At 38.9% G+C, this 144,179-nt stretch overlaps 1 long non-coding RNA gene across 1 annotated transcript; it reads left to right on the top strand.

Moving 5' to 3' along the window:
- The first annotated feature begins 34,148 nt into the window (after window positions 1-34,148).
- Window positions 34,149-121,545, top strand: LOC128316487 (uncharacterized). Its single transcript, XR_008300460.1, has 6 exons — window positions 34,149-34,626; window positions 36,151-36,235; window positions 67,304-67,348; window positions 68,182-68,234; window positions 78,244-78,335; window positions 119,978-121,545. It is a non-coding gene; the product is annotated as an uncharacterized LOC128316487 (long non-coding RNA).
- The last annotated feature ends 22,634 nt before the right edge of the window (window positions 121,546-144,179 follow it).

Raw genomic sequence — 144,179 nt, 5'->3', positions numbered from 1 at the left:
TATGTGGTAATATCACAAAGAAGGAAGCATAACTCTTGTCCTAAAGGATCTTGAAATCTAGTAAAAGCCAAGAATCAAACATGTAAAGATGCTACACAGTAAACATTAATATTTTTGGAATAACAGCTATTTGTAAACTACCAATTATTTATGTATCCTTCCAGAGATAGCTTGTGCTATGAGCATATGTTTATATACATTCTCCTTTTTAAAAAATATGGTTAAGAGCATGCCGTAATCCTTAGGTTCCTGGCTGTTTTTTCACTGGACAATATATTTTGTAGGTCATTTCATAGATGCACACATATATATGCTTCATTATCTTTAATAGCTTTGTAGTATCCCATTATATGGAAACCAGTTCTTTTCTTTTATTATTACATAAGTGTTTTAACTCCAAACATGTACATCAAACTTAATCACTTACCTGAGCCTTGGAGTCTTAAGGGAAAAAAATTTAAACACAGAAATTTGGAACTTTATTGAAACAAGTTTATATTTTTTCTTTATTTTGAAGGTGATGACATTTATTTGGATATATATTCTGGCTTATTTGTTTAAAAAAAGCAGCCTCATTAAACCGTAGCATATCAACATACCACACAACTGTTAAGGGGTTCTGTGTGGAGAATTTGTTGGAGTAATTTTTTGTGTGTGTGCCCTCCCTGGAGTAAGTTTTAGTAAAGTATGTATCATGGCTACCAGTAATAGTAGATGTAATTCCTACCCTACTGCTTTACCCACATTTGAAAGGAAGGCTTTGGTTTCCTCACTCACTGTAGGTTTAAAAATTTATTCTATTGTGGTAAGAACACTTAGCCTGAAATCTACCTTCTTAATAAATTTTTGGTTGTACAGTATGTTATTGTTAATGTTGCACACTGTATAGCAGATCTCTAGAACTTATCGATTTTGCATAATTGAGACTTTATGTCTATTGATTAGCAGTTCCCCATTCTGCTGCACCCTCTCATCCCCAGGCCCCGGCACCCATCATTTTACTCTGCTTCTGGGAGTTTGACTATTTTAGGTATCTCATACAAGTGGAATCATGCAGTATTTGTCCTGTAACTGGCTTATTTTACTCAGCATTATGTCTTCAAGGTTCATCTGCTTCATATTGCAGGATTTCCTTTCCTACTTATTTATTTATTTAGGAGATAGGCTGCTGAAGGGTCAAAAGAGAAAGGAGAAGGAGGGAAGGATCCCTCTGAAGGGCAAAAGTAGAAATTCCTCACCCTTCTGGGCAAGAGTAGTTCAGTAGGTTCGCCCTGGGGCTTTGGATCTGCATGGAGGAGTAAACTTGGCTGGAGGTTGTCAGTTTCCCAAGGAGTACTAGAGTTAGTCCACTGAGGGAAAGTCCCAAGAAATTCTCGGAGAATCTGGGGGACATCCCCGGGCTGGCAAAGGCTCCCTGTACGGGCCACTAAATGTGGGGCAACCAGTTGGGTGGAAGCCTGCAGTGTAAGAATTTACCCAAGGCAGAACAAAAGAGATAGAAGTTTATTGAATACACAGCAAGGAAGTGGGGGGCAGGACAGCAAAGGAGAGACTGTCTGTCCCTTCTTTTTTAAACCTAAATACAATTCTATTGCATATATATATGACATCTTCTTTATTCATCCATTGATGGAAGCTTAGGATGTTTCCATATGTTGCCTATTGTGAATGGTGCTTCATTGAACATAAGAGTGCAGATGTCTTTTTGAGATCCTCGTTTCAGTTCTTATAGATAAATACTCAGAAGTGAGATTGCTGGATCACAAAGTAGTTCTATTAATTTTTTGAGGAATCTCCATACTGTTTTTTATAGTGGCTGCCTCATTTTATGTTCCAACAACAATGTTCTAATTTCTCCACATCCTTGCCAACACTTAACTTTTGTTAGTCTGATAGTCATTCTAACAGGTGGGAGGTGATCTCATTATGGTTTTGATTTGCATTTTCTGATTATATTTTTCATATATCTGTTAGCTATTTGTGTGTCTTTGGAGAAATGACTATATAAGTCTTTAGCCTATTTTGAAGTTGGGTTATTCATTTTTGTTGTTGTTGTTGAGTTGTATGAGCTCCCTATATATTTTGGAAATGAAACCCTTGTCTGGTATATGGTTTACAAGTATTTTCTCCCATTCTACAGGTTGCCTTTTCACTCTGTTGTTTCCTTTTCCTCACTCTAGTTTTTGCTGTTGTTATTTTTTGTTTGTTTGTTTGTTTGTTTGTTTGTTTTAGGGCAACATAAAAGAAGATATGCTTAGCAAACTTTAAGTAGTAATTTTCACATTTTTATTCAATAGTAACTGATACTTATAATTATGTTTTAGGGGTGCCTCGGTGGCTCAGTCGGTTGAGCTTCCAACTTGGGCTCAGGTCATGACCTGATGGTCTGTGAGTTTGAGCCCCGCATCAGGCTCTGTGCTGACAGCTCAGAGCCTGGAGCCTGCTTCAGATTCTGTGTCTCCCTCTTTCTCTGACACTCCCCCATCCATGCTCTGTCTCTCTCTGTTTCAAAAATAAAATAAAACATTAAAAAAAAATTTTATAATTTTGTTTTAGAAGTTCCAAGATGCCGGTATTACTGTTGAGGAAAGATGAAATTCATGCTAGTTTTTTTTCTTATATATATTTTCTATATGTTTCCTTTATTTTTACCTATATATTTTTTTAAAAAATTTTTAATGTTTATTTATTTTTTGAGAGAGAGAGAGAGATGGAGTGCAAGTGGTGGAGGGGCAGAGAGAGAGGAAGAAACAGAATCTGAAGCAAGCTCCGGGCTCCAAGCTGTCAGCACAGAGCCTGATGCAGGGCTTGAACTCATGAACTGTGAGATCATGACCTGAGCTGGAGTCGGACACTTAACTGACTGAGCCATCCTTGGGCCCCTACCTATATTTTATTCTAAATTTTTCTTATGCACTTAGTGTTGTACTAGGTGCTTTACATGCATTATGTCATTGAATTCTCACAACACATGAAGTACATATTCCATTTTACAGATGAAAAAAGCTCAGAGAGACTAAGTAACTCACCCAAGATTATAGAGCAAATGGCAGAGTTGGAACTGAGTTCTGTTTGTATCCAAAGTCCTATTATTTCTGTCCTAATCTTTGAAAACTGTGGGTCTGAATAGCATACCCATGAATGCAATTGTTTATGTGCACACGAGAAGAGTGCTTATCCATTCTGGGTGGACTTTTCTTGTAGATAGAGGGTTTAGACCCCCACGGTGTAACATCCTGCTCATTTTTTCACCTTGAAAATCTTTGGCCGGCACTACCAACAGGTAAACAACTTGATTTATATGAATTTTATCTCATCTCAGATTTGCCTGTTTGGGGATGGAAGTGATGAAATGAGACAGAAGAGTGAGTTGATGGAAAAGTCATTGTATAATATTCACTATGTGCCACACTAAGCAAAGAACTTTGTAGATGTAGCATGTGGTAGAACCCTATCTGTATCATACTAAAGCCCACTTTTCTTGGGGAAAACCCATTCCATGTGGTTCTTAGAGACTGAACTCCTCCTCCCTGCCTGTCAAGGAATGGTCATTTGATCAGTACTTGGGCAGAGTACCCCATTTCCGTGGCCAAAGGGATTGGATTAGAAATGGGCATATGATCCAGTCTGTGTTAATTTAACCTCTCATGGGATTTTTGCTGTGACTATCAAGAGTTTTCTCTTTTCTCTTAGGAAAAATAGTTTTAAGGGTAAGCATTAGTGGCCATCTTGGCCACCATGTGTAGGCTAGAATGTAGTCTAGGAATGAAAGCTGAGAAAAGCAGAGCCAAAAGTTTGAGAGAAATATTTGAATTCCAAATGACATCAGTTGAAACCTTTGATTCAGCTATGCCTGAAGCCAGTCTCATTGCCTGGAACTTGCCAATGACATGGGACTCCTTGGAGCAATGGCATATTCCAGGGCTGGAATTATGAGACGCACATAGGTGCCAGAAAATAAGAAAGTGATCAAAAAATAACAGGGGCATGTCAAAAAGACATAGGAACCAACGTGAAGACTATCCCAATAGCCACATCTAGGACAATTTTATCATAACAATAATAATAATAATAATAAATTATATCCCATAGAATAAATATTTGTGAATATGGACTTACAAATATTTCAATAAACTATTTAAATTATTTAAGTAAATAATGGAATAAACAAATAAATCAGGGAAATGGGTCAACTCTTTCTTCACAGTAGAATTCCAGTTAATAAATATAGGATGCATGGTGGAAACAGAAGTTTACCATTTGCCAAACACCACGCTAATAATTGTTGCAGGCAATAATCATTGTGGAGACTAAAATGAGTGAAAGTGTGATGAGAAAAAACATATTTATACTTTCCCAAGGTATCACCTTGCAAAATACTTACTTACGAAGGAAAAAACTCTACAATAGAAAAATTTTGTAGGCACTACCCTGACCAAATGATCAAAGTTAATATCACAGCAATGAGACATTGACATGTGGCTTCTGATATGATGCCCTAAGAAGAGCACAATGTCACTTCTATGGCATTCTTATAAAAAATGTGTAATCTGAATCTAAATCATGAGAAAATATCAAACTCAAGTTGAGGGACTTATTTAAAATTCTAGCTAGTATGCTCGCTTCGGCAGCACATATACTAAAATAGCTAGCTAATATTCTTCAAACTTGAGGACACAGTGTCACTTCTGTGGTATTCTTATCAAAAATGCATAAGTGATTGCCTGGGCGGCTTGGTCGGTTGAGCATTCAACCCTTGATTTCAGCTCAGGTCATGATCTCATGGTAAAGCCCCTGAGCCCCTAGTCGGGTGCTGTGCTGACAGTGTGAAGCCTGCTTGGGATTCTCTCTCTCCCTCTCTCTGTCTGCCCCTCCCCCACTCATGCTCTCTTTCCCTCCCCCCCCAAATAAATAAATAAACATTTTTTTTAATGTATAATTTAAGGGGTGCTTGGGTGGCTCAGGTCATGATCTCAGAGTTCGTGGGTTCCAGCCCTGCATTGGGCTGTGCACTGACAGCTTGGAGCCTGGAGTCTGCTTTGGATTGTGTATCTTCCTCTTTTTCCCCACCCCCCCGTTCCCCCCCAACCGCCACCCAGCTTGTGCTGTCTCTTTCTTTTAAAAATAAATAAACTCCTCAAAAAACTAAAAATACAACTACCCTACGACCCAGCAATTGTACGACTAGGCATTTATCCAAGGGATACAGGTGTGCTGTTTCGAAGGGACACATGTACCTCCATGTTTATAGCAGCACTATCAACAATGGCCAAAGTATGGAAAGAGCCCAAATGTCCATCGAAGGTTGAATGGATAAAGAACATGTGGTATATATATACAATGGGGTATTACTCAGCAATCAAAAAGAATGAAATCTTGCCATTTGCAACTACATGGATGGAACTGGAGGGTATTATGCTAAGTGAAATTAGAGAAAGGCAAAAAATATATGAGGACTTTAAGAAACAAAACAGATGAACATAAGGGAAGGGAAACAAAAATAATATAAAAACAGGGAGGCGGACAAAAGATTCGTAAATATGGAGAACAAACTAAGGGTTACTGGAGGGGTTGTGGGAGGGGGGGATGGGCAAAATGGGCAAGGGGTACTAAGGAATCTACTCCTGAAGTCATTGTTGCATTATATGCTAACTAATTTGGATGCAAATTTAAAAAATAAAAATAAAATCAAAAATAAGTATGTAAATAAATAAACAAACATTTTTCTTAACGTGTAATTTGAATCTAACTCATGAGAAAATATCAGACAAACTCAAGTTGAGGGACTTATTTAAAATAATTAGCTGGTATTCTTGAAACTTGTCAAAGTCAAGAAGGATAAAGACAGACTGAGGAACTTTCCCAGATGGGTGGAGACCAAGGAGATATGAAGCCTCAAAGCAACATAGGATCCTGGACCACAAAAAGACAATTGTCAAAATTTGAATTTGAAACTGGTTTTCGTAGTTTATGACAGTAATTTGTTTATATTTGGGGAAGCTGGATGAAGGGTGTATGGAAACTGAGTAACATTTCTGTAATTCTTTTGGAAATATAAAATTATTCTAAATAAAAGCTATTTCCCTCTTTTGTTATTTTATGTTAGGTTTCTCTCTGAAACTGAAAATTCCATAATTGAATAAAATATACTTATTTTGTTGAATTTTCACAATAGCCCTCTATAAAAAAGCTTTAGGTGGTTTAAATAATTTTCCGAAGATCACATAGTGAATGACAAAGCCAGGATTTGAATCTACATCTGCTTGACTTCAAAATTTTATACATGTTATAAAAATAACCAACTGAGTAAGCAATCCAGCTTATTTTAAAATTTACTGGCTTTTCAAAAATGCTGCCTTGTTCCAGAGAAGACTTGAGGCAGAAGACTTGTGATTTGAGTGCAGGTTAGGAGAAATATTGGCAAAATATTAGAAAATGTTTTGGTGTTTATGTTTTATAAGCATACAGCAGAACTCTGTAATTATGTGGTGCAGGAGGGCATACCAATTAGCCTCAATATGGACTTCCTCTGAAAATAATTAACATTTGACAGACAGTATGATCTAATAAACCAGATGACTGAGGCATTTTCCAATGGGATACATACTTAGTTTAAGCCTTCGATGAGTTGTTTTTTTATATGGGAGTCGTTTAAATTTAAGGAAAAGCAAACAGTAGGACATGTTAAAATATCTATTAACTAAACACCCTGAAAGGGTATAAAATGCCTCCAGCTGCCAAAAAACAATTAGGCTGCAAATATGCCTTTGGTTACCTAACTACACATTCCCTAAACATTTAGTTCTAATTAATTTTCTTCATTACACAACAATGCCTCTCCTAATTACACTAGAGAAACTCTATAAACCTACCAGCTATTCGAAGTCTTTATTGCACAAATTATTCTGGTAGGCCCCTATTAGAAGCAAATCCTCACTCTCTAATTTATCCATACCTCATCTCAGCGGACATGGGCTACTTAGTAAACCCTTGACAGCCAGGCAAACTAATCCTGTATGTGACCATTTTCCAAATTAGTAATTTCAGCGTGATGGAACATCAAGGCTGAATAATTTAAAACATACCAAGGTAAAGGTGAAAAGCACAAGCACAAGAACCGTGTAGCATCTGAATTTGTACACATGGTGCCAAAGCTTGTGATCCCTGGATCAGCAGTAGAGGCTGACTCAGAGGAACAGAATGCCTGTGCTCTCAGTTGAGTACAAAGGGTAAGCTAAGTACAAAGGGAAGGCGGTGGCAGTCTGCAGGCACCAGAAACAATACAGCAAGTACAGTAAGAAAAAAGGACTGAAGGGGCCATAGAACCATAGATTTTTAAGGGTAGGCAAAGACCCCAGACCCATCACTCAATAAGTGAGGAAATCAAGGCCCATTGAAGTGATGTGGGCTGATAGCAGGACTCTTCGAGGTCCTGACAGAGCCAGCTACACAGCACACTGTCACTCTAGAGAGGGTTAGTACACTTTATTGGAACCTATTAGCTGTTTGAAAGTTGGGCAAAGGCAGAGTTTGATTCCTGCAAAGCCATTTTGGCTCCCCTTCCTGGAAGATGGCATGTAGGCCAATCAGTACAAATGCATGCTTAGTATTCAAAACTCAAAACCAACTGATGATGTTTTGGTAGCTTCACTTTCTACACCTGGGGTATGCTGATTAGCCAACCATTTCAGCCCAGGCCTGGGGATCTGCTTCTGACTTCTTTTTTTTTGTACATATGAATTTTCTCTCATGACATTAGATAAAAAGTAACCTAGAGTTTTGCTACTCAAAATGTGGTCTGTGAATCAGCAGCATCAACGGCACTGGGGAGATTATTAGTTCCCAAACCTACTGAAACAGAATTTGCATTTTAACAGGATCCCCAGGTAATTCATATGCTCACTGAAGTTTGAGCAGCACGGGTCTACAGCAGTAATCCTCAAATTTTAGCACGCTTCCACTCATCCGGAGGGTACCCCATCCCCAGAGGTTCTTATTCACTAGGTCTTGGCCGAGGCCTAGCGCTCTCATCTCCTAACAAGTGTCTCAGAAGACTTCTGAGACAAAACCTTGGATTCTGGCATAGACTCTGCTTTGTCAGATCTTTGCAGGGGCTGGATATTCAATTGCTGGAGGTTTTGGTAGACAAGTGCTCTTCATTGTTCACAAAGTGACGATTTGTGCAGTCTTAGGTGATTCTGGAAATTCTACACATTTGAGGATAGCAATAAGTCAGATAAATTGTCAACAATGCAGATTCCTGATCCCCACCACCAACCCTCCCACCTGTTTTAGTGGGTCCTGGATGAGATCCAGAAATCTGCATTTTCAATAAACATCCACATGATTCTGACAAGGGTAGTCAAACAACACACTCAGAGAAACATTGATTTAAATGCGGAGCATCTTAGGGAAGAAGCAGGATTTGTGCCCTCTCAGCAGCAGGATTTCAACGTTCTCCCAGTGCGGCAGCAAGCCCTTCTCATAATTTAGCATTTGAAGCAGTTCCAGGAAATCAGTCCATTGAGCCTTTCCCTCACCGAAGCCCCTGTAGAACTTGCTCACTCCTCCTTTCTTAATTATGTCTGGCCAGCAGTGAGCACTCCAGCCGCTGTGTTCTTTAATCTACTTATCCATCTTACAACTGCAATTAATCAGGTGCATCCATCCATCTGGTTAATATGAGGACAAGCTGTTAATTTGTAAATGAAGATAAAGGTCTATAGACAAGAAACAAACTAGCAAGAACCTCTGGAAGGTGACATTTACCCCAATCCTTGCAAAGCAGGGTGAAGGAACAGGGGAATTCATTTGTTATAATAAAAGAAGGAAATGCTTTTTGGTGGAGGGAATTGAATATAGAATTTAGGCACCCCTGGGTACCCATGTGGCTTGCCCTAGGCCATCTCTGAGTGGAGAATCTTTAGCTGTAAAATAGGAAAATAATAGGACTTAATCTTCACTTCAGGAAAGTGAGGAGACTCCACTGAGATTAGGTGAGACAAAACACTTTGTAAAATGCAGCAGAAATATTTTTGGTCATTTCTGTGTATTTCTTTTACTCATTTAATACATATACATAGGGGAATCTCTTTTCATGCACATCTAACACTGAGATTTCTAACAAGAGGATTGTGCACTTTGATCACATGGTAGCTTTACTGTTTTATAGTCTTCCAAGTTTTTTTGCTTTGTTTTGTTTTCTTTTTTGGTTTCTAAAATCCACAGGACAGATTCCCCCATCCTTTCCAACCCCAGTATTAAACTTAAGTGCACATTTCAGTGTATTATGGACTGAATGTGTCTCCTTCAAATTCACTTGTTGAAACCCTTACCCCCCAATGTGATGCTATTTGGAGTTGGTGCCTTTGAGGGGTAATTAGATTAAAGGTGGGACCCTGGTAGTGGGGTTAGTGCCTTCATAAGAAGAGAAAGAGAGCACCTAGGAAAGGCCCTGTGAGCACACAGCAGGAAGGCACTCTTCATCAAACTTGGAAGAGAGCCCTCATCGAGAACTGAATCTGTCAGCACCTTGATATTGGACATCACAGCCTCCAGAAGTATGAGAAATAAGTATTTGTTAAGTATCCTGCATGCCACCCCCCCCCCCCTTCAGCTTATGCTATTTTGTTATAGCAGCCTGAGCTGACTCAGATGGTGGGCTTGCTGCCATAGTTTCTGATTCAGTAGGTCTGGGAGGGGCCTGATAATTTGCATTTTTTGACAAGATAACTTTCTTTTTTAATTCTGCTAGTTGTGGACTTCATTTTGAGGACCACTGCATTAAAACAAAATTTCCCCTGATTATGAAATGTAAGCTTTCTTTACTTTAAAAAGTTTATGTTCTCTACCTCATATTTCTGCTCCTCGTCTCCAATTTAAAAGGAAGCATACCCCAGATTTAGAGCTAAATGAGGTGTAGTAGAAAATATACACCTAATGACCTTGGATGCACTTTTGTCAACAACACTGCGCTAAGCACAATTTCTTTCTTTCCATGTCATTAAGAAATATTTTGAAAGCCTTTCAGCTACCCCAGGAGTTTACGATCAAGCTGGGGAGACTGAATATATCCTGTAAAACACTTGGCGAATAATTACTGAGCAAAATAAACTATAAATGCAAAACAGCCTTGCCTAAAGTCCCCAGGTGAGAACACTGTCACATTCCTAAAAGGAGAAATTGATATTTAAATCCCAAATGCTCAGAAAATCTACTTTATCACTTCAGCATTTTTTACAGCTAGCTAGAGGCAAACCTCTTGACTTCAGTTCAGTCACAGATGGGGTAAAACTTTGAGGCACTTCCATTGGCCTAACGGCCTGTCCTGTGTCATTAAATAAAGTCTGAAACCACTATTTCTCAGAATGTGATCCATGGACCATCTGCAGCAGAATTGCCTTAGAAACATATTCATTGTACACATTAAAAATGACCTACCCCAAAACAACAACAACAACCACCACCCTTGGAAGCCAGGTCATGGAAACTTGTCATTTACCTAGCTCCTCAGATTAATCTTATGTTTAGTTTGAGGGGACATCCTCCAGGAACTTCTCCCTATCCCCACCCAGTACATCTGACTTTGGGATGACCACTTTGTTCTTAAGACAACACCATGCAGTAGGCATCAGTAAGCCTGCAGATGCAAGGAGATGTTTAGTTTTCAGTTTGAGTCTTAGTTTTTGGGTAGATACAGATAGGATAGGAACCTTCTGTTTGCACCTGCAAGAAACACAAAGATCTGTGATGGACAAATGGGAGGCAAGACTTTGGTACATAGATAAGAAAAGGAATCCAAAGTAAGAGAAAGGATCAGAGGATACTTGGAAGAGCCATGTTGCTGTTGGGTGAGTCCCAGGGAGTTTAACAGATTAGGTTGAGATTATAGTGTAAACCCTGACAGGTGTTGTATGTTTGTTTGTTTGTTTGTTTGTGATGCAAGTGCCTGATTTAAGCTTTGATGGCCCAGGCATCCATTTCAAAGAGGCATCCATTTCAAAGATGACTATTTCTCATAAACACATGCCAGCCAGTGAGTAGGTATAGAGCCAGGCCACCTCCCCTTTATAGTCATCTTTTTTCCCCTTTAAAATATATCCTGTAATCTGATTTTTAAAATGGCTACATAGTTTCCCATCATATTGAAATTAAGGTTTTTATAAATAGCCATTGATTATGGGAGGGCAGTGTCCTTTGATAGTTCCCAACAAGATCTCTCTATTTTATACCAGATGGCTTTTCCTAGCTCTTGCTTAATGATCAAGGGGTAATGTTCTGATTACAGTAGTTGTTCCATTTCCCTCCCTCTAGATCACTTAAGTTCTCATATCATCCTTAGGGGCTTTCTAAAAGCAACTGCAGCATTCTCAACCCCTTGTATTTCATCCATTAATTTATTTATTCATCAAATATTGAGGAAATGGAGGTGACAGATACAAACCCTGCCTTTTGTGGGTTTGATTCTGGTTTGAGCTCAGGAGCAATATACAAGTAAAAATAAATATAATACCAGTAGTGAGAAGAATAACTTAAATAGGTCTAGACTTAATTGCTCTTAATTGGAAGGACATCTGTTATACTACAAACATCACCTTGAGCAAAATCCGGGTAGCAGGCTTAGGTCATTATAGGTCAAGAGAAGGAGGTTAGAGACACTTCTCCAATATATATACACTTCTTGCTCTGTCACTGATGGTATCCCCTTTTATGGTACTGATGGAGCCATATAAAGAGATGATCCAATTTATAGCTCACTGGATGACAATATTCAAATTAGATGGAGAATACCAAGCCTCCTTGCTGAAGCAGATCATTTTATTTATAATGGTCTTGCCTTTGGCTTGCTGCCTGCTATTTGTGTGGTCTTTCTCTCTTTTTTTTCTTTCTTTCATCAGTGAAGGATTTAGACTGGATGGATAATGTTGGGAGTCTGGTTGGTATTTTCAAGTTGGAGGGCTGCCTGGGTGGCTTAGTTGGTTGAGCATCCCAGTCTTGATTTCATCTCAGGTCATGATCCTAGGATTGTGGGATTGTAGGTAAGCATGGAGGCTATCTGAGATTCTCTCTCTTTCTCCCTCTGCCCCTCTTCCACTTGCTTGCGTGTGTTCTCTCTCTCTCTGTCTTTAAAATAAAATAAAATAAAATAAAATAAAATAATAAATAGTTGAACATAATGTTATTTATTGTGTATTTCTGGGGTCAAGCAAATCAATAAAGGAGGCCAACAAAAGTTTGTCCTTCAGAAGTCACCAGCTCACTGAATGTGTGTTGTGGCAAAAGCAGAACTATCATAAGAAAGAGGGATGGATCCCAATATTGTCTGACTTCTCCACCTAGACCACAAATGAAGAAAAACCTGTCTAAAAATTGTTATCTTTCCTCACTGGACTTTCAAACGCCTGTTCATAAATGAGCTTCTAATTAACCAAAATCTGGCTCCCATGAGGTCACTAAAAATCTGACACTTTTTCAGAAGTAAATTTTAGAGTGACTTTCTGGTCATTTTACAGAGTACTGAAGCATACAAGCATTTTGCTTTCCAACGGAAGTTCTTTTCTGTTAGTGTCAAACATAAAATCTCCATGATCCCTTCTGTTTTTCTAAACATCATAGCTAAACAACGAAAGGAACTTTTCCATCATTTTTCTATAATTTAAACCTAAGCAGGCTTGAAGGGAGCAGTAATGATATCTAGGATGGCTTTGTGTAGACCCCATGGCTTTTGCATATTTTCATTATGCATTTATTTGGTAATCAGTGGAAGTTATTTGCTTCTTATATATCCAATTCCTCAGACAAACAGAGTAACGTCAGAATAAAGTGAACCATCAAGTGTTATAAAATATCCATATTAGAGGAAAATATCCTTTTAGCTTTATTTTTATGAAAAGGTAATTAGGGAGTGCAAGTTCAAAATCTGGTAAGTCTGACTATTGTAGAATCTATTTCCTTAGTATGGCATGGGTCAATTTTTGTGGGTTAAAAAGCAAGGGTGATGTATTAATTGACTTGGGCTGCGATAAGATATCATTGGCTGAGTAGCTTAAACAATAGACATTCATTTTCTCACAGTTCTGGAGGCTGAAATCCCAAATCAAGGTGCTGTTAGGGTGGGTTTCTGGTAAGAGCTCTCCTTTTGGCTAGCAAACAGAGAAGGCGCCTTCTCACCTTCTCACTGAGTGTTTACATGGCCTTTTCTCAGTGCATGCGCAGAGAGAGTGCTCTAGTTTCTTTCCCTCTTTTTGTAAGGACCAGTCCATTTGGATTAGGACTCCACCCTTGTGACCTTATTAACTTTAATTATCTTGAAAGCCTTATTTTCAAATATGGTCACATTATGGTTTAGGGTTTCACCATATGAATTTTTGGGGGACACAATTCTGTCCATAACAGATAGATCAATTCTGAGGGACTTTTGTGTGAGATCTTTCTGAAAGAGTTCTTCTCAAGTGTGAAAACCCTGTAACCTCTATCATTGAAGTGGGTAGGGAGGGGAATGATAATTTGAAGTGGAACCTTTCCTACGTACTGACAGAGCCTCAGACCCGAGCATTCATGTTGATCCGGGACCCATAGTCCCTGTTCAGGAGCTTTTTGAAACCTTTGAATCTACCTATGTGAGGGTCCCCTAATTCAAGCCTGGAGAATTTCCACAGGGTAGTGTGATACTTTAGTCTCCCAAAAGCTTTCTCAGTTTTCTTTCTTAAGTAAGAAATATATTTATTAATAACCAAGTCACCTTTTCCTTTACCTTTGGTGCCAATCTCCAGCCAAGCTAAACACATGTTTCTGAACTGGATTTAATGCATATCTAATGGCCACTTTTGTCAAGGATTTATGCAGTCTTCCTTGTACTCTTTGAGAAACTTCAAGTTCACACAATTTTTTTTAACCTGCCTCATTCTACTCTATACATGTCCAGCCTCTCAGTCTTTGTAAGGGAACAATTGTGCTCTCTTTGGAAATAAATGCTCTTGCTGCCAGTGAAATCAGGTCTGTTTGTTCAATTATAGGACTCTCTCTGGATGCCTATAATGGAACATTGTGTCTGGTCAGTTAGTGGTCTGTTTACTTCCAGGTAAAATCTGCATGGCCAGGAGAAGAAAATTTATTTGTTTCTCCTGATTAAAAAAAAAAAAGGTCATGAATGATCGTTATAGAAAACAGGAAGAAGAAGAAAAAGAGCAAACCACACATACAAGAAAGCAAGCTCACAATCTTACGATGCATAAATAGTCATTGTTAACATTTTGGCTTATTTTCACCCAGTGTTTGTTTTAACAGTATTGACAGAGTATTTGTCACCTGCTAAATACTTTGCATCCATTGAGAGATAGATCTTGTTAAGTTCTTAGAAACTGCTGTGCCACACACAGACTAAAGGGAAATGTACACACTCCCTTGGGTGGAGTCCTCTGTATGTGTTTCTTGCTATCTTATTTTCCTCAATATGCTATTATAGACATTTAACCATGAAAATAAATAATCTTTAAAAATATCTCTTTCACCTTTGACCCAGCAATAGGTATTTATCCAAAGAATACAAAGATGCTGATTCAAAGGGGCACATGCACCCAAATATTTATAGCAGCACTATCGACAATAGCCAAAGTGTAGAGAGCCCAAACGTCCATCAACTGATGAATGGATAAAGAAGATGTGATATATATATATATATATATATATATATATATATATATATATATGTGTGTGTGTGTGTGTGTGTGTATTTATATATGTATATATATATGTATATTGCTCCTGAGCTCAAACTATATATATATATATATATATATATATATATATATATATATATGCAATGGAATATTACTCGGTGATCAAAAAGAATGAAATCTTGCCATTTGCAAAAACCTGGATGGAACTAGAGTGTATTATGCTAAGCGAAATAACTCAGAGAAAGGCAGATATCATGTGATTTCACTCATATGCGGAATTTAAGAAACAAAACAGATGAACATAGGGGAAGGGAAGCAAAAATAAGATTTAAAAAAAAGAGGGAAACTAACCATAAGAGACTCTTAAATACAGAGAACAAACTGAGGGTTGCTGGAAGAGAACTGGGTGGGGGGATGGGCTAAATGGGCGATGGGCATTAAGGAGGGCACTTATTGGGATGAACCCTAGGTGTTATATATAAGTGATGAACCACTAAATTCTATTCCTGAAATCATTATTACACTATAAGTTAGCTAACTTGGATTTAAATTAAAAAAAAATCCATTTCATACTATTACAGGCTGTAGATGGAACACGATGTATTTAATCACTTACCTACTATTGGCTTTTGAAGTTGTTGTTCCTCTTTTTATGCTGTTGCTTTCAGTATACTTGTATATTCTGCCAAATCAGAACTAAATTGTCTATATTCTGAACCTTGGTTTTACAATAGGTATCAGGGCATTTTTTTTAACTACCTGGAAATTCTCTCTTATCCAGGGTTATAGACAAGCAGATTTTGAATATGAGCATTTCCAGAAAGGGGTAGGGGCATTAAAACTACTCTAAAGATTTGAAAGCAAGATCTCAAGTCCTTTTAGACCACAACTCTGTCTATCTCTTAACCCCTTCCATCAATTCTATACACATCTGTTGGGATGCCACTGGATAGGTAACTTTTTATTTTGATAAAATTATAAGATTTCAAAATATTTGTTAAGAGTAATAATACAAAGAAATCCCCTTTAAAAAGGCAATTTTTAAAGAGAAGTTTTAGGTTCACAGCAAAATTGAAAGGAAGGTATAGAGATTTCCCATATACTGCCTGCCCGACACATTCACAGCTTCCCACATTATCAACATCTCCCACCAGAGAGGTCCATTTGTTGCAATCGATGAACCTACATTGGCACATCATAGTCACCCAAAGACGTTGGTTTAATTAGTGTTCACTCTTGGTGTTGTACATTCCACAGGTGTGGACAAATCTGTAATGACATGTATCCATCATTACAGTACCATACAGAGTAGTTTTACTGCCCTAAAAATCCCCTATGCACTGCCTGTTCATCCTTCCCTTTCTCAGACCCATGGCAACCACTGATCTTTTTACTGTCTCCATGGATTTTGCCTTTTCCAAAATTTCATATAATTGGAATCATACAAGTCTGATCATTTTTAAGAATAAGGCACAAAAAGCTGCAGTGAGTGTGGGGGTTGTCAACTGTGAGCTTCACTGTAAGGTGACTTCACTGGCTATTTCATTAGGATAACCCAGTATCAGTATTAGGTATTTCCTCTTTGGCTGGTCAGATTCCCTGGAGAAGTCTTTTATTATATCATGCCTAGAGGGTATAATTTGGGTGTCAACATTCTGGGCTCAAGTAGGGGAGGAAGGCTGGCTTCTCGGGTTCTGGTATGTAAACTTTCTCTTAATTCTCTGGCTTTTAGTAGACAGTCCCTGCCTTGGCCTCTGTATTACCCTCACTGGCCCTCTGCCTGCAGAATAGGGGAGGAAATCTGTGCTCCTAACTGCTTATGAAACAGATAACACCAGTTTTCAGGTTTTTAGTCCCATCCTTACTCCATAGTCCCAGAAGTATCTAATGTGACAAACTGCTGTGCCTTTTAGGTTCTGATGTCAAATGGGTTGCTTCTTGGATCTCTCTACTGTCAGCTGACGATTCTGTTTCCCAGGTCAGCTAGCTAAATCAATGACCACTTTGTCTGTTTTCCAAATCTCCAAATTTTATTTTCACGTCACTTCTCTTCTTATTCTTTGGCCTTATGAGTTTATGCCTTTTTTCCTTTAAAATCCCTTTAGTATTGATATGGTGAGGTTTTGGGAGGCAGGGGAGATAATGTGTGTGTTCTGTTTCCTGAATTTTATTGAAAGCCTCCTAACATTTTCTTTAGATGATGATAAGACACTTTTGGTGTGTGTTATATTTTTATTCCTATGTACGTGAAGCATACTATTGATTACGAAGCCCTCCTAGTTTATCTTACTGCACCATTCTTAACAATCACAAGTGCTAAAGGAAGACAGAATTCTGTTCAAACAATGGCTCTGCCATTTGTGACCCAGGGAAAGTCACTTCATCTCACCAAACCTCCATTTCCTTACTTGTAAAATGAAGATGAAAATGGTAATTGCCTCATCTGAGTGTTTTAGGGTATAATTGAGACAATAGATTTAATGTGTTATCACAGTGCCTGCCGCATAGTAGGTGCTCAGGAAATGGCTGCCTTTAGCCTTGTGCTCATCCTTAAGTCAGTGTAAGCTTCAGGAAAAGTTCGAAAGAGCTAAGACATTTTCAGGAATCGAGCCTGCTCCTGAAATTCTGGTTTCAGTAAAAAGTAATCTTTAGATCTCACTTGGATGGGCAACTCTTGGCATTTGAAGCAGTGAGACCTAATCCACAGGTGAAGGTCATAGCAATCCTCATTCATTCATTCAACAAGGAGTGCTAGCTGTGTGGAACATTTTAAGGTAAATATTATATAGCCTGTGAGTGAATCACTGAATACTTCAGAATGCCTCTTATAAAGGGAGGTTGTTTCATATTAAGACTTAATGGAATTAACAAAGCGTGCTTAATATTATCTAATATTCAGTACATTTTTTTTTCAGTACATATGAAAACTACTTTGATTATCATAATTTTCATTTTCTAAATATTTGCTGTTTGTCGATTTGGTTTCCAAATGTCTTTTTGTTGTTTTTTCCTTTTTTTTTTTCTCAAGTTTATTTATTTATTTGGAGAGAGAGAGGGAGCATGAGCATGCGTGAGCGGGAGAGGGGCAGAAAGAGAGGGAGAGAGAATCCCAAGGAGGCGCTGTGCTATCAGCACAGAGCCCGCTGTGGGGCTCGATTTCATGAACCTATGAGACTGTGACATGAACTGAACCCAAGAGTTGGAGCCACCCATGGCCCCTGTTTTTTCATTCTTAAATCTCAATTTTCTTTCATCTCTATCTCTCCTGCCCCAGAACACTCCCCTTTCCTTTTTTTCCCCATGTTTTTGTTTGTTGAAGAAACAAGGCAGTCGTTCCATAGAAAGTCCTATATTCTGGATTTGGCCAACGCATCCTCCTGGTACAGTTTAACTTGTTTCTCTGTCTCTAGTACCCTGTATGTTGGGGGAGATAGGACAAAAGAAAATTAATTTCTGCAACAATTTATTTTTTATTTGTTTTGGAAGAATATACTATAGTGGTGCCATGCAGTTTTTATTTTATCATTTCATGTGATACATAATGTTTTGTTATTTAGCTATTAGTGATACTAATAGATCTGTGGTTTCAGGTGGTGATATTCTCACTCTTTCAGTGTAAAATTTCCCACCAACATTTTATTTAATCTTTCTGTCATCTATTATTGACTGTTATACACTGAATTGTGTCCTCCCAAGAAACGTATTGAAATTCTAACCTCTGGTACCTATGAATGTAGTCTTGTTTGTGACAGGGTCTTTACAGATATAATCCAGTTAAGATGAGGTCCTTAGGGTGGGCTTAAATCCAATATGACTGGTGTCTTCACAAGCAGAAGAAAATGTCATGTAAAGTCAGAGACACACAAGGAGAATGCCATGCCTCAAAGAGTGGGGAGACCTTCCAGTTGCCCTCACTCAGATGAAACATGGGCTGATCTGGCCCCCAGTGATCCAGCTGGTGGGTGAGAATGCTCCAGGCCAGATTCTGGACAATGTACACAAGGAGCCAGCAAGGATGCTTTCTCCTCCCACTATGCTCTCCCGAACATAATAGGCAAATCTTTTTATAACCCAGTTTCTTAGGTATAAGGGGGATGTATTTTTATTTCATTTTTTGAGTCCTGGCACTCAACAGAAAAGCCTTTTAAATATTCTTTTCTATTAGTTTTTAAAATGTACTTTATTTTAAATGTATTTTAATGTACTTTACATGTATTTTAAATATACTTAAAAAAATGTGTATCTATTTTGCGAGAAAGTGAGAGAGCACACACGTGTGAGCAAGTAAGCCAGGGAGGGTCAGAGAGAAGGGGAGAGAGAGAATGCCAAGCAGGCCCAGCGCTTTCAGCACAGAGACGGATGTGGGGCTTGTGTGGGGCTTGATCTCACAAACTGTGAGCCAAATCAAGAGTTGGACATTTAACCAACTGAGCCATCCAGGCAAACCTAGTTTTATACTTTATATATATTTTAAATACAACCAACCAGTCTTTTTCCTAGCTGATCATCTCCAAAGCATTGCTGTTTTTTACTAATAATGAAAATGGTTTCAAGGCTCCAGTTAAAAAAAAAAAAGAAAAAGAAAAAGGCAAAGACTGAAACAATACAGCTGCAAGCCAAGGAGTGTGCAAGGATTGATGGAGCTGCCACCAGAAATGAGGACGAGGCAAAGTAGGATTCTGTCCAGAGTCTCAAAGGGAGCATTTCCCTGCTGTCATTTCAGACCACCAGCCTTCAGAACTGAGAGAGTAGATTTCTGTGGTTTTAAGCCACCAGTTCTGTGGTACTTGGTTACAACATCCCTAGGAAACTAACACAGTGACCATTTTCCAGATTTGGTTATTTCATTGAATGTTGTGAAGTGGTAATATTTGAATTCTATCATTTCTTCTGTATTTATTAGCTGGAATTATTTTAGTAGAAACTTTTTTTCCTTCACTAAGGCTATTTTCATTGTCTTGAAAAATATTTACTCTAGAAAGGTATAGTATATGCTGATGTTTGTTTGTTTGTTTGTTTGTTTGTTTAAAGTAAGCTCCATGCCCAATGTGGGGCTTGAATTCAGAACACTGAGATCAAGAGTCACACACTCTACTGACTGAGCCAGCCAGGCAGACTTGTTCTCTCCGTTTTAATTATCAAATTTCAAAGTAATGACTTGACAACACTTAGTGATGTCCAGTGAGCTTATTTTGTTCCCCATTTTTTGTTTTGAATATATTATGGACTTATGAAGAGAGCTTATTTAAAAAAGAATGTCATTAATAAATTATTCTGGGCCTCTGGGCTTCTCCCAGTTGTAAATGAAATGTAGGATTGATATCTTGCCCTTGAGTAAAATGTATACTAAGAAAAATGACCTTGTTAGGATGTGTAAGAAAATACCTTTTGGTGACCCAGGGGAGTCTATTTAAATTCCAGTAGGGTCAAAGTTGAGTTTGGTTCAGATAATTCTCTGAATACCAGTATAATATATTAAGTGTAATTATATTGCTATTTGTTTTCCAGCTAGATAAATCTTGTACCTCCTTAGAATGGCCACCGTTTTATCTGGGGAGGAATTAAATTAAATACTCTCAGAATTTCTTCCCTTCTTAAAACCATTACAAGCTATGAATAGAATCCTTCTTTTTATGGGGAGGATGGATAAAGAGTTGCATAGTAGCAACTGAATGGAGATTTGTGTTTGTTTTTGAAAATAAAAACTTGGGTTTGGGAGAATTAGTGTATTTGAGGGAAAAGCACAGATTAATTAAAATTAGAAATGTCCTGAAAAATTCTATTTTATAGTGTTAGCTATAGTTCCTACCTCCCCGCAAAATTCAAGCTCCTTCAGTGCAACACCATGTCTAACTTATTAGTATATCCTCAAATCCTCAGTATCAAGATTTCACAGAGTAGGTGCTTCATAAATAAATGAATATAATTAGAATTCAGTGTAGGTAAGCCTCTTTAAAAGATCACTATATGTCAGACAAATTTGGAACACGATGTGAGGATAATGAATTGGATCCAATTACCATAAAATGATGTATTAATTGTATTCAAAGTGGTGTGGCAGTACACTGGTAAAGATGCCCACGACATAAAACAGGTTACAGCATAGCATACTAGTCCATCATGTAAAGAAAAATGGTAGGTAATATTTCAATATGAATTAAAAGAACTTATGGGGCACCTGGGTAGCTCAGTCAGTTAAGAGTCCAACTTCGGCTCAGGTCATGATCTCATGGCTTGTGAGTTCAAGCCCTGCGTAGGGCTTTGTGCTGACAGTTCAGAGCCTGGAGACCACTTCAGATTCTGTGCCTCCCTCTCTCTCTGCCCCCCAGCCCCCGCCCCAGCTCATGCCCTGTCTCTCTCTCAAAAATAAATAAACATTAAAAAAAAAAAAAACTTAGAGGAATATATTATATCTATAATGGGCTTAGTCGGCATGCAGGTAAGCAAAAAGAAACCACACAAAATATTTCAACATAAGAGATTTCATATAGGTTGGAGGTGCTCAAAGAGCAGGCAGGGTTATTGAGGTGTCACAAGGACAGTACTGTGGGGAAACAGCTGCCATCTAGGAGTGAGAAACAGAGGTTGAGGTCATATGTGATTAGAATCTCAGAGGAGGGCTGTGATCTCTGGGAAGGGAGCAATGCTTCCCTTCTGCTAGGGCCTCTCTGCTGGGATGTTGTGGCAAAGGTGCTAGGTGAGCTGGAAGATGCCGGAGACTGGGTCTGGAACTCAGTGCACTCCTGGGGATGAGTGGGGTTGCTGGAGTGACACTGATAGGGGCAGCAAGCAAATCAGAAGTGGAACTTTCCTTGCTCATCCTGCCTCCTGCTCTCCCTCTTGTGAGAAATGGGAAGTGCAGAGTCTCAAGCAAAGCATCACAAAGCAGATTATAGGAAAGTAGGTGTGGAGCCCAGAGACAAGAACTTAATAAATCATGTGGGGGTAAGGGAACGCAGACACTTACTCACGTTTATGTACTTCAGCATTGTTGAATTGGGTTACAGCGATCAAACCTTTTTCTTTTTTTGTTTTATTTATTTATCTTGAGAGACAGAAAATAAAGAGGGCAGGGGCTAGAGAGAGAGAGGGAGAGAGAGAATCCCTAGTAGACTCTGTGCTGTCAGCACAGAGCCCAACATGGGGCTTAATCCCATGAACCGTGAGATCATGATCTGAGTGGAAATCAAGAATCAAATGCTGAACCAGCTGAGCCACCCAGGTGCCCCAAACCTTAATTTTCTTTAAGCTTATTTTTTTTATTTTTAAGTAATCTCTACACCCACTATGCAGCTCAAACTCACGACCCTGTGATGAAAACTCACATGCTCTTCTGACTGAACCAGCCAGGCCTTATTTTTCACTGAGATATATTTCACATACCCATTTCAGTATACAGTTAAAATATACAATACAGTGTTTTTTAGTGTATTTACAACGTTATGCAGTTATCACCACTAATTGCACAATAGTTTAATCAGCCCAGAAAGAAACTTTGTGCCCTTTAGCTATCACCTCCTATCCCAACTACATCCCCCACCCTCCCCTTAACCCTAAGGCAACCATAAACCTGCTTTTCAATACTACGGAATTGCCTATTCTGGACATTTAATATAAATGGAATCATACATTATGTGAGCTTCTTTCTTTTTGTTTGGCTTCTTTTACTTGGCAAAATGTTTTCAAGATTCATCCATGTTGGAGCATGTATCAGTACGTCATTAGTTTTTATAGCTAAACTATAGCTTTATATAGTTTTTATATAATATTCCATTATATAAGTATACAGCCTTTTATTTACCCACCACCCATCAGTTGATGGATATTTGGGTTGTTGCTGCTTTGGGGCTATTATGAATATTGCTGTTTGTGAACATTTTTGCACAAGTTTTGTGTGGCTGTATTTTTTTCAGTTCTATTTGGTATAGTTCTATTTTCTGGGTCATATGGAAACTCTATGTCTAACATTTTGAGGAACCATTTAACTGTTTCCCATAGCAGCTGCACCGTTTTATATTCCGACCAGCAATGTATGAAGGTTCCAAGTCTATACATCCTTACTAAGACTTGTTATTGTCTGTCTTTTTGATCATAGCCATCCTAATGGGCATGAGGTGATATCTTACTGTGATTTTTTTTGTATAAAATGAAATTATATTTTATTAATAATCCTAGCATCTTTTCATGTGCTTATTACCATTTGTATATATTCTTTGGAGAAATGTCTATTCAAGTCCTTTACCTATCTTTAATTGGATTGTTTGTTTTTTGTTGTTGGGTTGTAAGAGTTCTTTATATAGGACATTCGACTCTTATCAGAAATATGGTTTGCAAATATTCTCTCCCTTCTGTAGGTTGTCTTTTCAGTTTCTTAATAATGTCCTTTGATGCAGAAATTTTGCAATTCTGATGAAGTCTAATTTATTTCTTTTTACTCATATTTTTGGTGTCATATCTCAGAATCCATTGCATAATCCAAGGTCACAAAGATTTATATACATTTTCCTGTAAGAATTTTATGCTTTTAACACTTATGTTTAGTTTTTTTTTTAATCTGAGTTAATTTTTGCACGTGGATATCCAGTCATTCCAGCGTCATTTATTGAAAAGACTGTTCTTTCCCCCAATGCATTATTTCAGCACGCATGTTGAAAATCACTTTTTTTTCCAGATTCTCAATTCTATTCTGATGATGTACATGTCTATTCTTATGCTAGTACCACACAGTCTTAATTACTGTAGCTTTGTAGTAAGTTTTGAAATTGGGACTAACATTGGTTTTCTTTTCCAAGATTGTTGGCTATTTGAGGTATTTTGCATTTCCATATGGATTCTAGGTTCAGCTTGTCAATTCATGCAAAAAAGGCAGCTGGGATTTTGATAGGGATTACATTGAATACCATGCTTACTTTTAGCAAAAACATTTCCACTGTGACCAGAAAGTCTGTTTTTCAAGATGCTAACTCTCTTGGTAATAGGCGGTAAGTGTAAACTGCATTAAGTTAGCTCAGATTAAAATCAAGATTTTTGTCTCTCTTTTGTAGAACAAATCACATTGATAACTTTAAATATATTTGGGTGAAATGCATATCTGTGTGGTTTGGTGAGGGCAAGGACTGTATCTAGTTTTGCTGACCACTGTATCCCCAGGCTAAGCCCAGAGCTTTATATGTAGAAAGTGCTCAGGCTTGTTAAGAAAGGCAAGCATCTTCCCTAACAGGTGAGGGAACAAGAGCAGAAGGATATATGGACTTAGGCTGTCCAACGTGATGCCCAAGGGCACTAGGATGTGTAAAAAGAACCCAGCTCACCCAGACACAAAAGTGCACACATTGTCTTTTTTATATGAAATGTTCAAATGTCTAGGGGGTGGGAATATGGACTGACTGTAAAACAGGTTTCTTTTTAGGTTGATGGGCATATTCTAAAATTAGATTATGGTGATGACTGTACAACTCCGTAATTTTACTGTAATTCATTCAATTATATACTTAAAGGTGGTACATTTTATGATATGTAAATATCACAATAAAACTAAAAAAAAAAAAAAAAAAAGAAGAAGAAGAAAGAAAAAGAAAAAAAAAACCCTAACATAGAACTCCAGCTTGAGACTGGGGCTTTAGTCAGTTTCAATTTTTACTGGGGAAAGTGATACAGACGAGGTAGGTCAAAGGGGGCTATATTTCACTGGCAAAGGAACAAAAAAGGAAAAGAAAAGAAAAAATGGAGGTGGAGTGATTGAAAGGAATAGTGGATCTGCAAAGAGCAGTTGGGACTGAGGCTCACAGAAAAGGTAATGAGGGATCAGGGGCCAAGATTCCTGTCGGGAGTTGGTCTATAGAAGGGCCTGGAATACAAAGTAGAGAACGGACACTAGGTTGAAGGGAGACAAGGGACTGGAAGGCTAACCCATCTGCCCAGTTTTTGACAGTGAGGAAACAAAGAAGGTCGTGGGCTTGCCTTTCAGCGGCACTAGGGGGACCACATTTGAAACACTCCGGGGCAGGGCTGGTCACGCTGGTGTGAAAAGACTGTAGCGGCAGCCGGAGAAATGTGGCGGTGGGAAAACCTTCTAGTTAGGAGCCATCACTTCGCCATTCACCCTTGTCAGCCCAGCTGCTGGGATGGCTCAGCAGGGAAGGGAAATGATCGATAGTGGCTCCTGACAGGTTACAAGGGAAGAAGTAAATGTTCTACAAATGGCTGTGGGTCATGTTGGCCAGGCTGTCTGACTCCCAATCCTGCCCTTGGTCTTGATGCTGGAGCGTCTGCATCCCTCACAGCCACTAAGTCTAAATCACATCCGGAGGCTTTCTGGCTTCGATACTTTTGCTCACCCCAAGCTAAAATTCACCTGGCCTTCAAAGCCTGCTTCATTTATTTACAGTGCTAGCTTTCTTATCATTCTTTAACATGTGTGATGTGCCAGGGACTATGCTAAGATCTTTCTAGGCATGCATACATTCTCACACAAACCCGAGAGTTAGAAACCGTTGTCCTCATTTTTTAGATTAGAATATAAACAAAGATGAGAATTAATTTGCTGAGATCATACAGCTGGTAAGTAGCAGAGGTGGGCCTTGATCTTGGGTGTGTCTGATGCCAAAGCCCATTTTTCTCATAGAGTACTGTCTTGTCTTTTCAAAGTGAATCTTCAATGGGCCACTCTAATTGCAAGTCTGATTAAACACTAATTTCTTCTAAAGGTGGAGTAAATAAACAGCTAATTATTTCCCTTTAACTGAATTGGGCATTCACAGAGAGCAGCAGACATGCCTGATATAAATAAAACAAACACCCCCCTGTTCACTAGTCGGAGAGTAAGGTTCTCAATCTTGAGGCATGGTTTCGGGCATTGGGAGTTGGGACTGGGGATTTGTCACAGCCTGCAGCCTTCAGAAGAGCTCTGGTTTCAGTTTGTTAGGACCCAGCTGTTCAGTCAGCAACTCCCAACACTGACTCTGGGAGCATGGACGGGACAGCTATTGTTGGGCTCCCCTGGGGAGGAGCTTGAGGGCTCTTCCCTTTTTGCAGCAAATTGGCCTGATTTCAACCCTTACTGGGAAGAACCAGGCATGCATGTGTTACTAAGTCACAAAGCTCAAGTAACCTACTCAGTTTTCAGATTAATACCTAAAAAATCACATTCACAAAATTTAAATCTAATACTTGCACCCAAATTTAAACTAGAATATCATGGTAAAAGCCTACAGCCTTCAACTAATCTTGAGGAAGAAAGCCTTATCTTATCCCTCCATAGAGTGATGGTAAAGATTAGATAGAAAGCATTATCCTCATTTTACAGGTAAGAAAGTTGGCTCAGAGAAGTTTCTATCCTGAGTGCACCTGACACCTTGTTTTATGTCTATAGATACTCCATTTTAAATATCTGTTCATTAACTGATCCCATCTCCCTGTAGTCAGTGGAGGAGAGAAGAAAATACAGGTATTATTTATGTAGTTTCAGGTATAATGTTTTCTCCTTTCTGTCCAGTTCACCAAGCTGGAGAGTTTGCCTTTCTCCTCTTCGTCTGGGCACGGAATTCCTGCCATTCCCCCAGGAGATACTTACCCAGGAACAGCTTCTGGGATTATCTCGCCACGATGGATCTGCCATGCCAGAGTGTGGCGGCACAAAACTAATGGTGGAGCCAATAAATGAGTGGAAAGTAAAAGGTCTTTTTTCCACCTTCGCGGGATCCATGCAGCAAGGCGGTGAGGTGCAAAGCCAGGTATGGGCATGGTAGCAGGGAAATGACTGATGTCATCATTAGGTCTGAGAGTTGTGCGTCCTTGGTACTCATCTGCTTCCTAATGACATTTTCCCCCTCTTGATTTCTTCTCCCTTTCATAAGAAAACTCAGTGCAGAATGAAACCCTGAGTCCAGGGTCTGATTTCAATGGAGGTTTTAATATAAGTGATATTTGTGTTCTTTAAAATGAAAGTTTTTTTCATATATTGTTCCATGTTATAAATGATTTATGTTTATGAGAAGTACAATTTTTAGTCATAACCTTTCAAGCCTCCTTGGCATTATGTTTTTAAACCACACGAGGGCAGTGGTGTCACATGTAAAAGATGCCTGCCTTCTGCTTTCTGAACAGATGGCACATTTGTTAGACTTCATTGGATGTATTTTTCCTTTATCGAAGCACGGGGGAATTTCACATTTGCAGGTAGAATGGGGGAAGATAGTTAAAATTTTATGCCGTATTTTTATCTCTTTGTTTATGCTGATAAAGGCTGCAAAAGCAGTTGATTTATCCTCCTTTTTGCTGTTTTGAGAGATTGTTGTGCTAACAAGCTGGGGTGGTGCTCATTACCACTGTGACCCTGGCAGAAGATGTTCTGTTGATTTTGCATTTAATTGGAAATGTCACAATGATAATACATAAGCCCATCCTTCTTCCAACCCTCCACACCCTTAGATATGACTTAAATTCCTGCTGTTCCTTTCAGGAAAATTTTGCATTTAGTCTTTCTCCATACCTATTAGGTAGGCAGAATCTAGCCAGCTTTCTCTGAAGTTGGGACCCTGTGACCTTCCTTACCCCACGATCACAGAAACTCTGAAGTAGCTCTTTCACAGATAGGTCTAGTCCTGCTGGGTTCCAAATGTCCTCTGGCCCTTGTGGATGCAGAGGGTCTTAAGTCAGAGCTAATCCGTTGCATCTTCTTAAGGTGGGATAATGCAAAGGTTGCTGCAGAACTGTGGACAGTTCTAGCATGTGTCCTTTGAGCATAGTTGGTTTGTCATGCTGTATTGGCTCATGCAGTATTTAATTTTTAAAAATTGCTAACTTAAATGCAAAGAGTTCTATTAAAGATCCAGTTTCTTGCTTTTCTTGAAACATTGGACAATCGGAATGACTAGCCTGCACAGTCTCTGGGTGACAATTGGCCCACAGCCACCTTCTTTGTGGCTATATGTAGTCATTACATACCCAGGTCTCCCCTTTTGTTCCCTGACACTAGAGAGGTGCTCATTAGAACCGTGTTTGCACTGTTTTTGTTACAATAAAAAGGAAAATGAGAATTTAATACCCATGTCAGTCTCAGAATAGAAAAATGGAAGGTATAGTCATGGAGCCACATGTCTCAAGGAAAATGAGCCTGAATGTAGCCTTCCCTGCTGCAGCATTTAGGGAAACTACCTGCTCTGCTAGCACCTTGAATTTCCCACGTGGGAGAGCTGTGCCTTTGAAGGTGGGCAGGCGTGGGGCTGACCTTGGGTAAAGTACCAGCAGCACTCCGGTGATCTTTTTATCCCCTTGGTTGAATGGGGATAATCTCATTTAACTCCCACAGCAGCCCTGGAAGGTAATCACTGAGTTATCTGGGCACACCGCTTAGCGCAGTATGGTCGGCCAGCTCCTGGCTTTGTCTTACCTTCCTCTGGGGGGCGGTGGGTTTTCAGGCTGGTGTGCCACGGAGCCTCCTGAACGGGCACTCTTTGGTAAGTTGCAGATTCACTGCCTGACCCGGCTAGGGGAAGAAAAGGTTAAGGGAGAAGTGGGGCGGGAGAGGAAAGCCCTTTGGACGGGGTCTCAGACCCGGATGTGGCTAGATGCCAGTCCTGGAGCCTCGAGGTGGCAGCTGAGCTCCGCAGGGCTCCAGGAGGATTGGAGGAACAGACAGGAAATCCATTCTTGCTCTGCAGATTCATCGGCAAAACGCCCAAAGCAAACAGCAGAGGAAGTTTGCTTTAGTGGAGACAAACTCACAACTTTGCTCTTTCAAAGCCTCTGTTTACAAGTCAAAGCCGAGGCTCAGGCGGGCTTTCTATGCACACTCACCTGCAGGGGTGCTGCCTGCAGCGCGTTTTGCTAACTCTGGGCGCCTCCGCAGCGGGGCTCCGGATAACCAGGTTGGGGCAGCTCGGGTGGAGCTCTAACCCCTTGGGGATTCAGGGCTGTTCACCCCAGGCTTCCCAGGGTCAAATTTGGGAAGAGGGATGAGGAAGAAGAAAAAAAAGCCCTTAGCTCTGGTGAGTTTTCCAATGGAGCATCACCTGTGGGTTATGGAATGAGGTGAGCAGCAGGAAAATAGGAAAATTGACAGATGCTGGCTTTAGGGAATTGCAGCTTGAACAAAGGTGCTAAATAAAGCATGCTGCTCACGGAATAGAAGCCACAGAAGATGTCTTTAAGGAGGGTGTTGGTTCTGTTACCTGAATGGTGTCTACTGTTGTAACTGGATTGGGTATGTCAGTTACCTTGAAATAAAATAAACTGTACTAGTGTCTGGAAGAAAAATATGTTGGCTAAAGGGACACCTGGGTGGCTCTTCAGCTCAGATCATTGATGAGGTTTTTTGGGGGTGATAGTGGAGTTTACGGGGTCTGGAGCTGACGGCCAACAAAGAATTCTTGAAGATGTCTTTGGTGCAAAAAGGTGATTTTATTAAAGCACAGGAACAGGACACGGGGACAGAAGGAGATGCCCCAGGACCAGGAGGAGAGACTGCATACACTGTGGAGTTGGAGGAGGTAAAGTACAGGGGAAGTTTCCAGTGAGGTTTTCATATGCTAAAGAAGAGTCACAGGATCCTGGAGGCCTGGCTATTGTCAAGCTAAGGTGGTTTTTCCCCCAGCAAAGCATTAGCATTAAGACAGTAAGAGAGTTCCTGGAGACACATTTTACTCTGCCCTCCTCAAGTCTTTGCCAATGGGCTGCAGGTTATAAGGAAATGTAACTTTATGTGTCATTTTCTTCTGCCTTTGTCTGCCACGTCAGTCATGATCTCACCGGTCATGGGATTGGGCTTCATGCTGAGAGTGCAGAGCCTTCTTGGGACTCTCTCTCTCTCCCTCCCTCTCTCACACTGCCCTTACCCCACAGGTGCTCCCTCTCTCTGTCTCTCTGTCTCGCTCAAATTAAATAAATAAGGTTTAAAAATATATCTGCGAGAGGTGGAGTTTGGTGAATTTATAAAAAACGTATCACAGATCTTACGTAACTTTGTATTCCAGTGAAAGATTTTCTGTGGGAAGGGAGGCCAAGAGGGTGCTCTCTGCTTCCTAGTGGGAAAATGGAGACCTGAGGAACCAGGGGAGCTATGAGATTGGTGAATCACTGAATTTCTCGCCTTGAGGGGCTGCTGATGAAAATGTCTTAGAGATGGTCTGATATCATGGTTCAGCCCTAGGGTTCTGGAGGCAGCTACCTGTGTTTTGAATCCCGCGTGTGATGCTTTTTAGCTGTGGAATGTTGGGCAAGTCACATTCCTTCTTTAAACCTTCATTTCCCTGGCTAGAGAGGGGCGGAGAGAGACTGAGCATCTAAGTCACAGTGATGTAGGGCTGGAGGACAGTGCTGACATTCGCACTGAAGTGTCTGATTTCGAAGCCCTGGCTGTCTACTGTATGTACTGCCCATTGAGTTAAAAACACGTCCCACCTCCCCACCCCACTCCATCCTCACCAACATTTCCTCCCAATTTAGATTTTGAACTCTTAGATTCAGTGCATTCGGTCTTTGCTGCTTTTGTGATTCCTCGGTGCAGGAACCTCCCACCTTCTGTCCCTCACTTTCTGGGTCCTTTGTCATCTGTCCCTAATTTTTTTCAAACTGAATCTCTGACCCTTCCCGGCCATAATTTCTAGTTAATGTTTGCCCCTTTTCATGCCTTTTTTCTCAGGCCGTCCTCACTTTGTGTAATACTCTTCCTTCTCCTGAGAAGGCCTGTGTGGGTGTGGTTCTCTGCCCCTGAATTTCTTTAAACTATTCCCTCCTAGAGTGTACCCTCTGAGGATCAGTGGCTACATAAGTTAAGAAAACAGTTGCTTGTTTAAATGGAGTTTTATATGCTAGTATGCGTTATAAATCCTTCAAAAGATACTATTGCATGTAGGGTTTCTCACACTGTTTGGACCTAAGGAATTTAAAACACTTCCTCCTTTCTTTCTTTCCTCCCTCCCTCCCTCCTTTCTTTTCTTCTTCTTCCTTTTAATATTTCATGGGGCCAGAATGTCATGGTACATGTTTTGGAGGCTATAGCACTGACCATTATAGTTGAGGTTATTGAATTCCTATGTAGGGGAGCCCAAGGCCAAACCCTGGGACCAATTGTGTTTCCAAGTGGGGTATAACAAGGGCATCAATCAGCCCTGCTGTTGCTCTTCTGGGAAGTCATATTTTGCATCTAGTACTGTGCTCTTACCATCTTACCTGATAACCAAGTCCCTATCTCATAAAGCATTCCAGTAAGTGCATCCCTGCTCTTGGTCTCCTGTCTGTTATCCCAATTCCTGTGGCTTTATTTGTGATTCCAAAGTCTGGCATCCTACTCTGTCCCCAAACTTGATTCTATGTTGCTTGTCTCCCCACACAATGCCAACCTATATCTTTCAATTTGGCTTGCCCTCTGGGCCTCTTAGGATACCTTGGTCTTCATTCTTGGTCCCATGCCCCTGTAGTCTTACTTACTCTTTTCAGAGTTGATGCGATTTAGTTGCTGAGGGGTTCAGGCTCTGGGATCTGATAAACTGAGTTCTAATAATAATTGTAAACTCTTGAGGGAGTTATTTAACTTTGGGCCTCAATTTTTCTCATCAGTAAAGCAAGCATAACTCCCTTATACAGTCCTGATGAAGATTAAATGAGATAGTCCATATGAAGTGCTTCTTGTACCACCTGTTACAGAGTAAGAGATCAATAATTATTAGCTATTATATTATTCAAGTCCCAAGGGCTTCTTTGATCAATTTAGCCCATACTGAGCTCTCTCATCTCTAAATATTATAATTAGTGTCACAGACTTAACACTTGATTTTGTTTGTGACTTAGTTACAGCTCCCTACACTAGATTTGCACTTAATTTTTTTAAAAAATGGATGATTTCAGGAGTGCTTGGGTGGCTCAGTTGGTTAAGCATCCGACTCTTGATTTCAGCTCAGGTTATGATCTTACAATTCATGAGTTGGTGCCCTGCATCAGTCTCTGTACTCGCAGTGTGCAGCCTGCTTGGAATTCTCTCTCTCCCTTTCTCTTTGCCCCTCCCCAACTCATGCTTGTGCTTGCGCTCTCTCAAAATGAGTAAAATCAACTTAATTTTTATTAAGTTTAATTTTATTAATTTTTACTTAAAAAATTTAATTTTACTAATTTTTATTTAAAAAAATTAAAAATGGATAATTTCAAATATACCATAAGTAGAGAGATGAATGGCATCCTTTTGTAGGATCCTATTTTTTTAATGTTTATTTTTCAGAGAGACATAGCACGAGCAGGGGAGGAGCAGAGAGAGAGAGAGAGGGACACAGAGAATCCGAAATAGGCCCTAGGCTCTGAGCTGTCAGCACAGAGCCCAATGTAGGGCTTGAACTAGTGAACTGCGAGATCATGACCTGAGCTGAAGTTGGACGCTTAACTGACTGAGTCACCCAGGTGGCTGTAGGGTCCCTTTGTACTTGTCACTGGATTGGGTCTTTTGTGATAGTCCTTTTTCATTCTGTTCTGACATTAAATCTAACGTTGCTCCATACACAGGAGATGTTGACATAGGCTGTAAGGGAGAACAAGCCACCCACTGTGTGTGAGGCTGTGCCTAGGAAGTCTCTCTGCTCAGACTTTCCTGGAGGATGAGATCACCAAAATGGCTCTCTTTTCTCTTTCTCTTAGATGTAGAGATGGAAAAATAGCAGCCTACTTCCTAGACGATATTTCATTCTCCAAAGCAAAAGCATTCCATCTCCCCTTTTCAGTTCTTCAGCTGAGTCTGGGGCAAAATAATTTTTGAATCAGTGATTTCCCATTTTCCCCTAAAGTTTTATCAGAACTGCTTTCTGGTATCAGGTTTGAATCCCAGTTCTCGACCTTTGTGGCTTAAAGCAGCAGACTTGAGAAGACAGATCTCAGAGCTAAATCTCCACCCTCTCCTCCCCCTTTTTTTTTTGCACTGGGTGATTGACATCCAGGGACACAGCATATTGACTTCTCTCAAGATGTTGAACAAAATAAAAACTATGTGCAAGAGGAAACATGATCCTACATTTATTAATGCGGCATCAGTGTCTCTGGAAGCATGTTTTATGCCACAATTCCTCTTGATGGCACTGGAGCCTTAAATATCATAACCAGTCTGGTCTTTCTCATTCTAAATCCTATTATCTAGGTTAGCTCATCTGTATTCAAAAGATCAATGTTGCATTATTACAAAGATCCTTTCAAGTGTAAAAAGGATGGCACTTCATTACAGAAAGTAAAAGAAACTAATCAAACTTTCTTGGTGAAATCATTGACTTTTTTAAGTAAAGGGCAAATTTAAGAATTTGAAAGTCCGAGATGCGAGAGAACTCTGTGGTTTGGGCTCACTCCAGCATGAATGCGTCTGGTTGTAGCGTGTGGGTCTTGGATAACCTAAAGAAGAAAGAGGCTTTCTCGAAAGAGTCTCAGTGCTTGCAGCTATTCTCGTTTCTTCTGTCATTGCCTGGTTATGTGTCTTGGAAAAAATGAGCTGCTGGTGGGAAGACTCCGAGTTATAATCCATGGTGTGCCCTATACAGGCAACATGTCAAGTGACTTGGTTAATAGAAATTGTTAGGAAAACACTGGTAAATGTTATTTATTCATTGTCTTAGTTCTTCTGTTAACAGACAGCTCTTGTTTCTTATTATCACCACTTGTGTTCTGTGGCTTGTGTATTAACAGGGAGGATGTTAGGGATGCTTTGGGGGTCAACACCTGTGGAATGGAGGGGAAAGAAGTGGGATGGGGTAGGGGGAGATCCACAATGCATGCCCAAGGATACATACATAAGAAAGAGCGCCTCTGGAGCAAGAATGGCTTTTTGGTGCTGTCTTTCCTAAGGAGGAAGAAGCCTGCCCTGTCATATAAACAAACAACCTTGGAAAAGGTGCTTGCTTTTTAGCCAGCCTTTGGTTTTTAGTTTGAGCAGTCCCCAAAGGGAGATGATAGTTGAGGGCTATTTGCTGGCAGCACTCCCAGTAGCTTGGGCAAAATTCCTTTTATTTCTGAAAGTTGGATCTGGGCAGCACATCACACTCTTTTTATTATTTTTTTTTTAATGTTTATTTTTGAGAGGGTGGGAAGGCAGAGAGAGAGGGAGACAGAGGATCTGAAGCATGCTCTGTCTGCGCTGACAGCAGAGAGCCCGATGCAGGGCTCGAACTCAAGAACTGTGAGCTCATGACCTGAGTCAAAGTCAGGTGCTTGACCCACTGAGCCACCCAGGCGTCCCCTACCACCCTTTACAACTTAAAGGAGAATGTTCATTGACCACCTTCCAGGTACCAGAACTGTTCTAGGTCCTGGAACTTACAGTGATGAATAAGGAATAGTCCTTGCCTTAAGGTATTTCTAATCAGCCTCTTCTGACTTGTTGATTAGTATGACATGCCAGATGTAATTCCAAGTACTCTGTATTCACTAATTTTTTTTTTAATGTTTATTTATTTTTTAGAGAGAGAGAGAGAGAGAGAGAGAGAGAGAGAGAGGGAGACACAGAATCTGAAGCAGGCTCCAGGCTCTGAGCTGTTAGCACAGAGCCCAGTGTGGGGCTCGGACCCGCAAACGGTGAGATCATGACCTGAGCCTAAGTCAGATCCTTCACCGACTGAGCCACCCAGGAGAAAGGGCGGGCCTACGCCAGCCGACTCAATCTTGTTCTGTGTCCTCCACCTTGAGTGACTATGTCCCCGACATGACCCCTTTTCCGGGAAAATCGCAGAAACCTCAGATCGCGCCTCCTCCCCTTGGGTAACCTCCAGCTCACCCGTTCAAACTTCCTGATCAAAACACGCCCAGCGACCTGCGTAACAGGACTCTGACCCTTCCCCAGCAAATCGGCCGAGGCCACGACCCTTCCCCAGCCAATCGGCTGAGGCCACAGCCATTACCTCATCAACTGCCCCTAGGCCCTAATAAAACCTTTGTGCTTTTGAAACTCGCTCTCTCTCTCCAGTATCTCACCGCTGCGTCGGTGCAGGTAGGGGATTGAGCTGGAGCTAGCTCGAATAAAGGCTCTTTTGCTTTTACATCGGACTCGGCTCCCTGGCGGTATTTGGGGATCACGAATTCTGGGCATAACACAGGCGCCCCTCACCTGTTCTTTTTTTTTTTAATGTGACTAGTATAAATTTTAAAAATAACTTAGTAGCTTGAATTTGTGGCTTGCGTTTTGTTTTTACTGGACAGAGTTGCCTTACAGTATCTGAGATTCTTCCTATGGGGAAGTATTTTGCTCTTAAATTCAAAGAAAATCCTATTTGGTCTGGTAGTAGGAATAGGTTCTTTTGATATGCTTCATTTAATTTGTATTTATTAATAGGGATTCTATCCACCAACAGCCACTACTTGCTGGTTGTTTCGTGATTGTTGAAAACTAGTTAGAGGCAGCCTGAGTGAGATGAATTAAAGTTCTATTGTTGTAGGGGAACAAGGTCATCAACTTGGAATTAATCAACGGATTTCAAATCACCAGGAAGGGATATTTTACCCTCAGCTTTACAGTTTCAGCATGTAAATTGCTGTTTAGAGGAAGAGTCTGTAAAATCAATCCAGCCTTTTTCCCTTCAGAAATTAAAAGCTATTTATTTCTATTTTTGGCGAATCCTGGGAAACACTTGTACATCCAACTCCTTCACCCTGATGCCACCTGTATTGCATGTTGTTTTGGACCTTTGAGTAGGGAGGTGGGAAATTCGGTTGTCTTGGTGTCCCACAGGATTTGGAGGAGACCCCTCTGATCCCTGTTGGGGAGCCCATCTGTCTCCACCTGATACGTTTTATTTCAAATGAGTCAGAAACTCTAAAGCTCAACTTGGCCAAAGTAGCGCATATCATGTGGACTCCAACCAAAGCCATATAAATCATCCCCAGATCATACCAAACTTGGCCCCCAAACTGGGCACAGATTTTCCAATCTGGTCCTGGAGTTTGCCAGAAGGCAGGAGGACCGCAGGGATATGTGGGTTGCAACTGGCTCTTGTCCCAAACTTCTGTGGTTAGTGAAGCTTGTCTGATCTGGGATTGGATATAAACACAGCTTGTGTACTCGAAAGACACCAAACCACCTTGAAGGGTCATTTGGTCCACACCTCTGCAGAAATCATCCTCACAAATAACTGTATCCAACCACTCAACGTTACCCCTGCCCACTGTGCCCTCACAAATCAAGAAAGATCCAGAGATGGTTTGTAAATACATTAAGTATTCCAATTTATTGTTCTCTTAGTACTTTTTAATATCAGTACATTGCTGATAAACCTAAACTGGAGACCCAAGTGAATGAATTTTTATATCTTTCTGATTAGATATGCAGAGGCTGCCTTATTTGGTAAAGTGACTCCAGAATATAGCAGCAGTGTATTTTGTTTATCTGATTTCTAGGGCAGGTTCTTTCTTAAAGTTTTTACTGTTGTTATTGTTTGTTTGTTTAATGGACAGGAACAATAATGATTAACTTTAATAATTCTTTGTTTTCCTTGGGCCAATACAATTTACTTTCTAGATTTCACTGAGGTGGCCCTGTGCTATATCGTATTTGTCTGATTTGTGAAGTAACCTGTTTTTGGGGAAAGAAGATGTGGGAAGTTGTAAATATTTTTTGTCTTAAAGTTTACCCAGGAGTCCCCAGATAATTGCATCTCTCCATAGACAAGAGAGGTACTTTATCCTCAGTTTGTTTTCTTTTCTGTAACACAACAAATTGACATCCCCTTTGATAGTTAAATAAGGGCATTCCTGGAAACAAAGGAATAGGTCTGGCTGGAGCTTCCAAGGAACTTCTCACTTAAAAGGAAGTCACTGCTTTCCGTGTGAAGGATTCCTCAGTCTACCTGAACAATTGGCCAGCTGGGTAAGAGTGTAGGATTTATTGGCTGTGTGTTTGGGCAATGTACTTAACCTTTCTGTGCTTCAGTTTCTTCATCAGTAAAACAATGATAAGACCTTTTAGAGTTTTATGTGGTACAAAAAATACTGTAAAATTAATGCAGAGTCTGGATTATCAAGTGTAGGAAAGAGATTATCAAATGCAGGTGGCAGACATGGCAGTGGAGGATGATCCTTTTCAGTCCGAAAGCGTTTCCACAAAGTTGTTTTTGTTTTTAAATACCGGAAGACGTTTCTAGTAGTGTTTGTGCGATGAACATCCTACAAATAGAATACGTGTAAAATTTCTAAGGAATTAGTTTTGTATAAGCATAGTGTAAATTGGAGTCAGGGCTATAATTTTGATTGCCTCCTGAGTTAGTATTTTAGGAATAGAAATGAGCATAGCTAGGCTACCTTTAGTTCAGACACATGCCTATAAAGTCAGTTGTTACCTTTCTGAATCACACAGTAGGATCACAGCAACCTGGCCATACTTCTAGTTTTTTACCTTACTTTAGGCTCATTTTCAACACCCAGCCTGACCGGACATCACATGTGCCCATTTGAACATGTCCAGAGACATTGTTTCTGATATCACAATGATGCTGTTTTCATTCTTGTACCACAGTGATAACTGGCACATTCTTCTGTCTAGGAACTGTGATGTTTGCCACTTCCTGTAACATCTGGTCTTGGTCTTAGATCTGTCCTTTGGAGAATAAAGCTGTTCTTGAGCTCACATGCCAGAGTTTCAAATATTTGTGGATGGTTGTTATACTTTTCTAAACTATTCCATTGTCCAGGCGAAATACAGTTTGTTCCTTTAATCATAACTCAAGTGGCAGGAAATGGCTGGTAAGAAAGGAACCTCATGTTTTAGTTCTTTATTGTGTAACACACTGAATGAATAAAACCACTTTCTATTACATTAATACTTATATACGATATAATAATATATAAAATGATGATTATATCATTATCATATCTCAATCAGCTGGTTCTTGCTTGAGTCTCTCAAGTGGTTGCAATCAAATTGTAAGTGGGGTTGGCTTGACTTGGGCTGGCTGTCCAAAATGGTTTCATCACCCACATGTCTGAATCTGGTCTCAGATGATTTGAATGTCTGGGGCCTGAAATGGCTTGAGATTGGCTGGGCTTCTTTTTCTCCAGAAAGCCATTCCCTTGTCTAGCTTGGGCTTCCTCACAGCATGGTGGCCTCAGGGCAAGATGGACACGTTACATGGTAGTTCAGTTCACAAAGACGGAAGAAGTAGAGGCTGCCAGGTGCCTTAAAGTCTGAGCCTAACAACTGTTAGAGTCAGTTATGTTCTATCGATCAAAGAAGTCTTAGAGCCCACTCAGATGCAAGGAAAAGGAACATAGATTTTGCCTCTCAATGGGAAATCAAAAAATTTATGGCTGTCTGCCCCTCCACTCCCAGCTCTCTTGGTGCTAATGGCTAATGTCACCTCTTAAAACAGCTACAGTGTTCAAAACAGGACAAAATAATCTAGCATGCTATCAGAGAGGCCAGAAGATTTTCTTTTTTTCTTTTATCTTTTTTTTTTTTCAATTTATAATCTCCTAATAGCTTTCTACTAGCTATCGCCCACTGTGGGCTCCTAATAAATTCATCATTCACTAGATCCTTTAAATCCTTATTTCACAAACTGTTATCATGTTTCCTATTTGCATAACTTCCTTTTTTCACAAAAGGCAGAATATGATTTTTGCTAATTAAACTTGTTGATTTGCGCTTGTTATTGTTCTGGTAGTAGCTACCTTTAAGATGTTTGAAGAGTGTATTCACAGTTTGGACAGAGTTTGTGGCCTTGCTTACTCTTGCCAATCCTCGGCAGCCAGAGTGAACTTGCCACAACACAAATCTAGTGGTTCCTTCCCCCTGCATAAAACTCTTCACAGCCCCAAGATGTTGTCCTCAGGAAAAAGTCTGAATTTTATGTATGAAAACCTTGTAAGGTTTTTCATACCTGTCTCCCGACTATACTCTGATTCTCATTTCTTCTTTTCCTTCCACTTCCCCTTCCCCTCCTTCCCCTCTTCCTCCTCCTCCTCCTCCTCTTCCTCCTCTTCTTCCTCCTCTCCTTTCTCTTTCTACTTAGGAATATCCATGTGTAGATCTTTGTATGGATATGTTTTTATTTTTCTTGAGTGAACACGTAGGAATAGAATGGCTGTGTCATATTATAGGTGAATGTGTAATTAAAGAAAAACTGCCAAGCTGTTTTCTAAACTGGATGTCCTGTTTTCTGTTCCCATCTGCAATCCATGTGGAGTTGCATTTGCTCCACATCCTTGGCTCTACTTGGTATGATCATCTTTGAAATTTTAACCATTCTACTCTGTGTATAGTGATAACTCATTATGGTTTTAATTTGCATTTTCCTGATGACTAATGATGTGTTCCATCTTTCCTCTGCTTCTCAGCTATTTGTACTTCTTCATGAAGTGTATGCACAAAGTTTTGGCCTATTTTAAAAATTGGATTATTTTCTTATGCTTGAGTTGTGGTGTTCTTTATGTATATTCTGGCTACAAGTCCTTTATTTGGTATATGTTTGGGAAATATTCTCTACCAGCCTGTGACTTGCTTTTTTGTTTTTAAAAATGTCTTCAAAAAGCAGAATTGTTTAATTCTGATATCCAATTTATTATGTTTTTTTCTTCTAACGACTGGTGTCTTATATGTTCTATCTATCTAAACATTTCTGTCCACCTTGAGGTTGTAAAGATTTTCTCCTGGTTTCTTCTAGAAGCTTCATAATTTTAAGATTTATATGTAGGTCTGTGATCTATTTCTGAATTACTATTTTTGTATGATGTGAAGTAGGGAACTGATGTTATTGGATTTAGTTTGCAAACCCTTTATTTTTATTTATTTTATTTTATTAATTTTTTTTTTTTAATTTTTGAGGCAGGGGCAGGGGCAGAAAGAGAGGGGGACAAAGGATCTGAAGTGGACTCTATCCTGACAGCAGAGAGCCTGATGTGAGGCTTGAACTCACAAACTGTGAGGTCATGTCCTGAGCCAAAGTTGGAAGCTTAACTGACTGAGCTACCCAGGCACCCTTATTTTTTTTAATTAAAAAAAATTTTTTTTATTCTAGAGAGAGAGAGAGAGTGGATGAGTGGGGGAGAGGGGCAGAGGGAGAGAGAGAGAGAGAGAGAGAGAGAGAGAGAGAGAATCTTAAGCACTGGGATCATGACCTGAGCCAAAATCAGGAGTTGGATGCTCAACCAACTGAGCCATCCAGGCACCTCTTGATGCCTTTTTTAGTCCTATTTAGTCATAAGTTATAGATTTGCATAAGGAAATTATGTTTATCTTCTATTTTTTTAATTTTTTAATGTTATTTTTGAGAGAGAGAGAGAGAGAACAAGGGAGGGGCAGAGAGAGAGGGAGATACAGAATCTGAAGCAGGCTCCATACTCTAAGCTGTCAGCACAGAGCCCAACATGGGCCTTGAACTCACAAACTGTGATATCATGACCTGAACTGAAGTCACACGCTTAACTGACTGAGCCACCCAAGCAAGGTGCCCCTATTGTTTTTATGTTTTAAAAATTACTAACCTAAAGGTATTATGTTTTTGTTTGTTTGTTTTTACTGCCTGTCTTATTGTTATCAGTTGAGAGCTCACTGAGAGCTGTGACCAAATGGTAATTCCTCTTCCTCCTTATAAAGTGTATTGAATGATACCGTAACATCCTAAAGCAAATGAAGAGCATTCCCTTCTGGTGGCATTCCTTGATGACAGCTACTCAAATAAGTTCATGTGTAATCCAGACAAATGTTGCTTTCTGACGGTCCTGCTTAACTCCAAGATATAATTCAGAACATGTAGCCTAAACATTGATTCTCAGAAGGATTACCAGGTTCTTTGCAAAAAACTGTGAATTCCTAAACACTGTCACACATCTAGTGCTTTTGAATCTCTAGACATGGGACCCAGGAGCTGAATTTTCAATTTTTTTTCATTTTAACCTACTTATTGAAGTGCAATTTATATACTACTCAATTAATGCAGTGAAAGTGTACATTTCAATGATTTTTCAGTTATTCATGCAGTTGTCCTATTATCACCACAATCCAAAGGATGCTGCATTTTTAACAAGGGACTTCCCATGAAATGGTTGGGGCTCTCAAGTTGAGAAACCCTGTTTGACAGGATCAAACGGATAAGCTTCACCCAATTTGCTTTGAGCTTTAGTGTTGTTACATAGGTCTTTGGGCAGAAGGGAGTTCACCATTGTTTCACAGAAATCTGGCAATGAGAGATTTAACAGTTTTGCTTTCAGTATCCTCAGGTGATTGTATGAGCCCATTAATGCACTAAAATTTACTTTGGCTAAAGTACAGATCTGAATTCTATTCACTGGGTCATGAGCTAGAAGACTGAGTCCCTCAGCTAATGTGTGATTCTAGTCAACTCTCCAGCATCCATATCTCAAAACAGTTTGTATGTGTTGTACTCGTAGGCACGATAGCTAGTTGTCTTGGAACTGGTAAATTGGGCTCCAAATCAAAGCTCTGATTGTCAATACTGGAAATGCAAGGCCTTAGATGTCTTTCATTCCCAGACAGAAAATAAAAATTTTGGATGCATTTAAAAAGTATGCATGTTGGGGAGGGATGGAATGGGTAATGAAATGTTAAGTTACCTGCATTAGCAATATAGGGATTCAGGAAGTTTGTGGCATTAGAAATGACAAGGTACCTTACGAAGGGTCTTCTCCAGCATTTCTCAAAATGTAAATCAGCATGTTCCTTGATATAATGTAAAGAATGAGATTTGTGGTTTAAATAACTCACAATCCCCTGAAAGGTTAATCCAACTAATTTCTGCAAGCTGTTTCACGTCTACTGTATATTGTAAATCTCTACTGGGGTCATGTGTTTTATAGTGGAATTTAAAATTTTCCATAGAGCGTCTTTGCAGCAGTGTTGGCCAGTATTATTTTTCCAGTCTCAGTGTCTAATTTATCTTATTTTGATTGCACAATATTGAGAAAATTATAACTCACAAAGATAAGTAGTTGCAAACGGTAGCAGTTTTTGAAATAGATTGCTTTGCTGTGTCAAGATGCTTGTCAATTAAACTAGGCAAAAAGTGTAAAAGAGGAGCAATAGGACATTTTTACCTCGATTGTCTATGTTTTATCTTCTGTGCATAAATTGTTTATGTCTTTTGTTTAAATACATCTATTTTGGGGGGCGCCTGGGTGGCTCAGTCAGTTAAGTGTCCAACTTGATTTCAGCTTAGGTCACAATCTCACGGTTCATGGGTTCAAGCCCCTCATTGGGCTCTGTGCTGACAGTGCGGGGTTCTCTCTCTCCTGCTCTCCCTGTCCCTCCCCTGTTAGCTCTCTCTCTCTCTCAAATATAAATAAAAACATTAAACATTTTTAAAAAGTCTCTTTTTTGACCAGTCCCTGATTTGAAGCTGTTTTGTACTACTGACTGAGATAGGATCTATATGCTTTTTACTAGTGTTACTTAAGTTGTAGTATGTAGACCAGTACTGTTTGTTACTGGTCTAGGTCAAGAAAAGAATAGAAATTGGGAATTAGCATTTAGAAATTTTTACAGCAATTTGTCACTGCCCTGACATCCAATCAAGTGGTCAGTGGATTCTTTTTGTTAATCAGGGTCTCATCTATCCAGGTGTTGTCACACTCACATGATGAATCACGTATAGTTCAAGCTACTTATCATCATCAACCTCTAATGGAATGGCAGTTAATAAACAAAGAAATAAAACCAGACTTGTCCTTTACCACAGACAGGTTGAGAAGAACTGGAGTAGAGGACAATTAAGCTGTTGGTCATGTGTAATTAGATACGATTTATATATACTTTTGAAAGGAAGGAATCAGGTTGTTGCTATATCCATGGCATTATAGATGTTATGCCACTAGAAATGCTTCCATTTTGAAACCTTCTGAGGTTTCTAGAATTTTCTACCAGATAAAATCCAATTTTCTCTCTCAGAGCCAGACCCAGAGGTAGTTTCTTTTCCATTGGGAATTTTCCTATCACAGGACTTCGGAAGCACCAAAGGGGTTGGTCTACCCCCATTCAATTAGTTATTCACCCTCTTACCATTTTTAAAATATGGTCCATTGGAGTTTTCTCAATTTATAAATTCTCTGAAAGTAGAGCTCAAGCCCAACCTTCTTTCAGATTGCTTCCTTTAGTCTCTGCCTGTATAGAAATTCTGGAGCAGCTATGACCTATAGATATTGGACTTTAGTGCTCTTCTTTTTCTTTTCCTTTTTGGCTAACACTTTTACAACTACCACTGCGACTGGATCCTTGTAAGAGCTCAACACACGTTAACAATTACTAAAATTATTCTTTGATTTCCATATGTGAAAAAAGACAACCAAAGCATTTTTACAAGGAGAAGTGTGGAATTGTCTCCTTATCTGATAATTTTAGAAGACAATCACAATGATAATCACGTAGGGAGTATTTGATGGCTTAGTTATAATTGTTAAAAATATTATGCCTGAATGCCTTCACATATTTCTCCTTCAGTAATGTATTCTTGAATTTTTTAAAAATGAGAGCTTCTTGCCTTCTTGATTTTCCTTTTCCTTTCTCAATATTGACCTCTTTCTAACATTTATATGGATGGGATGAAACCTTATGGCTTGTTTTCTAATTTAATTTTTCTCACTTAATGATATAACTTGAGCTTTCCATGTTGGTATAGTCAATATAAGTTCACCTCATTTTTTTAGATGGTACTTGAGTTTTCTGTTGAATAGATGTACACTTGTGGGTTCTCTTACCCTCTCACTAATAGATACTTAGGCTTACTGGCTAACCCAATTGTCTTTCTGACTATATAGACTAGTCATGTTCTAGAATATTAATGCAGATAAAATATTTTCTCATCATGTAAATTACCATGTGCTGAAGGGACTAAAGGAAATCAGCTTGTCCCTAAAGGGAAAAAGGCAGCAATTTCAAAGACATTTGAACAACAACTCTAAAATAAAATTAATTAACTTCCCTTTAAACAAATTCTTTTAAGTTTTCATGGCAATTTGTGCTTCTGAAAAAATTCTTGGCATGTCTTCTATAGGGAAGACATTTATTCTCTGTAAGCCCTAAAGATAGGAGGAAAGGAGGATAACTCCAAGTAGAAAGGGAAGACTGTTAACACTGGACAGAGCCGAAAAATATTTTAGTTGGATGATTGTTTGCTTAAAAGGCCCTTTGAAGCAATCTTGAATTGCAGTGTTAATTCCATAGTAAAATTTCCCCATATTACAATACAGGCTGGCTATGAAACAGTGTCTAGTTTGTTTTCAGGCACACTGTAGGTGCTCAATTGTTTGTGGAATTAATGTGGTTGTGAGAGAAATGACCCAGAAACAGTGATATGACTGAGGTCTCCTTGTGAGCCCACAACTGCATGGACCACGAGCCCTGAAGAATGGTTGGCTGCCCACTGACTCTCAGATGGCCTGAAAATTGATCCTAATATTCAAATAATGCCTATGATCTGGAGTGTAGGGAATAGGATAAATGTTTCAATCAGGGTCTTCAACTCCTCAGGAGCCAGTAAAAGATAGGAGAGGTTCCTGCTGCAGAAGAGCCCTTGCAGGGACCATGCATTGACCCAGCAACATAAGTTTCTTACAAAGTTGAAGGATGATTATTAAAATTAATGGGTGCTCTCCTTTTGGGATGAGCACTAGGTGTTGTATGGAAACCAATTTGACAATAAATTTCATATATTGAAAAAAAAATTAATGGGTGCTCTTATAAGTAATGTAAATCTACTATAGAGATCATTTAAAAAGTAATTGCTAAGGGTGCCTGGGGTGGCTCAGTCAGTTAAGCATCCAGCTTTAGCTCAGGTTATGATCTCACAGTTTGTGAATTCCAGCCCCGCGTTGGGCTCTCTGTTGTCAGTGCAGAGCCTGCTTCAGATCCTCTGCCCCCTGTCTCTCTGCCCCTCTCTCCCTCACTTGCTTGTGCCTGCTCTCTCTCTCAAAAGTAAGTAAACATTAAAAAAAGTTATTGCCATACATTTTATTTTTGTTTTTAATTTATTTTTAAAATTTATTCTTGGCATATAATTGACATACAATGTTATATTAGTTTCAGGTACCGTATGTTTTTTAAAAGAAATTACATTTTTATTTTAAGTTTTTATTTTTATTTTTTTATTTTATTTTTTAATGTTCATTTATTTTTGAAAGAGAGACACACACAGAGTGTGAGCAGGGGAGGAGCAGAGAGAGAGGGGGACACAATCCAAATCCGGCTCCAGGCTCTGAGCTGTCAGCACAGAGCCCGACGCGGGGCACAAACCCACCAGCTGTGAAATCGTGACCTGGGCCGAAGTGGGACACCCAACCAACTGAGCCACCCAGCACCCCAAGTTTTTATTTTTAGTTTAGAGGGAGAGAGAGAGAGTGTGAGCAGGAAAGAGGGGCAGAGGAAGAGAGAGAGAGAATCTTAAGCAGGCTTCAGATTTAGTGTGGAGCCTGACGTGGGATTCGAGTCCATGACCCTGGGATCATCACCTGAGCCAAAATCAAGAGTTGGATGCTCAACTGACTGAGCCACCCAGGCGCCCCTATTCCAGGTGCCATATGTTTTCAATTGGTGTCTGTTAACCATAGAGTAGATCTGCAGTGTTTGACATACACAGAGAAGGAAAACACAGACTGAGAGACTCCAAAGAATATTTGACCCTTCTGCCTTCTAATTGATGTGGAAAGATATTGTTTGCATCATGTGATAGATAATGATCTCTTTAAATTACCACCTTGGCAACAATGTAGCATGATGTAATAGGTCAAGTAGAATATCTGGGGTCTAGTCCTCATTTTTGCTCTTTAACTACTTTTATATCTTTGGGCAAGAAACTTAGCCTGATTAGGCTTTATCATCAGGAAGCTGAGAATAAAAATACCAGTCCCGCTTATTTTGCAAGGTTGTTGCAAGGATGAAATGAAATAAATAAATAAATAAATAGGAAAACATTTTATAAACTGCTGTTATACAACTATAAAGTCTCATTACTTGCTGAGGTTACAATATCCTCAAATTTTAGTGTGTAGATAAGAGTCATTTGTGGTGCTTGCTAAGAATGCAGTTTCCAGAACTTCTATTTCCAGCAATACATAAGGCAACAGAGCCCGAAAAACCCTCCCGCTACACAACTCCTAGAAATGTTGGATAAAGTATATCCAACGTCATTATAAATGCATAACTGAGCTTGTGATCAAGAAATGAAAATTTCTAGGGCCAGAAACTGGAAGAGGAAGAAGTGACTCAGAGAGGTAATTGGGTGCTAAAGACACAGCTGCCTTGAGGGACAATAATATATAGTAGAATGTTTTAGGCTAGAAGCAGACAGAAGACAATGTCTGTGGCTCACCCAAGGTGTAGAATCAGACCCGCGACCTCCTGTATATCCACTTCTCATAAAGGGCATTTTTCCTCATTAAAAAGTCAGACCAAAAGACAAATCTACCATTGACCAAGGGAAGGGACAAGGAGCCTAACCCTCTTAGTGGTTTACAAAGACCCCAGCTGTGAAATTAACTCTAAGCTCCTGAGATTGTGGAACTGAAGCACCAAGGGCAGAAGCCAAAGGATGTTTCCTTGTAGTTATGTGCCCTCTGCCCAAGGGTCTGTGGATTCTAGAAATAAAGCCCCGTCTAACATTAACTCCAGTTCCCAAATCCATTTGTAATAAGACCTAGCAGAAATATAGACTCTCAAGGACTTTAGACATTGGATATAAGGTACAGAATGTAAGTATGTATAAAATGTTTGAAAAGTGCAGATACCTGGGTGCAAACGAATCAATAGTTGGGGTGGGCCTGAGAATCTGCACTTTAAGAAAGCATCCTAAAAGAGTTAAGATGCAGATGGCCTTCAGAAGACCCACTGGGAAATGTAGCTTTGCCAGTTTTCCAAAATGGATTCCACTGGCCACTTTAAATACTAAAAGGTATTCATATTTGGCTCTACCTCCATGTTAGTGGGTTAAAAAGAGTACCTTTTAGTTTTTTTTTTTTCAAATATTTATTTATTTTGAGAGACAGAGACAGAGAGCATAGGGGAGGGGTAGAGAGAGAGGGATCCCAGGCAGGCATGCTCCCAGCTGTTAGCATGGAGCCCAATCCCACGAAGCCATGAAATCAGGACCTGAGCTGAAATCGAGTCAGACACTTAACCGACTAAGCAACCTAGATGCCCCTAAAAGGAATACCTTTTAATGAGGAATTTTCTTTTCTGTTCTGTGGCTAATCAGGCTTTATCAGTTTTCTGACTTAAGTGGATAATTAGGTAGCCAGAATTTTTTTCCTTTGGCCCAAAAAACAACCAAAGAACAACAACAACAGCAAACAATGATACTCAATGAGTGTGCCTGGGTGGCTCAGTCCGTTAAGGATCTGATTCTTGATTTCAGTGCAGGTCTTGATCTCAGGGTCATAAGTTCAAGTCCCATGTTGGGCTCCATGCTAGATGTGGAGCCTACTTTAAAAAAAAAATAGCTAAATAAATAAAAATAATGATACTGAAACAACATGGAGAGTAAATGGAAGTGCCATTCTCTTCCCCTCTTTTGCCATCTGCTTCCCTAGTGGCCTCCCTTTATTGCTGCTGAGTCTGCTCAGGCTGAAAATGCCCCTCATCTTGTTATAATTTATGGAGGTTAAAATGGTGCATAATGGACGATTGAGGCAGATGGTGACTTTCTTTACTGTTTATGTTCCTCCCATATTGAAAACTTGTAGCTGCTCCAGGTGCATTTTGGCCTTTGGTGAAGGGTTGGGGAAGGGATTGAGAAAGGGTTAGAGGAAGGTCTCAAGAGAACAGCCACCAGAAAAATTTTAGTCCTGGCTTCCCATCTTCCTATTCTCCATCACCTTTTTATCTATTGAACTCAACATGAGTCAGGTTTTGCTTTTGAAAGCTCTGTGCAGGGAAGAGTTGTTTTTCCTATCTTTGAGCTGTTCAGCCATCTGTCCCAGTTTCTTCCTGGTTTCCTGTTATTTTCATTCTGCCTTTATAAAGATTAACGTGCGGTGCAACCACATATTCTATTAAGCTTGTCTCCTCACTACTTTATCTCATTAACTGCTTGATCACTATGAATAAAAATAATCTTCCATTAAGTCACAACTTCAAACGTCTCTGAGACTTTAGATCAAGCAAACCTTCAACAGCTTAAAAAAATCTCTTTAAATCCAAGAGGTTCACTTCAAAGGAAAACCTATGGGTGTTCTCAACCCAACTGACAGGTAAATAGTCATTTGTAACTAAAGATATGCAAGTAAGGAAACACAGCTTACTCTGGAGTTTATACCTTCTCTTAACTTTTTCTCTACTTAAAAGGGCAACTTAAGACCTGGCTGGAGATAGGATTGGCTTGGATAACACAACATTGTACACATGGAAATAGGGTAGTATTGGAAGCAACCATACAGCTTTCTGTCCTATTTCATACTTTTTTTTTTCATATTTACAAAATTAATACACAAAGAAATAAAAGAGAAAATGGGGACAAAAGGAGGCAGTGTTGGTAGGGACAAACATCACCCAACCAGAGATAACTACTATTAATAATTTGATAGTCCTTGTAGTTTGTGTGTTATGTGTGTGTGTGTAGATAAAAAAGGATAAAATGCATATTCTTTCGTAGATATTCTTTTTTTTTTTTTTTTTTTACATCCATATACTTTCTTCATGTGAAGGATAACTTTGTGTGTGCTGTTTTCTTTGCCTGAACTGTCCTTCTTTTACCCAAAGAACGCCTTTCTTCTTCAGAACTCTACTCTGAATCTCCTTGCCTTTGGGAACCATTTTTGATCTGCTGACTTTTTTATTCTCCACTGGATGTTTCCTTTGCTTAGTGGTCCCCTTCTGGGCACTGATCATAGTTGTAGTTTTTTATTCCTGTGTGCTTTGTTTATTGTTTTGTCTCTCCCACTAGACTTGAAGCCTCATAAGGGTACAGGTTGGGTATTCTCAGGGCCCAGCACAGTGCCTGACACAAAGTAGGTGCTTCAAGAACTTTGGTTTGGATGAAAGAATGGTAAGTTTTCATATATTCTATGCTTGTCCAGCTATCATTTAACTTTGAGGCTGCTTATTGGCTAATATAAACACGATAATGGGTATCACTGTATGAAACAGCCTTGCCCACAACCTTAGTTATTTCTTTAGAAAGATTCCTAGAAGTAGAATTACTAGACTAGAGAGTATGGGGCACTCTAGTGCCTTAGATACATACTTCCAGAAACATGTCAATTATTACAGTGTTTAGTAGTAGAAAAGAATGCCTATTTCCCCATATTGTCATATTTAATTCTAATTTGTAATTTTTTTTTCCTGCAAATTGACTATTCCTAATCTTTGTCTTTTTTTTTCCTACTTGGATATCTATCTTTCTGTATTTATGACAATCCTGCGAATTAAGATTCTTGGCCATGTATCACAGTCTGTCTTTTGACTTAAACCTTTTCTTTTTTAAATCTATCAATTGATGTATGTGTATTTATTTGCACAGATGCAAAACTCTCCATCTTTTTTCCCTTGTTTTGTTTGTTTTTATCTTTATAAAGCTTTTCCCACATTAAGATTATAGAAATAATAGCTGGGGGAAAAAACAAACTAAGGGTATATATATATGAGTATATAGAGGGAGAAGACTGGATTAATCTATAAATGAAGGTGGTTAATTGATCAATTATATGGAAGGGAAAAATTTCGTCTCCTAACATCTTACATGAAGGTATGCTTCAGATGGATTCAGATCAAATTTTTAAAAGTAGGAAAGAATTGGAAGAAAGTATTGGTGAGTACCACTTATCTGTCTTAATTGAGTACTCAAGTAAGAGTTAAGAATCTAAGAATTACTTTGGATGAAAAAATAATTTCCCATTGTTAAAAGTTTTGGTTAGAGATTTTGATCAGAGATTTCCCAAGTAGTTCAGTGTTGAGAGGGAGATTCTAACCTTGCTCTCTAAATACCAACTACTTTTTTCTGAGCTCCACAACAACACTTCTGGTTAAAGTAAACCAGGGAAGTAAATAGTGTGGTAGAGAAAGGCCCTGTACTTGCAATGAGAAGACACAGTGTCCGGTCCTGGCTGTATCTCATTGCTCATCACATAGTTAGATCATCTGGGGAGAACTTTTTCTTAGACATTTTTTTTTTTAATCTGTAAAATGTATAACAAAAATCTCTGTGCCATCCACTTCACAGAGTTGTTGGGAAGTTCAAATCAGGTACTACAAATGGGCAGTATTATTACTGAAGAGTGCTGTACATAATAATAGCTCAATGTGTTTTATATTGTTCCTCTTTATGTCCCAATCTATCTTTCCTGCAAAACTATTTCTTTAAGAGCAAGTTTGTTCCTCCCTGCATTCTGAAGCTGTCTGGCATGATGGCTTTCCTTAAAGATTATACTCTGCAGTAATGAAGAGCCCTGACTGGAGTCCTGCTGAGTTTGGTTTGAATCCAGGTTCTGTAGTTTGTATTATTGTGACCTTGGGCAAGTTATGTAATCTCTCTTATGTTTCAGTTTTCCCATCTTTGAAAAGAGGATAAAAATAGCATTTGTCTTGGTAAGTCAAGGCTCTGGTTATGTCAGTAATCCAAACTATGGTTGTTGAAGTAATAAAGGGAATGCAGTAGCTTATCAATCTCTATCTCTGTCTCTATCTCTATCTCTATCAATATCTCTATCTCTATCTCTATCATCTCTATCTGTATCTCTATCATCTATATCTATATCTCATGTGTTTCTGTCTCTGTCTCTGTATCTATCTAGCTGTACTTTCCAGGAGTGGTTAGTTAAGGTATGATCTTGTCACTCTCTTTTGATTTGCTTTTTCTTTTAGCCTCAACCTCTTTTGATTTGCTTTTTCTTTTAACCTCAACCTTTTATTTTTCCCAAACAAGATTTATCTACACAGCAGAGAAAAAGGTGTTATAGTCCCTAATTTACGTCAAGTAAATGTATCAAGTTCTCCAACTTGATATTTTAACAATTCACACATTAAAAAAAAATCCCGGTAAAATGTCTTCATTGGTTCTACTTTGGTCATATTGTCACCCTGAATTAGCCATGTGGTCTGGTGAAGGGGGTGCTTTGGTTGTTTAGACTTGGTTCCCCTGTCCTTTTATGACTGTGGTCATGTGGGGTTCTAGGAGTGTCAGTCCTCCCACTATCACATGATTAGAGAATGGGAGAAGCAGTTCCCCAGAGGAAAGGGTGTATTAACACACAAATATAACCAATGTCTATGAGTTTCCTCATAGGACTGTTGTAAGAATTCAGTGATAGAACTTTTTGTACCATTGGTACATAGCAAGTGCTCAAGAAAAAAGAAAAAAAGTTAGCTTTTACTAGTATTATGATTCAGTGGAATGTTATTTGTTTCTAGGCATCTTGCAGATATCAGTCACCTTCTGAATTGTTGCAGTTAAACAGCCTTTGACTAGGTTTAGTGTAAACATCTAGGAAAGAGTTGTAGGAGATCAGGTGATAAGAAGAGAAAGGAAAGGAAGCCATCATGACTCCTTACAGGAACCAGGACCCAGAAGGGCACTGGGGCTTAGAGCAGGGGAAAGAAGCCTGTCTTTTCTGATGAGTGGTTCCTCATAATAAATGCTTATTTTCAGTGGCAGCTGTAGGAGTATGCTAGCCTTGAGTCTCTACTGCCATTCCCAACCTCTCTTCAAGAGTCAAATAGTTAGGCTTAACCACGATTACAGTGACTTAAGACTCTGGCTCCTCTGTTTTTGTTTTTTGTTTTTTCCTTCCAACTGGTTAGTCTGTTGCCCCTACATTTTTGCCCTTTTGTCTCCTCAGACTTGGATTTATCTCAGTTTTGACTTTTTCCTTTAGCATGACTCTGGTCACATACAGATAATGCCCAATAATAATACCTAATGAGAAAAATGGAATTTAGTTTAGCTTCTTTGTATGTGTTGCATTGTTGAGACTAAAAAAAAAAAAAAGGTTGAATCTTTTGACTTAGAGCCATGGAAACACTCTTCTTACTTAAGAACCATCAACTTGAAGTTGAGGCTTCCAACTGGCATAGATCTTCACAGCAAGCAGGCAAATCTTTTGAAATAAAACCAATCTTTTCTTAAAGACAGACATCAGGAGCACATAAAAAATCACGTGCACCACAATGTATTTTGGGGGTAATTTTCCTTGATTATAAACAACATTTTGATGTACTTGTATCTAGAACATCGATGAGATAAGAGTTCGAGTGAATAAATAGTTTCTGCATTTCATGATGTGATTTTAATTCCTCCATCTTGCCTGCTTAGGAATAACAGCTTAATCTGATATCACTGAAAATAAGAAATATCTGTATTTCCGTGATCACTGAAAGTTCATATTGGATTGTAAGCTCAGATAGAACTGACCCGAGGCTTATCAGAGCTGAGCAACGGAGCTGCATGAGAACAGAATAAGATTTAATCAGAAGGGAAATTCTGCTTCAGAAACAGTCTTTGCCCCACCAAATGACACTTGGGGAGGAAGGAGGACAGGAGATGAGAAACAAAAAAGGAACATTTCAAACACTTTTAAAAAATAGCACTTTTCCCCCCTGGTAACTTCTCCACTCAGTTAGGTTTAGTATAAAGTAATCCTGCGTGTTCCTGAGGAAATCTTCTGGTTATGTTCTCGAAGCAGGTGAATAATGGAGATATCTGCCACACTGGAAAATAGTGCCGATCAATAATATTGTGATTTTTGTTTGCCATGCCTTTTTTGCAGCTGACTCACCTTCCCTTCTCTCTGGAGCTTGGATGCTTTATTTAGAGATGGGGTTTTTATCTTCTCTTTTCCTAATGGCGATGTTTGGAGGACCAAGGAAGCAGCTATGAAAGTGACTCTGGAGGGCAAATACCCAAGCCTTTAGTACTGCAGTGATTTCCTGAACTCACAACCCGTTGCGGGGTTACTGTGTTACTGAGGCCGCAGCGCATATACCTCACCCTGTTCTGATACTATTCAGGGCAGACAGATGTGGCCATCAAAGCTCTTGCTATTGGAAGATTTTTTCTGCTCCTGCAGAATGATGTACTGTAGCTAAAACTTTAATTTTAGCAAGTAGGATGATTGTTACTTCTCTAATGCCTCTGATTAAGGTCAGCAGCAGACATTACTTGGGAACTAAGATTGCTCTCATGAGCAAATGACACAGGGGAAGAAATTAAAAAAAAAAAGTTTCTGTCTTGAAAATGGAGGATACCAGAGGGAAATGTGTGGTGTACAGATTGTATCAGTTTTCTCATACCATGTGGTATGCAAGACAAAATGGCTTCAACAACACCAATTTATTTACTTATACTTTTGCCATTTAGATAGGGCTCAGCTGGTCTGGCTCATCTCTGTTTCCTGTGGTGTCGGCTGGACTCAGTATGTGTTTGTGGTCAACTGGGTTGCTTGCACAACCTCTCCGACATGCCTAGCAATTGGCTCGGTGGCTCTCCTTTGAGTGGCTCCACAGCGGGATAGCCTGGGCTTCTTCACTGCATTAACAGCTTTCCCAACTACGTACCATAAATCTCAACCTCCATAAAGAAATATTTCACCACCTTCCCTGGACCATTTCCTGTAGTCATAAATGTTGTCGAAATAGACCCTTCCACTGAAGCCGTCCTGCTCTGCCAGCTACTTCAGCTTTTGCTTGTCCTTCCATGTGTATTCCAGCATGGCAGGGTTGTCATTGCAGTCATGTCTTACTATGTACCTTCATCCATGCACTGGACCCTCATACCCCTAAAGCAGTGTGGCTCTCCTGGGCAAGGTGGCAACACTGCTCCTTCTCCCTCTGGACTATTATTTTATTTTTAAAGTTTATTTATTTATTTAGAGAATGAGCAGGGGAGGGGCAGAGAGAGAGGGAAGAGAGAGAATCCCAAGCAGGCCCCACATCATCAGCACAGAGCCCAATGTGGGGCTCGATCCCACAAACAGTGAGATCATGATCTGAGCCGAAATCAAGAGTCAGACGCTCAACCAACTGAACCACCCAGGCAGCCCTTCTCTGGGCTACTATTTTAAAGGGGCTCCAAGCAGGACTGTCGTATCCGCATTTTGTTCCCCTTTCTTCATCCTCTGTTGTTCTTCTTCTATTTTAGACATGAATCCAGCATGGGCTTGGCTGGGAATGAATGGATTTGACTAGGGCACACTACTGAATTAAACCAATGGGATTTTACTTGCTGAAGCCTATCGTGTCCCATTCTTTCTATCTTTAGGATGAATTCTCCCAAGGTCCTAATTTTCTAGATAGCAATCTAACTATCCAGCTCGGACACCCCCTGTTTCACTCATCATCACTTTCTCCAACTAGCACCATTATCAAGTGAGGTTTGTCCCATTTTAAAGGTGAAGAAACTAAGTAAAGGAAATGGGAAATTTAATTCCCTTGACTTATGCAGCCACTGTAGGTTAGGGGAAAAAAAAAATAAAGGCGACATTCCAGAACTCTATTTAGTCCATTCCTCAGTTGGCAAATCCTCCTTATCCTAAGAAATCAAAGATATCCTGTGGGGGTAGCAACAAGATACTCCATATGGTGTTCTGCTCTTTCTCACCCTTTTAATTTGGCTCATTGTTCAATCTTAATTTGCAATTGTCACAGCTGCGATCGCATTCCCAATGTTCCACCAACTCCAAAAACCCTTGAATCCGAACCCTCGGTGGTTTTAATTTTATTTTTGTTGAGAAAGGTTATGTTGTCACAATGGGTAAAGGTAGCTCTTCAGTGAGGGAAAACATTTTTTTGGGGGGAAAAAGATACTTCTAATTTCGTATTAAGCTTCAGAATGGGCTGCCACTGTGGAACCTCAAGTGCAGGGGAGTTGACAATTTCAGCCATAATCAAGCTAACTGAATTGGACAGAGCAATGTGAGACATAATTAGCAATTCCGTTCAGCGAGCTGTCTCCTGAAAAACTTAAAATACCTTCCCTGCCTCATGCATATTCAGTGCCTCATTTGCTATTGTTTTTATCCAACAGGTTGAAATTCAAAAGGAAAAAATTCTGAGTTGTCTGTCTCATTTTCATCCCCCGCATTCTCTCTCTCTTCAGCAGCCCCCCCACCCACCGCCTGCCCCGCCACCCAGCCAGTCCCATTTCAATACAGCAGGGTCACCCCAGTGCCAACTGCACACTGATGAATACAAAGTCCTCTGAGCACATTTTTTCTCTTGCTAGTACCTTTGTCAACCTTTCCTCTTAATTAGATAAACTGAGCATGTATGTTTGCACTGTGGAATTATGACCATTCGGTTGTTGTGGTCAGGCTTCTGTTGGGCATTCTGTCTGTCACATGGTTATTGGGTCAGGATAGGTTTGTGCAGAATTGGAGATTGATTGATGATCCCGTGCTTATCCACCTTGATGGGTTAAGCTTTCACTTGCCTTGATGTTTCAGGGGGTTAGACTTTTGCCTTGTAAATGTGCAGCAAGACGGAGACCGCAGAAGTAATGAGAGGGAAGGGAAAAAAAATCAAACACATTCCCTTCTGTTGCCTACAACTGTGGTTAGCTGAGCCTACAAATTCCCCTTTAGAAGACTGTCTATGGGGAGCCTGGGTGGCTCAGTGGGTTGAGCGTCTGACATCGGCTCAGGTCATGATCCCGAGGTCTGTGAGTTTTGAGCCCTGCATCGGGCTCTGTGCTGATAGCTCGGAGCGCGGAGCCTGCTTTGGATTCTGTGACTCCCTCTCTCTCCACCCCTCCGCTGCTCATGCTCTGTCTCTCTCTCTCTGTCTCTCTGTCAAAAATAAATATAAACATAATAATTAAAAAAAAAGACAGTCTATACAATGTGTTGGGTGTGAATACTCTGGAAAGACCCCCTGAAGGGGTTGTCTGCAGAGGCAGTATGGTGTAGTACAAGCAAGAGTTGGAGTTAGATCTAGGGTCAAATCCTAGCTCTATACTTATTAGCTGTGTGGTCTTGACCAAGCTCCTTAACCTCCCTAATCCCCACATGCTTCATTTGTACAACAAAGATCATACCAACCCTGTGTGTGAGTATCATTATGAGGAATACATAAAATAAGCTATAGGGAAGACCTAATTGAGTGTCTGGCACACTCAATTGTGTTCAATAATTGTGTCCTTCCTTTTCTTTCCTCCCCTTCTTCATATTAGTCTTTCCTTTTTCTTTCTGCTTTATTATATTTTGTAGTCTGAAATCAGAAAATGTAAAATATTCTAAAATTTCTGGAAAATTACTCAGCACTTTACATCTCGTTCCCTACAAAGCTTCTTTATCTTAAAAGACACATTCTAGCAATTAGTACATGCTGATTTAAGTTTCATCTTCTTTCCCCTCCCCCATTAATATCTGCTAAAGGTGATAGGCCAAAGGTATAAATTGAGTTAAATGAGAAATTAAAAGTTTTTCTAATCCTAAATCCCCAGAAGCATCACTATAGTTCATCACTTCAAAAAATAGCTTCTTTCAGATTTTAGCTTTTCCATTTGGGAGCATTAGAATAAGAAAACCATATTGATAAAATTTCATGTTAAAAAATTTTAATTTGCTGACCTAACTTGGAAGGTTTAATTTTCACATCTTTTTTTTTACGTGAAAAGTAGGAATTTCAGGCAAACTCAGGCTTGTAAATATTTTAGAAGAAGCTGAGATATACTCTAAATGGATTCTGTATCAAATACAACAGTAATGTTCAAAAGAGAGTTCTAACGGGAAATAAAAGGAGAACAAAGGTCGCCAGTGTTGTAAATCAGGGGAAGAGAGTTGGAAAGTTATTCTTTTTCAAAGGTAAATTTGTTGTAGCAGGTTGGCATCTAGAATAAGTTGGTAGGATGAGAAATGAATGCAAAGACTAGGCCAAGTAGAGGTACTTCTTTTCCTCCCCTCCTTCCTGAAAGCATATGTGTCATACCAGTTGGCAGGTGATTTTAGCCTTCATTGATTACCATCACACACTGTCCCCTGTTTTCCAAGCAAAAGTCTTGTTTTGTTTTGTTTTTCAAAATAATGCAGAATACTTGAGGGGATGGGTCACCTCACTTATTTGATGTGGCCTCCCACAGCTTCTAGCCCACCCTATATATGTGTTAAGGAAGAAAGGAATCTTTGCACACTGGAACTAGAATGAGAGAAAATGAAGCCGTGAACCTATCTTCCATCTGCAGTAACCCTCACGAATGTGTTACGGCCAAGGCTATGAGCCACCAGCCTCGCCAACAGAAATGGATGTACAGGAGGGATGAAGAGATGAAGGCCAGATGGGAAGCCTTTGAAACAAATATGTTGAACTCCAACACTGGAAAGAGATAAAGAATGAAGTGAAAATGGAGAGAATGTGAAAGATGAAAGAAAAGAGGTGGCGGCTCACCTCCCACGGAGAGAATTTTGACTGTGACCAAGTTCCAACACAGTTTCCATGTCATACATGGGGAGGGTAGAGGAGGGACTAGGAATCATGACCCCTTGGACTGAACACCTTTAGTTAGGTCTTCAACATAACCTCTTGTGTCTCTCAAGCAGGAACTTGATAAGCAATACTTTTGTTTTTAAATATGAAATTTATTGTCAAATTGGTTTCTATACAACACCCAGTGCTCATTCCAAAAGGTGCGCTCCTCAATACCCATCACCCACCTTCCCTGATAAGCAATACTTAAGGGAGACTTGAAGGAGCCCATACCCTGAAGAATGGGGACAGAATAGAAGCAGACATTTGAAGCATAGGGAGAGATTTGCACATTGTTAGTAGTGGAAAATATCATCCTTTGCCTCTGCCTCCTTGAGCAAAACTTCCCAGAGTTTTGAAAGAAATTAACCTGATGTTTCTACTCTAACCCCAATAGAAGCCTAAATCCTGAAAAGTCTCTGCAATAAGTATATTTTGTTGACAGGTTATTGTATAGGGTATAACCTCCCACAAAAAATCTTGTCTAAATCCACCAGAATGGTGAAAATGAATGATACTGCATCAAAGTCGTGCCTGTATTTGTTACATAGCCTTCAATTTTTTGCTTCTTTCTCCCTTATACTTTTTAAAAGCAGGGAGTCTATTGAGAAATCTTATTAAAAATCACAAACTGAACAGCAGACCCCCCCCCTTTTTTTTTGAGAACCAGAAACAGATTTTAAATGACAAAAAAAAACCCTCCTTTAATCTTTTTGTAACATCTTGACAGTTGTGCCAGAAGATGTCTGCTTCTGCCTTCAAAGTATAATTGCTTTTGGTCTGAAATAATTCATTTCCCACTCTTTTTCCTCTACTAGAGATCTTTGCCCTTTAAGCTGGATATTTCCCCTTAATTTTGTGGCTACTTTTTTGGAAGGTAATAGAAAGGGGTAGGGAGCTGGTAGTCTAAGGAGTCCAGAGTGAATGTCACAACACAGTACCTTGTGAGGGTATAATGTGGGATATAGCATCCGTGAACCAAGGCGGGCGGGAGGGGGGGTGAAGTAACAAATTTTGTCATAAAAATGAGGTTAACTGTAACACTGTTGGCTATCTACTGTCATCAAAGGTATTTGACCTTTTTAAATCCATCAGAGCATGTTTCTATTTGTTCTGTTTTCAATAATTCAAGTGAAGTCATATCACAGTTGAAAAGCTTTTTAGCAGTATAGTGTCTTAAAGATGCCAGATCTTGTTTTCTCCAAAGAATCCTTTATAAACATTGGAGTAGGAGTGTCCTCAGATTTCTGTAAAATCTATATCTGTGGACTCTTTAGCAGGAAACATTTCTGATTTGGGAAATAAGCCTAGTGGGCAATAGAAATAGGTGATCTCAGCAAAAGGGGGATCTTCAATGGTGGGATGGGGAGGGTAGGCAGCAGTGAGAATCCATAACTGCAAAGTGGCATGGTATGTCCTTCGATTGCCTAAATTCAAGTCCTGAATCACAAACTACTGAGAAGAAAGATAATAAAGGGAAAAAGAGGATGTGAAAGAGAATCAGAGTGTTGACCATCACAGTAAACTTAAGAGTTTTGGGCTCCTTGTCTTGTAGAGTATCTTTTTTCCCATATATATCTGTCATTTCTTTTTTCCAAACCAGTTCTGTGAAGGTACGTGTAGTCCATCAGCTCTTTTATGATTTAGTTGTACAAATGCTTTTGGCTTCCTTGCATCTACCTTTCTCTATATTCACTAAAGCCCAGAAAAGGACTATGCCATGCACGTCGTGGGGCTTATGGGATTAAGCAACTCTCTGCTGCCAACTTCTGTCCAGATTTGATGTGCTGGATGAATGAAGATTTGTCTAATAGAGTATCTTCTCTGCTTTTATAATTGCTTGCGAAAATTGGAAACACGTGAATAAAACAGGGGCTGGGGGAAAGGAACTCCAAGCCTCTGTTGCAGTACTCTCAACTCCTTGGAAGCTATCAGGCACACTATTGCTTCCACTTGCCTTGACGTTAACTTAGCTACTGAGAGGCAGGGTGGAGGTGGTGCATTTCATACATAGGCAGGAATTTAAGGTACTTTTGGAGAAGCAAATCTAGGCCCAAGTTTTCTTCTTTCTTTGGAAACACAAGGATGAGAATTAACATGCACTGAGCACTTACTATGAGCCAAGAACTGTGCTTGATGCTCCTTATAATATGTGGTTGGGCCTGTATCCCATTTCCCAGTAAGACACAATCACCAACATTCTGGGAAGGACCAGTTGCCTTAAAATTAAACCCATGGTTTATGCTATACATTATTATGGTCTCTTAGGAGATTCTCAATGGATGAAAACAAAGATTCAGTCTTGTTAGCTGGGTCCAAGACAAAGAAGAAGAAACTGATTATTTTCCTTAGGTTTTCTTCCAATCCAGGACTTCATATGTCTTTTTCACTTCTCTTTATTATTTAATGCTATCTGTCCTTCCTGGGATATAAGATCTGTTTAATTCGGAGTCCCATTTCCAGGATTCCCACTATACTCTATTACTTGTAAGTCCACTTTCCTTCTGAGGAGCATGGCTCTTATCTATTTCAGTCTTTGGGGATCCCAAGAAGTTTTATGCAAAACTAATGATCTTTTATTATTATTAAGAGGTCTCGTTTTCCTGGAGGATTAGCACCTCCTAACTCTAGAGACCATCTCATTTTATCCTTATAACAGCTTGGCAAGGTAGGTTGGCACGACCTTATTTTACTCTGAGGAAAGTAAGTTCAGAGTTAGATAAGTTGCTTAAATCACGTAATTAGTAAAGGGTAGAGCCAGAAGTTAAATATGGGTCTGTTTGGGGCTAAAGGAACTATGTATGTTCCTTTTACACAATCATCTCTTAAAATCTAACATTTATTGAATGCCTACTGATGGGTCAAGCACTGTGCCAAGGCTGCTATGCTGAGGAATTCTGAAATGGAGTTGGCATCAAATGGAGTTGGCTTTCTGAAGTACTATGATGAGAGAGATTCTGTGATCTTGTCTACACTCAGTGGGAAAGGATGTTGGGATTCATCGTTAATGTCTGTCATGGGAGCATGATAAGGTGGCTTTGCCAATTATTCACCTTCTCTCACAGAGCCACCCAACATCAGGAGTAGGATAATATGATATTTAAGAGCTAGATTTGACCTGTTACAGACCAGATTCAAGTCCTGAATCCACAATGTAACTACAATATCTTGAGGAAATCACTTAAACTGAGTCTTCAGTATCTCATTTTTTTTTTTTGAAAGAGAGAGCATGAGCATGAATGGAAGTTGGAGGGGGGCAGAAGGAGAGGGAGAGAGAGAATCCCAAGCAGCACCCCCATCCCATGTGGGGCTTGAACCCACGAACCATGAGATCATGACCAGAGCAGAAACCAAGAGTCACTCAACCAACTGAGCCACCCAAGAACCCCTCCATTATCTCATTCTTTATTATTTTGTTTATTTATTTATTGTGTGTGTGTGTGTGTGTGTGTGTGTGTGTGAGAGAGAGAGAGAAAGAGAGAGAGAGAGAGAGAGAGAGAGAGAGAGAGAGAGAGAGAGAGAGAGAGAAACACTCGCACAAGCTGGAAAGGGGCAGCTTTCCATGAGATCTCGACCTGAGCTGAAATCAAGAGTCAGATGAGCCACCCAGGTGCCCCTCTCATTCTTTAAATGAGGATTATCATGATATTCACTTTGGGTTACTATGAGCCTTAAATGTGACAATACACTAGAAGCACATAATGCAATGCTTGGTACATTAGGTCTTTAGTAAATGTTACCTGTTATAAATGCAATGCAAATGGAAGGTTAACTTGATAGACCGCTTACTATCTTTTTCTTTTTCTTTTTCTAATCGTATAGAGGTTACTTCTCTAAGGATACCTAGTTGACATATTTTTCACGGTGAAATAAAAGAGTAATTATTTTTCCCATTTATTTCTCTGACAGACTCCTCTTCACTTCCTTAAGATTAGAAATCCTGATTTGGCTAACTGATCTGGTCAGTAATGAGCACCAAATACTGACTGGGAGACTCAGGTAAGAAGTCATCTGCAAAACCACAGATGAAGGCCTGGTACATTTTGAAAAGTCAGGATGAGTGTAATAAATTTAAGGGGCTTATAGGGGATGCAGGGCAGAGAAAACTCTAATGTCTGTGTTTTGGGTGAAGACGATATTGGTTTTGCAGACCACAGTTTCTCTGTCTCTGCTGCCGTGTTGTGAGATAAGAGAAGTATGAAAGGGTTTGGCGAGGGGCTGAGACTGAGAAATGTAGCCACAAACCAGTTTCTTGTCCGAGTTCCATTAGCACCGTGCAGGCGTGTGCTCCAGTGCTGTGAGTGTACTTAGGGAGCTTGTAATTGCCCTGTGCTTCAGTCAAGAGATGGGTAATTGCTCCTATGGGCCATGGATTTCCTGCTAGCAGCAGCTGATTGAAACCAGCCATTTATTGTGGTTAAAAACCCCAGACTTACTGCAGTGTTTACAGATAAACCTTCTGTGCGACAGTCATTTACTCTACCCAGCCATCCATATATTAAAGATATTACATACTACCCCCTCCCTTTCTCTTGAAGACAGATCAACTGTTCTTTTCAGTTTGATTAAATTTCAGTATGTAGTGTTGACATGCCAACTCTTGTATTTTGTAGCTTATGCTTTAAATAAATTTGCATTTCTTTGGACCAAAGTTCTATTTTGGGGGTGTTTGTTAATAGACACACTACTATAGTTTTAGTTAGATACTTTTGCAAAGTTGCTTTTCCTCTTTTCTGTTCCTCCTGTGAGCCAAACACAGATCTTAGCCTGTGTATCTGTTGATGCTCTCATGAGTTGGAACGTAGTAAAGGTAGGCCACTTACTCAGTAGTCATAAATTTTTAAGTTTTGGGGAAGCTGAGAGAGGATTGTGTGTTTTCTAATTTCAGTGGCACCTGCATCTACAGCAGGTACAATAGATGCTGCTACATGATATCACAAGGTGGAAGACATTCTGTGTCCATTCTCACCTTACTGGTTTCCCATTCAGCTACCCTTGCAGTTCTATTGAATTTATTTTTGGGGGGCACCTGGGTGGCTCAGTCAGTTAAGCACCCGACTTCAGCTCAGGTCATGATCTTATGGTTTGTGGGTTCGAGCCCTGCATCGGGCTCTGTGCTGACAGCTCAGAGCCTGGAGCCTGCTTCCGATTCTGTGTCTCCCTTTCTCTCTGCCCCTCCCCTGCTCATGCTCTGTCTCTCTGTCTCTCAAAAATAAATAAACGTTAAAAAATAATTTAAAAATTTTTATTTTTTACTTAAAAAATGTTTTTTTTAATGTTTATTTATGTTTGAGAGAGAGAGACAGAATGCAAGCGGGGGAGGGGCAGAGAGAGAGGGAGACACGGAATCGGAAACAGGTTCCAGGCTCTGAGCTGTCAGCACAGATCCTGACTCAGGGCTCGAACTCACAAACTGTGATGTCATGACTTGAGCTGAAGTTGGACACTTAACTGACTGAGCCACCCAGCTGCCCCTTAAATTTAGGTTTTAGGGGTTAAAAGAGCAGATTGATATTTGCATATGATTCAGGTCTGTCAAGTGGATCTCAAGGTTTTGGGTGGTTTTAATTCAGTTTCTCTGTTTATGATAGGAACAGTGATATCACCTTCTACTTGCTCCCTTCGTTCTTGGGCCAAGAATGAACAATGAGCACAGTTAGGGATAAACCAGGAATGCCCTGGACTTGTGAAACCAGAAATTCTGTGACTTCCAACCACGCCCCCCCTTTTTAAAAACTTTCCTACCAAACCTTGGTAGAATTCATGAGTGATTTATGTTCTTTCTATAGCAGTGGATGGGATTATCTGTTAATCTTGACATTTATGTCTAAATTCTCTAGTTGATCGGTGGGAAAATGGTTGATCCATTTTTTTTTTTAACGGAGCAACTGTGAAAAGTTTATATTATCATGGTCAGACCTGGTCAATTAACAAAAGAGGTGAGATTTGTCGTGTGCAAGTCTTCTCTTCTTGCAGCTGTATCTCCCCTAGACACATGGAGCTGATGGATTTGTTTGTAATGCAATGCTAAGGAATATATTAATTAGGACTCTCAGGTCTGTGTCTAAGCCTGTGTTCCTGGAACCTCAGATAACGACTACTAATTTACCTTCTAAATTCCGAGGTTGAAATTAATGGTTTGAGTAGAAGCCAAATGAATTAAAGCAAACACTTGCCCCTAGCATACGAATATGGGAATTTGGTCCCCTGGTAGATAGCAGATGGGGTATGTATGTCTGGGTGTTTAAGAACATGCTACAGGACAAGAAAACAAAAACTTGACTCCTATGATGGTATAGTTCTGTGACTCATTTCAGCAGATTCAAATTTAACACAAAGATTAACGGAGTAATAATTAAATTTATAAAAATAGTTCTTCGTAAAAGACCGAGGGAAATAGTTAATGAATGCTTGCTTCTAGGCCCTGCTACTTTACTTAATGTCTTCTTATTTATTGTTTCCCTGATGAGGTAGATGTTTTCTTTTTTTTTTTTTTTAATTTTATTTATTTATTCAAGTAATATATACACTCACCATGGGGCATGAACTCACGACCCCAAGATCAAGAGTCTCATGCTTTTCTGACTGAGCCAGCTAGGCACCCCTAGATGTTATTTTCTTAAAGATGAGGAAGCAGAGGGGCGCCTGGATGACTCAGTTGGATAAGCATCCGACTTCGGCTCAGGTCATGATCTTGCAGTTTGTGAGTTTGAGCCCCGCGTCAGGCTTTGTGCTGACAGCTCAGAGCCTGGAGCCTGCTTCGGATTATGTGTGTGTCTCTCTGCCGCCCCTCTCCTGCTCATGCTCTGTCTCTCTGTCTCTGTGAAAAATAAACATTAAAAAAATTAAAAAAAAAAAAAAAAGATGAGGAAGCAGAGGGTCCCAGGGGTTAAATAACTTGGCCTATGTCATAAAGCTTGTAGGAGGATCAGTTGGGATTCCAGTACAGGCAGGCCTGGCTCCTAAATCCATGTGCTTTCTATTATTCACCCAGTCTGTGAAGTTTTCTTATTTCTCTGAATATCCAATTTCCTAGTGCATTTATACATGATTAGATTGATCAGCATTTGGTGTCACTTGGCTTTTTAGGAACTCATTCAATTATTGATTCATTCAGCTAATATTTATTTTTGTATCTCCTGTATGTCAGGCTCTGCTAGGCACTGAGAATACAAGATTAATGAGACGTGGTTCCTGTTCTTGAGAAACTTTCAGGGAGAGAACAGATTTGTAAAAAAAAAAAAAAAAAAAAAAAAAAAAGCAAAAAAACTTTTGATCCAGTTTGAGAGCCACATTAGAAGTACAGTAGGACCGTGTCCCCATCCATGGTTTTCCTTACAGGGTTTCAGTTCCCTGTGGTCAGCCATGGTCTGGAAGCAGATGATTCTCCTGGTGTGTCATAGCCTAACACTGTACTTGTATCATTCACCTCACTTCACCTCACTTCACCCAGACATTTTATCATGTCCCATCATCAAAAGAAGGGAGAATACAGTACAATGAGGTACTTTGAGAGACCCATATTCACATAGCTTTTATTATAGTATATTGTTATAATTGTGCTACTTTATTATAGTTATTGTCGCTAACTAATTTTATTATTAGTTATTGTTGCCAACCTCTTACTGTGCCTAACTTAGAAATTAAACTTTATCATAGTTATGTATATATAGGGTAAAAATAGTATATATAAGTTTTGGTACTATCTGTGGTTTCAGTCATCTGCTAGAGGCTTTGGAATGTAGTCCCCCCAGATAAGGGTAGACTACTGTATGTCAGGTTTCATGGGTGAAAAAACAAGTAATTGACATGTTTGTGAGAAGAGGTTGTGTTTGGCAAAGGGTATTTGCCAAAAAAAAAAAAAAAAGAGCTTTAGCTGGAGTATTAAAGGATAGTGATGATGATAATGATGATAGCAGCGATAATAGCTAATAGTTTTGAACACTGAGTATGTTTTTGAAAGCTACCTGATTAAAGTATTCCTTTATTTAACCTCTCAATATCTCTAGGTGTTATTCCTTTTCACATCTTGGTAATGGGGAAACAAAGGCACAGGGAGCTTAAGTGACTACTAGATGGTAGAAGTAGGATGCAAATCAAAGTTGGCTAGTTCCAAAGCCAGCCCCATTTTGTGGTTCTGTTTTACTGAAGCAGTGCTGAGTGAGGGTTTACCTAGAAGATGGTCAGGTTGGGGTAAAGGGAAGGTTGTGGAGTTTGGAAAGTTTTACCTGAGTAAATGAGCAGCATGTGCGAAGTCAAAGAGACGGGAAGCCATGTAGCACATAGTGGATGTTTGTAAGGAGCAGCGTATGGCTGAATGCGCCTTGTGTATTGAGGGTTGTTGAAGAGGGTTGCCCAGATCAGGAAGAACCTATTTGAACATGGTAAGTTTAGATTTGGTGACATTGAAGGATTTTAAGTAAGGGAATGAGATGATCCCATCACTTTTCATCACTAAGGTATACACAGGAAATGAGGAAAAGCCGAGGTATCAGGGATTTGAGTTAAAGCCCTCAAAATACATTAGTAGCAGGAATTTGACAACCTCAAGTTAAAATCATTTTAATAGCATACATTATTTCAATATTTAAATATGTGATAACTTCCACGTTTAAAGCCGTGCATTCTTTCTAGTCAAAACACTTCTAACAAAGAGGTTAGACCAGTTCTTGGAACTGAAATCTGCAAATGCCATGATCATTTATGCAGGTTTCAGACAGGCCATGTCACCTGAGAAAGACACTCATTCTAGATCTGAGCTTTAGATCAAATTGCTTTCTCCTAAAACAGGACCTCATGGAGAATTTGTAAATCATAGATTTAGCGTTTTTGTGTTTTTAGGAGCCCATTCTAATGTTTCACAGACCATTAGCTAAATTCCAGGCTCCTGAGCCTACATACACGCACTGACAAACCAATTTGGGGAGGGAGAGCCATGGCTGAAAGGGCCACCAGGGTTACTGGTTTTGACTGCTGCCTTTCTAGCCACTGCAGTTATCAGAGGGAATGCACCACCTGAAGATTTAAAGCCAATAGCAGTCTTTGCCTCTCCTGATATTTTCCACCTTAGATTGGATCAAGCATTGCCTGACACTGGTGGTTATTTTCCCTGACTTGCTTTGCTGTTATATGATGACCTTTTCTTTGTTTATTGTTTTATTTGAACTCGCTGGGAGTTTATATAATTGATGGGCTTGTATGCTGTAGTATGTCTGGGAATCTGCTGCTGATACACTACAATGTCTGAATGTGTAATTTTTTCTTTCATTCTCCCCACCCCCACTCTTACCCCTGATGTCAGATAGTCAACATCCCAACTGGTTGAGCTGATATGGTAATAGAGATTCTTCCTTATCTTGTAAGCAAAAGGTTTCAGTTAATCAGAGTCACCTAAGGGTCAGTGTATATTGGAAATTTCAACATTTTGTTGACAATCTCTCAAGCTCTGGTATACTACCTGAGTTTTAGGTTTTGATGTATTTCTGAACGGAGATCAGTCTCTGCCTATATTACCTCAGCTTTACTGGGGTATTGAAATGTACAAATCATGCAGTTGTTCATTACTTATGAAAAATAAGTAGTATGTAGTTGTCAGTATATGTTTGCTAGCTAATCACTTAACATTTTAATCTGATTTTAAAAACTATAGGCATTAGAAAAATTGGGGCACCTGGATGGCTCAGTCAGTTAAGAATTTAACTCTTGATTTTGGCTCAGGTCATAATCTCTTGATTGTGGCATCAAGTCCCATTTCAGGCTCCATGCTGGGTGTGGATCCTACTTAAGATTCTCTCTCTCTTTCCCTCTGCCCCTCTCCCCCATTCATGCTCTCTTTCTAAAACAACAACCGCAACAACAATAACAACAACAACAAAAGTGTAGGCATTAAAGACAACAAAAATGGAAAAAAAAAACCCCACAAATTAAAAACAGTACAGTATATAGGTTCCCATTTTTGAACTAAGGTATACATAATCTTGAATGAAAAAGATATGGAAGAAAAAATATCAGAGAGCAGTAGGCATAATCTGGGTCATGAGGACTTTCTGTGTCATTTCTCCCTGTGCCAGTACATGTGTAATTTTTCTTTTGTATTTAAAAAAGCTTAAAAGCCCAGGAATTATTTATAATACTGGCATAACTCAAAAGCTTATAATATGCAAGAGGATTGAGTGACTAGCAAATAATTCAAACATGTTGTATGTTTCAAAAAAAAAGTTAATTGTTGACATGGTTAAGTGTGAAGTTTCTTTGTTGTCTTTTCAACTGTGCTTGGGTTTTGCAGCAATGATTGAGATTCTTACATCTTGGCACTAAGGAATCAGACTTGGTAAGTCACTACTTTCATATTCTTAGAGTCTTATTCGAGTTAAACATTAAAAACACTTCCACTAGTTTTGGGAATTGATATGCAAACAGATATACTTGTGATACCTCTTGCTCACCTGTGATGTTAGCCTTAGTCTTATCTCAGTACCTTCTCTGTCAGTCAGTCGTGTCCAACATCTGTTGGAAGCCAGTGGTGTGCCAAAACTCATGACAGGTGTTCAGGATAAAAAATGCATGGTTCCTCAAGAAGCTCACAGTTGCTTTGAAAAAGAATCCAGGGTAAATATTGAATTTCATTGCTTACATGTGTTTTCCTATAGAGAAGAAAGTAGTTTCTAAAATGGGTTATGCTTTGCCATCCCTTCTGAGAGGTCCTCTAAAACAAGGCATAACTGCCAGGTGAGGCTGTGATTGGATATTTTATCAAGAGCATCTAGTTAATCATTAGACATCTAGTTTGGTGCTAATTTAGCAACAATTCTCCATGAATATTCAGAGGTGAGATTTTCTTTTTGTTCTTTGAGAGTGAATCTGGATTCTGCAGGCAAGAGCTAACGTGTCTGATTTGGTTGAAGGGCTCTATATGGAGGGACTTTTTGTTTTAGGAGTTTCTGTGGGATCCTGTAAAGTTGGTTCTTCATCCCTCTTCATGGAATAATACCCTAAATGAGGAGCTTGCAAGAGATAAAAACCAACAAATAGGCAGTGAAATGGGCAAGAGAAATGTCAAACTCCGAGGGCATTTGTCAAAGGTTTATCAGTTTATCATTTGGGCTGTTTTAGCGAGGTAACAGAGATTGGGTAGCTTATAAACAACAGAAATTTATTTTTCAGAGTTCTGGATGCTGGGAAGTTCAGGATCAAGGCACCAGCATGGTCGTATTCTGGTGAGAGCCCTCTTCCTGGTTTATAGTCAGCGCCTTCTTGCTGTGTTATCATATGGTAGAAGGGGTCAGGGATCTCTCTGGAGCCTATTTTATAAGGCACTAATCCTATTCATGGGTTCTCCACCCTTCATGGTTTAAATACCTCCAAAATCCCGACCTCCTAATACCATCTTTGGGGGTTAAGACTTCAACATCTGAATTTGGGGGGTGGGGGGCACAAACATTTATACCATAGCCATCAGGTACTCACCGGTCCAGAGTGGTCCCAAGTTATCAGGAAGGGTTGGATCTTTGTGATCAGAAAAACCAGCAGGGGGTGGGTTGCATGTTGTCATAGTACTCAAGGTTGCTCCTTGAGTTCCATATCTCCTACAGCAAATATGTTTGTTGTGTTTATGTCTTGATATGCAAGATATCACAACACCAAACTTAAAAAAATAGTAGAAAAACCTGTGCCAGAAACGTTTCAAAGGTAGAGAAGTATGCTATCCTTTAATGCCACCGTTTTGAGAGAAAGTATTCAGATTTTTGAAGGAAGTTAACATTTTCCTATAATATCTGCATTCATATATAGATTTATCTTTCTATCATTGACCTCTCCATCTATCTGGATTTGATCTACATGCATATATGAATTTGATGCAGCTGTTTGGTTTTAGCATAGTTATTTGCTGCACTCTCATGTGTTGAAGAGTGAAAGGTAGGGGATGATTTTAATTTAGCATTTTAATTTGCAGGATACAATTAATAAGTATTAAATAATTTAGAAGGGGAATGAGTCTTTCTGGGGCAGACTTTTCTTCTGAGAAATGACTGTATTCTAGATTTTACTTACATCTGCTCAGGGTCAGAACTGTGTCATACTGTGGTTTATTTACAATGTATGGTTTATGTTATGGGAATTTATTGGGCAGATGACACCAATAAATTTACTGGGGAGCTGACACTTTGACCTCCCTCATTCTTTCTTGTGTTCTCTGAGTCCAGACTCCAGGAGAATATGTATATTGGATTCATATTTTGTATTTTTTGAAATCATATTACAAAATACAATAAAAAAGAAAGAGCCTTCACCATTTTCATCTTAATTTTCTTTTCTTTTGTTTTTTACCTAAATTTTCTGAATCGAATTTCTTCTTTTATAAGACGGGGATGTTGATGTCCCTCTCTTCTGGTTTGAGGATGTGGCCTGGCACATTACAGGCACGCAGATCAGTTTGCGCGAACTAAGTTTTAAGTGCTTAGCAAACAATAAGGTGTTCTACAAATGTTATGCACCTTCCACATCTTTTTGGGATCTGAAGGTGAATGAGACACAGTTTCTGCTTTCAAGGAGCTTGATATACCTAGTGGGACAGAAAACCAGGTCAACAGAGCCAATAAAACCTCTTATTCAAAGTGCTTTTTGGGACTAAGGAGGCAGTGTACTAAGGATCTTTGTGTTCTCAGCCAGCCAGAATTGTCCAAGTCAGCCATATTATTTACAGTATACAACTGAGTGTTTGCCTAAAAGACTAAAGTCATTGACAACCTATAAAAAAGGTTGTAGTGGTGAAAGCTGTTAATGTGTACACTGAGTGGAAAACAACTTTAGCCATGGGTCCGTAGTAGTTTACTAGGATTGTTGTGACAAGGTACAACCAACTGGGCAGCTTAAATGACAAAAACTCATTATCTCACAGTTCTGGAGGCTAGAAGTTGGAGATCAAAGTGTCAGCAGTGTTGATTCCTCCAGAGGATTATGAGGAAGGCTCTGTTCCATGCCCTTCTCGTAGCTTCTGGTGGTTTGCTGGCAATCTTTGGTATTCCTTGGCTTCTGCTGCATCACTGAAATCACTGCTGCATCACTTCATCTTCACATTATGGTCTCCTTGGGGCCTTCCTGTCTCTTTAAATGGTGTTCTCTTTCAGATGTATTGAGTAGGGGCCTACCATACTCTAGTATGACCTTATATTAACTAATTACATTGACAATGACTCTACTTCCAAATAAGGTCACATTGTGAGGTACTGGAGTGGGGAATTTAACATACACATTTTATGGGGAGCACAACTCAACCCATAACAGGGCCCTTTCTGATATTAAAAAAGTGCTTCTTTTTTGTATTTTCCAAGTGACAGCTGACTAGCATTTCTCCCAAATGCTACAGACACTGGAAAGGTACATATACTATCCTGATGAGAAAAATGGAAGAGCAGGTATTGGGAGAGAAGGGATGGAGCCATGCTTCATTGGACACTTTTTATAGCTTAGCCACTATTAGGTTCTTAGTCTATGTAATTTCACTTGACATAATTTAATTCTGATTGAAACATGTTTATAAGATCATCTTCATGTTGCAGGTACAGAAACTGAGGCTCAGAAACATGGGATAACAACTCAGAGTTGGGAGGCACAAAATGGGGTAGAACTGAGATTTAAAAGCTAATACATTGAGTGCCAGGAAACATGTTCTTTCTCTTCTAGTCTGGTGTCCTCCCAAGAAAAGCTGTGATGATAATATTGGATTGTGGAAGCTAAAGATCCTAGAACACCTTTCACATAAAAAGTGTTTATCCCCAGGTGAAGTAACTTTACCAGTTACATTCTTGGTCATATTTTAAAACTATGCAATGGGAGCAGATACCTCAATATTCTTTAATTCTTGCCAAGATTGTTTGATAGGTGGATATTAGAAGCTCTTCAATCTAAACTTCAATTAAAAAATTTACAATTGTCTACATTTTCCTATCTCACTCATCAGGTTGTTGACCATGATGGGAAAGAGCTGAATTCACAATGGAATCGCAAGGAGAGACTCTTGGGATAGTTCACATGGAAACTTTAGGCACTTAAAATTTGACTTTCTTCTGTTTGGCATTCAACATGTTCTATTTCTCCCCCATTCCCCTTTCTTCTCTATTCTTGTCCTACCACATCCGTGTCATGAAAATGGCTACTGAAATAAATTAGTTTAATTTGCGAAATTACATTATGGTTCTCTCTGCTCATGCCAGTTTACCCAGATTAGCCCGGGCAGATGGCTGCGGAGTTTCATTGCTGGTGAGAAAAGGGGCCCTTTCCAGAGATGAAGTACAAATGTGGGAGAAATGTCGTGGATGCCAAAAAGCTGTATGCTTGAGTTTTTGGGTGAGCAAAAGCAGTGCCGTGCATCAGGGCGACTCTGCCTTCTCAACAGAGGGCTTACTGAGAGCTAGAAGCAGCTGGTTCTGGAGAAAAGATGGCTTGAAAAGAATCAGAGGCATTATGAGTCTTAAATTATTTAAGTTCCTCCTGTGGCAGCGAACTGTAATTGCTTCCTATTTCTGTAAATATTAGCAGCTGTGAGCCTTTCAAGTAAGAAGCTAAAACAGCGCTCAGTGTATCATACTTAAACTCTGGAATATTGTTAAATATCTGACCTTGGGCTGTCAAAGCACACTCATTACCCACACTAGTCCTTCTGCTGGGGAGCTGTTGACACACTCTGAACTGGTACATTATTTTCAGCCTGGTCTGTAATAGCCTCAATAGATGCAGAATCGGCAAAGGGAATTGTGAGTTACCAAGTAGCAATGTCATGATCCATTTCCTCGGGGGAGGTCGCCTTTGTGCTTGCTGCCTTTTAGTTGTTTTTACACCTGTGATTCCACCTATGACTGTCATGGCGAATCCTTTATCAAACTGGCAAAAAGTTGAAACAGGACTAATTCGAATACCAGCTCTTACCTCTTTAGTCTCAGTTGATCCCTCTGCCTTATGTTCAGTGGTTTAGTCATACAGAATTTTTTTCCCCAGCCTTCAGATTCATCATATTCTCACTTGTCTCTTGCACTTGGCTTATGCTGAAAACTTCTATCTGGAACACACTCTGCTTGTCCCATAACATCTCCATACTAGCTTCTACTTATTCTGTTGATGACACCTGCTCTTGGAAGCCTTCCCTGACCATCCGTGTGTGGGCTAGTTATGTCTTCATTATCCCATTTGTGTGGGCACTTTACCCATAAGAGCACACATCATATTGGATTATAATAACATATTTAGTGGTCTTTATCTGCCTTTGTATAGTGGGCTCCCTGAGGGTAAGAAAAGTATCAGTTCTATCTGTTGTTTAAGTTGCAGGGTCTGTGGGGAGACTGGTAAATAGAAAGTGATTGACAAATGTTTGTTAAGTTGAATTCATACTCCTGTATCTAACATTTCTGGGATATAATACCTTTGGGCTTAGTCTTGAGTAGAGCTGCCAGAGCAATCTGTGTATGTGCCAGAATCTCATAGATGTCTTCAGATAGCCACTTAGTCTTCTCCCTTACGAATATGTTTGTTTGGGATAGAATGTGCCCAGCTCGCATAGGTGAATCAAGATTGGCCTAAGCCAGTTACCACAATCTCATTTCTTTTTGTCAGTGGTTGGTGAAATATGCCAGAAATTGTTTCATTTCTGGTAGTGAAACATAAAGAGAAGTATGTTGAAGGTTTTGGGAATTATTTTTCTTTTTATTAATAGAGTGATGTGAGAAGGAAGCCATTTTTACTCTCATCCCTCCTTTTGTAAAAAAAGATTTTAATTTTAAGTAGTCTCTATACCCAATGCGGTGCTCACACTCACAACTCTGAGATCCCGTGCTCTACCGACTGAGCCAGCCAGATGCCCCTTGTCCCTTTTATTTTACTTGGAAGCTTTCATAGAAGATAAAAAGAAATGCTACAACTATTTGGCAACCATGAAAAAATAGAACCCCAAATGAAAGCAACACATGAGCATGGGAAATTGGAAGGATGGACAGTTCTTAGGTTCTCAATGATGTTGACCCATCAAAATCAACCCTGAGACAATTCATTTCTGGATTTCTATAAAGTAAAATACTCTTCTAACTGAAGCTACTTTTGCTAGGTTTTGTATCATCCTAACTGATACAGACACCAGGAAAAGGAAAGTGTGTGCATGAAATTTGAGGCTCATTTAAAAAATGGAGACTATGCTATGTAGAAATGACAGAAAGCAGTGTAGAAAATGTCTTGAGCTTGGGATTGACACATCTTAGCTCAACTGGGTATTTCTTGTGTAATTCATCTTGGATGAATCACTTATCTCTCTTAATTTCTAGTCGGGCAATCATTTATTCAACAACTACAAAAATTGTATTTAATTGCCAACTGAGTATTATATACTGTGTTGAGTGTTTAGGAAAATGGAGTTGAACTACGTGATCTCTAAGCTCCTCTATTTGTAAAACTGATTCACCTTTTACTTTTACATCCTTCCTTTCTTTATTTTTTTTAAGTTTACTTATTTATTTTGAGGTGGGGGGAGTGGCAGAGAAAGAGAGAGGGAGAGAGAGACTCCCTCGTGGCTCCACACTGTCAACACAGAGCTCCATGTGAGGCTTGAACTCATGAACTGTGAGAACATGACCTGAGCTGAGCTCAGATGCTCAACCAACTGAGCCACGCAGGTGCCCGCATTTTTATGTCCTTGAACATAGTTTTAGGAACTGTGAGTCTGTAAAAATCCTGTATATCTTACCCCCCTAAATCTGCCTTGATTCAAATCCTGTTTATCATTGGCCTTTCTCCTCACCCAAATTTCTTATGGATCCCTGTATGAGAGAATTTAAAAAACAAAAACCAAAAAACAACAAAACCCACAAGCATCTGTCTCTAGCAAGCATGCTCATGAGTCACATCTCCTCCTCTGCAAAGCAAAGTCTCATGAAACCAGCTGATTAAAAGGAGCCCTTAAAGAGGAGGCAATCTGTTAAATTTATTTTAGGTCTGGCCCCCTAATTTCCATTCCACATGCACTCATTTATTTAGCCACCAAGTCTTGGCAGATGCAATCTATTCAGGTGACCCTGCTCAGGCTCACCTCTCAAATTTCCCAGCTGGAGAAAAAAAGCTATTGAGCTGTCATCAGAGGTTTTAAAGCCACTGCTGACTAGATTCTGTGGATGATTTGCAACTGGTTCATCATGGCCTTGCCTTGATTAGGACAGGGCTCTGGATTCAAACTACCATGACCCTACAAGTCATCTGTATGTGGTAACCTCACACTCTTGGTAGTAATGGTGGGGTGAGATTACCCTTGTGTCAGGCTCTTAAGTGGAGGATCATCCATGCTTAACGGGAGCCTGGGTAATCTCCAGAGCAGAAATAATCATCACTCCAATGGGACTGAGGATTATGAAGAACCGACCAACAGCAATTGGTGGTTGTGAATTTTAGGATATTGGTTTTGGCTGCTGAGTGTAAGCCATCTAGGACTTATATAGTGGATCCATGGTGTGGGGACCCAGCAGCCTCTGAACACCTTCTGCCGCTCTTCGCGCTCGGCATGTGCTTTCACTATGTCTGAATTCCAGCAAGTGGGAAGAAAGCCAGAAAGAATAATAGAATTTCACGTGTCTTATTTTTTTATGGATGTGACCAGAAAGTTGCACAAGTAACTTCTACTCATATTTCCCATTGGCTAGTACCTGGTCACATGCCACATCTAATTTTAGGGAAAGCTGGGAAGTGTAGTCTTTAACCTGGCAGCCATGTACAGAGAAAAGACTTGTATTATTATAGAAAATTGGATATGGGGTGGGAGACTAGAAATCTCAGGCACAGTAGTCCTCAAAGGATGGCCACATGAGTAGCATCTTGGTGAGCCTCAGCATCTATGCAGCCATAAATTCTTTATGGAATGATTCTGGATGCAGTAACAGGTCTAGTTCCCCTCTTCTTCTTCTTCTTCCTTGTTTGTGTTCTTGTCTGTTCTCCCAACTTGTTTCCACCTTGTAGGAGTGGAAAAAGCCTATTTTATCACTGGACCTTTCTATACCGGGCTTAGGTCAGTGGCGTTTTTCATGGGTTAAATAGTATTTGCACAATAGCTTATGTTTTTGCAATTTGGAGAAGCAGACTGACACCTTAACAAATGCCTTGAAAATATAATTCTGCCCCATCCTTTCCCTAGATATGTAGCAGAGCCCTTTGCCTTTAAAGGAGAGAACAAAACCCTGGTCCCAGCTGGGAAGGCATGAAAAGACATTTAGAGGCAGTTTTTTTGCCTGGTGAGGATGTGTTCTCTGGAGATGCATGTGCCTTATTAAGAAAAACCAACCAAACTGTTTTTGGTCTCTGTTTAAGATTTGTAAAAGACAGCAGCAGGTAACCTGCTCATTGCATACTCTCCAGACACTTCTACTCTCCCTGAGAGCTAAGGAGAAATGACATGTTATCTGTTTCCTGACAACATGATCCAGGAATATTCCTCCAAGAACAATTCTTGATTTGTACTTTATTTTGTCCTTTTAAGAGATTCACCACTAGAGAATTTACAAGTTCACTACTAGTGAATTTAAAAGTTGTAATATTTCATACATGAGGGATGAAGATTTTTTCCCTGCCCATTATTTTGGTTGTGAATTAGTGACATTTGCTCATTCCCCAATGAATCGCCAATATTTCCTTACAGAGATTCATGAGCAGAGAGATCTATGCTCTGGTTTCTTTAGTGAGTGAAGAGAAATTCTGAGCAGTCCTCCTGTAGTGTTCTATATATAATTAATAGTTTAAAAAGTGAAAAGTTTATTTGGTTGACTTATGGTTGTTTAGGGAAAGGCAGACGTTGGTGGAATTTTATTTTCTTATTGTGTGGATTTTTCTTGTGGAGACATGAGGAGAATCAGGACTAAGTTGGTGTTATGTGGGGATTAAGCACTGGGAGAATACCTGGCTCCCATTCCCTTACAATGTTCTCTTGATTTTTGGTTCTGAGTTTGCCGGAAAATGCCATCTTGGTACCAAATGTCAGCATCCTCTTTTCTAAAATTTTCTTTTTCAACGTTTTTTATTTATTTTTGGGACAGAGAGAGACAGAGCATGAGTGGGGGAGGGGCAGAGAGAGAGGGAGACACGGAATCGGAAACAGGCTCCAGGCTCCGAGCCATCAGCCCAGAGCCTGACGCGGGGCTCAAACTCACGGACCGCGAGATCGTAACCTGGCTGAAGTCGGACGCTTAACCGACTGCGCCACCCAGGCGCCCCTAGCATCCTCTTTTCTAGAGATGCACTAGGCTTTGGATTTCTACCATCCTCTTCCATGTGCACAAACCTTGTGTCGTATGTCTTATGTCTTCAGAGGCCAGTTCTCTGTGAGGTGAAGGGCTGATCAATGAAAGAAGATGCTCTAATGATGGGAACATTGGGTACTTAGGTAGTTGCGCTGAGGACATATTTTTGGGTAGATTTTTTTTTTTTTACACTCCTGTGAGGCTCAGTCCTGTCTGATTTCAGAGCCATGGACTCTCTTGGGATAAGACAACACAAAGATTAAATATTTACACGTGAATGAGGAGCTGAAAGAAACTTGAGGGATGGGTTTTTGACAGTGAGACAGTTCCCTATCTCTCCTTTTTATCTAGCTTTATTTTATTTTAGAGAATATCTATCTCTGTATATGTATCTATCTAACTATCTAGAGGGAGGATTCTCTATGTAGGTATGCTGCCCCCAGACTTGCTTTTTACTATTTAAGTAAAGATTGAAGATTTACTATTTAAGTAAAGATTTGACTGCCAAAATGAGGTTGATATCAGTATAGATTTATTGATCCAGTTTGTCCTTGTGAGACTAATGATCTTTTGTAGAATCAAAGCATTTTTGCAATCTGCAGAAATCTGAAGACTATCTTGTCCAACTGCTTATTTTACATATGATGGAAACTTCGAGGTTCAGAGATAAGTGACTTGCCTAAGGCCACACAAATAAATTGCTCTGTTGCTTTACTTTTCGAAAGTAAACTTTTTATTAAAGGATATATACATTAAGAAAAGTGCAAAGATTTTCCCAAAGGGACTAGATTTTTGTAACTAGCTTGTAGATCAAGGATAGAAAGCTACTCCAAAATTCTCCCATCACTACCCTTTTCCCCTCTCCAAAAGGTAACTATTATTCTACTTAAAACATAGCTTAATGTTGCCTGTTTTTGAATTTTGTGTAAATTTAATCATACAGAATCTGCTATTTTTTTCGTTTCTTTCTTTCTTTTCTTTTTTTTCTTGGTCTGGCTTTCTCATTCAACATGATGTCTACAAAATTACCCATTTTCTATATTGCTATATAGTCTGTCCATTTGCATTGCAATACTTTATTCCAGTATGTGAATATAATGCAATTTATTTTTTCTTCCCCATTGCTTTGTGTTTAAATGACTAGAGATTCCTAGTGCCGATTTTCATGTCTATTTTAATTATTTTGCTTCTGGATAGTAGTATTTCCTCAAAATCAACCTATAAGGCTGATTAAGTATGAATCAACCTATACATCGAATCCTTAATTACAGCAACCAGGAAGCAAAAATATATCACTACTGATTATTTGCTACAGCAATTCCTGTTTTTCTTTGGCCCGTCTTTCTCTGACTACTGAAAAGTTAGTTGAACAAGAGTCAGGTGACATTCTTCCCCTTTTTTATTCTTTATTATGGCCTTTTGCTATTAAGAATTGATTTACACTTGGGGTTTTGAACAACTCATGTGAAAGTGGTTTGTTTAGAGGAGTGACTTTCCTTGTTCATTTTCTCCAGATCCTCTGGGAGAATCCAGATGGTTCTTGCATTTTTAGTGAATGAACACTTGCCATCTTGCATAATCTAATTGTTTAAAACTGCCCACATGCTTACCATCTGAAGGAGTGCTGTCTGCCAAAGGTGTCAGGTTATCTTTCATATGGCTTTAAGAAGGAAGGCATTGTAGCCTGAAAGCATGGCCTCAAAAATCATCTCTCCTGGGTGGCCAAAATTGACAGTTCTTCAACTCCTTTATTAAAAGTACAATTCACCAGTCTGAAAAAGAAAATCTAATTATTTAACTGCTAGCAGTTTTCCCTATGGTAAAATAAACCTTAAGTGTTTACAATCAAGTTAGCTAGATTTCAACCAATTTACTTATTTAACCAAGTATTAAAAAAAAAAAATCCATACCATACCTTGTAAGTTCTCCTAAACCTTTTTTTTTCTCATTGATTTTGATTAAATAGGTAATTGGCAGTTGATCAATTGGCACGACCCTGATGGGCTGTTTTGGCCCAACCTTCTGTGTGACAGAGCTCCAGGAAGAGGGAACCTAGAGGTTTGCTGACACTCCAATCTATCTTCAATGAATACAAGCTGGCTAATAAATATTTAATGGGCAGTTGTTTGCAGTTTAATAGAATTAGATAATTCTATTAGAATCCTGTTTGCAGGCCTACAGGTATCATATATCACAGCTGAAGACATGGTTAATAATTTAAGCTAAGTGACTAGTAATTAGACAGTCAGATTAAGAAGGAACTTTTGGTTTTAAGCCATTTGGGAATTGTGTGTGTGTGTGTGTGTGTGTGTGTGTGTGTGTGCGCGCGCGCACGCGCACGTGTGCGCGTATGAGAGAGAGGAAGAGAGAGAGAAAGAAAGAAATTATGTAGGATTTTAGGTTGTAAACCATTACAAGGATTAGCTAATGCAGCAAGTCTGGGCCAAGCCTTAAACGTGATAATAAAGCATGAGGCCCCTGGGGTTTATTTAATATCTCATCCTCTTAGTTAATGAGATGGAAAATAGTTCACTGTTTATCTACAGTAGATTGAGCAGATGTTGCCAATTCTGTTTTATGGAATGTAATCTTGGTAAGATTGTCTTCTGCCCATTACCTTTTCATGGCCTCAATCTCTCTTGTACTCTTCTTATTTGGGGGGATGCAGATACCCTCCCGGCCATGGACTAGATGAAAAAATCTCTGAGTTAGGACTTAGTGGCCTTTTCACATTCTGAACACTCAGTCACCTTTATTATGGCAAAGTTGGTTGGTTGACATAGAAAGGTTTGCTAACAACACAGGACTTATAAACTGTGCAAAAATTTACAAAACTTTATAAAATGTGAAGACTGTTAACTTTCCTAATTACTGTTTATGAAATTCCTCAGGTTTGTGACTTTATTTCATTTGCCTCTTTTACATGTCCCTATTTTACAAATGTATAATATATTAATTGGACATTGAGTCTACAAAGCCTAGTATGATCCTTTTTTTTTTTCCTGGTAAGCAATGTTAATTTTTCAGAACCATGGAGTAATTAGTATTTTCCTAAATTGTGATATCAGGATAAAGTGGCTAATATTGGAACATAAGGTAGTAGAGATTTAGTTAAAGGCATTAAAGTTACTTTAGGATGTGGCCTACAGATTTGTTAGGACTTGCCTTTGTCTGTAGCAGAAAGCTGAACTTGTAGTAGGCATAAAACATATAAAGTTTTCTTCTTTCTCATATAAATATGTCTGGAGGTGTATGATGTCTGGTATTAGATGAATGGTGCAAGGATATGTGCTTCAAAGGCCCTGGGATTCTCTTACTTTTTTTCCTTATGTTCCAAGATGTCTGCTTCGACTCAAACCATTGTTTGCATTCCAGACAGGAACTAGCAGATAGGAGGTTCCAAGAAATTCCCAGGAGACATTCACTTATTTCTCATTGGTCATAAATGTGTCACATGCATGCCCTTAGTTGCAGGGACATCTGGAAAGGTGGGTTTGTATCTCTCTAGTTCTTATAGGAGCAGAAGGAAAGGAAAGGGAATTTGAATAAGTATTGCATGAGCCAACCTACAATATTTGCCAGATTCCTTAAGGAAATTTCCTTATTTTGTAGTAAATACTGACATAAATCTCTTCTACCAGATAACAAAGCCTTCAGGATTTCTTTAGGCCCAGTGTTCTAAATGCTATTTATGAAGTCTTGCATATGGTATATTGGAAATTCTTAATAAGTTATGCTATATTCTTGGGCGAAGGAAGTAGAAAAGGGAGGAATTAGGGCAAGAGGTGGAAGGCAGGGAACAAAGGTGATGTTCATTTATGTGTAACTAAAAACAAAAAATATATTATACTGAATCATTAGAATGTTCCAATCCTTAACTATCCCAATAATTCTGGTTAGTTAAAATTCTAAGTTCAACTTTTTTTTTTAAGTTTATTTATTTATTTTTGAGAGAGAAAAAGAGAGACAGACATAAAGCACAAACAGGTACGGGAAGAGACAAGGTGAGAGACAGAATCCCAAGCAGGCTCCACACTGTCAGTGCAGAATGTGACTCGAAACTCAATTTTATGAATCATGAAATTGTGACCTGAGCTGAAATCAAGAGTCAGATGCCCAAATGACTGAGCCACTCAGGAGCCCCTAGGTTCTATTTTATTTATATTTACTAAGAAGTTGTTATTATTGAGATGTTATCAAGTAATATTTCCACTTGAGTTTTTATTAACCTTTTTTGGTCTTACTGTATTAAAAATATTTACTTTTACCTCAAAGTAATGTATAGCTGTTGCAAAATTTTTGAAAACATATAGATAAAAAGAGGAAATATTCAAAACCTCACTAACTGCAAATATTTTATTGTAGAATAAGACCTTCTATGGTGCAAACTGAAGCAAGTGGTGAAATGATATGGTGCAAATATCAATGATAAATTTCATGTATGGATTTGAAGTAAGAGTTCTCAGGGTGCTTGGGTGGCTCAGTAGGTTAAGCGTCCGTCTTTGGCTCAGGTCATGATCTCACGGTTTGTGATTTGAGCCCCACGTCAGGCTCTGCGCTAACAGCTCATAGCCTGGATCCTGCTTCAGATTCTGTGTCTACTCCTCTCTCTGCCCCTCCCATGCTCATGTTCTGTCTCTCTCTGTCTCTCAATAATAAACAAACGTTAAAAAAAATTCGAAGAATTTCTCAAATTAAAAATTAGAGAATACAAGGGTATACTTTCAAAGCTAGGGTCCAATAGGAATTACAAAGGGGTGTTTAGGGCTGAGGGTTGAAGTCATTATGGTTGGTAATCCAAAACTCCAGTCAGAATTAGGCTTTGGTGGCTCATTTGCACTGAAGTGATCACCCTAGATATCTTCTTTTGTGTGAGTTATGTTTACCTAGATAAAAATATAAGATTGTGCTCTACATGCCTTTTTTTTTTTTTTGGCAATATCTTATTTTAAATATTTGCCTAGGTTGTTATCTTATCTTGTCCTGAACAGATTTGCATAGGCCAGTGAAAGAAATGTTCAGAAATGCTTGTTATCATTAACAGTAATGATAAAGGACCTGCCATACAATTTATTCTCCTTAGTTTTTTTTTTTTAAGTAATACAAATAAGGTTCAGATTTAACTAATGTTTATTGATCTCCAGTTATGTTCCATGCATCATGCTAGGCAGAATTACAAGCATTCATTCAGTAAGTGCTCAGAAATTATCCTGTGTGGTCATGTTATCTACTCAACATTATCCTCAACTTCATTTTCTCTTTCTTTCTTTCTTTCTTTCTTTCTTTCTTTCTTTCTTTCTTTCTTTCTTTCTTCTTCTTCATCTTCTTCTTCTTCTTCTTCCTTCCTTCCTTCCTTCCTTCCTTCCTTCCTTCCTTCCTTCCTTCCTTCCTTCCTTCCTTCCTTCCTTCCTTTCTCTCTCTCTCTCTCTCTCTCTTTCTTTCTTTCCTTCTTTCTTTCTTTCTGATTTTATTTTTAAGTAATCTCTCCATCTAGCATGAGACTCAAACTCACAACCCAGAGATCAAGAGTCACATGCTCCACTGACTGAGCCTTCCAGGTATCCCTCCACTTCATTTTCTTATCTCTCATATCTAAGTGGCAAATCGTACTGGCTCTACTATCAAAATAAGTCTGACTCCGATCATTTACTATCTCTACCACTATTACCTTAGTCTAAATCACTGCCATCCTTTGCATAGGTGGCTTCAAGAGCCTCCAAGCTGCTCTTTCTGCTTCCACTCCGCACCTCTTCTCCCCTCCCCCTGGTCCGTAATCATTTTCCTGCAGGGAAGATGCAGTGGGAAAGTGTGCCCTGGTTAGTACAGGAACTACTGTACTGCTGCTAGCACCCAGTGTATGTGGGGAGAAGAGGAGAAGACAGATTTGAAAGAACTTTGTACATTTATTGTTATTTTTAGAAGAGTTTTGTACATTAAAATAATCAGAAATATAAAGTTATTGAGGTTAGAGTGGAAGAGAGCCAAAGCCTAAGAGACTCTTAAAAACTGAGAACAAACTGAGGGTTGATGGGGGGTGGGTGATAGGTATTGAGGAGGGCACCTTTTGGGATGAGCACTGGGTGTTGTATGGAAACCAATGTGACAATAAATTTCATATATTGAAAAAAAAGTAAAGTTATAGAAGGAGGATTCAGTTTTTACTGACGTCTAGTCAAAATGGAAGTGTGGAGGAATATGTTTGATTATGTAATTCAGGCAGCTTAAATGCATCATGTTTTTTCTTTTGTGAATCATGAAAACTGATTTGTCAGAGTTTCTGTCTTAAAAGAGGACAGATCTCAGTACTACAAACAGGGAGTACACCTGTGTGTGATGTTGCACGTCATCCCACCTTCCGTGATGAATTTTGATCACTATGCTAGAAGAAAGACTTGAACTACCTTATTATTCCCTTGAAAATTAGAGTAAAAACCTATTGTCGTATGGACAGGTGATCAAAGAGCAAGCAGATAAAAGGAATAGAACAAAGTTATTACAGAAGCGTTATCAGTCAGTTAATTAACAAGAACATTAGGATATTTTTCTGGGTTTTATGGTATTTGTGACACTTGTCAACATTTAAAGATTTGCAGTTTGCTGTGATTTCTCTTTTTTGATACTCACTTTCATACTTAATTTTGCATTTGAAATTAAAGAGATACCCTCACTTTATTGTTTAAGCTTTGGGCCCTACAAAACCTGGATCTTGCTTTATTTTTGTGAGCTATCCAGAGGCTCCTTCTCAGTTTGAAGTGAGTTTCTGTTTCCTACAACACAGAGCTTTGGCTAACATAAATACCTTTAAAGAATTAGTGGCAGAGTGGGACCCAAGGGAAAGAAGAGGACATGTGTGGCAGGTGGGCAAAGAAAAGTCCCAATTATAGGACAGTTCTCAGGGAGAACATGGCTATAGAGGGATGGGTGGTGATGGCGATAGGGTTGATGGTATTCCTAAAGATCCCAAAGCAACCTCGTAGTCACAGGACAAAGAAAACTCCCTAGCTCCCAGCCCCACAGAGAAAAAAAGCATGGAGGGAGACTGGAGCAGACTGGAGAATTCAGCCGGCAGCCAGTCTGCTCCTTTGCAAGTTGTACACACTCCTCAATACAGTGTGTTGACTTTGTACAAGGAGGCTGAGGTGCTGCTAGCCATTCAGACAACGCTGGTGCGTAATGAAAGCAGAACAGCAGGAGCTGTACATTGGAGAGGGCGCTTTTGATTTGTGGCTCCTTTTGTTGCTTTCCTTTTGAGTTTCCTTGGTTCTGTGGTTTGGACCTCCACAGACCTAGAGGAGTTCAGAAACTTGAAAGGGAAAAAGCCCTTCCTCCCCAGGGCCGGCTCCTCCACTTTCATCCTGTGTCAGGTGTTCACGCCTCACAAAGATGGTGCTAAATGGAACTCTCTACAACCTCTGGGTAGCTGGGAGTCCCTTTGAGATGTTATGTTCCTGCAATAATGGAGTCTTGTCACTACAGGCTGTTAACATACACCCTTCCATTGTTGAAGAAAGACATCCAGGCAGCCACAAAGCACATGGCTCCCAGTAGCATCTCAGGCTCGAGGATCTCTCAGGGAGTTTGCTTCTTGAAAGGAACATAGAAATCTCAGGCCGTTACTTCTCACAGCTCTTTCCCTCTCTTTCTCTGAGTAAGCTGTTTAATTTTATTTCTATGTTTTGAAACACAAGGGGTTTATAGTAGATGGTTGTAGGAAACAACCAACAAGTATAAGCAATTTTGGGGAAGGTGCTTTGAAGTGTAGTTGTATTATCTTCCTTGAAGGATTCAGATTCTAAATATCTATATATTGATTCCTGTATCTATATATGTTACCTATATCTATATCTACACAGTAGGCTGGATACCTTGCTTTCTGGAAATTTTCTATGTATTCTTCTTCTTTAACTAAGAAGGACTATATTTTAATATGCCACCATACTCTGTCTTTGTAGACATTGCTATTTGATCATGGCATTTATTCCTATAAAGCTCTGATGTAGTTTCCCAACTATTTTCAAAGACGATTCTAGATAGTCACCTTCAATCGACAGAAATTTGCGCCTTATGAAAAAGCTTGTCTAGGGGATGAAGTTCTCTTTATGTGATTCTAAGATCCTATTACCAAAGGCATTTTTAAAGGCCAGACACTTATTTGCCTACTTCCAAGATAAAAAAGGAGAATGTGAAAGCTCATAGAAAGTTTAAAATAAACATGGGATAGTAAGGCTGGTGAAATGTGAAAGAGAGAGAGAGAGAGAGAGAGAGAGAGGTGTTTAATTTATATTAGGTATTTTTGTCTGCTAGGCTGTTTATAAAAAAAAAGCTACCATAGCAAATCAATTATAGTTAGAATGACAGGGTACAATAGTAATAGTTGAGACAAGCTTCATTAGGCATTTGTGAGTGTGTCTTTTTTTCTTCTCAAAGGTCTGCCTGGGTCACTGGAATAACTGTGAATTTGGGTCAAGGACCCGCGTAAGCAGGGGAAGGCTCATTTATCATCAAAGAAGGGTGAGACAACTGTCATCGCTCCATTTGACTCCAGCTGTGAAGTGAACAGCTTATTTTTGTTTTAGTGATGATTTGAGAGACCCATCAATAAAATCACCAATACTCTTTGCAGTGCGGCCATCTATCTGCATGTCAGTGTATGCACGCGTGTGTGGACGTGCACATGCGCTTGCTGAAAGCAGAAAGGGAAAAAGTAGGGAAAAAAACTTTACCTTGGCACATGTATTTATATAGGATTCCCTTCTTTGTGTTCACTCATGTTAGGGACTCATCTCAGAGTCTCCAGCTGGTCCATCATTGTCCCTGATGGTTAGCATATCAAGCTGGTTTCACAGCTTTGTTTGCTCAGATGTGCTGTGGCTGCCTACTGTGTTGCTCCTAAAACCAAGCCCAGAGGGTTCTTTGAGGAAAGAGCGATTAACTGGAAGAAATGGACTGACTAGACTGTCATCAATCACTTTCCTTTATTTTTAAGAGCTCATCTCTTGAAACTTAATCATTCTGAGGCCTCTAAAGTCCTTGTCATAATTTCCTGGGTACTTACTAAGCTAACACACACTCAGCATTTAAGATGTATGAGGCCCTGTGCTTTCTTTTTTCATGATTTCATTGACCCTCCACTACCACACAGTGGGGTAGGTACTATTATTTTCCCCAGCGTTAATTAGTGTAGCCTAACTATTCTAACAAATAGGCCCAAAATGAATGATGGCTCAGATACTGTAGAAGTTCTTCCTTGCTCACAAAGGAGTACCATGTAGGTGGAAAGTTAGAGAGGGTCACCTGCATATCCATACAGTCATTTGGGGACTGTATGAGAGAGAGAGAGAGAGAGAGAGAGAGAGAGAGAGAGAGAAAGAAAGGAACAGAGGAAGAGGGATAGAGTATCTTAAACAGGCTCCATGCCCAGTGCAGAACCTGACCCAGGGTTTGACCCCACAACCATGAGATCATGGCTTCAGCCAAAATCATCAGTCAGATGCTTAACTGATTGAGCCACCCAAGCACCCCTAAACAAGTAGTTTTTAGGGTCACCCTGGGGGATCATGTCCATTCTAGCCAGCTGAAAAGTGACAATATGGATAGAGTACTGGGTGGGGGTCTTTATGTGTCAGGTCTGGAAGTCATGGTCATCAATTCTGTTTACATTTAATTGGCTAGAATTTAGTCACATGACTACCACTCAGGGTAAGAGGAACTAGGAAATGTAGTCCCTAGCTGACCAGCCACTTCTCTGAGACAACTCTACACTCTGTGGGGCAGTGTAACACAGATTTTTGGTGATCTGTTAGCCATCTTTACCCTACTTCGTTCCTCTGGCTTCTAAATATTTCAGAACACCTTTCTTCACATACTGTTCCCTAAGAAAGACAATCAGGAATCCCATTCACTTACCTCATCCAGGTCAAAGTCCAGGCTTTCAGGATAATGCACTGTCCTATGTCCAGTGTGGATGGATGTGATTCCTGGTGCCTTGAAATCTATGAATGAAAAGCTGAATTATCTTCCCAACCCCTACCATACACTCAGTAAATAATGACAGTATAGCAACACACACATAAACTTCATCTTGGAAACTGAAAGCATGGGAGACTCACAGCCACTATGGATCTGCTACAAAGATGAAATCATCTCTGGTCAAGTATATGATGGACTTTTGGAAAAAATGTTTTATAGGCATTTGAATGCAATGTGTCTTCTCTGTTTGGTACACACAGACACATGTATACATATATAAAATGTATATTATAGGGGTGCCTGGGTGGCTCAGTTGGTTAAGTATCCGATTCTTGGCCATGATCTCATGGTTTGTGAAATCTCTCCCCTGCTCTCTCTTTCCCTCTCTCAAAATAAAGTTTAAAAAATGTATATTACATATTTAATTCATATGAATTTATAACGGTCTCTATGAATATATTATTCATACTTACGTATGAAGAAAGAACATATATGTAATGGTGATGAACCTTGTTATTCAAATCCTCTGTATCTTTACTTCATTTTAAACCTTTTGGTTATGTGAAATAAAGCATACATTAAAAGAAGTGCTTACACAAATGTACAGTTTAACACAGTAATGACATGAGCATCAGTGTACTCATCATGTAGATCAAGAAATAACATTACCAGCACGCCAGAAGCCCCTCTCTTCCATCACTTCCTTATCACAGGGAAGTTCTATTTTATTATTGCCTAAGGTAATTACTCTTCTGACTTAATGAGACTCGCTTTCCTGTTTTCCTATGGCTTTACCACCTAAGCATGCATTCCGAATGTACACACTTTAAGTCTGTTTGTTCTTGACTGTTATATGCATGGACTCATACTGTGTGCATTTTTGGTGTCTTATTCTTTTCACTAAACATTGTAATATTTGTTGAATATTGCTGTCATTGACTTATTTTTTATTCATGATTTAGTAGGCTTATCTCTGGAGTGCCTGGGTGGCTCAGGCGGTCAAGCATCGGACTCTTGATTTCAGCTCAGGTCATGATCCCAGGGTCATGGGATCTCACCCCTCCTTGGGCTTTGCACTGAATATGGAGTCTGCTTGGGATCCTCCCTCTCTGTCAAACTCTCTCTTTTTTCTGCCCCTCTCCCCCGCCCATGAGTGCTCTCTCTCTCTCTCTCTCTCTCTCTAAAATAAAATAAAAAAAAACTGAATGCTTCAATTTATTTATTTATTTATTTATTTATTTATTTATTTATTTTAAAATATTTTAGTGTTAGAAGTTGCTTTCTTACTAAGGAGCACATAATCTTATCTCTTAAGCAAGTGAATAAGATCTTATTCTAGCTGTTACCTTTTTCTTTTTTTTTTTTTTGAGAAAGAGCACATGAGAGCCTGACATGAAGAGGGGAGCAGTAGAGGGAGAGGGAGGGAGATAATCTTAATCTTAATCTCAGATAGGGATCTGAGTCAAAATCAAGAGTAGGCTGCTTCACTGAATTAGCCACCCAGGTGCCCCTAGCCTGTTACATTTTTAAGTCCTACATTTTCAGGAAATATATTTAATCTGCTGCTTTGCACTGTTTCTTTGACAAAAATTAATTAACAGTAACTATCTTGTACATTGATTCTTTTTTGTTTGTTTACTTCAGCTTTTTTCTTTTTTTTTAATTCATTTATAACATGTATACAATAAAGTACACAAACTTTAAGTGCCTAGCTTGCTGAATTTTTACAAATGTAGGTACATGTAACCACCACCAGGATCAGGTTCTAGAACTTTCTAGCACCCCAAAAGACTTCCTCATGCCCTTTCCAGTGAGTACACACCTTCCACAGACACTGACCATTCTGATTTCTATCCTCATAAACTAATTTTTCCTTTTATTGAACTTCATATAAGTGAAATCATATAGTAAGTTCTATTGGTATCTGTCCTGTACTTATCAGCATATTTGGGGGTTTAATTTGTGTCATTAGGTCTAACAGTAATTTGTTCCTTTTTATTGCTGTGTAGCTTTTCACCGCATGAATATATCACAATTTGTTTATCCAGTCTTGATTATAATGAATAAAACTGCTCTGAGCAGTCTTGAACATGTGTTTTGTGGATATATACTCACTTATCTTAGAAATATACATAGATGTGGAATTGCTGTGTAACAAGACAGCTGTGGATTTAACTTTATTAACACTGTGTTCTAAACAGTAGCGGAAAGTGCCTCTAATACTTTACACTCTAACTGGCAATGCTGCACATTCTGGTTGCTTCTTATCCTTACCAACACATATGTCGTCAATCTTTGAAATTTTAACCAGGAGTTGGAAAATTTTTTCTGCAACTGGACAGATAGTATTTTATTTTGTTTATTATTTATTATTATTTTTATTTTTAGTGTTTATTTATTTTTGAGAGAGAGTGCAAGCAGGGGAGGGGCAGAGAGAAAGGGAGAGACAGAATCCGAAAAAGGCTCTAGGCTCAGAGCCAACAGCACAGAGCCCCATGCAGGGCTTGAACCCATGAACCATGAGACCACGTCCTGAGCCAAAGTCAGACACTTAACTGACTGAGCCACCCAGGTCCCCTGATAGTAAGTATTTTAGACTTTATTGTTCATAATGCCTCTATTACACCTATTCAACTCTACCATTGTACTGCAAAAGCAGCCTGTTGACAGTAAGTAAACAAATGGGCATGACTATTTTAGATGATCTTTGGTCTAAAATATCCATTTCCGTAACATTTGCATTTCAGTTAATAGGAAGAGGAGTGGGAAAGTGGAAGTCATTCTTTTCAGAAAATGAGTTACAATTGCACATATCACTTTCATCCACATTTTACTGGTGAGAATTTTGTCACAAGACCGGTTTGCAAGAGAGGATGACAGATCATTTGTCCTGGTCCTCTGTGATTAGCTAAAATTCTCAGGGTTCTATTAAAAGAAGTCAGGGAGAAAGGTTATTGGTGTGCAACTAGCTATTTTTTCCACAGTGGGCCATGTCCTGTGGAACATTTCCTTAGGTCAAGGAAAATTGATATTTCTTTCTTTCTTTCATTATATTCTCTCTACATGTTTGTCATTCTTCTAGAATTCATGGTAGACAGATACTGGCTTTCTGAGATCTATCTTGAAAGATCTAAGTTCTTAGTTCTATCATGATTCTTGTTTTTAGTCTTATAATTTCTCTCTGATAGGTTTTCATGAGGTTAATTCAGTTTTAATTGATCTCCATTTTGGCATTTCACTGATTTATTTAGTGTAAAAAAATCTTAGCAATTATGGTTTTAATTTGCAGACTGACGATTGATTTTCAAAGAGCCCTTTTATAGCTATAAATCCTATCAAATCTCTTGAAGATAATTATTACATATTTAAATTTCTATTCCATATTGTTTATAAGCTCTGTTTATAGGGATTGGTTATTTTTCTTTTCAGCTTTTATTACTTTGGCATTCTTGCTTATATATAGAATTTGGAGTTTGGAATGGGTTTCTCCAGCACAAGTGAAAATAGGCATTCTTTTGGTAGATAATTCAGTCATGATTATGGGATGAGCGGCTCTATAGCTATGCAGGGCAGGAGAACAGAGAAACATTTGGCTGTGGAGCCGTTTCTTTAGTTGCATGAGTAACTTTAGTTTGGGATGGGTGGTTTCATGCAACACTACCATTATTACAATGACATTGTTCCAAAGCTCATCTGGGGGCATTTGGAAGCATATCCTCCACTTTATTTAGAGTAATAGATTTGAGGCTTGTCGTTCAAAATATAGTGAAGTCACCGTGAAAGCAGGGACCAATGCAGTTGTTTTCCAGCACTTGAATTTTTTCATGGGCAATCACAGTATATGTTGTCTCTGCCAGGGCTTGCCCACTCTGCCCGATTCTCTTATTTGAGGATTATTCTGTAATTCTGTTCATCTCCTCTTTTGTATGCATGGGATTGTAGATTTCTCATTTCTTTGGGAGTCTGCTGTCAATCTTAGGACATGTGTTTTTTCCTTGATGAAGTTCCTTGATGATCAGGTTGTTTTGTGCTCCATCAACTATCATGAAGTTAGACTGCCTCTATCAGTTGGATTTTGTTAGAGCTATTGGAGAATGAGCCAAGAATCTCAACAGGGTTCTTGGAATAGGCTAAACTTTGAAAGCAATGTCCTTTCTGTGTTTCAATAACTTGTTTAAAAACATTCCAATAGAATGTTTCATTTTGCTGGAATCTTTTGGAAGGACAGTTTTGTGGTAAGCCTGGGAGGTATATATGTGGAAAATAGCGCAGAGTCTGGTATATGAAGCACCATGGGACTGTCAAGGGAGCTAGTTTCCATGCCAGTTAAGGCCTGGAGGAATGGAACCAAGTGACCAAGTGGGAGATGGGGGAGGCCTCACATTTTAGTTTGCTACATTGGTGCTGTGGTTTTGTTTGCCTTTATTTAAAATTAAGCCCATCGACTGATTTTCAAATTGATTTTTGGCATTTTTATAACATTTAGAGGAACAAAGTTATAATCTAACTATTGTTTGCATTCATTAAAGAATTATTCCATGAAAACAATTATTTCACTTAAGCTCTCATTTCCTTAGTTAAGTTTATTATATTACATGTTTGCTTTCCTTATTACAAAAATAAAGTATGCTCAATTATAAATATTTTTAGAAAATGCAGATAAATTAAATAAAAGTAATTTAAAGCCTAATCCCTCCATCCAGAGGTGACTACTATTTACTTTAGAAGATCTATCTATCTATCTATCTATCTATCTATCTATCTATAGCTCTTTTTCCTTCATGTGTGAATTAGGCTTAATAGAAATTAAGTTACTTACTGATGATCATATAGTAGGTAGTGAAGCCATGATATAGAACAAGGCAGACTTATTCCAAAGCCTTTGCTCTTAAACCCTACAATTTATACTTTGCCTAATGGATTGAATCCTGGCCTTAGGAAGTCTTGGAAGATGTAGGATTATGGCAGTTTGTAGCCAGCAGCCAGGGGCTGAGGAAAGGAGGTTGAGGACTGTGAAACATTCTGTCGGGTCCCAAAGGGAGTGTTGCTCTTTAAGGAGTATGCTTCTCTTAGTTTTCCAAGGGTCCTACTCTTGTTGATGACTCCAATCTTGTTGGCTCTGAAATTCTACTCTCTTCCAAGCATCCTACAGAGTGGATTCATTATGTTTAGGCTTTTTTTTTTTTAATAGAAACTATGCACTGTTGAACTCTATAGAAAAACAAAACTCACATGGATTCTAATCTTGTAATTATCGACTTGGGCGCAGTCTTCTCCGTGAGGTTGAGCAAAGATAGAGGAGGCACTGTGCATACCACAACCTTCTTCGTTATCCTTCGATTTGCTCATCTTCTTGGCAGGCTCATAGATGTTCACAAGGACTCAGAGAACTGGGTTGCTATAACATCTCTCTAAGATCTGCTTCAGGCAGTGCATTTCAGCAAAGAGCAAGCCATGTAAGATCACAGGTATCAAAAATAGCAGGTGATGGTCCAAATTCTTGGCTCCAACTATAAAATACTGATTTCTAACTCCTATTCTCTGGGCTTTCTTGCTCTGAGGCCAGGCTGGCACTGTTTGCATAAAGTGCTGTTCCATTTAAAAACAGCTGTGCCTAGAAGCAGATGAGAGTCGGCAAAGTAGGGATCATAAGTCAGCAGAACTGTGCTACAGAGGCATTTTCTGTTGCTGCTTTTGGTGGATGCTGACTAGAAAATCAGATTCTCTATAATCAACAGAACTTTACATCATGCATTTTAGAAGTTAAACATCTAAGCCCAGAGATCCTTAATGATTTACTACCCCGGACAAAAGTTGCAGCTCATAGAGTCTGTGCTTTGTGGCACAAATATTATGATCTCATTGAAACAAATGTTATCGGAATACCCCTTTTAAACAGGTTTTTTGAAGTTTGCTAAGTTATGATTACAAGGTCTGTCTTTTCCTGCTCTCCTGAATGTCTCGTCTCATTTTCCCTACTTGAGTGACATAAGCTACTCCTACCGGCTGTCCATAAGACACATCTTGGTGGGGCTCTTAGCTATACACAGGGACAAAAGAGACACTGCCATTACAATTTTATAAAGTGGGGATTGGTGGTTCTTATCACCTGGACTGTGAACACTCTCCTGCTTCCTTCAGTGTAGCTCCTGTGAATGACACTTTTTGGGGTTTGTTCTGTTTTTACATTGATCAGTCTGTTGTCTTTTTCGCACGAAGTCCAGCCATCCCTGGATGCTCCATCACTTGTAAAGGTGATGTACAAGATACAATTCAAATAAGAAATGTAAGCCAAGCTGGAGTTTGAGACTTCAACTGATATGCCGAGTAAGGCATTCTTAACACATCTCTTCCTTCTCTTGCATGCCATCTATCATCTTGGACCACAACCTCTAACCATCATCTATACTCCCCTCCCACAGTTAGCACAGCCATGAGCTGTAACCCTGATTTTGGCACGAGTGTGGACAACCTCTTGATGTTGATGGCAAAGCTAGTTTGGACTCACATCATGATCCAGGTTCCTGAGGCAAAGTTAGACATTATAACCAGGCTGTCACCATACTGGATGTGAAGCATGGAATCAGAGTCGCCAAAAAAGTGAAGACAAATCAGTAGTTTCTCTTTCCTCACAAGAAAGGCAATGGTACCGTATTCCTGCTTCTATTATTACATCTGGACCTAATAGTGTACCTGTGGGTATCTTTATTGTCTGGTTGGATATCCTCCAATATCTTGAAAAAACAAATTCAGCACGATACTATATAAAATTACTAATGATGAGGAGGTAGGAATATGTGATGTAACACTTCTAGTCAATGATAAGGTACAAGTTAAAATAATTGGGATCTAAAAACAGCTCCTAAGTAGAAATATTTATATAAGAGAGTATGTGATTGTAGAAGAGAATAGCTCTCCAAAAAAATTTAGTGCTGTGTTTTCCATGGTACAGGATCAACCTTGGGAGGAAATTGCCCACCTAGGGGACTACATTTCCTGGTCCTCCTTGCATGCAGATGTGGCCTTGTGACCATTTTGGCAAAGGAGCAGAAGTATTATTTCCTGGGCCAGTTTTAAAATGCCAGTGTCTCTCTTACTCTCCTTTCCCCTGTCTCTCATCTGGATACAGGAGATTCCAGAGGCCTAGGAATTGACCGAGTCACAAGATGGAAGGACCCTTGTTCTCTAAATCTCCATGTGGAGGCGAGTGGCCTACTCACCAGGAACACTTTCATGGGATGTAACAGTTTTATTTTTAAGAGCGGCTGGCAGTACCCTAAGGAATACAGTTGGAGAGGCAAGTTGGGACAATGTCCTTGCCTGTATTTGTGTTTTGCATTTCCATAGTCCAGATGATGTTGTATCCAGATGCTAATGTCCAGATGCCCCAGCAATTGATATACTTATATAAGTTAAGCTACAGGATCCTATTCCTTTGCCACTTTATTTACTAGCAAACGCTTAAAATGGAATGCTCTTCTTTGTCTGAACACGTACTATCAAAGTTTTTCATCTACCGAGAGTGGTAGAAAACATAACTAACAAGTCTTGTTTCTTTTAGAACTATTTTGGTAGGTCTCAAAATATGGGATATTTTGGTGTATTCTCAATGTCATTGGTACTAGCCTCTCACACCTAACTGATCATCTGGCTTTCCCTAACATAGTTCTTTGATTTCATTGAGAACAGCCCTTTGTCAGATTTAGGTGGCATATGTACTAATCATAGTTTAATTGGTCTCTCCTGGTCTGTGTTGGTACAGGTGTGATGCAAATAAAACATATATGTGCAATGGAAGTGATTGGAATTATGGTCAACTGACAGGAGCCATCAACCTTTCAGTGCTCGAATAGCTGGTTTATTGGATAAGACAGGACAATTACCACAACTGGCCTGTCAAGATGGTTAGAGCTCCCTACAGGCATTGAGGCAGGTGTTTGTGCCTTCAGTTTAATCTCTTCCTTTCTGGTTCCAGGCTGGATGCAGCTCTTGGCGCCAGCAGAAGTGTTTATACAGAAATGAGGGTCACCTGGATGCCCAGCCCAGTGGATCTGTGTGCTCATTGCCAAACAAGGCATGAGCTCCCTGTAATGCAAGCTCGATTTCTCTGGGGTAAAGGTAATCTGACTTGCAATCTTTTTTGGATCATCTGTGTGTTTGATTTAGTAGAGTTGTAGAAATTGAGAATGCTTTTCATTAGCTCCAATGGACCTTCTAGAACCTATGTTGTTCAATCTCTCATTTTACAACTGAGGATCCAGGGTCTCAGAGAGGTTAAGTGGGTGCCCCAAGCATGGCCAATCGGCAGGGAGCCAGGACGAAGTTTTAGGGCTTCTCAGCCAGTGCTGATTACGTGATCCACAGCTGCTGTTTTGAGCCTGTTTTCATTACCTGTCAGCTCCTGTTTATAGGAGTTGAAGCTTCAACAGCCTCTAGAGATTGGAGAAGCAAAACAGCTCCAGAAGGAGAAGTTGTGAATAACTGTTTACTTCTTTAATGCCTCTTTGTCTTTCTGCAAGGATTTGTGTATCTCATCTCAAAGCATGTTATTACATGCGTTTCTTGCTTAAAGTTGTTTGAGACCTTTGACAATTCTGCCATTCTAGTTCATATATTATGATTGATCATTACAGTTTTATTTCATGGACAACATGTTTGGTAGTATTATTATTTATATTTTTAGAGATACCAAAACTAGGTTTGAGGACTATCTTAATAACTTTCCTAAGGTCACTTAGGCATGGCAGAGCTGGGCTTTGAACATGAGACTGGCCTCCACCAAACCTGTGCTGTTGACCTCATCATACATGATCCTGCAGAGCACCGAGTATTTCTTTTTAAAAATTTTTTTTTAATGTTTTTATTTATTTTTGACAGGGAGAGAGAGAGAGAGAGAGAGAGAAAGAAAGAAAGAAAGAAAGAGAATGAGTAGGGGAGGGGCAGAGAGAGAGGGAGCCAGAATCTGAAGCAGGCTCCAGGCTCTGAGCTGTCAGCACAGAGCCTGATGCAGGGCTAGAACTCATGAACCATGAGATCAGAACCTGAGCTGAAGTCTGATGGTTTACCGACTAAGCCACCTAGGCACGCCCTGAGTATTTCTATAATAGTTTAACTTACTCCCAGAAAAAAGGCTCAGCCTTGGGAGAATCTGTTTCTTAAGGATAAGAGAATTTTCTCAAAACTCCTCTTTCATGATGAAGATTCAGATGAAAATTTTCTTATTCGAATGTGTAGCCTGAGCATTGTTTCATTGATCGATATAGGCTCAAACTTGGGGTTACAGAAATGGGTCAGGGTAGCGGAAAGATATAGAAGTCTGGGTGATGGTACAGCGTTCTTGAGAATCTCTGTCAAGAAAATCACTCTTAAGTTGTGTTAGATGTCATTTCATCCTCATCTGGAAGTAACTTAGTTCCTCTGATTTTTTGGCAAAAATTGGTCCTGGCTATATTTTCTGTATTTGTCACTTTCCTTATAGAAATAAAGTCCTTGCTACTTGGGTCATTTCTGTCAAAACTAAACAATTTCTAGGCTAGTAAAAAAAATGGAGCATTACTGTTTTATGGACCAATTTGTAAAACTGTCAACTTTCTAGATGGTATTTTTTTATTTGTGGATTTTTCTCAGAAAACCCCATGGCTTGAAACAATATTTATTAATTTATTTTTTTACAGTTCATTTCATACCTTTAACCACCCCCCCCCCCCATGATATCCTTGTGACTATATACAATTCATCCAGTTTCTCTTATTCTTATTTCAAAGAGCAAAGGGGATAAAGGTGGTAGAATGGCTTAAGAAGAGTCAAGTTCTGGGTGGCTCAGTTGGTTGAGCATCTGACTTTGGCTCAGGTCATGATCTCACGGTTCATGAGTTTGAGCCCCACATCAGACTTTGTACTGCCAGTGCAGAGCCTGCTTTGGATTCTCTGTCTCCTCTCTCTGCTCCTCCCCTGCTCTTGTTTTCTTCTCTCTCTTTCAAAATAAACAAATAAACATTAAAAAAAAAAAAAGAAAGAAAAGTTCTGGGATAAATTGGAAATTGGAAGACACCACTCAATTATTGGTTTAGGAAAAATGCTTCCAAATCCTTGTTTGAATGGCAGGACTGAATGTGAAATTTGGGAGGTGTTCTAATCCAGATGGTTTTCTTATTCCTTGCAAGTCTACGTTTCCTTCTTTTCTGGAGGATGGAGACAGAAAATGAGAGATAAAAACTTAGTCTTGAGTTAGCTTCATATTGTACAATTACTCTATTCCACCTATGTTTCACATATATTGCTTCTCATAATCACAAGGTAGCATATTTGAATATACAAATGAACATCACCATCTAGATAAAAACATTACAGTTTCAAAGCTTGGGGTACATATGCAAAAAACTGTTGCCATGTATAGGGGTGCTCAAGATGAAGATAATCTTGACACTGTTGTCCTTTCTGCGAGGAACTTGTTCAATGCCTAGGTGCACACTTTCCATGTACCTATAAAGTCTGAACCATTTCTTTTTGCCTTTTTTTCCCCCTTTCTGTTTTCTTCTACAATATTATCCAACATGTGTTCTGTTTTCCTTTTCTTAATTTTTTTTTCTTTTTTTTTAAGTAGGCCCTACACCCAACATGGGGCTTAAACTCACAACCCTTAGATCAAGAGTCTCACGTTTTACTGGTTGAGCCAGCCAGGCAGCCTCATTTTCTTTGGTGTAATTCTCTGTTCCTTGGTTGGCAGATAATTTTATAAACTAAAAGGGTTTGTAATAAAACTTTTAATAGGATGAATGGAGGGTTTAGATACTTGCCCAGAATTTATCTTTACCTTTTGATATAAGAAAATTGGATTATTAGTTTGATTGAAGGGAGGAGTTTTGTTACAATAAAGGTTACATGAAGGAGGAGAGGCAAAAATGATGAGGGTCTTGTTTTGTCTTTCTGCTTCATATAATGGAATGGGTTTGAGTTCACTTATTAATGGGTCCCTGGTCAAAAGTTGCTATAATTTCTTTAAATGTTTGTTTATTTATGTTGAGAGAGAGAGAGAGATCACGAGCAGGGAAGGGGCAGGGAGAGAGGAAGAGAGAGAGAATCCCAAGCAGACTCTGTATTGTCAGTGTAGAGCCCAATAGGGAGCTCAAACTCACCAACTGTGAGATCATGATCTGAGCCAAAATCAAGACTTGGACTCTGAACCGACTGAGCCCCATTTTTTTTTTTTTCTTATAAGAGGCTTCAGGGATTCTGTGCCCAAGCAGTGGTATTTCAGGCCTACATGTCAGAGTATGGCACAGAATAGAAGAGAAGGAAGTCTCTAAGCACTGTTGGCATCTTTGGAATTGACATCTTGGAAAATTCTCTGCTCTTCCATGGATACTGCCACTCACAGGGTGGGTGTGGTCGGCAGTTGCTGACAAGAAGCCCAGAACACCTATGGAGGCAGTTGGCACAGAGAGGGAGAACATGACAATTTTGTGTAAGGGCTACAGTTGACATGTTGGTTCATGAGTACATGTGAGGCATTCCATTGGCAGTAACAGGGACTGGGGAATGTATTTAAAATTTTTTTTAATGTTTATTTTTAAGAGAGAGTGGGGAGGAGAGGGGTGGAAGGGCACAGAGAGAGAGACACACAGAATCTGAAGCAGGATCCAGGCTCTGAGCTGTCAGCACAGGGCCTGAGGCGGACCTCCAACTCACAAACCATGCGATCATGACCTGAGCCAAAGTAGGGCGTTTAACCCACTGAGCCACCCAGGCACCCCATGACGGGAATATTTTAAGCACACCTGAGAACCATTAAAATTCAGGAGTCAAGTAATTTGTTATTTTTGTGAGGGAAGAGTTGGTCATACTCAAGTTACATGTTAATTCATAAAGTCTGGTGAGTGTCCAGAACTGCGATGGTCTGAAATTTTACCCTACTTGCAAACTAACAAGTCAGCCCATGACAGTTTAATAGATACTGGCTGAAGATATGAGACTCCTGGGTGGAGACAAAAGACTTTACCATTTATAGCTGAGCAGGCATTGCTCCACAATCTCATTGGTTCCCCTAGACCCCATGTCCCATAGGATGATGCAGAGGAGGCCCTAGGGGAATATTATGCATGCATTGGGCTTATGTCACAGTTGAGGAATGTCATGTTTAGGAAACCCCAATTTTTAAAAAAGGGCTATTGGCAAACCTGACCAACCTTTGCCTTGGAGGGAGATGTTATCTTTCTTAAAGTGGTCAGAAAACAAATCTGTCCTCTGTTTCAGAGGAAAACTGACTCTATCTTCCAAGGCTATTTGCTATTCAAACATCCTTGACAAGATGGTCTAGGGAAAAAACTGTCAGTGCCTCTGTTCTGAAAACTTGCATGAAGGTAAGAGACCCATGAAGAATCCTCCCCAAATATGTTCCAAAGACCCACATTTTTATAATTTTTGGAGGTAGATGATGCCTGAAGTCAAAGGAATAAAGCCAATTATGATACAGCAAGAGGAATGTTTTGGGGACATGACAGTTTTTTGTTCACCAAGTCATACCCACTGAGGCTTTTCCTCCTGTGACCTGTAACTTGGATACATTTTCCAGGGGAGATACCTCTTTTATTGTTACCTAAATTCATCTGGCATGGATGCTTAGGATCTGTCCACAATGCTAATAGATTTCAGCATTAGGATGCAAAGGAAAGGCTTCAGATGAAATGTTCCAGTGTCCATTAAAGAGTAGTGACAGGGACCAGAAGATATCTTACCATATCCTGTCACTGTATAATATGCTAGATTGCTTCAGCCGATTAACTAGGGAGTAATGAAAAGTCTGTGTGTGAGTGAGTGACTGTATGTGTGATGTGTGTGTGTGTGAGAAGGAGAAGGAAGAAGGGAGAGGGAAAGAGGGGAAGAGGGGAAAAGAGATGGAGAAGAAGAGGGAGAGGGTTACCAATCACAGCTTATATTGAGAAAGAGCATGTGCATTTATATGTTTTGACACTATTGGGCTAGTGTCGTTCACCTAAAAGGCATTTTTAAAGCTTTAAACTTATTCTGTTATCTGTGAATGATAACCCATGCTTTTTGTATGGTGATTTTATTTGGTAAACATGGAATTAGCCTTAGAAACAAACCCCCTTAATTCAGACATTGTTTAAGTCGAGGGCTCAGTAATACAGAGTCTGAAAGATTTTGTAGGTAGGTAGGAGAAAAGAAGTCAGTCTTTTAATTACATATTTGAAAACAAAGTGAAAGAGGGAAAATGATAAATAGTTTATAGGAAGAGGCTTTTAGGCTTTTTCAAAGCTAATTTGTTGGGAATTCTTTGGCTAAATTGGAATAAATGTATTATCAGAGAAGCTCTATCGAGCACAGTGTGATGGTAGCTTAATCTGACTGTGACTGTATCTCACAGATCACTGTACCCAGTCAATACTCTATTATTGCAAGTTAAGTGGTTTGCTACAGTATTCCACACACAGGGTATTAGGAGCTCTGTTCCCTAATTTCCTAAGCAATAATGGTATAAGCAGTATGCATTTTTTATTATAAAAACTAACAATTGCCTCCACAGAGTTAATGGTTTTTTATATACTGTTGGTACCCAGGAGATTCAGTCATAAATCAGAGCAAAATTAAATGTAAAATGTACTAAATTTTGGCAGAATTAGATTTTCTTTGCAGAGGCTGAAGTCTTCAGTTTTCCTTGGAATCAAACTTTGGTTTTCTTCCTGGTGCTTTTATTTTCATTTTATTTAAATGAGTGTGTTGTTTCCTGATTAAAATTGATTCTGAATAATTATACCAACAGTAATTCACAGCATGAGCCTGGGCAGCGTTCTTTATAGCTCCTGGAGGCTGTCTTCATCCAGCTTTTCTGAGCTTGCCAGTTTTTCAGTGTTAACTATATTCTCTGCACAACAGGGTTATGAACCACCCAACAAAGACTGTAGAGTGCAGGATCATTCCTCCTTTCAAATGGCTGCTGTTTTTACAGGTTGGGGACTCTGCGCAGGCCAGAATTTGCTTGGTGAATTGCTTATTTACTCATTTCACAGTAAATAGTAGGGAAGAAAGGACAGTGGTTTGGGGTGCCTGGTAGCTCAGTCGGTTAAGCATCTGACTTCCGCTCAGGTCATGATCTCATGGTTTGTGAGTTCGAGTCCCATGTCGGGCTGTGTGCTGACAGCTCAGAGCCTGGACCCTGCTTTAGATTCTGTGTCTCCTTCTCTCTGCCCCTCCCCCACTTGTACTCTGTCTCTCTCTCTCTCTCTCTCTCTCAAAAATAAATAAATGTAAAAAAAAAATTAAAAAATAAAAGGACAGTGGTTTCTCTTCATTAATATACTTGGTTAGGATTGTTAGTTTCCATGTATCAGGAGCTGGTGGCCCAGGAAGGAGGGGGGGAGAAGTGGGTTACTCAGAAGGCACGTGAGTGTTTGGTTCAGACTAGAGGTAGAATTAGAGCTGCTGGTGGGTGATAGGAACAGGACGTTAAAAGTCAACACAGTCAAGCTTACACTCTAATCTCTCTTAGCAGTCTCTCTTTTGCTCTTGCTTCGTTTTCTTTATGCCATTGGACATTTTCCTGCCTCTTTCCACTTGTGCAGAATATGGTGGCATCACAGGATCCCGGACTCACATTCTCATTCTCAGTGACCATTCATTCCCACTCACTAGGCCAGAGTCAGGCCCAAAGGCCTTCAGAAGCTGGGCCACATTTCGGTTAATAGTGAGTGATGGGACAGTGGCAATATGCAGAATGCATTTCTTGCTTAAAAGCATTCAAATTAAACAATATTAATGGCAAAACTAAACATAGCCACAGTCTGCAGACCAAATGTAGTGTTGAGGCTACATTTAAGATCCCTTGACCAGTCTTTATTAGACCATTTCCCAAATTCATGGGACACCTAGCTTTGTTGGCAGAGATGAAACTAAGATGAGGCAGTAAGGCCTTGGGTGTAAAATTTAAGGTGATGCCCAAAAATGTCAATAATACAGATAAATAATATTTCAATGTAATGTTTTTGTTTTTTATTTATTTTTGTTTTTTAGAGAGAGAACACGTGAGAGGAGGGAGGGGGCAAAGAGAGAGAGAGAGAGAGAGAGAGAGAGAGAGAGAGAGAGAATCCCAAGCAAGCTCCATGCTCAGCATGGAGCCTGACATGTGGCCTTATCCCACCACCCTGGGATCATGACCTGAGCCAAAATCAAGAGTCAGATGCTCAACTGACTGAGCCACCCAGGCACCCCTCAATGCAATGTTTAAAAAAATACAAATTAATACAAAAAACTCCATGATGAACAAAATACAAAATTATAAATATAGACAGGATCACTATTGCTGATTTTTCCTTTTGCCTCAAGCTCCAGTATGGCTCACAACAGCATGGTTCACTAGGTGTCTACTCATAAGCCAGTCAGTTATGGACAGGAGAGGAGTCCCATCAATACCCTGTGGGTGGAGGAGTCAGTTGTCGGCAGTAGGGATATGCGCCAGGCAAGCAGATCCCAAAAGATATCTCTAAAGGATGTTAGAGCATGATACTTTGTTCTGGGATACAGACTTTATTAGTCAGCTGGCCATAACACAATACCATAGGCTGGGTGGGAATCTAAGATCAGGGTGCCAACGTGTTTGGCATGATTCTGGTGAGGACTCTCTGGCTTACAGATGACTGCCTTCTCACTGTGTCCTCGCATGGCCTTTCTTCTGTGTAAGAATGTGGGGGCAGAGAGAGAAGCCTAGCTTTCCTTTCCCTATCTCTCCCTATAATCTTATCATAAGGGGCCCACCCTCATGACCTCATCCAACGCTGATTACCTCCCATCTTCACATACCATTACATTGGGGTTGGGGGTTCAACATGTGAAATTTTGAAGGACATGAACATTCAGTACATAACAGCTCTACATATTAGGGATGTGCTCCAAATATTCTTAATTCCTCTTTGTAGTCTTCCTTGGACTTCCTATGTATTAATTACTCCTTACTTTTAAAAAATCTAGTTATCTTTTGACAATTGTGCCAAAATATAAACCCAGTAAAGTAAGTTACGATTTTGTCATTGACTTCTTATTCCAAGTTAGTTGCCACAGGAGTATCGTTTTACAAAGCTGAATTAATCATTAGAAGAATGACTCAGATTTAACTAGAAGATGAAGTTTGGGTGCTTAACCATTTCTGAAACTCCTGGGACCTGACCAATAATTACACTTCCCATCCGTAAGAAGACAGAAACATTTAGCATATGGTTTTTCTTTTCCATATAAAATCAATCAGAATATGTCACTTTATGGCTTAGTGTAGTTAGTCAAAATGTTGTGCCTAGTTCTTCTAAATGTAAATCTCCTAAAGACATTTTTCAGAAAGTTCTGTCAAATTATTAAATGACAAGAATGTTGGTAGAGAAAATAAATTCCTTTAGACGTCTTATAGGAACTAAAGAATTAAGAAATTCTTTTTTTCTTTTTATCTTCCCCCCCATCTCCTTAGGGTTTTTTTTTTCCCCCTGGTTTTGATGTTCAAACACCATATTGGAAAACATTTAAATTGTGAATATAATTCTGCAAACACTTTGAGCCATGACAATATCTGTCCTGGGCAACCTCGTATCAAGCTGGCAAAACAGATCTTGGAAAAATGGGGAAGTATTTTTGTTTTCAGAATGCTTTATATGCAATTCCCCAGAAACAGTTCAAAAAGATAGATACTCTTTTCTAAAAGGTTGCTGTTTTAGCACTTCCCAACTTATAAAGGTTGGAATTTCCCACTGGCTCAGCGGAGAGATTTGTATCAGTTATTTTAGATTCACTTAATAGCACATTTGTGTTTGAGATGAAGTGTGAGTCCCATCAGACAAGTTAAGATTGTTCTTAAAAATTGGCCTCCTTCTCCCTCCCCCCATGTATACTCAGATCTAAAGTAGAGTCTTCCAAATGTTATTCCACAGCTAGGTATGACATCCTATCTTAAAACAGCAGCAATAGTTGCTGTTTCTTTTTGTAGAGAACATGGCTGGGTATATAGCAAGTGAGTCTGTCAAGACCGGTGATTTTTCAGTTCTTTAAGTGAAGCCTTGATTATTCCCCCCTCCCCTGCACCATACTGGTATAGATGGAAGTGAGGAAGGTGGTAACACATAGAAAAGTACCTCCAATGTTTGTACAAAATGCAGTAACACTTGCCTAATCACCTGTGACTTCAGTATAGTTACTGCATTTTGTTTTTACTTCTGCATTCATCATGTTCTATCCTTTTATTTTCCCTCCTGCTTGTCACCTTATTATGTTTTTTTTATTTACTTTTTTAGAGCAGTTTAAGGTTCATTGTAAAATAGAGGGGAAGATAAAGAGTTTTCCCATATACTCTCTGCCCCCAAACCTGCATAGCCTTGCCATTAATTGATGAACCTACATTGACAGATCATAGCTACCCAAAGCCCATAGTTCACTCTTGTGTCACTCTATGGGTTTCGATAAATGTATAGAGACATGTTCATTATAGTATCATACAGAGTATTTTCACTGCCCTAAAAATCTGTGCTCTACCTATTCACCCCTCCCTGCCCACCTTAAACCTGGCAACTGCTGATCTTTTTACATGTATTATAGTATAGCTTTTTCCAGAATGTTATATAGTTAGAATCATAGCATATGTAGCATTTTCAGATTGGTTTCTTTCACTTGGTAATATGCATTTAAAGTTCCTCCATATATTTTCATGGCTTGACAGTTCATTTTGTTTTGCCACTGCATAATATTCCATTGTCTCAGTATACCACATTTTATCCTTTTACCCAGTGAGGAACATCTCGGTTGCTTGCAAGTTTTGGCCATTATGAATAAAGCTTCTATAAACTTCATGTTTGTGTGGACGAAAGTTTCAAGTCCTTTGGATAAATACCAAGGTGAGCGATTGCTGGACTGTATGGTAAAAATATGTTTAGTTTTGTAAAAAACCACCAAACTATCTTCCAAACTGGCTGTACCACTTTACATTTGCACCAGCAATGAATGAGTGTTCCTATTCATCCACATCCTTATCAGCATTTGGTTTGGTTTTGGAATTTGACCTTTCTAAATAGGTGTGTTGTGGTATCAGGTTCTACCTTGTTTGACTCTTAGGTTTTACCTTCTCTGCTTGTTTACATGCTTCTTAAAGGCAAGGGTTATGCACATCTTTTTATCTTCAATCACTCCTTGTGTAATCACTTGCATGTAAAGTTCACTCAGAAGTGTGCCAAAAGACTGAAGATGCTGAATGTGTTTGAATTGGTTACAAGTTCAGTTACAAGGAAAGGAATCATTTCTTGAATAAATATGCCAAGCATTTGAAATACTTGCACTTTTCCTGTTAATCCTCACAATAGTCCTATGAGAAAGACAAAATTATTCCTACTTTGCTAAAAATGGACAAACTGAGGTTTAAAATAGTAAGTAAATTACCTACCATCAGTAGAGTCAGCTAGACCCATGGTTCTAAACCAGGTCCATTGGCCTAAAGCTTCATTAGGCCATTAGGATGGGCTGCGCCTGCAATTAGAGCCAAGATCCCAATGTTAGATGCCCATGGGGCCAGGTAGACAGGGTAGGATGCTGGTCAGGGGGGAGGGGTTGGGGTAAAGAAGTGGGCAGTCTCTACTTAGCTCTAACCAACTATTAAACATTTTTAGAAACAGGAATCCATAAATCTGGATTTTGCAAAATCTTCCAAGTTTTATATTTTGGCACCTAATTTAATAATAATACTTGTAAACATTAATATAGGTCTGTGGGCCAGATTTAGGCCACAAAAGAAAAGTTTCTAGCTGTTGTATTAAAGAGTAGTTTTTAAAAAATTTTTTAATGTTTATTTATTTTTGAGAGAGAGAGGGAAAGAGAGAGATAGAAGAGAGATGGGGGGTGAGTGGGGGAGAGGCAGAGAGAGAGGGAGACACAGAATCTGAAGCTAGCTCCAGGCTCCAAGTTGTCAGCACAGAGCCGGAGGCAGGGCTCAAACTCCTGAACCTTGAGATCATGACTTGCGCCAAAGTCGGACACTTAACTTATTGGGCCACCTGGCACCCCTTGAAGAGTAGTTTTAAAGGGTTGCAACTCCTTTTCCCCAAGTATGTATTGTGATCCCAAATGATGTAAAGTATTGCCTGTCAAGAAAAATTTAGAGAGCTGTCATTAATAGTTTACTCTTTTGTTGGTAGGTAAAATGTTCACAGATAATACTTGTTAAGAAGTAGTTACCTGTCTACTACTCAGTGTGGAGCCCAGAGTGTGAATGACGATGGTTACTATTTTACTTACTGTAGTTGATGTGAAGTTCCGATCTAGAACTTCGTGAAAATAATAAAAGCATTTATTGAGTTGTGAACTGATGCTGCATACTAAACTGTACATAATTTTCTAAGTATTTTATGTAAATATATGCACTCTCCCACAAGAAATTACAAATGACATGCATATGTAACCATATGTAGCTTTGGTGTTAATTACTAGTTGCCCATTATGAGTATGTAGATGAATCCCTTTGTTAGAAGCAGCTAGAGTGATCTCTTGTTCTTCCTCTTGGAGTTTTCTATCTATTGTTTTCCTGATCCAGGTCACCAGCCTGTTTTATCTTTGTGACTGGCCCAGAGTATTTGAGTCTCTCTTTTGACATAGTGTTGATAGGATAATCACAGAAAAATTCTATCTTTCTGTTACATCTCTTGCAGTTTGCATCTGCACAGAGTTTAGTTGAATTTTTATGCTTTAACAATGTTTATTCCTAGCAGCTCTTTCAGGACATGCTGCAGGGAGGTGAAGTTCCCTCACTGTCAATGTTGGCCTCTAAATGTCCCCATTGGGCACTCCTTTAGAGAGAGAGATTTGATGAGACTCCATGATTTCTATGTAGAAAAATAGAATGTCTTCTAGGATGCTGCTAAGGCTCAGATTTGTCAATATGTTCTTTAATGATCATGCCCCACCTTTCATTGTAAATATGTCTACTTTCCTATTGCAAGGATATTTCTTGTCCCTGTATTTTTCAAGTTTTCCTGCTCTTTATTTTTTTCATTTTTTAATTTCTTTAATGTTTATTTGTTTTTAAGAGAGAGAGAGAGAGAGCATGAACAGAGGAGGGGCAGAGAGAGAGGGAGACACAGAACTCGAAGTGGGTTCCAGGCTTTGCATGGTCAGCACAGAGCCCAACGCAGGGCTCAAACTCACAACCTGTGAGATCATGACCTGAGCTGAAGTCGGACGCTCAATGACTGAGCCACCCAGGCGCCCCTCAAATCTTCCTGCTCTTTTAAAATGGTGCTGTGTTCATTTACTTTAGTCCTGCTTCCCTCTCTTCTGCTCTTCTTGTTTTGCTCTTCCAGAGAAACCACTTTAGTTATTTTAACTTATTTTGGAATTTAACATCATGCTTCTAAATAACATGCTTTTATTGCTATTTGTTGATTTAAAAATTTTAAGTGTTATCTATGCAGTTTCAAATAAAGCTCAAGGAAGATTTAGCTCTATTTCATGCTTGATCCCTACCACAAAATGAAATCGTATTTTTCCAATAAATTTAGTTGAAATTTGTTAGATTGGTATTCCAATATGCAATGTATATATTATTATGGCTTTATAGGCACTGTTCACAATCAAGCCATTTAGTATGCTCTGATGTATTTTTCCTAATGTTCTGAAATTTTCACATTGATGTGTTTTGATGTACATTTATTTTCATCCATTTTTCTGGTAACTTAATATACCTTTTTAAATTTGGAAGCTTATATCCTTCCATTATGGGAACTTTCTTGAATAATAATAATAATAGTTCTTGTTTGGATGGCTCACTTATCTCCATTTCTTTTATTTTCTTATTCATTTAATGATGTTGGACCTCCTGGACTATACCTCTAATGTTATTATCTTTTTTTTCCCTATTTTCTTATTTTCAGTTTCTATATCTTTCTGTTATGATTTACTCTTTCCTCCTTTGTCTCCTCTTATGTTTTCATTGGGTTTAGTTTGCTCTCTCTCTCTCTTTTTTTTTTTCTAGTTTCCTGAAGTGGAAAGTTAGGTTGCTGACTTAAGGTCTTTCTTCTGTTTTAATATAGATTTTTATAGTTATAAATTTCCTTTCTTGTATTACTTCAGCTACATCCCATAAATTTTGGTATGTTGTATTTTGTTTTCATTCATTTTAATGTATTTTTCTAATTTTCCTTGTGATTTCTCTTGACCCATTGGTCATTTAGAACTCTATTGTGTGATTTCCACATATTAGTCAATTTCTCTAATGTCCTTCTGTTATTGATTTTTAATTTCATTTCATGGTTGGAGAACACGTTTTGTAAGATATAAATCCTTATACATGTACTGAAAGCTGTTTTATGGTCTAGCATATGGTGTATCCTCGGGAATGTTCCATGAGCCCTTAAATAATTATATTTTTCTCTTGTTGGGTGGAAAGTTCTATAGATCTTGGCGTGGTCTAGCTGGTTAATAGTGTTGTTCATTTCTTCTGTTTTCTTGTTGATATTTTGTCTAGTTATTCTATCCATTGCTGAAGGTGGGGTTTTGAATCCTCCAACTATCTTTGTTGAATTGTGTATTTCTTACTTCAATTATGTCAGTTTTGACTGCATTTATTTTGGGGTTTTATTAGTTGAATATATTTATAATCATGTCTTCCTGATAGATCGACTTTTTTATCATTATAAATTGTCTTTGTGTTTAGTGACAATTTTATCTTAAGGTTTATTTTGCTTGATAAGAGTCTCACTCTAATTTTTTAAATTTAAATTTCTATTTAAATTTTAGTTAACATACAGTGCAATATTGGTTTCAGGAATATAATTCAGTAATTCATCACTTACATACAACATCCAGTGCTCATCACAACAAATGCCAATTTAGGACCTGTCATCCATCTAGTCCGTCTCCCATTCACCTCCCTCCATTAACCCTCAGTTTATTCTAGATTGTTAAAAATGTCTTGTGGTTTGTTTCCCTCTCTCATCTTTTACACCTTCCCGTATGTTCATCTGTTTTGTTTTTTAAATTCCATATATGAGTGAAATCATATGGTATTTGTCTTTCTCTAACAGACTTATTTCACTTAGCATAATACACTCTTAGCTCTATTAGTGTCATTGCAAATGGCAAGATTTCATTCTTTTTGATGCCTGAGTAATATTACATTATATGTATATATATGTGTGTGTGTGTGTGTGTGTGTGTGCGCGCGTGCATATATATATGCATGCCACATTTTTTTTATCCATGCATCAGTCGATGGACATTTGAGCTGTCTCCATAGTTTGGCTATTGTTGATAATGCTGCTGTAACATCAGCGTGCATGTACCCTTTCAGATCTGTATTTTTGTAACCTTTGGGTAAATACCTAGTAATGCAGTTGCTGGATAGTAGGTAGGTGTATTTTTAGTTTTTTGAGGAACCTCCATACTGCAGACCTGCACTGTTGCTCTGGGGGAGGATCTTGCTGTGTTTTGTCATTTGCTGGCTCCTGTGAGGAAAGCAGTCACATGACCATGCAGTGGTTCAGAGTTTATGGCAAAACAGAGCAGAAAGCCAGCATCCAGCTTGCTGCCCTCCACCTGAATCTCTGCTGCTATGCCTGGGAAAAGTGCAGCACATTGTCACCACCCTTCTTTCTTGTGATGCAGGAGTCCTCAGACCATGCTGTCACTCTGGGATTATGCCTGCTTTGCCACCTTTAGGCCAGGCATGTCCCCCATGGTAGAGGACTTCTAGAAATTCAGATTTTGTGCTCTACTGCTTATAATACTTTGCAGTAGCTTCTGTGAGCAGACTCCCTCCTCACTGCCTTATCCATAGCTGTATCGCTCCTGAGTCAGCTCTTTGCACCTCCTACCTTCCCAGAGGAAGTTGCTTTTCTACTTGTAGACTTGCAATTTTTGTTCTCTCCAACATCCAGTTGCTTTCTTGGGTGTTTAGAATGATAACTATCTAGCTGTTTTAAGGATGTTTGAGGGATGTGTTTTGGGATGTTTTGAGGGATGAGACAGGCTTAGAGTCTTCCTATTCCTCTGCCATCTTAACTCCTTCTCATCACTCTAACTTCTTTTGGTTACTCTTTGCATTGTATATCTTTTACTGTCCTTTTACTTTCCAGCTATTTGTGTCTTTGGCTCTAAATTATATTTCTTGTATCTCTTGATCTGTCAATCTCTGACTTTTGATTGGAGTATTTACGCCATTTACATTTAATGCGATCACTGGTAAGGTAAGATTTATATGTGCAAGTTTGCTATTTATATCTTTATGTCTTTTGTCTTTTTGTTTCTCTGTTTCTCCATTGCTGTTTTGCTTAGTGTTAATTAGGTTTCTGAGTATACCATTTGAACTCTCTAAGGCTGCTTGTTTCCACTGCTCCTGTTTTTGTTAGACTCTTATTTTCAGAGCTATTGCAGAATTAGGTAGAGGGTGATGGGAATAGGCTAAGTTAGAATACCACAAACCTCATTGTCCTTATTGAGACTCAGATGTTTTCACTGAATAAAGAATCCTTGAATTGTTTTATATCATTGGTTAATTTCTGAGTTCAGAATAAGTTTGTCAGTTTTTGCCAGTGTTCCATTGCTTTTATGGGTGAGAAAATTTTCAGATATCCTTTTTCCACCATTACAGAAGTGCTTTCAGAGATTCCTTGAAATCTATTTTCAATTCTTTCTTTTGGCCATACTTATTCTCTATTATTATTATTATTATTTTTAAATGAATGTCTGCTCTTGTTTCTTGTACACAATGGCCAGGATATTTTATCTCTCTGAGGATATTCACATAAGTTAAAAAATTTTCCCCTACATTATCTCTATTTCTTCCAATTTGCTTTAGCTTCTTCATTTTGTCTTCTCTTCTATGTTACAACTCTCTTCAGACAACAATGGCAACTGTAGTAGCAGACATTTATTGAATACCTACTATGTGGTCATCACTCTTCTAGTGCATTATACATATTAACTTACTCAATACATGTTAACTTATTTCATTCTCACATTAAATATTAGAGGTGAGTATTATCAATTCCTCAATTTTACACATGAAGAAGCTGAACTATAAAGAAGGCAAATAACTTGCCTAAAGTTACACAGTAAGAATTGCAGAGTTGGAATTCAGGTCTAGTCTAACTTCTACATCCTCTTTCTCAGATGGCTCATCCTTAGGTTATCTGTTTATGTGTCCAGTGGAGCTATGAACATTCTGGTCATATGGGTGGGACTTACTGACTATGTAGGTGTCATCTGTGAAGTAAATTGGGTTTTTCTTGTCTTTTCTTATTTCTACTTTATATTTCTAGCTTTTTCTTGTCTCCTAGTTAATTATCACTAGTCCATTAGCTTTTTATCCTCTAAATTTTTTTTTCTGTTTTTGTTCTCATTTTTTTTTTCTTTCTACATGTATGAGTTTATGCCTTATGGAGGAAAAAGGTTTACTATCATTTTAGTAGGGCTTTGGGAAAAGCCAGAACTAAATGCATGCTTTCAATACACTGCCCTTTTAATCATTTTAAGCATATTTTTTTTGAAAAAAAATCTGTTATCTGAAGTTCTTGGAAGTCTAGTCCTTCTGTTTATCTGCTGATTTAACATGAATACTAGATTTTTCCTCTTCAGCTCTATAATTTTGTTTTGCATGTGCATCCTCAGTGGGAGCTTTATCGATGGGATTTCTGTGTGATTTAGGCTGAGTTTTTCTTCATCTAAATAAGTTTCTCATTTTCTCCTGCTGGGTGCTCCAGGATGTCTTTTTATGTTAATGTCATGCCTTAGGAATACAGGACTCTGCAAGGAGAGTGTAAAATAAAACCAAACTCATGGGATTCTGGTTAAAAATTTTTAGGGGGGTTCCTCCCCTCCTCATGCCTGAAATGTAGAATTGCACTAACCTCCTCATTACATTTCTTTTCCAGTGAGAACACCATTTCACTGAAAATGCAGTCCTCTAAAGTTCCTGGATTAAGGACGAGGGTCTCATTTCCAGCTTTCTGCTTCTCATAGGTTCCAGGTCTTATGTAGTATGTGGTCAGCTATTAAAATCAAAGCCCCTAGGCTGAGACCAGACCCATCCCTTCCCCAATCACCAAACCAGGATAACATGATACTATCTCACTGAGTTTTATCTTCATTTTTGACCTCTGGGTATTTCCTGTACTTTTATTTGAGTTCAGACATGTATTTAAAAGGATATTTGTGATATTTTAACCAGAATAGCTATATGTTTTATAGCAGAAGATTTCATGTTAGCTTATCTGATATTGTTGCCTGAAGTCCTAAAATTAACTTTTCTTGTTGAATTACTTCATGTATACCCCATGAATGTTATCCTCACTCTGAAAGTGTGTGTCCATTATATCACTGCTAAGTCAAAGAATGTATTTTCCCCAGCTTCGTTGAGATATAATTGATATGTAACATTGTATAAATTTAAGGTATATAACATGCTGACTTAACACATTTATAAGTGGCAAAATAGTCACCAGCCACCATAGTGTTAGCTAACACACCCATTATATCACATCATTACCATGTCTTTTTGTGGTGAGAACATGTAAGATCTACTCCCTTGGCAACTTTCAAGTATATAATACAGCATTATTAACTGTAATCACCATGTTGGACATTAGATCCCCAGAACTTATTCATCTTATAACTGGAAGTTTGTTCTCTTTGACCAATATCTCCCCATTGCCCCTATGACCTAGCCTCTGGTAACCACCATTATAGTTTCTGTTTCTGTAAGTTTGCCTCTTTTAGATTCCACATATAAGTAGTATATAACATTTACCTTTTTTCTGTGTGGGTTATTACACTTAGGATAATAAGGTCCGTCTGTATTGTTGCAAAAGGTGGGGTTTCCTTCTTTCTCATGGGTGAATAAAACTCCATAGTATATATACCACATCTTCTTTATCCATTCATCCATTGACAGACACTTAGGTTGTTTCCATATCTTGCCTATTGTGAATAATGCTACATTGAACATAGGAGGGCAGATATCTCTTCCATTCTTTGGGGTAAATACTCAGAAGTGACATTACTGGATCATGTGGTAGCTACATTTTCAATTTGTTTGAGGAATCTTCACACTGTTTTCTACAGTGGCTGTACCAATTTACATTTCCACCATCAGTGTTCAGAGGTTCCCTTATTTCCACAAACTTGCCAACACTTGTTCTGTCTTGTTTTGAGGATAGCCATTCTAACAGGTGTGAAATGATATTTCATTGTGATTTTGATTTGTATTTCTGTGCTTAGTACTATTGAGTGCCTTTTCATGTTAAAGATTATATTTTTAAAGTAGCCTGATGGAATTTATGACCAGGACAATAGAAGTAATAGTTTCTTTATATTTTGTGCTGGCAAGACCTAACTAGAACATAACATTGTGTTCTGGATACTGCACTTTACAGAATATTAATAGACTTGTGATATGTCATGACAGGGACAGTTAGCATAGTGAAACATTGGGATACTATGTCATTTGAGGATGAGTTTATTATTTTATTTTATTTTATTTTATTTTATTTTTAATGTTTATTTATTTCTGAGACAGAGAGACAGACCATGAGTGGGGGAGGGGCAGAGTGAGAGAGGGAGACAGAATCTGAAGCAGGCTCCAGGCTCAGAGCTGTCAGCACAGAGCCTGACGGGGCTTGAACTCCCAAACCGTGAGATCATGACCTGAGCTGAAGTTGGTCACTCAACCAACTGAGCCACCCAGGCGTCCCAAGGATGAATTTAAAACACAGGGAGATTTAGCTTGGAGAAGGGAAAATTTGAGGGGGTATGATGAGTTGTGTTGTGGAACACCAATTAGATTTATTCTTTGTATCTCCAGAGGGCTTTATAATAGGCAGAAGTTATAGAAGGAGATAAATTTTTTTAACATAATTTGTTGTCAAATTGGCTAACATACAGTGTGTACAGTGTGCTCTTGGTTTTGGGGATAGATTGCTGTGGTTTATTGCTTACATACAACAACCAGTGCTCACCCCAGCAAGTCCCTTCCTCAATGCCCATAACCCATTTCCCCCTCTCCCCCCCACCCCCAATCAACCCTCAATTTGTTCTCTGTATTTGTTCTCTGAGTCTCTTATGGTTTGCTTCCCTCCCTCTCTGTAACTATTTTCCCCCCTTCTCTTCCCGCATGGACTTCTGTTAAGTTTCTCAAGTTCCACATATGAGTGAAAACATATGATATCTGTCTTTCTCTGATAACTCATTTCACTTAGCATAATATCTTCCAGTTGCATCCACATTGCTGCAAATGGCATGATTTCATTCTTTCTCATTGCCAAGTAGTATTCCATTGTATATACAAACAACATCTTCTTTATCCATTCATCAGTTGATGGACATTTAGGCTCTTTCCATAATTTGGCTATTGTTGAAAGTGCTGCTATAAATGTTGGAGTACATGTGCCCCTATGAATCATCACTTCTGTATATTTTGGATAAATTCATAGTAGTGCTATTGCCGGGTCATAGGGTAGATGTATTTTTAATTTTTTGAGGAACCTCCACACTGTTTTCCAGAGCGGCTGGACCAGTTTGCATTCCCACCAATAGTGCAAGAGGGTTCCCATTTAGAAGGAGATAAATTTGGGCTTGATATGAGGGAAACTTCTTGCTGAATTGAAGCATCTGTGCAAGAAAAGATAGCCCACCTTCCAGATGGGTGATGACTTTCTCCTTTCTTCATCACTGAGAGGGATAAAACATAAGTAGGCATTATCTTATCTATAATAGTTAAGATCTCAGACTCTGAAATCAGATTATTTGAATTCAAATTCTGGCTTTATAATTTATTAGCTTTGTTGCCATGGCAAGCTATTTAACCTCCATGAGTTTCTCTTTGCCTATCTGCAAAATGCCATCATAATGGTAACTGTGTCATAAGGTCACTGAGAAATTTAAATGGGGTAATACCTATAAAGTTGTTGTGATGGTGCATGGCACAGAGTGAGCCCTAAAGAAATGTTTATCAATATCATTATCATCTGCCAATGATATAAAGGGGTGTCTAAAATAAAAAGAAATCACAGGACACTGGAGTTGTGAATGCTTTATTAGTTTCCCACGGCTGCTGTAACAAGTTACCACAAACTTGGTAGTTGAAAACAATAGAAATTTATTATTTCATATTTCCAGAGGCCAGAAGTCTGACATCAGTTGTAGTGGGGCAAAATCAAGCTATCTGCAGGGCTGCATTGTCTTTGGAGGCTCTAGGAGAGAATCAGTTCCTTGCCTCTTACAGCTTTTGGTGGCTGCTAACATTTGCTGGCTTGTGGCCACATCATGCTTTTCTCTGCTTCCATGGTCACATTGCCTTCTCTTCTGTGTGAAGTCAAATCTCCCTCTGTCTCCCTCTTGGAAGGATACTTGTGATTGTATTTAGGGTCCACCTGGATAATCCAGGACAATCTCATTGTTTCAAGGTCCTTAATTTAATCATATCTGCAAAGTTCTTTTTTTGCCATATAAGACAATATTCACAGGTTCCAGAGATTAGGACATGAATATCTTTGGGGGTCTATTATTCAGCTTACCACAAAAATCTTTGTGGACGCCAAACTATCTTCTTTGCTCTGAGAACACTCTCTACTACATCCTGTGCAAATGTCCTCCAGTTTCCCCTTGAGTAATATCAGTGTTAGGGAACTAATATCATTCATTGGCTGTTAGACTGTACTATAATAACTTTTAACCCCTTCCAATTCTCAAGAATCCATGCTTTTGGAGTCATTGTTTTTAAGTTCTTTTTGAGATCTGGTTTTATATTTGTTTATGGTCTCTTTGTACAATGTGTATAAAAAAAGAATGTGCTAAATTGAGGTCAATTTACCCAATCCATGCCTGAACAATTATTGAGGCTTCATAGTGACCTGTAACACTTAAAATGAGGAAAGTATATCAATCAAAATTTTATGTTTGCAAATATTCAAAACTAACTGAGTGAGGTGCCTGGGTGGCTCAGTTGGTTGATCATCCGACTCTTGATTTTGGCTCTGGTCTTGATCCCAGCGTTGTACGATCAAGCCCCACATTGGGCTCTGCACTGAATGTGGAGCCTGCTTGGGATTCTCTGTCTCTTCCCCCCTGCCCCTCTTTCCTGCTCTCTCTCTTTCTCTCTCTCTCTCTCAAATTAAAAAAAAAAAATAACTAAGTGACTAAAGCAGTGATAGGAATTTATTGGTTTATATACCAGAAAAACCCTGGAATACATATAGCTTCAGGTGGATCCAGGTACTGAAATGGTGACTTGGTTGCTCAGGAGTTGGTCTCTCCATCTCTTAGTTCTGTATGAATTTATTTAGCGAGCTAATGCTAAGATGACAAGATGATCACCAATGACCCAAGCAACTGCTATCTTCTTAGACATCAGTGGAAAAAGCTTCATTTAAAACAAATATTTCCAGGGGCACCTGGGTGGCTCAGTTGGTTAAGCGTCCGACTTTGGCTTAGGTCACAATCTCACATTCTGTGAGTTCGAACCCCATGTTGGGCTCTGTGCTGACAGCTCAGAGCTTGGAGCCTGCTTCCAATTCTGTGTCTCCCTCTCTCTCTGCCCCTCCCCTGCTCACGCTCTGTCTCTCTCGCTCTTAAAAATAAATAAACATAAACAAAATTAAAAAAAATATTTCTAGAATTTGCATTCATTGGGCTAGGCCAACCTTGAATTGAGCCAGCCTCAATAAACTCCAGGGACATTGAGTAAAGAATGATGGTCTCCCATAAAATATTAAAAAGGCACTATCAGCAAAAGGGAAATATTTGTTGGTCAGGCTACAAAAACAGATGTACTATGCAAAGCATCACATGTAATATGCAAAACATTACATATGCTATATGTAATCATAGTTTCAGTGGTACGTTTTGCTGGAGGCTTATGGAATCAATCCCAGCACTCTATAGTTGTATGTCAGGCTCTGTGTACATTTGTTTGTTTATATTTTAGATAAAATTTACCAGATGGGAGAAATCCATTGGTGATGCCTAGCTGGCTTGGTGGAAGTGATCAAAGGATGTGGGTAAATTCATCTTTGAACAAATGAATTAAATATGCACAGTAAATGGTTTAATGCACAGCAGGAAAGTGGCGCCTAAGCGTTGGGGAAGAAAGCAAAGCCAGCAGAGCAGCAAGCCTCGTGCAGTTACTCCTGTGGTCAGGTCTGAGAGGTGGCGATAGCCAGGAGGCTAGCAGAGTGCTTTGTAGCACAGAGCTTGTCTGAGTGTGCAATATGTTACCTACAGCTGGGTCTGGCATAATCATCCCTGACTAATGGGAGGTGAGAGGAGGGGGTTCAAGTGCTGAATAAATAAATTACTTAATTACATATTATCAGAGAGAAGAACAGATGGTCAGCTTAGCCCATCTCCTGATGCCTTTGGCTTCAGAATGGAGAGTAGATCTCATGAGACTGGAGCAGGTTGGGCTCTTGATTCTCTTTATCTGCTGGTCCTACCAGAGGTTCATGATGTACAGGAATAAACAGGCCTCATTTCCCCAAGGCTGGAGGGCACTGGGTACTCCAGTGCCCATTCTGAACTAAAGCTGGGCAGGTCTAAACTACTCGGCATTTTCTACTTTGTTAATTTTGGCACCAGATGGAGGTAAAAATGCATTTCGTTTCCTGTAAAATGGATGAAAAGTGATTTTCAATTGAGAATCTAGTAAAATGTGAAGGGGGTAGTTGAGCATTTATTTTATGTGCTCAGGAGTATCTCCTATCATGTCAGACCATACACTTGTTTTCCTTGGCTTTCGATGTCCCTGTGGAGAACCCACTTTTTCTGTGTACTGGTTGCTCTGGTGTCAGAGGGAAGGGTGGCTGAGGTTGGATTCTGGAAGTACCATGTTTGTTTTCAGATGCCTCAGTTTGGCATGGGAAGGTCTTCAGAGAGGGTGGCTGGTTCCCAAATGCTGGTGTGGGGATGGTTGCCAGATTGGCTGCGTTGGAATCACCTATGTTGTCTATTGAAGCTATTTGTTCTTTAGCTCCAAGCATAGAGATTCTGATTCATTAGGTCTTGGATAGGCTCTGGGAATCTGTGTTTCTAAAAAGCTTTACAAATGATTATGAATTAAGTTTGGAGATCACTGTATCATATCAGTTGGGTGGCAGGAAATGGAAAGTCTCTTTGAGAGGTTATTAAAGACACTTTAATAACCGCTTATTTACAAAGGTGTGAGCAAGTTTAGGGGGAACTGTTAAGGGATGATGAGCCACCCTAGCAGTAGTAGGAAATAGGTGCAAGGGGAGGAAGTAGTTACCAGAACTTGGTGGGACTTATAGCTGTAAGAGAAGACCCCTGCACAGGCACCATGGACAGCCATTGTCACCCCATCCTCTGGCAGGGAGGAAAACTTCTCTCTCCTTTGGCCCTTTGATCTCTTTCTGGTGCTTTTCATTGGCCAGATCCATAGGGCCAGGAGTCCAGGCGATGCAGTCTATAAAAGTCAGACTTCTGAGACACCAGACACGATGGAGAAGGCTGGAGAGTGGAACTGAAGGAGCAGATAAAGAATATCTAGCACATGTTGGTATAGATGATATTTTCTAGTTACACATTTGTATCAGTATAGGAATGGCAAATATGTGGATGTGTTTTTGTTTACAGACACATTTTTTTTTGGGGGGGTATGAAATTGCCTTCTCAACGATTTCATCAGAGAGACCGGAAACTCTTAAGGAACAGGGCTGACATCTTTAGAATTATCTTCCTGTGCCCTGCCCATGGTTTAGCCAGTTAATATTCTTTCTCTGGAAAGGGCTGTAAGGAGAATATTTTGGAATATTACACATTTTAGAGAATGTTTTGGAAGTTGTGTACCTGGTTGGCAACTTTACATTTAACAGTATATTTTTGGGATGCTCTATTCTCTCTTATTAAGTTATTGTGGCTCTATCGTTCTATATTCTGTGAATTTATTTATACTTTATAGGAAGCTGTTTATATTTGTAACCAATATGATCTTCATGCTGAATATGTCTCCTTAAAGAAACCACCTTTCTATACTTCCTAAAAGATTGAATTTAGTTGTATTGCTCTTTTTTTTTTTTTGGTTTTATGTCAGAAATTTATTTCACTGTATTCGAAGCTTGCATAAATGCTTATTTGTGAGTATAACACCATATCAGAAGGATTGGATTAATTTTGATTATAGTGTGTTGCCTGTGAAGATTTGAGCATATCTTAATATAGCAGTAAAAAAAAAACCCCAAACTTTATAGGAACTGTCCATGGAATCCCTGGAGATTTATCTACAGCTTCTGTTTTAAGACTCCAGCTCCTTCCCCCACAGTGAAGAAGTGTTTGGCATGTAGAGTCTCCCTTCATGATACAAACTAACAGCTCAAAGACAAAGTCTTCCACTACAGCTATTCATTAGGTCTCCTGTGTCTGGTAAAGAGAACAGTTCTGGTCTCACACCAAGGGAATAATATGCATACTGATTGCCAGCATCTTTTAGTACCTAATGTGTCCTGGGCACTTGACATACAATTTAGTTCTTCCAGTTGCTCAGGAAGAAAGCTTTGGAGTAAACTTTGAATCCCCTTTTTTTTTTTTTTTTCTTCACATACCTATATAAATCTACTCCAGATTGTCTATAAAACAACTCCAGAAGTCTCTACTTTCAAAATATATACAGAATCTGGTCACTTCTCACCACGTGCAATGCAGGGTGCTAGTTCAAGTCACCATCATCTCTCCCCTGGATTCGAGTAGTGACCTCCTAAATGCATTGCCTGTGTCTCTCCCTTCTCCCTTCCATCTTTTTTTTCTATAGAGCAAGCAGAGAAAGGCCTGTTAAAGATCAGATCATGTAGCTCTTCTATTTATAGCCCTCCAGTGGCACCCACCTCACAAAGTCATTACCATAGCTTTTAAGGTGGAACCCTATCTTTTCTTAACTCTCTCTCTGACCTCATCTCCTTTTGCTCTCCTCTCATTATATCTACCTACAGCATACTTCTGCCTTTGTATAGGCCATTTCTTCTGCCTAGAATCCTCTTCCTCCAGTTTTTTACTCTCTTATTTCATTCAGGTCTCTTGAAATATGACCCTCTGAGAGAAGCCTTCTCTGAATACTGTATATATAGCAGCCACCATTACTCTCCTTTCACCACATTGTGTTCTTTTTCCTTGTATTACATATCAGCACCTGACATATTTACCTGTTTGTTTCTTCTGCACACAAATTAAAACTTCTTAAAGGCTGAGACCTTTGAGGTCCCTGGTCTATCTCTGGCACCTGCTTTAGTAAATGGCACATAGATGGTGTTCATCAAATATGGGTTAAGTAAATGAGTGGATTTAGGAGTAAATCAATTATTCTTAAGAAATATATTATCTAGCGTTTAGCAAAAATAACTCAGAAAATTTTCATTTTAAATAATATTGTATTGAGTACTTACCTGATACTTTGCTAAGCATTTTATCAGCCTTATTGCCAATGAAGGATGTTTTGGTTTATTGTGAAGGAGGGGAATATGCGTATCACATACACACACATGTGCATGTGTACATGCAAATATACACATACATATATGTTATGTATGAATGTGCATGTTCATGTATGTATGCATGTATGTGAGTGTGTGGAAGAATGTGCATGCGCTTTGCATGTGTGTGCATGGGTATGAGTATGTTTGTGTTTAAAACTTTTCTTGGCCCAGGAAGGAGATACCTTCCTACTCAATACTTCATTGGAAAATCTCCATCTTCTGTCCTAGGAGCCGGTGCCAAAGGTGGACATGGAAGCAGGAGACAGTGGGGATCTGCACATGAATGAAGAGACCTGACTGTGGAGTATTAGAGGATTTATTAAAGGATTGGACAGTTTTCCTTTATGGTCTTTGTGAAGCCTCGGAGTTACTAACTGCCAGTGCAATATGGTATCACAAAGATAACAGCTTTTACTAGAAGTTCAGTTTTCTATTCCTACCTTGGAAAGCAGCACCTTAACAAACCCAAGTGGTCAACGTTTATGGTACTCCTGTCTTCCTTCTAGGACCCTTTGAAATATATGTCTTTTGAATTTAGTTTTGCTGGAAAAATCTGCATCCAATTTGAATGAAATTGAATATGTTTCAGGGCTCAAGCAGCATGCCTTCCATCTGAAGCAAAATGGAGATGAATTTCAATTAGATGTTCCCATTATAATCTGTCTCCACCTGTAGTTTTCCATAAAAATTGCTAGGAAGTGTGGTATAATGTATGATCAGGATTTGCCCACTGGCAGCAGTGTCCCATTATCTTAGTAAAAAAGCACAAAATAATTAGTCTGATGCATATAGATAGCAGCTTCTTACAGCGAGTGACTTTAATTGTGGTGAGTAATACATACGGAGTTTGAAGTATTATATATTTCCCTCCCAAGAAGATACCAATTACTAATTCAGTTGACAAAGTAACAATATTTCAGAAGATTTAATGCAAACTGAACATTGTAGTCAATAGCCACTGTAAAATGTCCATTTTATGGTCTTATTTTTGCCTGAGCTTAATTTATGGTAATTTGGTAGTTGCATATAGCCTGGAAGTATGCTGTTGGCTTGAATTAGTACTTGGGTATTGCATAAATCATACTGAATGTGTTGGCTTCATCTAATGCCCTTCTTTCTCCTACATTTGGAATCCTTCTTATCTTGTCATTTCTCTCTCCTCAATCCTACCTGTAAATTCATGGGGCTCTAAGAGCTCAGTATTTAGGAGATCACTTCCTCATAGAGTAGCATCTTCCAAATGCCAGATAGAGTTCTGTGCTTCAGAGGGAGGGAATTTAGCAAAAATTTTTTTTGTGGGATAGAGTATTTGTTTTATCCCACCTTAAGTGCCTTAAAAGAAAATACAATTCCCTCTCCCTGTCCTATTTGCCTCTAAAATCCATGCTAATATAAAAGGCAAGGTTTAAAAGTATTATATTATTTGAACTAATTTTTCCAGTGCTGGTTGATATTAGTTTTTTCAATTTTGTTTTTTAATCTGAAACATAGGACAAATATGCCAGCATGCTCTAAGCTCACAGGTAATCTACCTGGGGACCTAAATAATATGAATCATCCAACTGTATGGTAAGATTTAGTTTAGGTGACTGGGCTTCAAAGAAATACATTGGATGTTTCAGAACTAATGAGATAATTGCCTATGTTCTGCTGTTCTTTTATACTTGTTGATAAAGATTTTCAATTTTTAGTTGTGGTTAGTCATTTTTAAAAATGATTAAAAATTTTAAGTCAATAAATGTCACATAGACATCTAATTGTGAGCAACCTCATTTTAAATGTTGTAGGAAACCATGTTTTAAAATGTAGGTTCTTCTCTTGAACCCATAAAATCATAATACAATATTGACATCTCTTCCTAAGTTGGATAACAATATTCTTCTAATTTAGTTACACAACTCTCTTCCTTTACTTATAATCATAATAGTTAACATCTGTACATAAATTATACCGAACTTTTATAGGCATTACCAGTTTTAACCCACATATCAGCCCCCCATGTTGTAAGCATTATTATCTACAATTTAAATGAAGAAACAAGCAAATTTAAAATGGTATATTTTCTAATTATAAAATGACAAATGTTTATTGTAGGAAATCTCAAAAGTGTCAAAAGTACACAGGTGTTGTTGGGAAGACTGACCAAACAACAATATAGAAAAGACACAAATTACCAATAGCATGAATAAAATAAGTCGATATCACTACAGACCCCACAGATATTAAAAGGACACTAAAGAAATGCTACAAACAACTCTATGCACATGAATTCAATATTCAATAATAAGAAAAATATACTAATTCCTTAAAAAATACTATTACCAAATTCACTGAAGATGAAATAGGTAACCTGAATAGTCCTATCACTTTATTAAAAAGCTGAATACATAGTTTAAAACCTGTAAAAGAAATCTATGGCCCAGGTGGTCTGACTGGTGAATTCTAGCAAATATTTCAAGAAGAATGAACATAAATTTTATACAGTTTCTTTTTCCTTTGTCAAAAGTATAAATACACAGATCATTGGAGAATCCAGAAATAGATCAACACAAATATGACCATTTGATTTTATTTGCATTTGAGTATCTTATCTATTTTAATGAAAAACTATCTTTAAACAATTTTATATTTACAGAAAAATTAAACAATTTTATATTTACAGAAAAACTGAGAAGATAATAGAGTTCCTATATACCCCCTACCCACAGTTTCTTCTATTATTAACATCTCACATTAATATGGTACATTGGTGGGGCGCCTGGGTGGCTCAGTCAGTTAAGCGTCTGACTTCCACTCAGGTCACGATCTCGCGGTCCGTGAGTTCGAGCCCAGCGTGGGGCTCTGGGCTGATGGCTCAGAGCCTGGAGCCTGGAGCCTGCTTCCGATTCTGTGCCTCCCTCTCTCTCTGCCCCTCCCCTGTTCATGCTCTGTCTCTCTCTGTCTCAAAAATAAATAAACATTAAAAAAAACATATGGTACATTGGTTATAATTAATGAACCAATATTGATACATTATTATTAACTAAAGTTCGTACCTTTTTTATTTAAAGATTTCTTTAGCTTTTACTTAAACTCTTTTTTCTGTTCCAGAGTTCGATGGAGGATACACATTACATTTAGTTGTCACGTGTACTTAGGTTCTCTCTTAGCTGTGGCAGTTTCTCAGACTTACCTTGTTTTTGTTCACCTAGATAGTCTTGAAGAGTATGGTTGGGTCTTTTGTAGATTGCCCCTCAATTGGGATTTTCCTGATTTTTTTTCTAAGTGTTTATTTATTTATTTTTTAGTTTTTGAGAGAGGGAGGAGAGAGAGAGGGAGACCGCGAGTGTGAGCAGGGAAGGAGCAGAGAAAGAGGGGGACAGAGGATGTGATGTGGGCTCTGTGCTGATAGCAGAAAGCTTGACATGGGGCTCAAACCCATGAACTGTGAGATCATGACCTGAGCTGAAGTTGGACGCTTAACCGACTGAGCCACCCAGGCGACCCCCTGAAGTTTTTTCATAGACTGTGGCTTTATTTTGGGGGGAGGAAGATCATAGAGGTAAAACACCTTTTTCATCACATTATATCAAGAGCACATACTACCAATGTGACTTACCACTGTTGATGTTGCCTTTGATCATCTGGCTGAAATAGTGTTTGTCATTTTTCAACTGAAAACTTTTCATTTCCCCTGTTTTCCATACTTAACTATTTGGAGGCAAGTTGCTATACCTAGCCCATACTTAAGGAGTGGGGGGTTATGTTCCCTCCTCCTTGAGGAAAGACTATGTAACTAAACTACCTGAAACTCTTCTGCATGGAAGATTTAGCTCTTTTCCCTATTTATATCTATCTATCTATCTATCTATCTATCTATTTGTCTATCTATCTATCTATCTATCTGGGAGTATGGGTCCATGAATATTTATTTTATGGGTTATAATCCAATATGACTTTGTTTTGTTGCTCAAATTGTTCCAAGTCAGAACATTGGGAACTCTTTCAATTGGCTCCTGTTTCACTTTCGTATGCCCTGATGGTGTTTTTTGTTTTTTGTTTTTGAAAGTACTTCCTTAATTCCTGGCACTACAAGTTGCTCCTGGCACATCTTGTACATTTCCTACTAGGAACCTCTTCTATATTTTCTGTTTCAGCCCTAGAATCCCCCCATTCCTTCATTCTCCAAGAAGACCTGGTTCTTTTTCTTGGATAGTGGTATTAGAAACCAAGACCTGGACACTAAGTTTGTCCACTGCTACTGAGATGTTACTGACTCTAGGCCCTTTGGTTGATGGATCAGGGAAATTTATATTTGTATACTGTGTCTATACATGTGTTTATAACTATTTCTGCATGTAATCATTTTAATTGATATTAAGCTAAACAGGAGTTAATGATGTCTCCAACTCTAATATCATATGGATCTTTCTAGCTCCTTCTCTTGTTTATCCGTAGACCCCACTCCAACGATAAGAACTTGGGCTTCCATCATTCACCATTTATACTCTTAATTGTTTAATTCCAGTATACATGTATAGCTGAGTTAGATTTGTTAACCTTTTCTTGCATGGGAAAAATTTTATCAACTAAAGCATAGTGTTTACACTTGATCTTAGCCAAAACGATAAGTGACTGAGCATAGCATTTAAATAGAGTTTCTTTTACCTTTAATTTTATAAATTCCATTAATTTCCAAAGTTACTTAGGTCAGCATCACCTCTTCCAGTGAGGTAGTTTTATACATTTGTAATACTGTTAGATTGCTTTGTCACATTCTATATTCCATTCTGGGATCATATGTCATCCTAAGTAATTTTTAAAATTTTGCATACATTAAGGTCCATTGTAAAGTTTTATAAGTTGAATGGCTTTGACAGGTGCATAATGTCATATGTCAGGAATCATACAGCATAGTTACACCACTCTAAAAATTCCCCATGCTTCAATTCTCCCTTCTAAACCCCTGGCAATCCCTGATCTTTTTACTGTCTCTATAGTTTTGCCTTTTCTACAATGCCATATAATTGTCATCAGACAGTATATAGCCTTTTCAGACTGGCTTCTTTTACTTAAAGATATGCATTTATGATTCTTCCATGTATTCTCATGACTTGATAACTCATTTATTTTTGTTCATAAATAATATTCCATTGTATAATTGCCATTTGACTTTTTCAAAGGTGCCTAAGTGATTCAATGGAAAAAGTATAGTCCTTTTGACAATGTTGGAACTATTTGGGTCCATTTACAAACCATGGCACTCAATCTTGTATAAAATCCTTGTATAAAAATCAACTAAAAATGAATTACAAATCTAATTTTAAAATTATAAAACTTTTAGAGGAAAATATTCAAGACCTGGAGTTGAGCAAAGTGTTCTTAGATGGAACTCCAAAAGCAAGATCCATAGAAGAAGTTGATAAATTGGAATTTATCAAATATAATACCTTTGCCCTGCGAAAGACACTATTTAGAGAATAAAAAGACAAACTACAGACTGGGAGAGAATATTTGCCAACCACATGTCCAACAAAGGACTTGCATCCAAAAAATATAAAAACTCTTAAAACTTGGCACACTGGGGTGGCTTAGTAGGTTAAGTGTCTGACTCTTGATTTTGGCTCAGGTCATGATCTCATGGTTTGTGAGACTGAGACCCAATCTGGGCTCTGTGTTGACCGCACAGAGCCTGCTTGGGATTCTCTCTCTCTCTCTCTCTCTTTCTCTCTCTCTCTGTCAAAATAAATAAATAAACATTAAAAAAATTCTCAAAACTCTATAGTAAAGAAACAAGCAAACTAATTTCAAACTTGGGAAATACTTGACTTTACCAAAGAATATATACAAATGGCACATGAAAAGATGTTCAACACCATTAACCAACAGGGAAGTGAAAATGTGTGGTCTGTCCTCTTGGTACGTCTCCGAATTCCTCTCCTGTGTTTTCCTACCTCACTTGCTCCACAATCAGCCACAAGCATATCTTTGCTGTTCTTAGAACATCCCAGATACAGTCTTGACTTCTACTTGAAATGTACTTCATCCAAATATTCCCAAAGCTAGCTCTCTCACCTTTTTCAAACTTTGCTAAATGTCACCACCCTAATGAGGCTTACTCTCTCCATCACGTTTAAATTGCAATCCCCTGTCCCTGTGCTCTCAGCTCCTCCCTGTTTTACTTTTTCATAGTGTTTATTACCTTCCAACAATTTGTATAAAGTACTGATGGTATTTATTGTTTGTTGATTACCTTTACCTACTAATATCTAAATTCATGGAGACAGAAATTTTGGGTTTTATTTACAGATGGACTCCAGTGGTTTGCTTACAGTAGATTAATAGTAAATATTTATTGCTTATATTAAAGAAATAAAGTTATTGCCCACCATTTTATAGAATGTTTATATTATGCTCTAAATATCAAATATCATTTTTATGTGCTTTAAATCTTTATTAATTTAGTGGTTAGTTATAGGGGGTAGTTGTGTACCATTACATTTTTCTGTATGTGCATTAGAGTGACATGATGATTTCACACAGAATCACTAATTCTAAGACTTATGACTGAGTATTCTTCTTTCTCAATGTTACTTTATCTTTCTATATCTTTCTGTCTTCCTTCTTTCTTGTTTTTTTTCACAGGAATTTATAATTAGGATAGATTAGTGGTATTCTTTTTTAAAAATTTTTAATGTTTATTCATTTTTGAGAGAGAGAGAGAGAGATCAGGAGCAGGAGAGGGGCAGAGAGAGAGGGAGACACAGAATCCGAAGCAGGCTCCAGGCTTTGAGCTGTCATCACAGAGCCCAATGCAGGCCTGAACTTATGAACCCTGAGATCATGACTTGAGCCAAAGCCAGACGTTTAACCGGCTGAGCCACCCAGGTGCCACCCAGGTGCCACCCAGGTGCCCCAATTAGTGGTATTCTTTTATTCTTTTTCCGCAAGTATGAAATAATGCTTTTTTAAGAACTCAGGAATTTACGGTAGTGTTATTAAATACCATTTATGAAAATAGTCTGTTTTTCATAGTAAGGGATGATGTTGCAACAGAACAAGGCTTTGCCTTTTTATTCACCTAAAATATGGAATTGGTACCAAAGCACCCAAGTAGAACCTATCAGAAATAAACAAGTAGATGTTCATTTTCCCTGAACAAATTAGGTAAGTTCATGGAAGCAGAAGTTTGGCTAGTTCCATTTTTACCTTATTGCTTATGTCCACAGTCACGCTTTTTGGATATACCTTCAATGAGAAGAAAAGATCAAGATTTTTGGTTTTGCCAAGTGTTACTCAAAACACGTATTATGGGTGTCTTAGCTCTTAGTTCAGTTCTTAGCTCAAGCTCATGCTTGAAAGTACTGATGTTGTTACGTCTGTATAAAATAAAGCAAATGGCACAGGTTTAAAAAACCTACACAGGCAATCTTTACATTGAGAGCTGTCTAGGTTTAAATGGCTATTTGTTCTTTGACAAATCTCTCCAGAAAGCAGTAGAGTGAGGACTACCTTTGGAGCCAGAAAATGCTGGGATTCAAGAGGAGAAAAGCAAATTCCTTGGTTTCCCCGTGAGTACAGCCTAGTGGTGGGAGATGGGTATTTAATAAAATAATCACAATGACATGTAACCACAAACTAGAAGAGCTTCCAAGTAGAGTAAAGGGAGCTGTAGAGAGGATTAGAGAGTGGTGGATCTGTCCGGGAGGCACAAGGCAGGTATCCTTGGGTGTTTTAGTTGTATGTAAAAAGTGAGAAAGTGTAGAAGGTGATGTGAGATGAATGGGAAGAGTTTCCAGCCCGAGGCAACAGTATTAAAAAATCCTGAAGGCAGAAAGGACCATGGCATGTTGGCAGAGCAGGATAAAGGCCAATAGGACTAAAGTATAGAGAAGGGGGCAGGGCGGGGCATGTTCTTAGATAAGAAGTAGGTAAAGGCTAGATCAGGCATTGCCTTACGGGTGCCAGTTGGAATCTTGATCTATATTAAATAATTCCTAACAGTTTTGGGAATTCATAAAAAGGTTTTATACAAAACTCAGATGTTTAGAACTTGGCACTTGACATTACCAAATGTGGAAAATCAACTTAAGGGAGCTGGACTGGAAATAGGCTAGTTAGGAGGCTATGTAGTGTTGGTAATAATCAGGCGAGTGATGGTTTGGACTAGAGTGGTTTGGACGAGATCAATCAGGAGGCTTCTATATTTAAAAAAAAGTTTTTTTAATGTGTATTTATTTTTGACAGAGAGAGAGAGAGACAGAGCATGAGCAGGGGAGGGGCAGATAGAGAGGGAGACACAGAATCCGAAGCAGGCTCCAGGCTCCAGGCTCCAAGCTGTCAGCACAGAGCCTGACATGGGGCTCGAACTCACGGACCATGAGATTATGACCTGAGTTGAAGCCAGACGCTCAACCGACTGAGCCACCCAGGCGCCACAGGATGCTTCTATATTAATCTAGGCAGGAGATGAGGGTGATTTGGACTAGAATGGTTGTATAGGAGTTGGAGAGGGACAAATGTGTTCTCCATAGCTTTCTTGTTTCTTCAGTGTTGTATGGACCAGTATAGGCCGTCCATGTAATTAACTGATGCAATGAATTAACTGCCTAATGTCAGTTGATAGGAAATTTTCAGGTGTGGCTATGGTTTAACTGATCCATTTTGGAGATCAAATAGTGCAGTTTTTTAAAGGACTGAGATTTCTGTCAAGATTTTCCTACAGTTTTAAGAAGATGGCATGATGTTGTTAGGAATAACAGTGCAGATAATCTGTCAAAGCTCTAAGAAAACACCAGAAGAGGAGGGCCCTTGATTCAGGAATTGATACAATGGCTGGCAGCTAACACAGCAGCAGAAGGTAGGGAGGTGACAGACACGCAAGGCAGATGTTCTACTGAGCTCCTCCATCTGGATGGGGCCTTTTGGTTCTACTGCTCTTTCCCCGCCATGCAGGAAGCAAGTGCCAATGATGCATCTTCATTAGGATGAACAGGACTTTGGATAGATGAAAAGCAATTGCCACTTACCGAAAGCCCAGGGTCAATGAGCACCCAAATATGGTATTGATAGCACTGGGGGAAAGTGACAGGACCATAATCTATTCAGCAAGTGTCTTCTTTTGAAAGAGGACTTATCGGCATCTAATCCCAACCTGCATCAAAAATACAGGAATGAAATGTGTTAACAATAGCTATATTTTGATCACTCATTCTGCCAGACTCTCTATGATCTGCTCCATTCCTTTCCCCTTATTTCTCATTTCCCCCTATTCCCCCCATTGACCACTGTACACAAGCCACCACAACTTCCTCATTATTCCTTGAAGATTCCAAGCATGTTGCCATCTCATGGAATTTGCACTTGCTGTTTTCTGTTTAGAATTCTTTTCTTCCATGTCTGTGCATGACTTGTTCTATCACTTTAATAGGTCTTCTCTCAAATTCATCTCCAAAGAGAGGCCTTGCTTGATCATCCTATCCCCAATTAGTACCTTTGGTTACACTCTAGCCTTTCGCACTGCTTTTGTTTCTCTACATAGTTCTCTGCACTGCCCAACTGTAAAATGGACATATTTGTGTATCACACTGATTAGAATGGAGGTTCAGTAACGTGGAGATTTTGACAGTTGTCTTCATTGTGCGATCCTGAGTATGTAGAACAGTATTTACACAGAGTAGGCACCCAAGAAGTACTGGGGTGAATCACCAAATGGATCTTATTTAATATCCACAGTGCAATCTGAGAAACAGGTGTTATTGTTATCCAATTTAACAGAAGAGGGAACAAGATTAAGTATTTTATACAAAATCAAAAAGATACTGATTTTAGAATCTGCTCTTTTTACTTAAACCGTTTTGTTCCATTTTAATCTTTGATTTTCTCTGAATCATATAAAGTGAAGAGGAACATCAGATAATACTACTTACTTTTGTTATCAAAACTGTCCTTTTGCTAGGCCAGAGGGTATAATACAGAGGATGATGGTATGGCTAGTGTTTAGGTATAAGAAAACCCTTTTGATACTGGAAGTAGAAACAGAAAATTGTTATGGACTAAATATTTGTGCTCATCAAAAGTCCTATGTCGAAACCCTAACCCTAATATGACAGTAGTAGGAGGTAGAGTCTTTGGGAGGTTTAGATGAGGTCAGGAGGCGAGTCCTTATATGAGATTAAGAGCTCTTTTAAGAAGAGATAAGAGAGAGTGACATTTCTTTCTCCCTTTCTCCCTCTATCTCTGTTTCTCTACCATGTGAAGACACAGCAAAAAGGTAGCAGTCTGCAAGGGGGCTTTCACTGGCAACCAAATCTGCCTGTACCTTGATCTTGGACTTTCCAGTCTCCAGAACTGTGAGAAATAATGTTTGTTGTTGAAGCCACCTAGTCTATTATATTCTGTTGTAGCAACCCAACCTAAAACAAGAATATTCTCTGAGCATTTATGCTCAAGGTCGCCTCTTTTGCAAGTTATACAAGAGACTTTATATGTATATGTCTCAAAGAAGAGGCTTGGCATGATGCTTCTGAGGAGCAGACAATGACCTTTCTGGACAAAGGACAAATGAAAGAAACTGAAAATAAATGTCCAGGAGATTCTCAGCCTCTAGCTAGAGTTCCCCAGGAAAGAAAATTGTAACCTCTCAGTCTCCTGAAGATGAAGCTCAGAAAACACCATTTTTTAATTTAACAGTCTGTGTGGCCAGAGGCAGAGAGTGGCATCACTGATGAGGATTTAATGATGTGAGGCTCTATTTGTGTAAATAACTGTAGGAAATCCCAGAGTTTACAAGTGGTAATGACCATAGACTCCAGCTTCCTAAAACCAGGTGTGCAGTGTAATCTTTTCATGCATGTCCTGATCTACCTCAGGTTGAATGCTTTTGGTGAGAGCCATTATATTAATTTTCCTTCCCTATTTCTCAATTCCAGGTTACCTTGTATGGAAAACCAGACACTCTCCTCACAGAAAGATCTAAGCTGCTGAACTTCTTTGTGAACTATTATGAGTATGTCCTTGAGTGGCTATTTTTTGTGTCACCAGGTGTAGAAATATGTCTTTGTTAACAAGCACATTACTGTAGTATGTGCATTTTAAATGCATTTTAAAAACTTGAATGCTGGGTTATTCTGGATAATTATTATTTTTTAAAAAAATTTTTTGATTAGCTGAGAGTTAGGCACCATCTTCTTCTTTTTTCCCTGACACTGGAAATCAGGAATAATGCTTGAGTTCACTCCTCTGTCATTAAAAACAGTATATTAAACCTAATAAGAGCCCCTTTTAATTAAAAATCTAGGAGTGTACCAGGTAAATCCTTTCAATTTATCAATTTTCAGTGATTATTGTAGATATAAGATTGGCCTAAGTGTTGGTTGGTTATAAACCATATCTAGAATTAAAAAAAATAATCACCCTTTATAAATACCCTGTTTCATTCAAATGGGAAAACCCTAGTGAGTAGAATGTTATGGTATTTTGTATTTCAAAGCTCCATTATATTTTTAGATTTTCTCTATGAAATATTGATGTTTCTGTTTCCTTCTTTTCTTTTTAAATATCAGTTTAATATCTCCACAATCTTATAATACCTTCATTTCAATGCTATTCCTAAACTTCTAAAAATGTACTGAAATCTTAACTTTAATTGTAGTTGTTACATGGACTCATTTGATTTAAGCAATTTTAAAATGCAATTGAGATTTCTTCCACCATTTTTTGAATGTGAGAAAGAAAATAAAAATGATTGGTTTAGTAAGAACAAAAATAAATGAAATATCAAAATAAGACAAAATACACAATTTACATAATTTATTATTACAATCGTAATATGTATTCCCATTTTAGTTTTATTTAACAATTCTTTATGTAGACCTCACCATATTCCAGGCATGGTTCTAAGGCCTGGGTGGATTTTAAGTCTCTTTGTTAATCCTTAATATTACCCCTATGAAGTTTTTACTGTTATTCCCATTTTACACATCAGAAAATGAGACAGAGAAGTTACGTAACTTTCCCAAGGTCGCGGTACTATTAAATGAAAGCGTTGTGATTTGAAACACCCAGATTATGTGCTTTCAACTATTATACTATGCTGTCAGTCTTGGCTGCTTAAAAGACAGAAATGTTCAAAATGTCAACTTCCAGTACCCATCACTGTTTAGGGCTATTAATATCTGGAAATAAATGAATTTTATGACCTATCTCTCATACCTCAGGAATATATAATGAATATTTTATAAGTATGCATTTATGCATGTCACACACACACACACACACGCACACTACAATAAAAATACAGTCTTAACTACATTGTAGTTCTGGCATTTCCTTACGATTTGTCCTCTCCAAAGATTCAGGCATTTCCAGATAATCCCAGAAGAAGCTAATGGAGATGGCCCTGTCCTCATCATTCTGTAGTTATTATTTTTTGTCCTGCTTCACCTTTGGGTGCTGATTATCTCTGTGTTCTATGCTTTTCCACATTCTATGCGAATCCATGATACACTCATGCATAACTTATAGCATGGTTGATTTATGACAGTCAAAAATACCGAGTAGCCTGCAGTTACTCAACTTTCCCTCTGAAATAAAATCAGAAAAGCCAAAATTCTCATTATGACTCAGATGTGAATAAATATATAGCTTTTTTCCCCCCAAACTGATTTCCTATGGCTCTCATGTTTTTCTTTTAGTTATTCCCTCTAACAGAAGAAAGAAGAATAGAAGAATAGAAGTTATTCTCTTCTAATAGAAGAAAAAAAAAACCCATAAACTTGCCAGTCATATTAACTGGGACGCCTCTAGTTTGAAACCATCTCTTATAGATACAAAGTAGTCAGTTTAGAGTTGGTACTAAAGGCTATTTGTCCTGGGCTAATTCCTATGGTATTGAATTGTTTGGGTCCCCCAAATGCTGGCATCTGCCCTGGATCACCATGGGCCCTATTCTTGTCTCTGGTTGTGAGGTCCCTACTCTGTGACACCTTGTCCTGAGTACTGCTCTTCTCCTGTTCCCCAGACCTATTAATACCCATAACAGAATGCTACAGTAGGATTTTTCAAAGGCACAAGGATGTTATAGATGCTCTTTAACTAAGTAAGTGCCAGATTAGAATGGCCTATTTAAGGGAGAAGGAAAAAAAAAAAGGAGAGAGTAATCTTTCAATCTTTTCAATCTAAATTGAAATTATAGAAAGGAGTCAAAATGCTGACAGGAGAGGATTTGGTGAAAAGATTTCCTTTACAGAATGTTATGCTAAACCCTGTATTAGTCAGGTTTTTCCAGGGAAATAGAACCAGTAGGATGTGTGTGTGTGTATGTAGGTATATATAAAGAGAGATTTATTTTAAGAAATTGGATAATGCAATTGGGAGGTGGCTGGTAGGAGAGCCTACAGCTGGGACCTCTGTGGACTTTTGGACTTCACTCAGGTCAGAAAGAGCTAGAGGAGCCTGAGTAAAGGCAGAGAGAGCCCCTGAGAGACTACATTTAGGAAATAACTACATGTCCACTAATGGACAAACAGATAATGCATCTTTCCCATGGAGCAAATGAGGGCCACATCAAGATCAGACCTATCTCTGAACTGCTTTAGGTTCTGCCCTGAAGGAGGGCAAACAGCTTCCAACTGTGAAAGTCTGTGTATTAGAGTGGCCACTGGGGAACCACACTGAAGGAGAAATCTCATCCCTGTCATTGGAAGCACCTAAAAGGGTAGGAGGCTTTGCAATGCCCACAAAAGTACCCAGTTTAAATATCTGCCAGACTGAGAGGGCATGATGTTGCTCTATTACCTTCATGCCATGTGGTATGTAGTGCCTGATGAATACTTAGTTGGGCTTCTCTGAGTTGCTTCTGGCTTCCTCAGCCATACCCATGGAATGGGGCACCCACTCCCAGTATTCTTAAATTCCAACAACATTGTGTGGGTATTTCTGTGCCTTTTCCATCCTGAAGGTTGTAGATTTCTGGGATGTTCTCATCTTTCTCTTTTTTTCTTCCTCCCTCCCTCCCTCCCTCCTTCCCCTCCCCTCCTCCTTTCTTTCCTTCTTTCTTCCTTCTTTCCTTCCTCCCTCCTCTTTTCTTTCTTTCTTGGTTTCTCTCTCCCTTCCTCCCCCCTCTTTCTTTTCTTTTCTTTTCTTTCTTTCTTTCTTTCTTTCTAGCATTGTAAAAGGTTCCCTTGTTCATCCTCCTTTCAGGCAGGAAGTTTTGCCTTATGTTATAGTATATTCTTTTTCTACTCCTTATTAGTGACATAATATAATGCAAGAAAAGAATGCAAGGAACCGAGTGTATTTTAGCAAAACCAAAAAGTATTTAGGGAGATGATCTTATGGCTGTTTCATTAGAATAGCTTCTCTCCTTTGTTTTGCTGCTGTCAGTGGAATTTCATGGACTTGCCTTGCTTGTGGATGTTTGAGTACAGCCCTTAACGCACTAAGAACGTTAACTCATGGTTGCCTCTTACACTACACAATAAATTTCTCTTTATCTAGATACAGATCCCTTTTATTCTTCTTTTCTTTTTTCTGTATTTAAAAATCATAAGGTTAATTTTCCAGCCTGGATTAGAGAAGAATGATAATAACCCTATTTCAGTATTTTACTCTTTTTCTTCTATGTTGCTTTACAATCCAGGGTCAGTCCAGGGTCCTTTGGAGTCAAAGGAATGGATACATTGGAAAATAACTATAGTAAAATCTGTTTAAAGGTGCATGAGGAAAATAAAATCTTGATTTTCTTTAGACAAAAAAGATACATGAATATTCAATCATGGTGATTTCTAATAATTTTACCATTTTGTCTCAATAGATGGTGGAGTGACTTTCTTTTTTTCTAGTGGGGGGGTTGGAAGCATATTTTCAGTAAAGATTTTAATTGTGTAACTTGACTTCTTAAAAATAGGATGCTAGATGTAATATCTGTATATGCATTTTCATTAAACATTCTTTTCAATCAGATATATTTAAAGATTCTTGTTTGGGCTAAGTCAGATTTGTCAGCTCTTCAATCAGTTTGTAGTACATTGTAAAAGAATATACTCAAAACAGAGCTAAGCTGTCAAGCTGTGACAACTTTGAATGAGGAAGATTTTCAAAAATTATGAGTGAGATATTTTAAATGTCTCCTTGACATCCATAGCACTATTCAAAATACTTCATCAGAGGCATGTGCTTTACAAATGTACTTGAAAATTAATGTGAGGAGTGCAATTTGTCAGTCTTTGTCTTAGCAAGCGCATCACTGACAGTCACAGAACCTCTACAGTAATACAGCACTGAATCTCTCCACCTAGATGCTGCTGGGATGGGGAAGAGATGGAGTGACCTATTCAAGGGGCAGTTAGAAGGGCCTCTAGCAAAGCAGAAACATAAGAGGCTTGATTCCAAGTCCTGTTGATACCTGTTTGAGCCGGTGGCGAATGGCAAACTCCATTTGTCCTTTGCCAGGAGGATTGTGTGATTTAGTGATTCCTCAAAGGAGCCATTTCATCCTTAGCTGTGAGTCAGGGACATGAGCTATTTGTCCTGACCTCAGCTCATAATAGGGAAGGCTATGGCAAAGAGACAAAGCCTTGGCTATTTATTTTAAATAAGTCTCTTAAGGGGTAAAGAAAAATCACAGGCCTGGGCTGTCCTACCCTAGCTTCTTCTAAATTTAAGGAAACCTTTCCAACACCTGACCTGGAAGAACCCTCCAGGGACACCACTTAATTGGTGAAGGGGCTTAAGAATGGATCACATTGAGCCATAGACTTTCATGTTTCTTTTCACTGCTTCTCAGTACCTGTCAAATGCATGTGTTGTATGCTTATCTGTTGCTAAAGTTTACGAAATCAAGGTGGGGAAGGCACACAGTGCTGGATATTGAAGAGAAAAACTTAAAATAGATTAAAGGTCATCCTGTCTTCCATTTGCATAGTGTCTCTGGTCTTTTAAGGTACCCCAAAGGGAAATTCACAGCAAAGATTCATGGCAGTGTCACAGAACCCAAACTTAGGAAGGTCGGGTTCCAAGACCCAAAAGAAACCTAGGTGGCCACTGCCTCTTCGACCTTGGTGCCTTCTCTTCTGTGTGTCTGCCTTTCTCTCTGTCTCTCTAGAGAGAAGAGGAGGTGCCTCAAGAATGCAGAATGGTCAACAGTATTAGATGCTTCTGAGGCATCATAGTAGAATAATAGGGGCTGTACAAATAGCCTTTGGGCTTAGTGACAAGGGTGATCTTAAGGAGAGCTGTTTCAGTGGAGTGGGGAGGCAATACATCATAATGGAGTGGGTTGAGAAGTGTGTGAGAGGTAAGAATATGGTAGTAAGATAACTACTTGATACTTTACCTATTCTCATTGTTCCATAGCTAACCAACTATGTAAAAGGGGACTCAGAAAGATTCAGTACTTTACATGGGATTATACATTTAGTGAATGGCAGACACAGGATTCAAACATTTAAATGTCTGCCTTGCAGGGTTGAGCTCTTACCTGCAGTTAATTTTTCTACCACTTTCATCAGGGCCATGGGTATGTGGCTGCTTATGGTCCCAGGGCATGCTGAATATATTTGTGACCACTGGTACTGTACAAAAGTGATAGCTGCCATGTTTTTCTTAGGCTCACAAAAATATGACATAGCACAAGGAAGCAGTTTGTATTGTTAATCCACTTATTAAGGTAGACTTACTATCACATAATTGTCTAGTTTGTTCCACCCTTCCAATGTCACTTGCAGGAACGATACCATTTTGGTGGCCTACTGTCCCTTATCAGGGCACCTATAATGATACAGTATTTTGCTATTTGACTTGTACATTCTATGTGTGGGTTTTAGAATAAAAGAATAATAGAGACAATTAGCTCTGCTAAATGCATCTTGGAGCCATGTGCTAGCTTATCTATGGATTTTCTCCTTAGATGTTTAAATATTCCCCCTGCAATTTAGGTTTCAAGAAACAAAGGAGATCTGATTTAAGATAATTCTCTTGGTAAGAAAGCAATTGCTGTTGCAATCTGCCATTCACCCAGAGCCATTGATCCCAGGATAAACATTCATTTATCAGAGAATTCAAAATAAAACACAACATATGCTGTCGTTTATAACAAATTGATGGGTAGAATTCTGCATTCTTCTTAGGTTCTCCTATCTAAGCACTGTTTCATTCATTTGGTGAAAATTACCGTAATATATCAGTTTTGTCTCCTCTTGCCATTATTTTAAACTCAAACTATATGCTGGTTATTATTATTATTTTTTTATAAAGTCAGCCCATTATCTTAATTAACCTCATTGTACTATTAAAAAGTTTATTTAAAACTGTTTTTTCAAAGCATTATTAGAATATTTAAATACAGTCTCTTTTATAAGCCACTCCATTGTTTGGAGTTGTTGAGTCCACAGTGTGCTGGTAGGTGCTTGGGAGGAGTTCAGGCATCTGGATTGTTACTTTGGTCTTGTGTGGTGACATTCTTACAGCAACCATATAATCATCTTCTAAAAGCTGTGGTCCAGGTATAAAGAGGTTGTGGCCATGAAGACATGCTTTTCATTAGAATTGTTATTGAGTTTTGCAATCTGCACATAGCAGGCAAAATGACCATGAGATGGTAATTAATTGGTCTGTTTATTATTTCAGAAAGGAAGAAAAGTTCACAATTCTGGTCATTGCAAAGCCTCCAAATTGGAGATTAAAAAACAACAACAACAACAACAACAACAACAACAAAAAATCATAAAACACTTGTGTGAACAGAGATTCCCTCCTTTCATTTTTTAAATGTAGATATTTTTTTCTTGAATAATGAGTGTCTTGTAGGACAAGAGGCTCTTGACTGAAAGTTGGCATTAAAATACTTGCTATCTAACAGCAGTATAAGCAGATTGTACAAAGGAGACCACTGTTTAATCACTGAAGTTCAAAACCAAGGTTTCTCTCTGCGAAGGATGTTTGGAGCCTCTAAAAAATGCAACAGATGGGTACCTCAAATTTAAATTCTTTTGATAATGATTAAGGATTTTCTGCTTAAAAATGATGAAAATAAAACTTTCACTGACAGCCTTTGAAGATGACAGGAGAAGATCTATCAGGAAATTATAAATTTTTTGTGGGTTTCATTTTAAAGTAAATGGTTTTTGCTTCTCTGTACTATATGATCTGACTTTTCTGCATTTTAATAAAAGTTTTCACTTGAGCTCACGTAAAACTCAGAAAGAAGCAATAGTTATAAATAAGAGTATATGCATTATTTCTTGTACTTTTACTGAATTGAAAAACTTGAAAAAAATTTAATTTCTGGTGCAAAAAAAATAGAGATGTTTCCAACTGAACTGTTAAATTATTTATCTTTTCTCTCTTAGTCATTGTATAGAAATTTATCACCTCAAGCAAACAAAACCTACCGATGAGCTACATGACACCATGGTGATCTTCATTTAGTTGTCTGCTAGTCTTTTCATCTGTAATCTGGATGGGATTATGTAACATTCCATAAACATCAACAATGAGTATATTTTGTTAATTCCTAATATTTTTTAGAGAAAGAGAGAGAGAGAAAGCATGCAGATGCAAGTGGGGGAGGAATAGAGAGAGAGAGAGGGAAAGAGAGAATCGTAAGCAAGCTACATACTCAATGTGGAGCCCAGTGCAGGGTTCTGACAAGCCTGAGAGGATGACCTGAGCTGAAGTCAAAAGTAGGACACTTAACCCACTGAGCCACCCAGGTGCCCCTCTTCCTAATAAATTTTTAAGTTGCTTTCACATATTTAAGGAGTTGTTTTGAAAACTTTCCACTGTAGTAGGTCCCACAGTGCAGGTTTTAACATGCAGAGGAAGGCTGTCTTGAACATATTCATCTTCAATTAAACTCACTGTATAGGCTGACATGATGTTTATTATGTCTCCCTATAAAATTTGTCATTTTGGTAGTATACCAGTGCTTTGTTAATTCAATAACCACATATCTAATAAATTAATTCTATATCTTTATAGACTCTTAAAAAGCACATTGTGTACTTATACTTCATTAGTATGTCAAGGAAAACTTTTTACATCATAAACTATCAACAGTTATCGATTGGATTAGAGAGGGTTGAGGAATTTTGGAGTGGCAAATTTGTACGAAGTATAAATGAAACATTCTACAAAATCATAGAAGATTTCTTAAGTTCCGGAAGGGACTTTTTATATCATCTGTCTATTTTATAGTTTGGATGGCATACTGAATATGGATGAAAAAAATCAATATCAAATGCATTTTATTTAAATTAAAAAATATACATCATATTCAAATGCAACAGCTCAATGGTTACACTAGAACAATCTAAAAGTTGTTAATTCCACAGCATGAGGCCCTATATATGCAAAATGAGATGAAATCTACTATGTGCCAGAGCTCCAGATTGCGGGCTGCCTTTGCCTTCTGATATATGCGAAATCTCAGTAAAATATGCGATGTGAGAAAAGAAATCAGTGGGTTTATATTATTATTTCTAGTAGGAAAGGCCACATTTCTTTGTTTATTAAGAACTTTAGAGGTCCATTGTTCATTTTTCTTTTCTTTTTATTTTACATTACAAATTCCTCTTAGAATTTAGTCGAGTTAAAAAAAATTTTTTTTAGATCATTACCTTTAAGGAACTAGTCATAAATCTACATATATTAGGCTTCTTAAAGCTGCATTTGCATAACTGATTTGAAAGTAACATTTGTTATAAGCTTAAGTCTTGATGCTATTATCCCATGGCAATTAATTCCAACCACTATGAAATGTCAAAGATGATCTGTTTATAGTATGACCCTGGTTCTTTTCCCGTGCCAAAGTAGAAGACATTGATAAGTACTTAGATTCTAAGAAGTTTAGGAATAGGCATTTAATATGCTCCATGACTGGTTATTCTTTACACCAGTCCCTATGGAATTAAAGGCATCCTCAGCTGTTGGGCGCCTCCCTCTTTTTCCCTTTTGCTACTTCCCATTGGTTGCTACTAAGGTTAAATCCTAAAGCGCACATCTGATTATGCATCTCATTGCCCTCAAGTTTATATTCTTAGAGAGGCCTTCCCCAGCCACCCTATTTAGAGCTGCTGCTCTGACAGTGTAGTTTTGAAAATGGCATACTTTGCTTCATATTTATCATTTCATTTATCCCTACCTAACATTATATTCATTTTTTTGTTTTTACAGAGAACAATTTTCACAGTTCCTTACTAGAATGTAATGTCTGTGAGGGCAGGAGCCTTGTTTTCTGTCCTGAGGATTGGACCTGGCACATAACAGGTTCTCAATAAACATTTTTTAAACAAATGAATGTATTTTTTAGAAGTTTATTTATTTTGAGAGAGAGAGACAGAGAGAGTACAAGAGCAAGTGGGGGGAAAGGCAGAGAGAGAGAGAGAGAGCGAGTACAAGAGCAAGTGGGGGGAAAGGCAGAGAGAGAGAGAGAGAGAGAGAGAGAGAGAGAATCCCAGGCAGGCTCTGTGCTGTCAGCCTAGAGCCCAACACAGGACTTGATCTCACAAACTGTTAGGTCATGACCTGAGTTGAAATCAAGAGTCAGATGTGTAACCAACTAAACCACCCAGGCACCCCTGAATGCGTTTTCTTTAAAGGCAAATTGTATCTCAACATTCCCTCCTTCAGTCTTGTGGTTCCATTGTTTTACCATAGCAGTATGTGTTATTCCCCATTTATTATCCCAAATAGAATATTTTTCTTTTCGGTGATGGTGTGTGATATATTTATTCAATGCTTGGAGATGCCCTGGGTAAAAATGTATTTATGAGAAATAATCAATACAAATGACAATATTTGTGTTAAGCCCTTTTTTTTTTACTGTGAAATAATTTCTTTAGAATTTTGCTTCCTCTAATCTTTCCAATCTGCCATAAGATTATCTGTGAAATTGCTACAAGATTTGCTTGTGTTCCCTGGGTGTAGGGACCGCAGCATGAAAATTACACTGGAGTATTTTAGAAAAGTACATCGGGATTAATTTTTTGTTGTTTTTGTTCTGATCTATAAGCAGTTTAAATTCTTACTGGCCTCTGCTGTGTGTGGGATAAATCCATAGATAATTTGCACTTTTATTTATTTATTTATTTATTTATTTATTTATTTATTTACTTTTAATGTTTATTTATTTTTGAGAGAGAGGAAATGAGAGAGAGAAAGAGAGAGAGAGAGAGAGAGAGACAGAGACAGAGAGAAAGCAGGGGAGGGGCAGAAAGAGAGACAAAGAATCCTAAGCAGACTCCAAGCTGTTAGCACAGAGCCCAACTTGGGGCTCAAACTCACAAACTATGAGATCATGACCTGAGCCGAAGTCAGATGCTTAACCTACTGAGCCACCCAGGCATCTTGACATTTGTGCTTTTAATGATAAAGGTTCTCACAATGCTTTACATGAATGTACTGACAGAAAAGACAAAATTGCCTTTTTGCCACTTAGAAATGCAGGACAAAGCAGCTGACAAATGTCATCTGGAATTTTAGATCATACAAACGTGCTCACTCCCTGTGTCAGCAAGGGTTCGCCTATAGGATTTTAGCAGTTTCCTTCCAGTTTCTCCAGAAATAATGGGTTAGTTCACATAAGACAGTCTCAAGATTATTGATATAATCACAAATTGAAATGGGACCCTGAGCTCTCTGTTCACAGAAAAGCTTGCCTGGCTCTCTCTGTATTTGAAGTGATTAACGATGCTTCAGCATTATGGGAAAATGATATGTCTATAATTATATGCAGCCACAGGAGGGAGAAACCCTTTCTGATACCGGTCTTTGAAGCCACCCAAGTTATTTGAGTCTGAGTCATTAGGGGGAAAAACAAGCAGAAAAAGTAAGACAAATATAAGAAAAGAAAAAATCAGAATATGCAGTAGTGATACAGGTTTAGGGGGAGACTGTGTGCAAGAAAGAAAAAAAATGGTTTTGGCCATGAAAAGCTAATCACTGGGGGAAATATTGTCTCAGCAGTTAACAAACCACATAAAGTCATAGAACACTCACCTGTTCTCTGAGTAATTATCTTCCTATTTTTCCTATCAGGTCACCCTCCTTTCTAATTTGTAATGGAGATAACATTTCTCTCCATCTCTGTAAGGCACAATGACACAAAAGGACTACTGAAAATCTAAAACGCTATGTAAATATTATAAACAATGATACGGAAGAGGTTGTCTTCATTGCTCTTCCCTACCCCCACTGCATGGGTGTTCATTATAAAATAGTCTTCCTTGGGGAACCTGGGTGGCTCAGTCAGTTAAGCATCTGACTTCGGCTCAGGTCATGATCTCATAGTTTGTGAGTTCTAGCCCCTCATTGGGCCCTGCACTGACAGCACAGAGCCTGGAGCCTGCTTTGGATTCTGTGTCTCCCTCTCTCTCTGTCCCTCTCCCTATCGCGCACTTTCTCTCTCTCTCTCTCTCAAAAATAAATGTTAAAAAAAAAAAATTTAACAACATCAGTCTCCAAAAATTTAGGATAGTTTAGGGCTTATGTGGGTTTCAGGATCACCTTTAAAATGTCAGGGGTATATGGGGCTCCGTTTTCCTCCCCAGCCTTGGTCAACCGCTCTGAGTTGATGGACGACAACCTCCAGGTGCCTGAGAACAGCGTTGGATTGACATGCATACAGCCTGCCCGGAGGATGCAAATACAAACTGGCAGCCCAATTCCCTTCCTGACCACTTGGTGCCACTCTAGCTTTAAGAACTGCTCAGCTGCAGCCAAATCCTGGGAAACCGCTTTCTCCTAGATTGGCTTCTGTGGTTTCAAAGACAGTCATTGTTTTGAAGAAGGTCATTTGGAGAGTTCGATGGCTGATGTGATTAGAATGTGTACAGCGAGTCGCATTCCAGGTGCTTTGTGTGCTAACACTTAGGTGTTATTACCAGCATTAATTATCCAAGGGACATGTAGCAAACACAGGTGGGCCCTTGTTGGTTCATTAAAAAGGCAAGGCTCTGCAGAATGCAAACCACCAGGTAACCACCCAGGCCTTTTAACTTGGAGTTTAATTTGAGAACAGGCTGGTGCCCATCAGACCTACTCTATTCACAGACTGGACGTTATAAAAAGAAAATTTGTTCAATATTAGTTCCTCCCCAATATTTGTTACACACACACACACACACACACACACACACTGAAATCAGAAAGCAATGAATTCAGAAAGGGTTCAGAAACAGACACCCCTGTAGTGAAAACAGGAAGGACCTGAAAATGCTGTTGAGTATGTTTCCTGACATATGATATTTTGTTTTTTTCCCCATCTCCACACTCTTTACTTGCATAACTTTTCATTTATCAATAAAAAGGGCATTTTTCTTTACAGAAAGAACCATCTTTCATGTGAGTTAACTACCTCTAGTGATATCCAAAATGTTACCCAAATGACACATCTTCATCTCTTTCCCCACCTCTCTTTTTCTTCTGGGACCACAAAGGACTCAAGGAAGGAATCTGTGCATAGGCGTTTACAGCTTTGAGATGACTTTCTCAATTGGAGGACATTGCAGCATTTAACTGAAGGTCCTGTGTTCTGTTTTAATCAGAGCCCAGGAGGGCGGCTTGCCTACTTCTGAAGATGCTATTGAGAGGAGTGCTTTTCTGACTCATTAATTTGGAAAGGCAAGAGAAAGCTGCCATTAAGAAATGTCTTTGCAATTAATTGCATGTAAAATCTCAAGGTTTTTTTTTTTCCCCTGACTCATTTATAGAAAGTGCTTTGCCTTGTTTATGTAGGGGTACCTGTGGCCTTAACATGACTGGAGCTGTCCCCAGGCAAAATTGAGTGGCTGGCAAAATCTGTTTCTGAGTCCTTTCTGATTTCATTGCTTCTTTTTCCCTTCTCTGAGCCTAAAACTTCTTTCTGTTTCCCCTTAAAACTTATGAGTTTTGAATTTAATTGCCTCTGGCATTTGGCTTACCAACTTTGGGTTGTCCTTGGGCTTGGGGGTCTGGGAGCTCTGTTAGGATCCTGAATCTGCCATTTCCTTGCTGTGTGAATTTAGGCAAATTATTTAACCTTCAGGTCCCCGTCTGTAAGGAGGGCTATTTTGAGCAATAAATGAAACACCACTTATAAAGCTCGGGGTCTGGCATCAGAAGCATCAAGCACTTAAGATGGTTGTTAAAAATGAAGACTTTCTGAATATTATTCTAGACAACTGACTCAGAATCTTGAGGGAAAGGCCCAGGAATCCACAGTTTTAAAAGACCTCTTACACTCACCAAAGTCTGAGAATTCCTGGCTTCAGGAATAAATCTTATGAAATGTAATTGTTGTTATGAAAGGATCAGGGAAAAGGGCATAATCAAAAGGAAGGGATGAGTAGCTGAAGGACCCAGGCATCATAGTTGTTTCGTTGAGAGAGATTTTAGGGCAACTATAGGGCATGATTTGATTAGGGCTGTCCTGAATCCTATGCAGAATGGAATATGTGGACAATTTATTCAG

The sequence above is a fragment of the Acinonyx jubatus genome, chromosome A1 (genome assembly GCF_027475565.1).
Source record: "Acinonyx jubatus isolate Ajub_Pintada_27869175 chromosome A1, VMU_Ajub_asm_v1.0, whole genome shotgun sequence".
In the NCBI taxonomy this organism is placed as follows: domain Eukaryota; kingdom Metazoa; phylum Chordata; class Mammalia; order Carnivora; family Felidae; genus Acinonyx; species Acinonyx jubatus.
The sequence above is the reverse complement of the archived record's forward strand: the minus strand, read 5'-3'. Positions and strand labels throughout refer to the sequence as shown.